Source organism: Papaver somniferum, chromosome 7 (assembly GCF_003573695.1).
Source record: "Papaver somniferum cultivar HN1 chromosome 7, ASM357369v1, whole genome shotgun sequence".
NCBI classification, from domain to species: domain Eukaryota; kingdom Viridiplantae; phylum Streptophyta; class Magnoliopsida; order Ranunculales; family Papaveraceae; genus Papaver; species Papaver somniferum.
In genome coordinates, this window is record NC_039364.1 from 173,935,833 (window position 1) to 174,080,011 (window position 144,179).

General features: G+C 36.6%; 2 protein-coding genes across 3 annotated transcripts in view; both read left to right on the forward strand.

Annotated features, from left to right (window-relative positions):
* Positions 1-2,242, forward strand: part of LOC113299079 (mechanosensitive ion channel protein 1, mitochondrial-like) — a 6,203-nt gene extending 3,961 nt beyond the window's left edge. The window contains exons 6-8 of one of the 2 annotated variants that reach the window (XM_026548011.1): positions 201-422; positions 669-801; positions 1,772-2,242. In XM_026548011.1, the coding sequence (XP_026403796.1) occupies positions 201-422; positions 669-782 (336 nt within the window). In that variant the 3' untranslated portion in view covers positions 783-801; positions 1,772-2,242. The remainder of the gene's footprint in view (positions 1-200; positions 423-668; positions 802-1,771) is intronic. The other variant, XM_026548009.1, reaches the window with a different exon arrangement.
* A 40,488-nt stretch (positions 2,243-42,730) lies between these two features.
* Positions 42,731-106,917, forward strand: LOC113295554. Its single transcript, XM_026543885.1, has 6 exons — positions 42,731-43,205; positions 43,291-43,392; positions 43,633-43,817; positions 43,995-44,055; positions 44,143-44,364; positions 106,466-106,917. Exons 1-6 carry the CDS (start codon positions 42,731-42,733, stop codon positions 106,915-106,917), a joined length of 1,497 nt encoding a protein of 498 aa, XP_026399670.1.
* Positions 106,918-144,179: the final 37,262 nt, after the last annotated feature.

A 144,179-nucleotide genomic window follows, 5' to 3' on the forward strand; every position in this document is an offset into this window, starting at 1 on the left:
TTTTTTATCATCTTTATAACTTTATTTACTTTCCTGTGTTTTGTATTTTTTTATGACTCACAGAATTGCTCTTTCCTTTTCTCCCTGATGTTGTGACCTGTGTTAGAAGCTTCTTAAATTACTGCTTTTGGTATGTTTGTTACGAGATTTTGGAGCAACGTAGGTAACAAAACTGGTTTGTACAATGGAAATTCTTCTAGGTTATTGTGAATAAATCACGTGCTCAATGGCGTGGAATGTTGACCAAAATTCCTCTGCAAATCGATAGCTTCGAAAAGATTCCCCAGATCGCGGATGACATTAAGTCCATGATAAGATCGAATGCGAAGATATTCTTAGGAAAGGAGGCTCCTTACTGTTTTCTTTCTCGGATAGAGAACTCATATGCTGAGCTGACCATTGGATGCAATCTCGTACATATGGTAAAAATTTGTCATTACATCACTTAGTTGTTTTCCTTAACTGGTCTTTGTCTATGTTAACTCCTATGTGCTCATACCTGCTACCATTTTTGTATTTTTCATTTCAAACTTTGATCGGCTTCAAAAAGTTCTAATCACAAGAGCTTTTGTTTTCTTGGTGCCTTAGATTCTCTATCTCTTGGCCTAGGATAGAGTAGGTAAGAAGTACCAAAGCTTAAATCTTATATTTTGCTATTGTGTTTGTAGAGCAAAGACGAACTGTACTCTACACAACAAGACATTCTACTCCAAGCAGCCCAGATAATTAAGAAACATGGTGCCTCATTGGGTAATATACCCCAAGATTTCGCCTATCAGTGATTTGATTAAATGACGAAAGGTTTGTCTGTTCCTTCTCATATCTGTTTAGTTGTAGTTGCTAAATATTTTACATTACGAGGATTATGCTTCTCATATCCATTGTCACACTAGTAAAGTGTACTATACTACGTATTAGGCATCTCGTATCCATTCAACTAGTTAAATGCATTATGCTTAGGTTGACGTTCCTTATTCGAATGATTACTTCCTGATACTGTTACTACAGACACACAATGACATGCTACTTTAGATAATGGTTATATTTAAGTTACTAGCACAAAATGTATTAGTGACTTATACATAGATTGTGATAACAAATGGTAACTAAGAGGTCAATATGTAAGGCAGTGGCTCCCTTCAAACACAGTCACTATTGATTTCAGGATCCTATTAATCTAGAAAACGTAACGTAGGTTCCACAACGTATTTGTGGAAAATTTGCATGATGCAGTGAGAGAGAGAAAAACCTTAATTAGTAATTACGGTAAACTATATTAATCTTTGATTAAAATATAGACATCATTTGAGAAACAAAGGGTTGTGAATTTTGCAGTTTTAAAATTACTGAAAATTTTCATCCTTCATTCTTTTATACTTAAAATGCTCAATGCAAACTTTACTTAAACAACTTAAATCTAATGGAAACTTTACTTAAAAGGACTGGCTGTAAATGAAGGCAGTCTTTTTTCTCTCTTTTGTATTACTATGCAAAATTTAATGGAAATTAGTGGAGCCTTTAGTCAAACATTTGGCTCACTCCATCTGATTTTTAGGTATCAGTTGAAAGAGATTAGGCCCTGATGGTCATCTAGTGATCATGGAAATCTACGATGTAAGACACTAATTGTATGAATTATATGAAGGCCTCCTCTTTTGGCTACCTTTGAAATGGTCTCCTTTTTACTATTTGAGTTGTTGGGTTTTATCTTTTATTTATCTTGTACATATGTGGCTTAGAAGAACTAAAGCTTTATTTTTCTATGAAACAGTTTATGCCTTGTTGAATCATAAGAAATGGAAAGGGAATTGAAGTTTGATCTAATGCTAAGTTATTACACAATTTGCAGATCAAGCAGCTTCTGGCAAGTTTGTTGGCCATGTTGGTTGCCACTTCTACCAAAACGTGTACAGTGAAAAAGGAGTTTTAGAGAAAGTACACTTGTTGCAGAACTTCACTCAAATTCCCTTTTGAGACATTGGACCAGTATTCTGATGATCCATTGCAGGCTTCAGTTTTCCACAAACTTTTTATATTGTGAATATTATGGGTTCTATTCACACATGTAACACTGGCCAGTTCAATGCAATGGGTTTTGAAAATCAAAGGAACACTCTTTAGTTGATATATCAAAAAAAATTGACCAATTTTCCAGGACTGATTTATGTGTACCATTGGAGATGAGTAAGATCAGATCATGATCCGGTAGAAAGTTGTTCTGTGGCTGTTCATCCCTCGTCAATTATCAGTGATATTAGGTTTATATTTGATGACTTTTATTTACTTTTAGCAAAATCGACCAACTTGACAAATTTGACCCATCGCTAAAAAATGGATAGAAAAATGCTCAAATTGTCCATCGCCATAATGCTTTTATCGTGCTTGGCCATGACACTACTGCTAGGTGTCAATGCTTTAGCCGAGATAGTTTCTGCTCGTTTAACGGCTATATTAATCCACCTGCTGTAGTTATCCACTTCTACACTCAATTCACAAATTGTACCTATTTTCGTTTGTATTTTCACAACTTCATCATGAAATATCTTAAGCTTGATCATTCCGATCAAGGCATTGACTCTTAAATATAGTGGAGATGAAGACATTTCTATCTATTTGTATAAATTGTGTATTATTATAAACGCTGCAGCCTGTTCATGGAAATTATTGAGTAATATTGTTGACGGTGGTTTTCTGTTCAGGGTTAAAATTGTGAAATCCTGTATTTAATGGCTGTCATCCTGCAAAGGAACAAAAGCCATCTGAAAGTGATGAGTGCATAAATCTCTTCGCTCACAGATGTATTCAGCAATTCGATGTATTTGTATGTATATATATAAATTCACTCAGAATGGTGCAATCCCAAATATTCTATGAATTTTATTTTCCACCTGCATTATTCACTAATGCATCGCCCGCCTAGTATTTTTCTATGTTATGTTCCCCAGCTGAACTCTCAATATTGGCATGACATGACGATTAATATTCACTCACAACGGAGTAGCATGAATCTCCTGAAATGTCAGTATCGAGATCCGCGTGAAAGTACCCACACAGGCTGCACCACACTCTGATAAAGAGGTCTTCGTATCAACACACTTTTTTAATTAAAAGTTAGCACGGTCGACACGCTTAAATTCCTTAAGAAAACCTAGACCGTCCATGTCAGTCTTAAAGAGTGATCACGACCACACGATTTGGCCACGCAATTCAACGAGCTTAGCCTCTTCCCAGAGGAACCAGGCAACCTCCATGATGTACACCGGTGGGCCCACTAGCATCCCAGCCGGTCGAAATCCCTTTAGTTCACCCGCAACACCCCTGATCGTTAGCAAGAACCAAGGTGATCGCGCTGTTGAAAGAAAGCTCAAACAAGCTAAGACCGACCATAACAGTCTCATCAACTTAGCTAGCATAGTTGGACGGTCTAGATCTTCCTTCGAATGATCAAATAGATGATGACGTGTTCACCGGTGACCCAGCTCCATCCCTGGTTGACCGACCTTCCCACGACAAGCCAAGAGTGCATCAAATCGTTTGCTCAAACTAGGGTGAACGCGCTGTCTCGGAAACCCTAAAAGATGCGTTGTAGCAGCGTGCTACTGTCGCAAATCGATCATAACCGTCCATCTTCGCCAGCCAAATTGAATGACTTAAATCCAATTTTAGGCGGCCCAATAGATGTCAGCATGCTCATCGGAAACTCGCCTTTGCGTCTGGCCAAACGACCTGCTCAAACTAGCGCCCAGTGCTTTCAATCGATTAGCTAAAATAGGGTTGGACACACGGTTTCTAGACCCTAATTTGAATCAATGGCAGTAAACAACTGTTGCAAATCATCTCATCCATCCACTTCGCTAGCCTAGTCGGATGATCTAGATTTATTTTTAGGAGGCCGACAGGGTAATGCCGCGATCATCGGCCATCCCTCCTTCACATGGAACGATCGTCCAAGTCATGGCTCGTTCATAAGGTTCCCAAACGATGACTCAAAAGTGGCCATTCACGCTACTTGTATGATTCAACAACAGTCATTAACTGCCGCAAATTGTCTCAGCCACTCAACTTGGCTAGCCGATTTAAGCGGTCCAGATCTAACCTGGATCGACCGATAAGATTTTAGAATGGCTACCAGTCGCCACTCTCCTATAGGGACTGATCATCCACTCCCTCGGATGCATGCGTAGCTCCTACCAACTCCCTGAAAGAGGGCGGTCACGCTCCTTTTAAGACACTAAGCTCCGCGACTAACTCAGACGAGCTCTGAAATAACGATGCTTCATGAACATCAATCATTTTCAGCTGCTTGTTTAACAACGATGCTTTATATGCATCGACTACAAAACGATGTTTTATAAATATTGATTCCACAAATAGTTTTGTTATTTTACCTAAAAGCACTATGTGCTACTTTAAGCGGCAAGTCACACGACTTGGCCCACTTACTCAAGACATCAAACATGTCACAAATTGGGGAATGCTTACTGGGGTATTGGTCTAGTGGTTTATGGCGTGAGGCGTGCAACGCGCCCATTACGAGAAAGTGTCAGGAAAGGACAGACGGTTAACAACAATGAGGGAGTAGTGGATGAAAGGGTGACCGGTCTTCCCATATAATGGAAACGTGATGGTCACCACCTTTTGCACAACCCCACTTCTCCACTATTTAACTGCCTCCACTTCCTACGAGATCAGGGGTGCGCTCAATGACTTGTATAAATAGGTTTTTCAACCTATTTTCGACAACAGGAGTGATCAACACAAGAATCCAGAAAAAAACGAGAACTGGTAGCTTACATTTTGCAAGAAAGTTTCACATTTTGATACAAGTCATAAAACAACCATACCTTCATAATTCAACATTCTGATCTTAAACACCTTCTTCGCTTCCCTCCCTAAGATCAACCCCTTCTCCTTCACTTTGTGACCGAATTGAATCTGGAACGACCATTTCTTGGTTTAGGACAGAGTCTTACAGATTGATCTCTCGAATCTAAAAGTACTCCTGTGAAGTACATTTGTTTAGGGTTTGAATTCGTTTCTCATCAACACACCCAAATTTACCAAAAAACAACATAATCAGTTTTTACCCCAAAACAACTGGCGACCACAGTGGGAGATTAATCTCTCGGTTGCAAAAAATCGATTTCAATTTTCATTTTCAATCTTCATTAAATTCAGAACGGGTATATCTTAGGTCTAAGCTCATTCATCAACCCGATTTCATTTCAATGCCCAATCCTAACCTCCGCTCCGTGATGTATCCCCGCCATCCAAATTCTCCGAAAGTCATAAATGATCGAAACCCGATCACCATGGAAGGCATGGCTAGGATATTATAAGATGTCCTAGAAACTCAAGATGATATCGCCAAATGACAAAACGAGACGCTTTGTCTCTTAAGGAGTATATCAAACCGGTTGTGGAAGGGGTCGGCAAGCATTTACCTGGGAACACCATCAATGTTAAAGACGATGCAAACAATGTTGAATTTTTATCTGAAGTCTGTGCTTTTTCCAACAACGATGCAGACAGAATACGTAGCCACATCGGAAATGATCCGAAAGGAAACGACCAACAAAATCCAGCCAACGACAAGGAGCCGAGACAGTTTTACAGGGGAACGGACTCACCAGGAGTGTCACAATACCCGCAACATAAGGGTAAGGAACCGTCTTATGAAGCTTTGCTAGAAGATCCGTATCTCAAGACCCTCGCAGAAGTCCAGAGAGTTGTTCAACAATCCACAGCCACGACCACTCTGACTTTACTAAACAGAGAAGCGCCTGAAGAAGGAGAAATTTACCAAGGCCTCCATGAAGACAAGAACCGCGCTGATGAACGGTACTCAGTTCAATCACCTCATAGCGCTATTGTCACGGATGCAGGGACCTCGAGAGAAGTTACACTTCAGCAAAACCACCAAACTAAATGATCTGCGTCTATGTCAATGCACACTTACGCCTCAACTCCACTCTCGAAACGAGCTTCGTATCAAGGACCACAAGAGTTCTCACGACAACAACCACTAATGAGAGAAAAACCAGACTCAGGGTACCCGCGCTTCCCGTTTCCAATGAGAAAAGTTCTGGAGTTGCTTGAGGATTGGGTACGAGACGCAGTAGTTGAACTACCTCCTGTGTGGTGCTCACCAACTGAACGATAAACGATAGGTTCGAGGTATTGCCACTACCACAGGTTCATCCATCATCCTACCAATGAATGCAACGACCTGAAGCGCATTGTCCAGGAAAATATTAACTCTGGAGAGTTACGTCTATGAACTGGAGATCCTTCATTTCTCTACAAGTCAACAAAAACAAATTGACTGGAGACTTCCCATTGTTGAGAGGCGCGTCATAACCTGGATTCGAAGCAACTCTCCAAGAAATCCAGTTTTTGGGTCTCGTGAACAAGTAAGTCTCGTAAAACAACAATACACAGCCAATTATTTTGAAATTCACTGGGGACTCGAAACATGCGTCAGCTTATAAGAATATAGCCAATAATACGATTATTCTAAAAGTATCATATTACTCTAGTATTTCCCTTTTTCATGTAACATTCACAATTTCTCCAAAAGGGTTGCGCTATTTGTATTCCAACTTGTTAGTTCATCCAAATATTATCACTTCCAAAAAATTACTCACAAAATCATTTAAAGAGTAAATCAATTCAAAAATCCTCACAGAGCAATCACCTACTAGTTCATAACCAGAAAATCAAAACCATAAAAGAGGCGTCTTTTTCCTTTTCAAGAAAAAAAAACTAAGAAGAGAAAGTTCATGAAGTAAAAGCATTCAAGGGAAATCGTCCAACAATGGCTCATTATTCTTGGCGAAAGCGTCCTTTATGTTTTGGGGAGCAGCCTGCTTCAACTTCAACTCCTGGGATAACTTCTCAACCTCCGCCTCATGTTGGTTAATAAAATCCACGGAAGGGACTTCAGCCATTTCAGTATGCAGCTTTTGGATTTTGGAAAATCCTTCACAGAACCAGGAGGAGTTAAACTCAAAGTTCACAAACATATCCAGGTGGAACTTCCAGTTTTGAACTATTTCCTCAGAAACGACGCACCCAGTTGTGTTGCACATGTCATGAATGGAGGATAGAGCTTCTTCGACACGTTTAACCAGTGAAAAACGACTCTTAATCTTCTTTAAAGTGGAAATGTGACCACGCTTCTTCCATATCCTGGTGTACAACTCCGCATACTTAGCTGGCACGCTAAATCCTCCAACCAGCACATGGTCTATGAAGGAGACGTCAAAAGGGGGATCAAAAGTGGCTCCAGCAACGGAATGCACAACTAATGCTGTACCATTTCCAGGAGGTTCTTTGGAGGCAGTTACATCTGCATCCATGGACGCGGCATCTCCATTCTCATCAGAAGGGGCGGAAATGTTCCCTGCATCATCATCGATCTCCACCTCAAGATTGTTTTCCATTACAATTTCGTCCTGCAATATCATTGGTTAATGTTTATTTCACGTCAAAGAACAAATCATTTTTCCTAAAAATGTGTAGAAGACTTACCAATTCATCTTCCGGCTCGCTAGAACAGTTAGATTCTCTACTACGCTTAGAAGTACTTCCTTCATCACTGCCGGATTCTGAACCTTCTCCGTCTTCAGCCTCATCTTCATCTTTGAGAGACTCAGTATCGCCGGATTTCTCTTATAGGGACGCCATGTTGTGACTACGTGCGAGTATAGCAAAAGCGTTCATATTCCAGAAACCCTGATTTTAAATATTCTTAGTGAGGCTGCTTCGAAATAACTAAAATCGGCTGGTTAAGAGAAACTACGTATGGACTTGCATATTGGAAGAATTAAAAATCACCGGAGCTATTGAAGTCGTTCGAATGCCTCCTGCACGCGTCTTCGACCTCGCCTATTTTTCCTGGGGACTGCGAGAAATACTATCCCTAGTCCATTTTCCCGAAGGAAGCGGCTTCAACAGATTATGTTGTTTCAAAGATTCAGAAGAAGGCCTGTCGCGCGGAACTGTCACAACTTCTTCCACGAATTTTTGAAAAGATAAGAGCTATTCTTTCCAGAATTCCTTATACTTATCAGTCGCCACCGGTTTTCTTCCTGGGAGCAAGAATGGTAGGCTCTTCTTTGTTGCGAAGGCACTAGTATCGAAAACAGATGCCAAAAGATCCACTGAAGGCGTTGGCGGGAGACAAAACGGGATTCCCTGATTAAATCCCATCTGACGAGCGGCCTTGTCAATGTTATATGGGACCACAATAAAAGATTTATTAAAGAAAGATGGAATATGTCCTGGCGTGCAGCTTAACATAAATATAGTCTATTCAAGACTCATATCCTTTCCATCAGTGTGCAACACTGTATCAGGAACGACGGCAAAGGTTTTTGGCTGAACTACAGAAAAATGAACCGGCACCCATGGGCGAAAATCTATGGCATGCACGCTGTCGAAAAAGTCAATAAGATTCAACCCAGGCTTTGGACGCCTCTTTTGCCAACGGAGTATTCTGGAACCCCCATATATACTGGAGAACGAAGTTGCAGGATTAGGAGCAAAACCTTTAAAGTGCTCCCATAAGCATGCTTGGAGAAAAGCGATGTGAACGTGCGAATCCACCTTCATATATCCGTTGGAAGCATGCATATCCACTGCCAAGGAATCCAGGTGAGAATACAAAGACCCAAGGAACAAGCTTCCTATAGGGAGGACTACGCCTTGCGCCAGCTTAATAACAAACATAACGAGCTTCCGACTTATAGTCTTCTTACCTGATCCATCATCAAAAATATCTCTAGACAGCCACAAGGATAAAAACGCGGCAACGCTGAGTACATCATCCAACACTTGGCCCGTTTTCGGTTTCATAGGAAACCATTCAGATACCCACCAAGTATAAAAGCATTTTTCATCATTTTCCTTCTGATTGTATCCTTCCGCCTTATTCACTAGAGTGGCGAACATCACCTCTTCTTTAGCGGACAACTTAAAATCAAGATTCCCTGCAACTGGAAGACTCAACAAAACCGCTACACTTTCTAAAGTGATGGTCATTTATCCCCATCTACATATGGCCGTGTGTGTGGAAGGACACCATCGAGAAATAAAAGTGATCAAACCTGCAACATCTTTCCTAATTTGAAGTGTTGCATACGCCATGACAGTTTCAACAACTTGTGCTTTGGTCAGGTTATTTTGATGCGCTCATTGCCCAACATATGCCTCATCCATCCTTCATAAGAGCGCAACGGATTATGAAAAATTTTGAAATCAATAGGAGAAGCTGGATACTCTTTCTTTTGAAGACAGAACCTCATCACACGCACTGGAGAAACTGACGGAGCAGCCTCTTCATTCTCTGAACCCGTGAGGAGGGTTATCTTATGACCGGGATGAGTTCTAACATTCGGATAAGGCACGACGAAAATCTCATCATTTATGTTTGGTATATCTGTGGAGTTGTTAACACGTCTCAGCTTAGCGGCATAAATATTTCCAGGTGATATCTTAACGAGAATTCCTTACGTTCACTTTCAAATAACTACAAAGAACCAAAACGGAAAAGAGTCAACACTTCATGCTAAAAGAAGAATCATGCACATAACTTCTTATCGAATTCGATATAATCACTAATAGTCGAAGCTCAAAGATGGAAATTATGTGGATAACAAACTAGCAAGGACGATGGAAGAGGCCGCGCGCAAATTTCGCTTCAGCCGCGGGATATACGCCCACGGCTGGGTTGCGCCCACAGCTGGTCGAGTGGGGACTCACGCCCCTCGAACACAAAATATTTCGTGGGTATTACAACCACGGTCGAAACCTAAAGCTAGGCTTTTGCACACAATAAAAAAAAGGGGAACGGAGCAAACAACGACATTCATCTATGATTCTTTGCTCGTCTTGCCGGTGATTCCAGTGATGTTGATTACTCTGTTATTGATGTTAATTTTGAAGCTCATTACAATATTGCTAACAGAGAGATATCATTCATATGGTGATAAGTTTCCAAGTTCATGAAAGTTACACCTAAGGCTAGGGTTCACATCCACGTATATGTAAAAAAAAACGGGGAAGAGGAGGAAGAAGCACCTACCTTGCTGCTGCGGACACTTGACGACGGAACGACTATCGACGGCGACAAGGGAACGTTAGCTGCCAGGGCGGAAGTTGGAGCAAACAAACGAACTCAAAAAAATAAAAAGGGGGGAGGTCGACACCCTTTTATACAAATTTGTTTGGTGGAATTCTAATAGAAGAAGGTTTCCTCCTTTGGTTAGAACACGAAGGAAGACAGCTGGGCCCACTGTACCGATGCCCCATGGCCACGCCGATACCGAGCCGCACACTGCCGATGGTCGACTTTCCACGGTAAGCCTATCCCTTTTTGTATGTATACCATCTCATATGTCACCATCCATTGCTTACCCCGCAACAATGTCATTGTTACGTGCTAAGCAGGAGACTTAATGTTGATGGTGGTTTTCAGTTCAGGGCTAAAATTGTGACACCCTGTATTTAATGCGCTGTCATCCTGCAAGGGAACAAAAGACATCTGAAAGTGATGAGTGCATAAACCTCTTTGCTCACAGATGTATTGAGCAATTCAATATATTTGTATGTATATATATATAAAATTCACTCAGAAATGCAATCCCAAATTTTCTATGAATTTTATTTTCCACCAGAATTATTCACTGTGCATCGCCCGCCTAGTATTTTCCTATGCTATGTTCCCCAGATGAACTTTCAATGTTGGCATGACATGACGATTAATGTTCACTCACAGCGGAGTAGCACGAATCTCCCGAAATGTCAGTATTGAGATCCGCGTGAAAGTACTCACACAGAATGCACCACTCTCTGATAAAGAGGTCTATGTGTTGGGACACTTTTTTAATTAAAAGTTAGCACGATCGACGCGCTTAAATTCCTTAATAAAACCTAGACCGTCCATGTCAGTATTAAAGAGTGATCACGACCACATGAATTGGCCACGCAATTCAACGAGCTTAGCCTCTTCCCAGAGGAACCATGCAACCTCCATGATGTCCACTGGTGTGCCCACTAGCATCCTAGCCGGTCAAAATCCCTTTAGTTCACTCGCAACACTCCTGATCGTTAGAAAGAACCAAGGTGATCGCGTTGTTGAAAGAAATCTCAAACAAGCTAATACCGACCATAACGGTCTCAAATTCATCACATCCGCAGAACTTAGCTAGCCTAGTTGGACGGTCTAGATCTTCCTTCGAATGATCAAAGAGGTGCTGACGTGTTCACCGGTGACATCTCCATAACTGGTTGATCGACCTGCCTACGTCAAGCCAAGAGTGCATCAAATCGTTTGCTCAAACTAGGGTGAACGCGCTGTCTCGGAAACCCTAAAAGATGCGTTGCGGCAGCGTGCTACTGTCGCAAATCGATCACAACCGTCCATCTTTGCCAGCCAAATTGAATGGCTTAGATCCAATTTTAGGCGGCCCAATAGATGTCAGCATGCTCACTGGCAGATCGCCTTTGTGTCTGGCCAATCGGCATGCTCAAACTAGCGCCCAGTGCTTTCAATCGATTAACCAAAATAGGGTTGGTCACACGGTTTATAAACCCTAATTTGAATCAATGGTAGTAAACAACTGCCTCAATGGTCTAGATTTATTTTCAGGAGGCCGACAGGTAATGCCGCGATCACCGACCATCCCTCCTTCACGGGGAACGATCGGCCAAGTCATGGCTCGTTCATAGGGTTCCCAAACGATCAATGAAAAGTGGCCATGCATGCTACTTATATGATTCAACAACAGACATTAACTGCCACAAATCGTTTCAGCCACTCAACTTGGCTAGCCGATTTAAGCGGTCCAGATCTAACCTGGATCCACCGATAGGATTTTAGAATGGCTACCAGACGCCACTCTCCTATAGGGTCTGATCGGCCACTCCCTGGGATGCGTGCATAGCTCCTACCAACTCCCTGAAAGAGGGCGGTGATGCTCCTTTTAAGATACTAAGCTCTTTGACTAACTCAGACGAGCTCTGAAACAACGATGCTTCATGAACATCGATCATTTTCAGCTGCTTGCTTAAAAGCGATGCTTTATATGCATCGACTACAAAACGATATTTTATAAATATTAATTCCACAAATAGTTTTGTTATTTGACCTAAAAGCACTATGTGCTGCTTTAAGCGGAAAGTCACACGACTTGGCCCACTTACTCGAGACATCAAAGATGTCACAAACTGGGGGATGCTTATTGGGGTATTGGTCTGGTGGTTTACGACGTGCGGCGTGCAACGCACCCATTACGAGAAAGTGTCAGGAAAGGACGGACGGTTAACAACAATAAGGGAGCAGTGGATGAAAGAGTGACCTGTCTTCCCACATAATGGAAACGTGATGGTCACCACCTTTTGCACAACCCCACTACTTAACTGCCTCCACTTCATACGATATCATGGGTGCGCTCAATGACTTGTATAAATAGGTTTTTAAACCTATTTTCGACAACAGAAGTGATCAACACAAGTATCCAGAAAACACCGAGAACTAATAGCTTACATTCTGCAAGCCAGTTTCATATTCTGATACAAGTCATAAAACATCCATACCTTCATAATTCAACATTCTGATCTCAAACACCTTCTTCGCTTCCCTACCTAAGATCAACCCCTTCTCCTTCACTTTGTGACCGAATTGAATCTGGAACGGTCATTTCTTGGTTTAGGCCAGAGTCTTACAGAATAATCTCTCGAATCAAAAAGTACTCATGTGCAGTAGATTTGTTTCTCATCAACACACCCAAATTTACCAAAAAATAACAGAATCAGTTTTTACCCCAAAACAAATATATTGAGTAATATTCATGAAAAATTATGCGCAGACACGGGAAACCTTAGTAACTGTGATACTCATGGTTTGCCGTTATACCCAAATCAGCAATGAAGTAACCTATGGCTTTGTCTTGATTTGTGGAGGTTAGTTACGTATAAAGAATGGTGAAACGAAGGCAACTAAAAAAATTGAACTCAAATGTTGAATCTATTTTGTTCCATAAAATTATTTTGTTTTGCAAATTATAGCAATAAAGAACTAGAGTGAATATCAAAATAGAAAACGCGTTGAATAATTTAACCCTGATTTGTTGGATGCTCCATCTTCACCACATACATCACTCTAAACTGAAATACTTAGTAGTTTAGTTAAATATAATTGATTCAGCATGTGACACCAAAAATTTAGTAGATTTCGTCAATAAAAATATAAAAGAGAAAGAAATAGAAAATAGAAATGGTAAGTGTTAGAGCACTGCTCAGTCAAACTCGCAAGAGTTGCTATCTCAAGCTTGTTCGTCAAGTTTAGTTGATCAAAACTATATACTTGATTTCTAGTCTACTTATAGCTATGTCTCGGATTAGGATAGAAGTGTGTAGTTGAGCTTTAGACTTCACGGCGTTCAAAAATTAAAGAAGAATTTCTACTGAAAAGCTTGTAGGAACTTCATCAACAAAAGGTATCTGGAGACTAAAACTTATCTATCACTCAGAAGTCTATTCTATTCAATATTTTACAAGAGACTAAGTCGTATAGCTATATAGACTTTTACACTACACACAATTGAAATTTCGAGCCGAGTTTATCTCGTTTATATATTTATCGAAATATGTGTTGGAAGCTTTTAGCTTTAGCTTAAACTTTATCATCTACTTGACGAGTTTTGTTGGAGACAATTTATTTGCTGGAAACTAATATTAAGTCAAGATGATCATGTGAAAATTACCTTGAACATCTTACATGATTCGTGTGAGACAATCATTTGATGTTATCTTGGGAAGTTTCGTATTGATCGATTAATCACTTGAAAATTACTTAAAGCTACTGGTATGTGTAAGATTACCATTATTGTCTTCTAAGGATGTTTCAATGATTGAATGAGAGTTTGGAACTACTACCAATATCTGGATATAACACAGGTTTTATACTTTTTATGCTAACTGTGAAGCTCTAGTTCAGGTCCAGAACTCTTGTTGCGAACTGTGTTTGCGTACGGATTTACCTGTGAAAGGTCTGAAACTGTGGTTCGCGTACTCTGTTTGCGACGGCTAGACAAGGCTAAGTCCGGAACTATGGTTCGCGTAATCTATTTGCGAACGGAAAGACTAGGCCAAAGTCCGGAACTGCGGTTCGCATACTCTGTTTGCGAACATGATAAGTGCATAATTCATATGATTTTAGTGTCCATTCCATACTTGTTTTAGCAATTATTCTTGCATATTTTCGTAATATTGCTCTTGTTTTCTCTTATTTGCCTCTATTAGGTGAATCATACAAAAAGGAGCTACAAAGTGCTAAAAATAGCTAGGAAGAGAAGTATTCCAAGTATCCAAGTGCTCAAGTCCAAGAGAAATGGAAGAAGTGCGACGAAAAGGAGCAAAACGCTCAAAATCAAGAGAAGGGCCAAAGACCGATCTTAACTCATTCAAATTAAGGATTTATCATCACCATATTGAATATAATTGAAAGATAAAAATAATGCAAAAAGAATGAGGTCATTCCGAGTTCGGACGAAGAAGTTGTGGCCAAAACGAGCTTTTATCGAATACCGAAGACAGTAAAGTATGCAAACGGGTATGCATACTGTAATTATGAAAATTTCTGCTGGATTTTGTTGTATGCATACGGTAACGCATACTTATCCCCTTGGTTTTGTGGTTTACGTACTTGTGAAGGCCAAAACTCACGGTTTGGGATCGTTATTTCGGGTCGGGTTCTTGAACCGAACAAAATACGTGAAGACCAAGCAATGTAAACCTATAAAAAGGTATTAGGTTATGTAAAAGGATATCACATAAAAGGATCACGAAATTTTAAGGCTTGGAGAGAAGAAACATCACACGGAGCGATTCTCAATCGTAACGTTATCTCTTTACTTTTCTCATATGTATATCATGGATGTTTCTACATCCATGAGTAGCTAAACACCTATTGATTGTGGATGAATTCTACGTTGTAAACTTGATTTAATTTAATATATGAATCTATTTTGATTTATTCATATGATTATCGTTTGTTTCTACTATGAATAGATATTATGATTGATTGATTGATTGTTCTAGGTGGCCAACCAAATCAGTTTATTGATTAATCTAAAGCTAGTAAAGGGTTAGAATATCCGTGTAATTGTTGAATAACCCCTACACAAGTAGAAAACGTGAAACCTTGCAGAGGGATTCTGTGGAGAAATCACGTGTAGAAACAACACTAGAAAGTGGACCTTGCGCTAAGAGTCTAACTACTAGGATCAACCTAAGTCACAAAACATAAATCATTCGACCAAGATACACCTTGAGTGCGCTACTACTTGGTGGTTTGGATGAATAGAATCTGGTATTCGAGCGCTTCGGTACCCAGTGTCCAAAGGACTTTAGAGAATAACACTGCTCTAGCTGCTTTTCTACGGTTGGTGATAATCTATGATTAATGACGAATAGATGAATATATTAACTCATTGACAATTTATATACGAAGAAGGATTTCTCGATCATCTCTCTCCCTATTGCTTACAATTTAATATTTTTAATTATTTTTATTTACTTTATTCAAATCCAAAACAAACCCCCCCCTTTGTGACATTTTGACAACTAAAACTCACTGCTCTTTGTGGGAACGATCCTTACTTCAATTATATTACCAACTAATTGTGTGGAAATAAGATTATTAATTTGTTGAGCCTACGACACCCATCAAATTTTGGCGTCGCTTCCGGGGAGCAGTCGGTAGCTTTAGTTGTTAATTATATTAGTTTTATTCTTGTTTTCAGATTTTCTTTTTAGTTTTTAATTTTTGTTCTCTAGATTTGTGGTTTCAGGTACTTAATCTCTGGCACCGAAAGATTGGGATTATCATAGGTGTGGTATTCAAACTCGTAGAGGAACAATACTACAAGCACGTCAGCAAACGCAACAAGAATCTTCAAAGGAAATGGTAGACGGTGTAACCCCACCTCCTCCACCTGTTGAGAGGAAGCTGCGAGAGTTGACATCTGCATGCTTAGATTCGCAACCACTGTGTATTACAATCACTAACCTAGTGGATCTGAAGTTGAATCTACTTTATCATCTACCAAAGTTCAAGGAACTTCCAAGTGAAAATCCGAATCGTCATCTTCGAAAATTTCAACAGAAGATGACAAGTCTTAGGCAAAGTAACGAAGACAGTGATACGGCAATGCTGCAAGCTTTCCCATTCACTTTAATAGATTCAGTGGAAGAATGGTTGTATTACCTTCCTCCAGGGAGTATTACAACATGAACTGAAATGAAAAACTATTTTTAGAGAAGTATTTTCCTGCTTCTAAGGAAGCATCTGTTCGTAAAGAGATTAGTGGTATTCTCTAAAAAACAGGGGAGTATCTTTATGAATATTGGGATAGGTAAAAAATATTAGTGGCGAGTTTCCCTCACCACAACATATCTCCAACACTCATCATTCAATATTTCTATGAAGGATTACTTCCAGAGTAACGGAATTTGATTGACGCATCTGCTGGTGGTTCACTTACTGAAAAGGCAATCTCGCAAGCAACTAGTTTGATAGAGAGTATGGCTTCGAATGCTCAACAATTTTACACCATAAATAACTCAAATGTCAGAAGAGTTAGCAATATGGAAGAAACTTCACAATCAGAGCAACAAATAAACAACATAGAGAAGGTTGTACAAATGATGGCAGTAGTGATCATTCCATCATACGAAGACGAAGCCGAGGTGAATGTTATATTTCCTAATCAAAGGCAAATGTATGATCCGTACTCAAATATTTATAATCCTGGTTGGAAAGATCACCTAAATTTCAGTTACGTGAACAAGCAAGCTGCAACTCCTAATTTATATGCGAGACAAGGTGGTTTTCAATAATCACAACCCCAACCTCAAACTCAGCAACAGACTCAGAGTTCCAGTTTAAAGGAGATGATGAAGGTTATGATGCAAGAACAAAAGGGAATATCTCAGAAATAAGACGCTATTTTGCAACAAAACCTACAATATCAACAAAAGTATGACGCTGCTGTTAGAGACTTACAAATGCAGACGAGGCAAATGGCGACTGATATGAATTTGCTAAAAACACAAACATCAACAAAGTTGCCATCACAACCTTTTGTGAATCCGAGAGAGCATGTTAATGAAGTAACTCTAAGAAGTGGGAGACAAACTGAAGAACCACAACAACAACATGTGGTTCATGACGATATCGAAAAGGAAGTAGAAGAGGAAACCGTACCAAAGGAAAAGCCAACCTCAACCGTCCAACCTAAGGACACGATTCCCACTTTTACCACACCACCTCCTTTCCCAAGTCGTTTTTCCAAGTCGGAGAAGCAAGCTCAAGACAAGGAGATCATGGACATTTTCAGCAAGATACACATCAACATTCCATTTATTGAGGCCATCAGAACCGTACCCAGGTATGCTAAGGTTTTGAAGGATTTGTGTACAAGGAAGGATAAGTTGATTGCTAATGAGATCACTCAAGTGGGCAAAAGTGCTACAACTATGTTACTTAAGAAGATTCCTACAAAGTGTGAAGATCCTGGTGGCTTCACAGTTCCCGTTACCATTTGTAACCGACAATTTGAGCATGCTTTGCTTGATTTGGGAGCTTCCATAAGTGTTATGTCAGCCGATGTTTATAATTCTTTGAATCTCGGACCTTTAAAAGAGGCAAAGATCACTATTCAATTAGCTAACAAGTCCAATATATATCCTAAGGGAGTCGTGGATGACGTGTTAGTTCAAGTGAATCAGTTAATCTTTCCAGTTGATTTCTATATTGTGGATATGCACAATGGATATAATTGTTCATCTACTTCGTTACTTCTTGGGAGACCGTTTATGAAAACTGCAAAGACGAAGATTGATGTTGATAGTGGTGCACTCAGTATGGAATTTGATAAAGAGATCATTCTCTTCAACATATTTGAGGCCATGCGTTATCCTAGTGATATGACCTACGCTTTTTCTATAGATATTATTGGTTCATTAACACAACAAATGTTTGATTTGAGCAACGAAGATGAACTTGGAGTTGTGTTACGCAACAACATTTCTTTGGACGTTCACGGACAGACGAACCTGGACGTTGTATTAGACAAAAAAATTGTGGATATTTATGGTGCTTTAACGGCATTATAAGAAGCAAAAACGGGTAATATTTCTTATATTTCTTTACACGTAACTAATGAGGTTCCATTACCTTCTGTTGTGTGGGCACCAAAACTAGAATTGAAGCCGCTTCCATACCACCTAAAGTACGCGTACTTGGGTGATAAACAAGAACTTCGGGTGATTATTGCAAAGAACCTCACCCCAATACAAGAAGAACGTCTACTTAGGGTTCTGAAAGAGCACAAAATGGCTATTGGTTGGAAAATTGCTGATATCAAAGGCATTAGTCCATCCATGTGCATGCATAGAATCCTAATGGAAGATGATTTTAAGCCTGTACGTGATGCTCAGCGTAGGCTTAACCCCCCAATGATGGAGGTCCTACAGAAAGAGATCCTGAAATTGCTAAGTGTGGGGGTGATTTACCCAATTCTGACAGCAAATGGGTTAACCCGATTCAAGTGGTGCCTAAGAAATCAGGTGTTACTTTTGTTAGAAATCAAGATGATGAACTTGTTCCTATAAGAGTTCAAACAAGATGGAGGGTGTGCATAGACTACAGAAAGCTTAATACAACAACCCGAAAGGATCACTTTCCTTTGCCTTTCATTGATCATATGTTAGAGAGGTTAGCGGGACATTCACATTATTTCTTTTTGGACGATTATTCGGGCTACAATCTGATTGTTATTGCACCAGAGGATCAAGAGAAGACCAGTTTTACTTGTCCTTTTGGTACGTTTGCCTATAGACGGATGTCGTTTGGTCTTTGCAATGCGCCCGCCACTTTTCAGTGGTGTATGGTTAGTATATTTTCTGACTATGTGGAACGCGTAATTGAGGTATTTATGGATGATTTTAGTGTTTATGACAATTCATTTGATATTTGTTTACAAAATCTTGAACTTGTGCTTAAAAGATGCATAGACACTAATCTTGTTTTAAATTGGGAGAAATGCCACTTTATGGTAAGCCATGGAATAGTGCTCGGTCATATTGTGTCCTCTCGAGGGCTCGAAGTTGACAAAGCAAAGATAGACTTAATAAGAAACTTACAATACCCCACTAGACCAACCGGAATAAATACAATAAATTCGACCACTGGTACCCTTGTATATGCCAGCTGAGTTGACCTAGAGTTAGGATTATCAACCACTGGTTCCCTTGTATATTCCAGTGTATTGATATTAGTCCAGACCGGTATCTCAGTCCATTAGGACAGGTTCACCTTAGTCAACATCATCCACGTTTTTCTCTACATCCATCTTCTTAATCTATCCATGTGATTGGTTGACTCCGGTTTATGATGTCCAGAAACTATCTGAGTAGAGCTCTATCGCTTTATATGAATCTTAGTATGCTTGAGTGCAAACTCGTGTACATCAATTGGAATTTCACATCAGGGTACTTCCTCCTGTAGTCAATAAGTATGCCAACCAAGGAGATTCTTTAGTGCCTTCCAAGGTTCTGCGTAGATAGCTAGGGTCTGGAGTAAAGGTTTTGTGGGTACACCTCTGGTAAACCCTTCCGAGACTATCACTCGGTCACTAGGGCCACCTAGTGAGTTTGAATTTTCCTTTCTAGAATAAATTTGCTCGAGGACTAGCAAATAATAAGTTTGGGGGTATTGATAGACACATTTTTGTGTCCGAATTGTCCTCGGTGTCTCTATTGTTAGTGCTTGATTTTGTACTTATTATGGTGTTTTTATGTTTGTGTAAGTGTTTTGGAGAAATACACTTGTGTAGAAAAGTTGCTCAAAAAGTGCTATTTGGACCCCGGAAGAATTACTAAGGGGCACTTCAATTACTAAGGGGCATCCCATTTCCATGGAAGTACTAATGGCACCCCATCAGAGGATAAGGGGAGGTCATCTTCAAGAATTCAAATACTGTGCTTTGGCGGGAAAACTGGTTCTCTTCTGGCAGAATTAGGGTTTGCTTTTTGGATCGGTTTTAATGAGACTTAAACCCTGAAATTGATTTGGGTTGTTCGAATGGGCTCAACAGGGATGCTAATGGAGTTCGTTTCAAACAGAATTGGCTGGAATCACTATTTTGAGTGATACATGGCAAGTATTGGGTGTTATTATCGGAATTGCTGGAAGTGATTTGGAAAGGCTTTGGTCGGAGTTTTTCATTGGATTGGGGTGTGATTATCCTGTTACGACTTAACAGGGATGGTACGTGTGTTGGAATCGATTGTGTTTGGTTAGAACGTTGAGTTTGAAGAAACAGAGAGTCTCGAGTTTTCCTTCTTCTTTCCCGAGTTCAACTGAGGATGGCACGAGTTGTTAGGTGTTCCACTTGAATTGGAAACGTGTTTAGAGCGTGTAAGATTTAAATATGGAGAGTTCTATGGCCAGCAGACGCGTAAAGAACCTAAACAGGGAAATTATTCTCATGTTACTGTCGTGAAGAATAATGAATTAATTGAAGATATTCTCGAAGATTTCATGGGCCTATCGAGTTTAAAGAGAGCAGCTGACATCAGAGAGGGGATGGAGAGTTTGGGATAGTTTAGAACACTACAGAGACGCAAACAATCGAGTTGCAGGACACTTCCATTGCTGCTGCTGAAGAAGGAACGAAGAACATAAGACCCACACAAAACTGTCGTATTTGCTACAGTGGAAACGACACAAAGAGAGCAGTCTTATAAGCTACAGTAACAGTGATAGTTATCATTTATCGTACTCTGTAACAGTTCGGTTTGTAACAAATATAATTGTCACAAACCCGGTTTTATTATTTTTCTCCCATTTCATTATTGTGAACACCTTTTTGAGCGATGAAAAATTCCTTTGAGCATGTTTTCATCATGCGGAGATAGAACCCATCACTGGGACAACGGAGGAAGAAACTTTTCATGATTGTGTTAAATGAATTAATTATTTTATTGAATTTTTGCATAGATTTAATTGCTTTATGATTTCTATTAATTACTTGTTATTTTGTCTGATGTCGCATGCTTGGTTTAATTTACTTTTGATGCGTCATGCTTAAGACTTACAAATAATGTTTTATGAGCAAAGAATTAGAGTCACAACTTCTTTTGTTTGAGCTACATTGTCTAGAGTTAATGATTGAACCACAAGAATATGAAAAGTAGTGAAATCCTGCGTCTCAGTGCCTCTTCATCTTGTCACCATATTTGTATATATTTTCCTTATTTTCGTTTATTAAAACTTAAAATCAATCCAACAAAGTCCGAGTGAACGACAACCTTTACCACTATCGAAAATTCGATCAAGTGTCAGTGTTGAGATACGCATGAAAATACCCATGCAGGCTGCATCACACTCTGACGAAGAGAATCTCGTATCGGCGCACTTTTAAGTTAGCTCGATCACGCTTGAATTTCCTTAAGGGAAATCTAGGCTGTCCATGTCAGTCTCAAAAACGATCAAGACCACACAATTTGGCCGCGCAATTTAACAAGCCTAGTCGAACCCTGGAGGAAATAGGCAACCATCATGACGACTATCGACGGGCCCACTAATGCCCCAACCGATCGGACCATGCCTAAGTACATCCCAACGTTTTCGAACGCTAACCCTAAGTAGGGTGGTCGCGTTGTTTGGAAGAAGCTCGAACGAGCATAAACTATTCAAAACGGTCTCAGAAGCATCACGAACATCCAACTTTGCTAGCCTGGTTGGACGGCTTGGATCCTCCTACGAACAGTTAAGGAAGTGCCAGCATGATCGTTGGCGGGCCCACTAGTGCCCTATTTGATCGACTTGCATGCGGAAAGCCTATACAGTGTTCTTACCCAAACTCGAGAAGGCACGCTGCATTCAAAACCCTAAATTTGGGTTGTGGAAGCTTACAACTATCGCAAATCGATCGTGTTCGTCCAACTTAGCCGACCTAGTTGGATGGCTTAGATCGCATCTCGAGCGATCAAAGAAGTGCGAACGTATTCACCTTCAGCCCAACCTCTCCCTTGGTCGATCGACCTGTCCACGACAAAGCTAGGACATATCAAATCGTTTTCTCAAAGTAGCATGAACGCGCTTCTTTAACAAACCCTAAAATCACTTTGCGACATTGAACAACTGCCGCAAATCGATCACGGCCATCCAACTTCGCTAGCCGAATTAATTGGATTAGATTTAATTTTAGGTGACCCAGGGGATATCAGCATGCTCGCTGGCGACCCACCTTTGTATATAGTCGATCGATCTACTTAAACCCAAACGCAGCGCCTCGAATCGCTCGCTCAAAAGGGAGTTGGTCGATCGGCCCCCAAACCCTAAGTTGCGTCAACAACAGTTTGAAACTGCCGCAAATCGATCACGACCATCCAACTCGCCAGCCTAGTTGGACGGTGTAGATTTATTTTTAGAAATCCAACAAGATAATGTTGTGATCACTGACGCCCCCTCTTCCATGAAGAGCGATCGGCCAGGCCAAGGCTTGCTTATGTGGCCCCGAACGATCACTCGAAAATTGGCCATTCACGCTACTTGTACGATTCAGCAGCAGTCATTAACTGCCGCAAATTGTTTCAACCACTTAAGTTGGCTAGCCAATTTTAGCGGTCCAAATCTAATCTCGATCAACCGATAGGATTTTAGAATGGCTACCAGTCGCCACTCTCCTAGAAGGCCCGACCGACCACTCCTTGGGATGCGTGCGTAACTCCTACCAACTCCCTGAAAGAAGACGGTCACGCTCCTTTTAAGACGCTCAATTCGTGAGTGATTCAATCGAGCTCAAAAACAGCGATGCTTCTAACAAATCGATTACTTTCGGCTGCTTATTCGAAAGCGATGCTTTACATGCATCGATTATAAGAAATGCTTCACAAATATCGGTTTTATAAATAATTTGTTGTCTAACCTAAAAGCACTACGTGCTGATTTTAGCGGCAAGTCACATGACTTGACCCATTCACTCGAGACATCAAACATGTCATAAACTGGGGGATGCTCACTGGGGTATTGATCTGGCGGTTTACAGCGTGCAGCGCGCAACGCGCCCATTACGAGAATGTGTCAGGAAAGACGGACGGTTAACAGTAATGAGAGTAGTGGGTGAACGTGTGATCAGTCCTCCCTCATAAAGGAAACATGATCACCACCTTCCGCACAAGCCCACTTCTCCACTACTTATCTTCCTCCACTTCCTAAGAGATCAGGGTGCGCTCAATCACTTGTATAAATAGGTTTTCAACCTATACAAACGAACAACACAAGTGTTGTTAACACAGTATCCAGAAAACACCAAGAACTGATAGCTTACCTTCTGCAAGCCAGTTCCACATTCCGATACAAGTCATAAAACAGAGACACCTTCATAATTCAACATTTTTATCTCAAACACCTTCTTCTCTTCCCTCCCTAAGATCAACCCCTTCTCCTTCGCTTTGTGACCGAATTGAATCTGGAACGGCCATTTCTTGGTTTAGGCCAGAGTCTTACAAATTGATCCCTCGAATGTAAAAGTACTCCCGTGTAGTGCATTGTTTAGGGTTTGAATTCGATTCTCATCAACACACCCAAGTTTACCAAAAACAGCAGAATCAGTTTTTACCCTCAAACAATTGGCGACCACAGTGGGAGATTCATCTCTCGGTTGCAAAATCAGTTTCTCAAGATTCATTCCAGTTTTCTCAATTTCAAAAGGGTAGATCTTAGATTCAATTCAATCATTAAATTCAATTTAGGTTCAACAACCAATTTCAATTCCGGTGTTCCGTTCGCTAAGAATCTTCACAAAAACGCTTTTTCAAGCAATGCTACTGGAAATACCTTGGATAGCTTAGCACCAGTAAATATTACAGATGAAAGTACCAGAAATTCGCGTGGAGACACAAGACGCGACTACTACTTAGAAGAACGCAACGGCTTCTCTCGAGATCCAGATGGAGCAATCAATTTTTCTGCAACACCACAAGTGTTGTATGGAGCGAGCCAGAAATGCCTCAAAGGGTCCACATCCAGAAAGACGAAGTGATGATTCACATAGACGTTGTTTCAGTGTGGAGATAGTCGACAACAAATTCAACACCAGTGGAGTCCTGGGAAGACACTTGCAGAGGTCACAAAAGAAAAGGTTTATCTCTATTCCACCACTGCTACCAATTTAAGATCAGGAGTATCCGCTATCACTTCATCAACAAAAAGTGTAGATCCAGAATATGGTGTAATTCCGAGAATTCGTAAATCTACAATAAAAAGGAGGCTTGACACATCTTCAAATCATCATAAAGGGTTCGCCTATTAACCCGGATAGGAGCGAGGAGCGAGCCCGGGACATCTTCAGGTCTACTGGAGCCGACACCTCACGAGAGCAGCCTCAAGAAGATAACGATGCCCGCGTCATCATGTCGAGAAAGAATCCACAGTTTGAGCGAATCACTTTGTTAGGAAGAATGTTTCAGCGAAACAACGAACATCCAAATAGTCAAGAGATGACGGACCCGAGGTATTTCCACTGCCGCAGATTCATTCATCGCTTTACCAGTGAATGCAATGGCCTGGAGCATATTTTCCAAAGGAATATTAACTCAGGAGAGTGACCCCCTTTCTCCGAAGATTAACGTGCACAGTTTCATCGAAGTGATCGAACCAACTTCGGGTTTCTCGAGGCGCGCTATAACAACTTGGATTCGAATGGATCACCCTTGGAGAATTCAACTCTCGTTTAACCGAGATCTTGTGAACAAGTAAGTTTCGTTAAACAATTTTAGATTTTAAAAGCCTGTTGGGGACTTGACGCATGCGTCCCACATCGAGGAAGGAAGTTAATAATGCAATTGTTCTTAGACACCACATTATCTTCCTTTTACATGTTTCCCTTTTTATGCAACATTTGCAATTTTTACGAGATACTTAGAATGATCGAATTCAAAACCAGAATGTCGGCTTTCAGCTGATTCAAACATAATTCCTTTTAGAAAGTCATTCATAAAATCATCTCAAAAATAAACCAATTCAAATATTCAATCACCTACTAGTTCAAAAACCAGAAAATCAAACTGTGAAAGGAATTCCTTACATCACTCAAAAAACCTAAAAAGGAAATATAAAAGAAAATGTGCAAATATTCAAGGGAAGTCTTTCAGCAACAACTCATTCTTTTTGGAAAGAGCGCCTTTCATTTTGCGGAGAACAACCTGCTTCAGCTTCAATTCCAAGGATAGCCTCTCGATCTCCTCCTTTTGCCGAGCAATGAAGTCCACAGAGGAAACTTCGTTTGTTTCATCTTGCAGCTTCTAGATTTTAGAAAACCCTTCATAGAACCAGGAAGCATTGAATTCAAACTTCATAAACACATCTCAGTGGAACTCCCAGTTTGAAACCACCTCCTCAGAAACGGTGCACCCAGTCACGCTGCTCATGACATGAATGGAGGATAAAGCCTCTTCGACACGTCGGACCAACATGCAATACAACCTTCAACCTTCTGTAGGCGGTTTCACTGAAGCAGCAAGAGAAAAACCACTGAGATACAACATCCTGCGTGTCCAAAATCTCCCACTCCAATTCCAGTCACACATGCACGACTGTCACAATTACAAAACAATGATCAAGACATACAATATCTGGCTTGTCGGCAACAATATCAGTGAGAGACGCTTTCAGAATTTCGTCTCCCGTAGAAGGAGTAGTTGCATTACCAAAGGAGGTCGCACCTAAGACTTAAGAGGTACATACAAACTCTCCATGTCAAGATATCCATCATATTTGCACAACATGTTAGTTAAGTCATTCGCATGAGGGAACTTCCCTACTCCTCAAAGACACGATCTAAAGATGACAAAGGAAAAGGAGTGTTGCTGGAGACTGCTTAGCACTACCTATCTCAAAGATGCTGAATTTGGAGAGATGCAAACCCATACACAAAGACAGTCTCATGATCAGCAACTCATACGATCCTCGTCAACATTGGGTTCAACTCCAACTCTCATCCAAATTATTTCTTCAGAAACCCAGCGGGACAACATCTATCAAGACAAGATGAAAGCTTAGTAGATACTCGTGAGCAGGGGACTGTCTTCCGCTTCTCCATTCCATGAGGAAACATCAAGGAAGATATCGGTTCCATCATCAGCTTCTCCCTTCAATAACGAGACGATCTCTACCATTATGTGAAGACTACCAAATTCGTGCAAGTAGCTACCGCGCTTCTCCCTGCCGGTCTCTTCTGATCACAGTTCTTGCCAAGAATCGTTGTTTCTCGTTGATTGATACCAGCCACAACTTCACCATAGAAACAACCACTACCGTCAGTCATGACTTCTTCAACACAAGAGAGACGGTCAATCAAGAAGCATGTAATTTGCAAAGGAAAATCAAACTGAAGGAGAAGCCGCTTCAACGCTCTCTCCAGAAGAAGCCGCTTCAACGCTCTCTCCAGAAGAAGCTACTTCGACGCCGCTTTAACGTGCTTCAATGCACACTCCAGAAGCCGCTTGAATGCTCTCTCTCCCAAAGCCGCATCAACACTCTTTCCCGAAGCCACTTCAGCACTCTCTTCAGAGGCCTAAGCCGCTTCAACACCTTTCCAGCAAATGCAATGGAAGTACGTCTTCCAAGAGAAAATAAGCTCGGGATGATTACACCTGGGGACTGCCAGTACAGGATGCCTTCATGTCCCTCAATCGGTTTATTTCTAATATCAACAATCATCACTGTTGGAGCTTTACGAGCCGTAGAAGATTCTCTACATGAAGACGTACGTGTGCATCAAAGACTCCAAAGTACAAATCAGATATGTTTTCACGTGTCCAGCCACGCCATCGATTCTGAAGTGTAACTGGGGACTGCTGATCGCGTCCCATTCCATACAACCATCCAAGATTCAGAAGACGTTCAAAGGATGTTGCTTGAAACGAAGTCCTTGAAGACTTGATAGCGGCGCGTCGACAACGGAACGCCTCTCGGCGTGTTTACTTCATTTAACGGCTCCGGAGGATTGTTCCCATACAAGCATCTCCAACATATCATCATCGCAATCATAAAGAGCAAGATGACTAAAAGAAATCATCAAGCAGCCAGTACATGCTTCTTAGGGCAAGCGTCATTCGTACCTTGAAGTGCAGCTGCTTCAATGATGAAACAACCTCTCAATAACCATCTCATCGTGCCTAAATCCCAGAAAGAAGTTTCGCCATCTGTAATTTTCATATTTTGGAAAATCCCTTCACGAAATCAGGAAGCAGCGAGCTAGTGCACGCGGTACTCCCAGATTGCAATTACTTCTTCAGATGTGTCCAATCACATCACATGCGTTATTTATTGGAGATAGAGCCTCCGCACCTAACAAATACAACTTCTGGATCTCTTGTTCACGTAAGCACAACACACGGAAGTTACAACATGAATGAGGGATTATTATTCGATCAAGCCCCGGCTCCAGCGCATGAAACAAAGACTACTAAATATCAAAGAAGTGTTGTCAACTCCAGGGCCAATGGTGCCTTCACTAGAGTCCTCCCCAGGAGCTGATTTAACATCCTCTCTGTAAGACGCTTCGACGCCCTTCTTGGAAGCTGCATCAACGTTCTCTTTGGGAGCTGCTTCAATTGCTTCAGCAGCCTTTTAAGGATATTCCTCATGACAGGGCTTGTCCATATCAGAGTCGAGGATTATGACATCGTCATGAATAAGGTATTCACGTTTATCCAGAAGTTCATGTTATGCTCCACCCCCTTCACTTTAGCCGGGCATCAAACCTTCCAGCCCTAACACTTGATAGCTGAGATGCTTCATCGCGCCTCCACTTTTCCTCCATGCTAACCGAAGCCACGAAAGCTTGGACACGCTCTCGAACGATACTCAGATGTAGAAGGGACTTGGAATGCAGTTTGAGATCCCAACCAACAGTATGCATAATCTACCTGAGGCCAACCGACATCATGCTAGGGGAACGCTTACCTGAACGCCTCTTGAACGTGACATGTTCCAAGGACGGGACGACCCATCTCTCCTGGTAACATCTAACTTTGTCTCATAAGTTTTACCTTTATTTGTCACCATCTAGTTCTTACCCCGCAATAGTGTAACTATTACGTGCTAAGCAGGGGACTTAATGTTGATGGTGGTTTTTAGTTCAAGGCTAAAATTATAAAACCTGCATTTAATGCGCTGTCACCCTGCAAGGGGTAAAACCATTTAAGAAGTGATTTGTGCAAAAAAATAAAAATCTTCGCTCATTTGAAATAATCCAATATGAATATATACATGAAATGCACTCATAATGGTGCGTGCAACAACAATCCCAAAATATTCTGTGAATTTTATTTTATACCAGCATTATTAATTAATTATTAATTAATGCATAATTTGCCTAGTATTTTCCACGCTATGTTCTCCGCCGAACTCTCATCATTGACATGACATGACGATGAAGTGTTCACTCTCAGCAGAGTAGTATGAATCTCCCGAAGTGCCAGTGTTGAGATATGCATGAAAATACCCACGCAGGCTGCATCACACTCTGACGAAGAGAATCTCGTATCGGCGCACTTTTAAGTTAGCTCGATCACGCTTGAATTTCCTTAAGGGAAATCTAAGCTGTCCATGTCAGTCTCAGAAACGATCACGACCACACAATATGGCCGCGCAATTTAACAAGCGGCCAAACCCTGGCGGAAATAGGCAACCATCATGACGACTGTCGGCGGGCCCACTAATGCCCCAACCGATCGGACCATGCCTAAGTACATCCCAACGTTGTCGAACTCTAACCCTAAGTAGGGTGGTCACGTTGTTTGGAAGAAGCTCAAACGAGCATAGACTATTCAAAACGGTCTCAGAAGCATCACGAACGTCCAACTTTGCCATCCTAGTTGGACGGCTTGGATCCTCCTACGAACAGTTAAGGAAGTGACAGCATGATCATTGGCGGGGCCACTAGTGCCCTATTTGATCGACTTGCATGCGGCAAGCTTATACAGTGTTCAATCGCTTACCCAAACTCGAGAAGGCACGCTGCATTCAAAACCCTAAATTTGGGTTGTGGCAGCATACAACTGTCGCAAATCGATCGTGTTCGTCCAACTTATCCTACCTAGTTGGATGGCTCAGATCGCATCTTGAGCGATCAAAGAAGTGCCAACGTGTTCACCGTTGTCCCAACCTCTCCCTTGGTCGATCGACCTGTCCACATCAAATCCAGGACATATCAAATCGTTTGCTCAAAGTAGCGTGAACGCGCTGCTTTAAGAAACCCTAAAATCACTTTGCGGCATTGAACAACTGCCGCAAATCGATCACGGCCATCCAACTTCGCCAGCCGAATTGAGTGGCTTAGATTTAATTTTAGGTGATCCAGGGGATATCAGCATGCTCGCTGGCAACCCACCTTTGTATATAGTCGATCGATCTACTCAAACCCAAACACAGCGCCTCGAATCACTCGCTCAAAAGGGAGTTGGTCGATCGGCCCCCAAACCCTAAGTTGCGTCAGCAGCAGTTTGAAACTGCCGCAAATCGATCACGACCATCCAACTTCGCCAGCCTAGTTGGATGGTGTAGATTTATTTTCAGAAATAAATCTACACCATGAAGAGCGATCGACCAGGCCAAGGCTTACTCATGTGGCCCCGAACGATCACTCGAAAAGTTGCCATTCACGCTACTTGTACGATTCAGCAACAGTCATTAACTGCCGCAAATTGTTTCAACCACTTAACTTGGCTAGCAAATTTTAACGGTCCAGATCTAATCTCGATCGACCGATAGGATTTTAAAATGGCTACCTGTCGCCACTCTCCTAGAAGGCACAACCGGCCACTCCTTGGGATTGCGTGCGTAGCTCCTACCAACTCCCTGAAAGAGGACGATCACGCTCCTTTTAAGACGCTCAATTCGTGACTGATTCAATCGAGCTCAAAAACAGCGATGCTTCTAACACATCGATTACTTTCAGCTGCCTATTCGAAAGCGATGTTTTACATGCATCGATTATAAGCAATGCTTCACAAATATTGGTTTTATAAATAATTTGTTATTTAACCTAAAAGCACTACGTGCTGATTTTTGCGGCAAGTCACATGACTTGACTCATTCACTCGAGCCATCAAACATGTCATAAACTGGGGGATGCTCACTGGGGTATTGGTATGGCGGTTTACAGCGTGCGGCGCGCAACGCGCCCATTACGAGAAAGTGTCAGGAAAGGCGGACGGTTAACAGTAATGAGAGTAGTGGGTGAACGTGTGATCAGTCCTCCCTCATAACGGAAACATGATCACCACCTTCCGCACAAACCCACTTCTCCACTACTTAACTTCCTCCACTTCCTAAGAGATCAGGGTGCGCTCAATGACTTGTATAAATAGGTTTTCAACCTATTCAAACGAACAACACAAGTGTTGTTAACGCGGTATCCAGAAAACACCAAGAACTGATAGCTTACATTCTGCAAGCCAGTTCCACATTCTGATACAAGTCATAAAACAACCACACCTTCATAATTCAACATTTTGATCTCAAACACCTTCTTCGCTTCCCTCCCTAAGATCAACCCCTTCTCCTTCACTTTGTGACCGAATTGAATCTGGAACGACCATTTCTTGGTTTACGCCAGAGTCTTACAGATTGATCCCTCGAATCTAAAAGTACTCTCGTGCAGTTCATTGTTTAGGGTTTGAATTCGTTTCTCATCAACACACTCAAGTTTACCAAAAACAGCAGAATCAGTTTTTGCCCTCAAACAGGAGCGATTCTCAATCGTAACGTTATCTCTTTACTTTTGTCATATGTATATCATGGATGTTTCTACATCCATGAATAGCTAAACACCTATTGATTGAGGATGAATTCTAAGTTGTAAACTTGATTTGATTTAATATATGAATCTATTTTGATTTCTTCATATGATTATAGTTTGTTTGTACTATGAATAAATATTATGATTGATTGATGGGATTTTAAATAAAATGCCCATACGGGGAAATGCATTTAAGAAAATGCCCATGTTTTTTTCATATTTAATTTAATGCCCATGAATTGACCTTTTCTATCCCGTTTTATTGAAAAACAGTTAGCCCCCGTTATGGTACACGTGCTACAAAATTGGTATCGCTTGAGTCGGCTCGAGTTGTAACATTCAGAACTTAACTCGTCACTCGGAACAGTCACCATGAATGGGAACAGTTAGCAATTGAAGAAAATTATCAGGAACTTGATTAACTTACCAATCCCAATTTCAAATTCAATTATTAAACCTAAGCATAATGATTAACATTCCAACCATCCAAAATCACATTACAATCCAAATGATTATAACATTCCCATTAATTAAGAAACAAAATTTCACCTGAGTACATCAAACACAAATAATCAATTGAAGAAAAAATCACATGAATTAAAAAAAGGGGGCTTACCATTGATTAAACCCATTAATTCGACTCCTAACTAAATCATGAATTAAGCCCAATTTCAGTCTAAGTCTCCAAAATTAGTTCACCCCTAATTTGTTCCCTGATTTCTATCCACCAACACCATTAATCCAATCCTCTCGAGCCCACTGATTCCATAACATTTCAGTTGAGATGCTTACCAAAACCACCACAAATAGTAGCCCAAATTTCAATCTTCTATCAACTTCCAATAGACCTCTTCGTATTAGCTTGCCGGTCGTCTTAATCACGAAATTCCCCTGTACATAGCTCCCAAAAGTCATCACCAACACCACTCAAGCCCTAATTCTAGCTAGATTTCTTAAATACGGACCTTACATGGAGCTAAAAACGAAATCATGACGCACCCTACTCTTAAAACCACCTCAATAGCGATAAATTCCTACAAATTTAACACGGGGATGATGATTTTTGTTAGGAGGAATTAGAGCGAGAAAGGGAGAAAGGGGAAAGAGCTGGAGCCGCTTTATGAGACCCGAGAACAATGATGAAGGGGTGTGGTGGGGGGAGAAGAAAAGTGATAAAGGGGAAGGTAAGGTTTCTCAAGAATCGAATGGTCATTTTTCATGAGACCCATCTTCAGCCGTCCAATAGTTATGGACAGTTATGTAATTTCCACACGAAATTATCTTCTCCTCTGGTGAGATATTGACTTAGTAAACGAGATTTTACCGAAATGGTGGGGCCCGACGGAAATCGTAACGGCATAGCCATTAAATTAGATATGAAAAAAATGTGGACATTTTCTTAAATGCATTTTCCCACATGGACATTTTATTAAAAATCCCTTGATTGATTGATTGTTCTAGGTGGCCAACTAAATCAGTTTATTGATTAATCTAAAACTAGTAAGGGTACATTATTTATATATCCCTACTTTTGACACCCAATAAATATATCCTTATACAACAATAAATATGTCCCTACTTTTTAACAATCTTATCTATTTAAAATTAGATTACATTAATACCCTCACTCATATAATATTTTTCTTTATTTCAAAAATGGAACAAATTCTTCCTCTACGACTTCACCACCACTACCACCACCACCAACATTCAACTACCATTCCACCACCACCGTTCAACAACCACCACCTACCAACCGCCACCACCACTAATATTCCACCACCACTCCTTCACCACCACCAACAGTCCTCCACCACCACTAGTCCTTCGCCGCCACCACCACTAGTCCGCCGCCGCCGCCACCACTACCGCCACCGTCGTCGCCGCCGCCACTGGTTCATATATTTTTATATCAACAACAGTAGTTGATCCAAATAAAAATAGAACCACAGTAGAAGTTGATCCAATTTAGGGGATCAATAACGGTAGTTGATCCGAAAAAAAAAGGATCAACAGTAGAAGTTGATCCAAGTTAGGGGATCAACAATGGTAGTTGATCCACTAAGAACAATGAAAGTTGATCCATGTAAATGGAGTGAACTTGGCGTGAGTCAAACACGCACCATCTGACATGTAATCAGTCATGCTACCATTGCACCACAAATTCAAGAGCTCGGATCAATAACCGTAGTTCATGACAAATCACCAAAACAATATGACAAATCACACAACGGAATTCCAACAATATATATCCCACTAATCACATTATGAAGCAATAGGAGAAACACAATATGATCCTATATAGTCACTAAATTTGTACACAGTAAAGTACACAAATTTACACAAACCGAAATATTAATATTAATTTTTCGAACACCAATGTAAGAAGAACCATAAAATTAAAGCAACAATCGATTAGATTAGGACAATAATCAAGGATTCATCAATACATATAAAACAAGGGATTAAGTGAAGTTGGGTTCGTATCTGAAGCTAAGTTGGGTTCGCATTCGATTTGGGTTACAATAGCAGCAACAGATGGACAAAATGGAAAGTGAAGTTGGGTCCGGGTGTTGGCTGGTTTGATTTTGCTGCGGAGAAGGTACTTCGTTGATGTTGAGAAGAGAAATGACTCGAGTATATTTGATTAATGATGTTGGTGGAGAAAACACCGTCTGCAATGGAGTTGGGAGATGGATTCTCTATGATGGGTTCAAGAAAAATCCCATCTAATTTTAGAAAATCTTAATCCAATTTCACAGTAACGAATTCAAAATTTCCATGGCGATTTCAATTAAACCCTAATTTACAGAAATATGGTGATGATGACGATTAAGACGATTGTGGTACTGGTGTTGGTTGCGTTCGTTATTATGGCGACGGAGATGAAGATGGTGGTGAGCTCGTTTTTCTCCGGACGAGAAATAAAGAAGATAAGAAGAAGTAGAAGTCAATAAGGTATAAAGGTTAAAAAATGGGGTATATTTGGAAGTCCCTAAATTGTTGATGGGCTCCTGATGGACATATAGATAAAGAGGGACATAATTATTATGTGATATGGATATTTGTAGAGACCATCAAAAGTAGGGACAATAATTCAATTACCACATCTAGTAAAGGGTTAGAATATCCGTGTAATTGTTGAATAACCACTACACAAGCAGAAAACGTGAAACCTTGCAGAGGGATTCTGTGGAGAAATCACGTGTAGAAACAATACTATAAAGTGGACCTTGCGTTAAGAGTCTAACTACTAGGATCAACCTAAGTCACAAAACATAAAGCATTCGACCAAACTACACCTTGAGTGCGCTACTACTTGGTGGTTTGGATCAATAGAATATGGTATTCGAGCGCTTCGGTACCCAGTGACCAAAGGACTTTAGAGAATAACACTGCTCTAGCTGTTTTTCTACGGTTGGTGATAATCTATGATTAATGACGAATAGATGAATATATTAACTCATTGATAGTTTATATACGAAGAAGGATTCCTCAATCATCTCTCTCCCTATTGATTACAATTTAATATTTTTAATTGCTTTTATTTACTTTATTCAAATCTAAAACAAATCCCCTTTTGTGACACTTTGACAACTAAAACTCACTGCTCTTCGTGGGAACGATCCCTGCTTCCATTATATTACCAGTTAATTGTGTGGAAATAAGATTATTAATTTGTTGAGCCTACGACACCCATCAGAACACAGTGGTTAGGTTCTAAAATCGGTAAGCATGAAATTCATACTCATGAACTCAGGTTCGTTTGCGAACTAAAGTCCCTGGATCTCTAATGAAATATGGTGTGCGAACTTGTTTTGCAAACCGTGGCATTATTTTCATGAATTAGTTCTTGTATAAGTACTTTGTACAATTACAAATCAAACCGAATATGTTTCAATTCGTGTATATATCTGTAACACCCCGATATTCTGAAGTGGTTGGCCGAATGGAATATAAGTAATGATACGTCATTTCCTATCACCGAGGCCTTTTCAGCACAATCGGCTCCAAAGTTGGCAGAAAACTCTGCAGTTAAGCGTGCTCGGGTGGGAGCAATCCAGGGATAGGTGACCTCCTGGGAAGATGCTGCTGGATGGCCGCAGCGATGCCCGTTGAAAACCCCACACTGCGGGATAACCACAGTGGCTAAGTGGGGACAATATCGCTGGTAGGACGGGTAATTACAAATGGTATCAGAGCCGACGATGGTTTACCTGCCGAGGGTGAGAAGGTACGCTGGACGGGGTTTGCTCCAGGTGCTTCTCATGAGGGGCATGGAACGTCGGAGATCTGAGCTTGTATATATTCCATAGTCGAGGACGGCTCCAATTTAGGTGGTGGTATTGTAATACCCCAATATTCGGCAGTGATTGGCCGAATGGAATATAAGTAATGGTTTGTCCTTTCCTAACACCGAGGCCTTTTCAGCACAATTGGCTCCAGAGTTGGCAGAAAACTCTGCAGTTAAGCGTGCTCGGGTGGGAGTAATCCCCGGATGGTGAATTTTCTGCTGGATTACCGTAGCGATTCCCGTTGAAAACCCCACACTGACGGATAACCGCAGTGGCTAAGTGGGGACAGTATCGGTGGAGGGACGGGTCATTACAAATGGTATCAGAGCCGACGACGGGTCACCTGTCGAGGGTGGGAAGGTACGGTGGACGGGGTTGGTCCAGGTGCTTCTCATGAGGGGCATGGAACGTCGGAGATCTGGGGTTGCGAATATATTCTAGAGCCGAGGACAGCTCCAATTTAAGGTGGTGGTATTGTAATACACCGAGGCCTTTTTAGCACAATTGGCTCCAGAGTTGGTAGAAAACTCTGAAGTTAAGCGTGCTCGTGCGGGAGAAATCCTGGGATGGGTGACCTCCCGGGAAGTTGTTGCTGGATTGCCGCAGCGATGCCCGTTAAAAACCCCACACTGCCGGATAACCGCAGTGGCTAAGTGTGGACAGTATTGGTGGAAGGACGGGTCATTACAATTTCTATGAGCTAGTGAACATTTGAACAACTCTCTTGAAACACATTTAGATTCATTTGGTTATCTATCATGATTGATTGATCATCATATTTGATCTAGAAGTGTTATATAAATGTAGCTAAACCATAAATGTTGATGTGGCTAACTTCGGTTAACTGTTATTGAGCCAACAGGTTATACACGTTTAGGTACGGTTCATCCATATCTAAATATAGGTATATTTCATTTGTGTGTATCAAGCTAATACCATCTAACGATGAGATTGATTGCTTAGTTTCTAAGCAGACTTAGCTTGAATCTTAAATCAGTAGTTCATCTAACGTGAATATCAATTGCTTCGTTACTAAGTGAAAAGGCGAGGGTACCCAAATATACCTCAATCTAAAACTTTTCCTACCTATAAGTCCTTTCTCTGAAAGTGATTTTCTATGTACTGAGTCGAGACAATGCAACTAATCGGTTCACACTTTGTGTGAACATCTATGGATACGAGATTGAGACAATACAACAACGAACTATGTTACTTGATAAAAAGTTTCAGACTTAACCAAACACAATAGGTTTCACTTATCAAGTAAATAGGAATTAACGTTTGTGTAATTTACTTTATTTATAATAAAACAATTATAATGTGGAAATATAAAGTAAATAACACAGCAAGATTTTTTTAACGAGGAAACCACAAATGTAGAAAAACTCCGGGACCTTGTCCAGAATTGAATACTCTCAGGATTAAGCCGCTACACAAAATTACACCTAACTTCGTATAGTTGAGACCAAGCAACTAAACCTATAGTTCATCTAGTTCCGTCTGTATTCCCACGCCTACGACCTATGAATAAGTCACGTACTTGGAACAATTCCTTTGGTTCGATTCCAAACAGTAAAGGAACACCAAATCTGTTTGGTATCAAATCGATTCAACCAAGTGATATGAGTCGGACAAAGGCTAGCTCTTCTGTTTATCTTAACATAAACTCCTTCTTCAGGTCCTTAGATCTATCTTATGTTCAATTACCGAAGTAATCGTTTAAGATTAAGCCAACAACACCATTAATCCAAAGAATTGTGTTAATGCCGATCTACTCAATTAATTAATCCAATCTATCACAAGGATAAACCGATTATTAATTGGATCATCTTTTTCCGAAACAAGTATTGTGCACACCAAAGATTATGAACCCACAAATCAGAAATCTTCAATATCTTCTTCGTCTTCAAATCTTCTTAGATCTTCAATAATAACCTGCACACAATCACTTGAATCTCTTGTGATCAATCACGCACAGAACGGAGTCTGTTAACAATGAATTATCACTAGATCGTCTTTAGAACTAACAACAGTATAAATATCCCTGTCGAAACTCTGAACTAGTTTGAGTGAATCTTATATCAGAAGAGAAGATTCTCAAGCATAAAAAAACTAGGTGCAATCAAAGTTCAACCACCGTTAGTCAATCAAATCAATGTAAACAAAAGATAAACCGAACTATCTAGTTTCCCACCAACGGTACACGCTAGAGCTTCTCAATCCCAAAGAAGACTTTAAACTGAGCGGTCGTAGGAGATTTCGCCTAATTAGGTTACTCTCCTCTCCGAATAGGCGGCTACACCAGTAACAACACAACAAAGAGGAAGCTTGTTGTTACGAAGGATTAGTTTGCTAGAAAAGCAAACTTCAAGTATTTATAGACAAGGAAGTTTGGACACCAAGAGATTTCCAAAACCGAAAATATTCTCAAGATATTCATTAAAGCACAAATTCGGTTTTCGTAATTCCTGGAAATGCTCTGTCCAAAAATAATGATTGAAATCTCTCGAAAAATCTCTAATTAGTAAATGCACATTACTAATTCTTATTTCCCTACAAAATGAAGTTAAATACCTTAATTAAAAGATTCTTAACTTATTTATGTTTCGATCCTGGGATTCTCTTCCCTTAGCTATTAAGGAATAACTTTGAACAATTAAAGAAATAAACATTCAAAGCACGTGTTCAAAGTATGTCGACATACTTACTTTGTAAGTTCTCTTTCACACTTACAACCTTGAAACCGATTTGCCACACTTCCAAACAAGTTTAGAATTGGTTCACCTGACTTTCAAGAACTATGTGATTGATCAAATAACATTCAATCACAATCATGGGTTTATCGGTTCTACCAAAACAAGTTTCAGTTCTACCTTCCATGTGAGTACTGCGCATAGTCACACTAGATTTCCAAAATTCGGTTGACTAGGTACTAGGATCGGTTCCCTACATATATATGGTATCTAACTTATATGTGTTGCACATGTCCATAGGACCGGTTCCCCTTTTTGCTATAAACCTTGTTGCACCTCATACAAGGATCGGTTCCCCTTTGTGATGTACTGCACCTCTTACTAGTATCGGTTCCCCTTTCCCATATTTGGTCAGACATAAAATCACAAACCCAATCATACCATCTCCGGTGATTACTTAAGATCGGTTTCACTAATAAAAGTCATACCAATACATAAGTCAGACCTTTGTGAATAGTTCTACCAAGAACACAAACAAATCGTGAACGATTATACTCAATCACAAATATTGGTTGTTCATAAGATATGCAATAAATAACAAAACCAATAACATATGAAAATTTCCTTTTCGGTTCACAAACAAGTTTATGAACTTACTTCCTTAGAACACATGTAAAACATTGTTACCTAGGATGAAATCCTCACCTCATACCCATACATAATCACAATAGCATTCAAATGATTATGGCGATGTCTTATCTACAAAGTTTAATGGTTAAGCAATAGACCTCGTATTGTATTCCTTAATACTATGTCTATCTAGAGTTCAAATATGCTTCGCAGTTTTGTTTTCAATATGCACGACTTGAAAGATAAGTTAGGGAATGAAACAGTTCAAGTCAAATATCACTAACCTCAAGTGGAAGGATGATTGTTGTCGTTGTTGCTCCTTGCTTATTCACATCTTCAAGACTTTGCAATACTTGTAATGTCTCATATCCTAATACTTGCAAGCTAACCTATACGAAGTTGAATCTAGTATACTTGTAATTGTTAGAGCATTGCTCGGTCGAACTCGCATGCGTTGATATCTCAAGCATGTTTGTCAATGTTAGTGATCAAAACTATATGTCTTTATTTCTAGTATACTTATGACTAAGTCTCGGTCTAGGATAGTTAGGAATAGTTGATCTCCAGACTCCATGGCGATTATCTTACAAAGACGAAGAACTACTCAAGGAACCAGTGAAACTTCATCCGATCAAAAGGTTTGTGGAGACTTGAACTCATCTTGTCACTCAAAAGTCTATCTACTCTATCTCCTACTCTTAAGACAAAAGTCGTATAAGTATGATAGTTTTCATACATACATATTTGCTATTTCGAGCCGAGTTTACTCGCCTATATTTTTCTCGAAATACGTGTTGGTGAGCTTTTGCTTTAACCATCTTCATCTTTACCCATGGCGAAAGTCATGATGACGTTTCAATCTTGAAAATAGCTTTGATGACGATAGTCGATTCTTTATGTCTAACGACTGTTATAACATTATAGAAGAATGTTTCAATGATTGAAATGTAGAGTTGATAATATGTAACCACCTATGGATGTAAGCTTATAGTATGTTCGCACATTAGTGTATAAATCCATGTTTCGAAAACCAAGTGCGTGCATGCAGTATTGGTGAAGGAGACAGGTTGGGTACGCGTACTAGCGGAAATTCACGTCCGTGAAATTCTGTTGAGTTTGAAGTTTACGAACTCAAAAACCAGTCACCTTAGGTACACGTACTGGCGGAATTTTTTTACCCGAAAAAGTCTGCTGAGTTTGGAAACTAAAACCAACTCAAAATCCGGTAGCTAAGGTACACATACCCGTACGCATACCCAAGCTAGTTATTTCTCAAATCGGTAGTTCATGGACTTAAAAAAATAAATTATAAGGAATGCAATATTTGCAAACCGTGGGTATATTTTTCATGAATTGATTCGAATGAATCAAGCCGATTTTGTTTCAAATGTGTCTATGTATAAAGACCCAAGCAATTGAACAACTCTTGGACTAGTACTTATGAGTCATTTGAACTAGTTATGAGAAAGATGAATACGGTTAATATGAAAGCACTCATATGGCTAACCACTGGTCAACCATTCGTGAACCAACCAATGTACACGTTTAGGTACAGTTACTCAAACCTAAATGAATACATTTCATTTGTGTGTGACAAGCTAAGTTTCGATCTAACGGTTGAAATATATTAGCTTGGATAAATCAGGTTTTTCATCTAACGGTGATTATTGAATGCTTTGTTACCAAGGTAACTTAGATTTCAAACCCTGATTTGAAAACTATATAAGGAGACGTCTAACAACTGTGCAAAACTAATCCCCACACCTCCTGTGTGATACTAGTTTGTTTGCTATAGTCGATTCTCCTTTAATCGTAGGTTTCTTCTCGAGACCCTGTCGATTAACGACTGAAAGACTTCATTGGGATTGTGAAGCCAGACAAAACTACTTCTCTTGTAGTTGAGCGATCTGATCCTACCATTTTCTATTGTACGAGTTCAATTGAATAATTGACTAGAGATTATATCCCCGATAGGGCAAGATAAAAAGAAATCACAAACATCTTCGTCTCATCATTTGTGATTCCGCAATATCTAGTTTCGTTACCATACGGTTTAGACTATTGTGAGGTGATTGATAATACTAGGCTGTTCTTCGAGAATATAAGTCCGGTTTATCAATTGGTTCTTGTTCACCTTGATTTTTATCAAAAGACAGAACAAAACTTTTAGGTTTATCTGTGGGAGACAGATTTATCTATCCTTGTAGACTTTTCTGTTTGATACATATTGGGTCGTAGCAACTCTTGGTTGTGAGTGAGATCAGCTAAGGGAATCAGTGCGTAGTATCCTGCTGGGATTAGAGATATAAGGAGAAAAACTGTACCTTGAATCAGTGTGAGATTGATTAGATTTCAACTACAATCCATACCGAAGTTAGTTTGTAGTAGGCTAGTGTCTGTAGCGGCTTAATATAGTGTGGTGTTCAATCTGGACTAGGTCCCGGGGTTTTTCTGCATTTGCGGTTTCCTCGTTAACAAAATTTCTGGTGTCTGTGTTATTTCTATTCCGCATTATATGTTGTTATATAATTGAAATATCACAGGTTGTGCGTTGTATCGATCAATAGTGAAATCCAACCTTTGGTTGTTGATTGGATATTGATTGATCCTTGGATATTAGTCTTTGGTACCATCCAAGTTTATCTCTCTTGTATTTAATCGAGACTCGCAGATTGCTTGAGTAAGATTTAAATCAAGAGATAGAGATATTAACTCCTTCATATACTTTTTATTAAGATTGAGTCTGACTGTCTAGTTGATTCTCTTAAAAGTATATTAGAGTTAGTCCATACAGATTGCTAATCGAAATATTGGGGGAGGTTGTTAGACCCCCGCATTTTCAGTTTAGATAATTGTGAACTTATTCAAGCTCCTTCAACTGGATTACAATTCTCATGGTCAAATTGCCAACAAGGAAGGAACATAATACTATGTACTCTAGATAGAGCAGTCTATAATCAACAATGGTTACAAAATATGGAGATTGGGGATATAAAGTTGGTTTAAGAATAGTTTCATATCATTCACCTTTATTGGGAGTTGTGCTAATATTCCAAAACCACACAACATTCCAAGGAAATTTCAAAAAATGTGGATTTATCATCCACAATTCTTATCAGTTGTCAATGAGTGTTGGTCTCAACATGTTTATGGTGTTCCAGCTTATATCTTTATGCAGAAGTTAAAATCCCTAAAAAAGGTTTTACATGACTGGAACTGGAATGTATTTGGTAATGTTCAAGTGTATATTAAAGAGGCAGAAGACAAAGTTAATGTTGTAATGCAATATTCTGATAACCACCCATTTGATGAGGATGCTTTAAATAATTTAGTGACAACTCACAATGAACATTCCACTAGAGAAGTGCAAGCTAATATAATACTTAAACAAAAATTAAGAGAGAAATGGATTCAAGAAGGAGCTGCAAATACAAATTTCTTCACACCAAGATGAAGATAAGACAAGCAACAAATTTAATTAGTGAACTTGAAGATAGCAATGGTAATATCATTTCTGATCCAACTCTTATTTATGGTTCTTTAGTTCATCACTTTCAACAAAAATTTCAATTTAAAGAAGTCAATATTTCAGAGAAATTATTGGATGTCATTCCTTCTTTAATAAGTGATTCAGATCAAGCAATGTTGGATGCATTACCAAGCCATGAAGAGATAAAAAGCATCATTTTTCAAATGGATCCAGAAAGCTCTCTTGGACCTGATAGTTTCTCTGGTATTTTCTACAGAACTTGTTGGGAAATTATTTGTGTTGATTTAATGGAAGCAATTCAATTTTGTTGGAAGAGAAGATACATTCCTAAAGGGCTAAATTCTAATTTCATATTTCTTCTTCCAAAATGTCAAGGAGCAAAAAAGGCAAACCAGTTTAGACCTATTGGTTTAAGCAATGTGTTATTCAAAAACTTTACTAAAATAATTACAACAAGAATGAACTGTCTGATGGTGAAATTGATATCTCCTCAACAAGCAACTTACATCAAGGGTAGGAGTATTCATGAACAGATTTTGCTTGCTTCAGAAATGGTAAATTAAATGAAAAAGAAAAGAAGAGGAGGAAATGTGTCCTTCAAGCTTGATATCTCTCAAGTTTATGATTCTGTAAGTTGGAAGTTCCTCTTTCAAGTTTTGCTAAAATATGGCTTTTCTTCATCATGGTGTAATTGGCTGTTAACATTATTTGAATTAGCAAAAATGTCAGTTCTTGTAAATGGTGTCCCTTGTGGATTTTTCAGTGGGAAGAGGTTTAAAGCAAGGTGATCCATTATCACCTATACTTTTTGTTCTAATGGAAGATGTTCTAAGCAGGAATATTTCTCATTTAGTGAATCAAGGAAAAATACTTCCAATGGTGGTTAAGAATGGTATCTATCCAACTCACCTCTTCTTTGCAGATGATGTGTTTATCTTTTTCAATGGTGCTAAAAAATCTTTAAACAATCTATTTACCTTACTTGATGAATACCAAGCTAGTTCAGGTCAGTTAATCAACAAAGATAAAAGTAAGTGTTTCATTGATGGTGTTACTTCAGCCAGGAAGCAACAAATATGTGAGATGGTAAATATGGACTTATCAAAATTTCCTGATAAATACTTAGGAGTACTTTTAGCTCCTGGAAGAGTTACTTCAGCAATGGTTTGGCCTGTAGTAGAAATGATTCAACACAGATTAGCTAAATGGAGAGGTAAACTGCTATCTTTTGTTGAAATATTGGTACTTGTTAAATTAGTGTTATGCAGTATTCCATTATACAATATGTCTGTTTATAGATGGCCTGCTTCAGTCATCAAAATTTGTGAAACGCTTATCAGAAACTTCTTATGGTCTGGCAACAGTGAAGTTAGAAAACACAAAACATTATCTTGAAAAAGGTTTGTACACCTTAAAATGAAGGGGGCTTGGTATCAGAAGATTGGAAGCTATAAACAAGGCTTTTCTCATGAAAATAATGTGGAAGATGGTAAATTCTCAAGACGAATGGGGTCTATTCTTTGCTGCTAAATTCCAAAATAAACAAGGTTAGTGGTTTGAGAACTGGAAACAATCCTCTGTTTATTTTGGTCCTAAATGGGCTTGGTCTACTTTAAAAGAAGATATAAAATGGAATGTAGGTGATGGTGCTAATATCTCAGTTTGTTTTGATACATGGTATGAAACAGTTCCCAAGATAAATGAAATTGGATACTCTGAAGTTGTCAAAAATAATCTGCAGATGAAAGTAAAAGAGCTGATAAAAAGTAATCAATGGGAAATTCCCTCTGAGTTGCAATCTGTTTTTGTTCTTAGTAACATGCTTGTAAGTGATGGTGGAGCTGATAGTATGACATGAAATGGAAGTACAAATGGTGTCTTCACAACAGAAATGGCAGTGGAAAAACTAAGATTCAAACACCAACAATTGGTATGGCCTTCTTTTATTTGGAAACCTTTTTTACATCCCTCTATTGCTTGCAATATATGGAAACTATTACAGGGTGTTTATATTGATGATGAAACAATGAGAAATGAAGGTTATGAAATGCCTTCCAGATGTTGTGTGTGTATTGCAGAACAAGATAACATGGATCATACCTTGTGGACTTGTGCTTTTAGTATTCAGATCTGGAATTTGTTATGTTCAGTCTTTGCATTCCCAAGACCATTATCATTTGCAGATATATGTAAGGCAGCAGATAAGCAAAGTCCATTGATTAAAGAAATTTGGTTCACAGTTGTTTGTGCTACAATGAAAGAATTATGGTTCCAAAAGAACTCAATTCTGTTTGACAATGGAAAGGTTCACATACATCTCTTCAAAAGCAGAATTCTTCAAGTGGTCCATGAAGGGGGTATCAGAATGAAAGGTAAAAGGTGGGCTCATAACTATGACTCCCAAATAATACACTTCTTTAATTTGAACTCCAGAATAGCTTATCTCAGGCCATAGCTTTGTCATTTCTACTTAGCTTTTAATTCTGTAGTATGTAGTTTTGCCTTTCTTGCTTTTTCTTTTCTACTTTTGTTGTAAACTTGGTGTATTCCTTTTGTTATTCAATTCAATAAAAAATGTGATTCAGTAGAAAAAAAAAAGTTATACACTTCTTCGTATATGGACCTCTCACTAGGATCGGTTCCTCCCATTGCACCTATCACTAGGATCGGTACCCCAAGTGTTACTTGTGACGGATCACAACACTAATATGTTTTTGACATAACTTTTGCATACGATGTCCGAATTCAGTGATTTTTGGCTCGTTTTAATCGTAAAACACATGATCTACACATATATGATCAGTAGATATCAACATCATAAACTCACAATTACCGTTTATATCAAAACCTCAAGTATAGATAGAGAAAGTATGAGTATAGAAGAAAAGAAATCTCCTAAAGATGTTAGTTAGTCATATAATAACCGAGAGATCATGTGCTCAGTTTCATGTGCTTCCTCACCTTTCAAAAAACATTGAGCACCAAGGTGAGTATTCACATTCTAACACAACTAGGTTGTGTTGAGTTGATCCTTGTCTTGTTCGTCACGAGTGACTAAGACAGAATCATCATTCTTGACCTCTTGCTTGGTTTGTTTTCTCTTGTTTCATCTCTTGTTTTTATTCTTTGACTTGTGATGAAGAGTGTCATTATCACAACCTTTACTAGTACAAGATATTTCAGACATAATGTCTTTCTTTAGTCTTTCAAGAAGACTCTTATAATTATTGTCACGAACAATTAACAACTGAGAGTCATTCTTGTGACTAACTTTTGGTCCCTTCTTGGCTATAGAGGACTTAGGAACCCATTTAGAGTTGGGTGTCGCAGGAGAAACCTTCTCCTTCAGACCATTAGGATCATTATCCTTTTGAATATTTTGCGAGACACCCTTTCTCCAATTTGGAACATCAGATCTTGTCTTTGCATTTGAAACGTCACCTCTGTTTCTATAATTGGGTATTTTATGAGATGACCTTGTCGAGTGATATGCAAAATTTGAACTATCATTATAATAATTCTTTTGTCTAAACTTAGGAAAATAACGATCTGAGTTCTTATGAGGAGAAAACTTAGCCAATTCGTTTGATACAAAAGAAAGTGCATCTTGCATCTTACGAACTTTGCATCCCCATTGGAAGTGTCCTTTATTACCACAATAATAACAATGCTTAGTATAAATATACGAAGTATGAGTTTTGATGTTACCTTTTTGTGGATCCTCTTGCATTGGAGCTCGGCGAGTCTTCTTCTTCTTCTTTTTCTTCTTCTTGTCTTTGTTCAACGTTGTTGCTTTCTTGACACTAGTAGAAATGCCTTCTTTGATTACTGCTGGTTGAACACTATTCTTAGGCTTGATAGACTTTTCTTCTTTACAAGAAATATGAGCATCTTTGTTATCAGTGGAAGCCTCTGGTTTAGAAGAATTTGTAGCTTTAACAAATTTCACCTCTTTGCTAATATTTGAAGCATCTATTCCCTTATAGCCCAATCCTCGTGTATCACGATGATTTCTACTTGCTTCTAACATTGAGGTTAAATTGTTTGTGCTATCATTAAACTTTTTCAAGTCCAAATTTTCTTCTTCCAACGTCTTGATTTTATCAAGAGCACCAGCTAGATCAGCCTCAAGGTGTTTTTCTCGTGAGAGATATACACCTTCTTTCTCTTCAAGACTCTTTTGTTGAGAGTTAATCCTTGCATCAGATTCAACAAGTGATTTTTTTAAGAGCAACATCATGCTCTTTCTCTAATAATTTTGTTTGAGAGAGACTAGCACTGGCTTTTTCTTCATGACCCTGTATTTGTCGAGAATTAAACATTGCTTCCGATTCAGCACGTTTCTTTTCCGACAAAAACAGTTCTTTCGAAGATTTTCACATTCTAATTTTTTAGAATTTAGATCGTTTGTACGATCTTTAAGAAGACAATCACTGGTGCGTTAACCAATATAATATCCTTGAAAAACCTTCCTCAGTTTCTTGTTTTCACGACAAAGAGGGGTCATAAAACCAATAAAATTCGAAGTTCTCAGTTTTTCATTTTTTAAAGGATCTAGCAGTTTAGAGTATTCTGAGATATCCTCTTCTACTTCTTGTTCAAAATCTGAGTCATCATCATCGGAAATTTCATCTAACCCTTATTGTAGACGTATTTTCCAGTCGTCATCGGTTTCTACATTATTAACAAGATTAACTTGTCTAGTCGAATCTCTAGTGATGATATCTTCAGATATTGATTAGTAGATGTCATCATCAAGTGTTAATTCAAAACTCTTGATGTCTTGCTTTACGTTAACTGAATCATTCATTAGATTCAATTCTTATAGGTTGGATCACACCAAACACAAATTGTTAGATCTTTTCATGTTTGCCTGCTCCGATACCAATTGAAAAGGCGAGGGTACCAAAATATACCTCAAGCTAAAACTTTTCCTACATATAAGTCCTTTCTCCGAAAATGATTGTATATGGACTGAGTCGAGACAATGCAACTAATCGGTTCACACTTCGTGTGATCGTCTATGAATACGAGATCGAGACAATACAACAACGAAGTATGTTACTTGATAAAAAGGTTCGGACTTAACCAAACACAATAGGATTCACTTATCAAGTAAATAGGAATTAACGTTTGTGTAATTTACTTTAATTATAATAAAATAATTATAATGCGGAAAGTAAATGACACAGCAAGATTTTGTTAACGAGGAAGCTGCACATGCAGAAAAACCCCGGGACCTTGTCCAGAATTGAATACTCTCAGGATTAAGCCGCTACACAAAATTACACGTAACTTCGTATAGTTGATACCAAGCAACTAAACCTATAGTTCACCTAGTTCCGTCTGTATTCCCACGCCTTCGATCTATGAATAAGTCACGCACTTCGAACAATTACTTTGGTTCGTATTCCAAACAGTAAAGGAACAACAAATCTGTTTGGTATCAACTCTATTCAGCCAATTGATATGAGTCGAACAAAGGATCTTCTGTTTATCTTAACATAAACTCTTTCATCAGGTCCTTAGATCTATCTTATATTCAATTACCGAAGTAATGGTTTAAGATTAAGCAAATTGTTAGAGCATTGCTCGGTCGAACTCACATGCCTTGCTATGTCAAGCATGTTTGTCAATGTTAGTGATCAAGACTATAAGTCTTGATTTCTAGTCTACTATAGCTAAGGTCTCGGACTAGGATAGAAAGTGTAGTTGAGCTAAAAACTCCATGGAAATCATCATACAAGACGAAGGACTACTCAAGGAACCGATGGATCTTCATCGACTAAAAGGTATGTGGAGACTTGAACTTATCTATCACTCAAAAGTCTATTTATCTCCTATCTTGAGACAAAAGTCATTTTGCTATAAAGACTTAGATTATACACATTTGCTATTTCGAGACGAGTTTATCTCGCCTATCTATTTCTCGAAATATGTATTGGTAAGCTTTCGCTTTAGCCAAGTTCATCTTTACCTAGTGACGAAAGTCATGACAAGTTTCAATCACTTTGAAAATTGCTTACTTTGACGAAAAATAGTTTGTGAATAACAACTATAGAATATCAACGTCCTCTAAAAATGTTTCAATGATTGAAATGAGAGTTTAGATTATATAACTATTAAAGGATATAATCGTTGTTTTGGAAACACATATATGTATAAGTCCTTATTCCTTGAACCGAAGTTTGTGAACTTTATTGATCAAGAGAACCGGCATGGTGGCGTGAGCCAAGTTCGCGAACTCAGCCCGTGAACTGGCGGAAGTTCTCATCCCGAGAAATTCTGCTGGAGTTTGTGAACTCCGTCCGGGAACTTAAGTCTGCGAACCCAGTCTGCGAACTTGAGTAGGTTATATCTAAAAATGATGTTTGTGAACTTATTCTTATATAAACTAAGGAATGTAAATTGCAAACCGTGTCTATATAGTTCATGAACCGATTCGAGTGAATCAAATCGTTTTTGCTTCAATTGTTTCTTGCTTAGTTACATAAGATTTCCTTGCAATTGAACAACTCTCTAACTAGTTCATTTGAGTCACTTGAACTAGTTATGGCGAAGAAGAATATGGTTGATATGAAAGTGATCATATGGATAACCATTTGGTTGACTATTGTTGAACCAACAAATGTACAAGTTTGGGTACGGTTACACAAACCTAGAAACGTGCATTTCATTTGTGTGTAACAAGCTAGTTTTCGATCTAACGGTTGAAAGATATTAGCTTGAATCTAATCAGGTTTTCATCTAACGGTGAATATTGAATGCTTTGTTACCAAGCTAACATTCATTGCAAACCCTGATTTGAGAGACTATATAAGGGAGAACCCTAGCAACTGGGAAACCTAATCCCCACACCTTCTATGTGATACTAGTTGTGATAAGCTAGAGTCGATTCTCCTTTCACCTTTGGCTTCTTCTTCTAAACCAGGTTAACGACTTAAAGACTTCATCGGGATTGTGAAGCCAGACTGATACTACTTTCTTGTAGTTGTGTGATATGATCTTGTTGTTTCTATCGTACGAGTACAATTATAATAATTTTCTTGAGATTGATATCCCCGACAGGCAAGATATAAAATAAATCACAAACACTTCGTCTCATCGTTTATGATTCCGCAATATCTTTTTTCGTTGCGTCGATTAAGATTATTGTGAGGTGATTGATAATACTAGGTTGTTCTTCGGGAATATAAGTCTGGTTTATCAATTGGTTCCAGTGCACCTTGATTTATCAAAAGACGAAACAAAACTCATAGGTATATTCGTGGGAGACGGATTTATCTATTACCGTAGACTTTTACTTGTCATACAGATTTGTTAAAGTCTTCAACTTTGGGTCGTAGCAACTCTTAGTTGTGGGTGAGATCAGCTAAGAAAATCAAGTACGCAGCATCATGCTGGGATCAGAGACGTATGAGCATAAATGTACCTTGGATCAATGTGAGATTGATTGGGGTTCAACTACAGTCCAGACCGAAGTTAATTTGGAGTACGCTGGTGTCTATAGCGGCTTAATACAAAGTGTGTTCAATCTGGACTAGGTCCCGGGGTTTTTCTGCATTTTCGGTTTCCTCGTTAATAAAATTCTGGTGTCTGTGTTATTTCTTTTCCGCATTATATTTTATTATATAATTGAAATATCACAGGTTGTGCGTTGTTCAATCAATTAGAATATCCGACTTTTTGGTTGTTGATTTAAATTGATTGACACTTGGATATTAGTCTTTGATACCATCCAAGTTATCTCTCTAGTATTTGATAAAGACTCGCAGATTTCTATTTGCTTGAGTATATATCAAATCGAGAGATCGAGATATAAATGCTTTGATATACTTTTTCTCTAGATTGAGTCTGACTGTCTAGTTGATTCTCTAGAAAGTATATTGGAGTTTGTCCATACAGATTGCTAAGAGAAATATTGGGTGTGTTTGTTGTACCCCCACTTTTTCAATTGGTATCAGAGCAGGCAAACACGTTAAAGACCTTATAAGTCTCTGTTTGTAGCGATCTGACTCTATGGACAGAGGTGCTATCTCAGTTAACGTACCACCAGTGTTCGATGGTTCAAACTACCCATGGTGGAAAGTTGCTATGCGCGCTTTTCTTCAAGCTCACGATTTTTTAATGTGGGTACATGTTATTAATGGCTATGATACTCCGGTTAATACAAAAGGCGATGTATCTATACCTAAGGATGTTGGTAGTTATAGTTCATAAGAAATTCTTGCTGCAAAGCAAAATTCTGAAGGCTTTAATGCTATCAGACAAACCATTACCCCAGAACTTCAGCACTATGTGTCTACTTGCACTAAGTCTAAAGATGCTTGGGATATCTTATAAACTACCTTTGAAGTCAACAGATACGTTTCTAAGAAGTATACCATCTATGGAGGAAATAACCTCAACACTCTTTCCAAAAATATGTCTTTTGGAAGAGTAAGAATTCTGATCAAAATTCTGTTCATACTGTTGCATTTAATGTTGTTTCCAACACAAGTAAATCCTCTACCTTGTCTTGGACTGATGAATGCTGTTCAGATGGTATTTGGTTTGAAAAACCATTGATAACAGAAAATATCAAAGAATTTGTAAAAAGAAGCATTAGACGTGACAAACAACTTTTGTCAGCCTTCACTGCTAATGATTCCGTGAAAGAAAGATCTCTTAGTGTCAACCGTTTGAATACGATTGATGGATGTGATGAACCCCCAGCTCTTACAGCAGAAACATCCACATACTCAAGTTCTGATTCAGAGTTTGAGTCTGACACAAAGATTTTTGAATTCTTGAATAAAGAGGTTCTTCAAGAAAATCTTCAATTAAAAGCTTTATTGAAGAAATTAGAATCATTAATCCAGGTGAAAAATCTTGATATAGACTGTCTTAATGATAATTTCACCAGAACCATTGCTCTAAAGGAGAAAGAGATTAATACTCCTAAAGATGATCTACAAAGATTGTCTAGAATCTCTGACAAAATCTCAACAATGTTATTTGGTCAGAAGTCCTCTGGAAACACTAATGGTTTAGGATTTAAAAGCAAGTGTGCAAGCATTGTTAACCCTGATGCTTCTATTGATCAGGGAAAAATAAAAGTTGACTGTTGTATCAAACAGAAGGCATCTCAACAAGACAAAGAATCCTTGATCTGTTCGTTTTGTGGACACGCAAATCATGTTCAAAGTATGTGCTGGAGATTCAGAAGGAGCAACAAGAATCTCTTTAAACTGCAGAAGAACATGCAAAAGATGAGTCTGGATAATCATCGTGGCTCCCATAAAACTAGTGTTTCCAGAATCAAAAGAGGTAGGAATTCTGTTTACACGACAAACCTTGGAAAATTACTATGTGGTAAACAAAGAGAGCGTTTGGCTCACAACGTCTCTATCTAATGCTAGAGACGTTAGCATCCTCATCTTTAACTTGAGAAAATGGGGTTCTGCGTCTTTGTGGCTCAAGTAGTGTATTTATTGTTGTTAAGAAAATATTCTCCTAACAGTATAGATATTGATTCTCTAAAACTACGGAAGACTTCTTCCTCTAGGGTTTAGACGCTCACTAGTCTATTTATTTCATTTGTAGACTTTTTCCTTTCTTCCCTAAAAAGATACAGTTTCATGGCTCCTGTAACTAGAGGCATCACAAGCAGAGATGCAGTCGAAGCAATCAATGTGTATCTTTGTAAGGGAATCTCTTCCGCAAGGGTGAAGAAAGTGAAGACTACAAATTGTAGAGAAGGTTCTTCCTCTAACTACCTCTTGTGTTTCTATCAGCTTGATGATAACTTCAGGGGTTTGGTGAAAGATTTCATCAACAGAAGAAACAATTTAAAATCTCAAATTGTTTCGTCTTTAGAAGAGATAGCTCACTATGAACAAATGTTGTCTCTTTCAAAGAACACCTTGTGTGAGATAAAGAAGGAACTTAGTGAGTTGACTGATATTTCTGAAGATTTGGAGGAATTGAACGATCCCATAATCAATGAGTTTTTCAATAATGAGAAGGAATTCTCTGTAGAGGCTCTGAGAAAGTTCTACATTGACTAGTAAGTCTTTGAATAAGAATTATGTTTTCTTGTTTTTGTTAGAAGAATTACTAGAGTTTGGAATAGCCATTATTGTGATTATACGTATCTATGTCCAACGTTTTCATCTTCATGTTTTTAGATTTATTGGTTTAAATTCTAAATTTGTTTGGAAGATGATTTTTGCAGTATTAATCTTTATGGTTTTATATATTGCAATATTGTTATGGGATATGTGTGTTTTCTTCCGTGAACTATGATTGTCCCATACCTTGTGAAAAGTAAAGTCTTTCGTATGTCGATATGCATGTATTGAAAAGAATGAATATACTTTTGACAGATACAAAATGTAAGCCTATTATGTCAATTATTGATGGTAGATAGGTTAAAATCTTTTGTTTGCAAGGATTATGTCTATTGAATATCGTTATGCGAATAGTGATGAAAAATAGAATGAATCCTTGTGTATTCCGCAGTATTGATCTTCCCTAATCCATATTTTATGTATTATTGTGAGGCTCCGTAAAGTGTCTTATGTTGAGCACTAAACGACCAAGTTGATTATTTTTATGATTAGCTTAGTTGTTGTTCCGCGAGATACTTTATGTCGAGCATATTCAACTCAATTATTCATCTTGTTTGGTTATTTAGTTGTTGCTCCGTAAGTTTTCTTATGATGAGCATGACCAATTAAATTGATTACTATTGTGATTAGTTTGGTTGTGTATTTCGATTAGATTAATTATGGGTTCTCTTGTGATTAATCTAATTGTATATTTTTTTAGTCTCCATAAGTTCACTTATATTGAGCATTTTTGATTGAATTAATCATGGGTTCTCTTGTGGTTAATTTAATTGAGTATTTTGGATTCAAATTCATACTTGTATGTGATATGTTATGTCCAAATAAATCCTTATTTTCTTTCGAAATGAAGGTCGTTCTTGTTGTTCCTTTGGGAATGACATTTTATGGGGAAGAGTTCTTAATTGAACTTGTGCTTAATTGCTAAATCTTTGTGGGGAGTGCGGCTGTGGAATATTATAGGGGTTATCTTGTATCTTTATAAACTCTTTGATGAATGCATTTAGCCTCGGCTATATGATTGCATCTAAATAAGATGATATGTGTTTCTTTCTTTTGGTCATGAAATGTCTCTTTCGGAAATTTCATTAGGATCCCGTTCTTGTACCTTTGCCAATTTTATTGACAAAAAGGGGGAGAATTAATATGTAGTTCATACTACAAATACATATGGTTTTCGGATCATTATGTAAGGGGGAGTGGTTTCCATGTGAGATGGAGTATTGACTAAGGGGGAGTGATACATATCACCATAGTATTTTTGTTGAAGTTGTGATACAATTGAACTTTGACGCTGTGTAATGATATTTTGACACTGTATAACAATGATTGAGAACTCCTTTTTTCTCGTTATTATAGCTATGGATTTTCAACAACGATGATGTTGAACTTACAACCTTTGGGATCATTGGAGTACTTGGAAGTGACAAAGATTTCGAGTAATGTTGAAGATTAGACATGTGTAATAGGCGCTATAAAGGTTAATTTATTTATTTTTTCTGTTCCATATGTATTGATAGTTTTGTCACTAAAATTTACAAAGGGGGAGATTTTTAGAGCATTGCTCGGTCGAACTCTCATGCGTTGCTATCTCAAGCATGTTTGTCAATGTTAGTGATCAAAACTATATGTCTTGATTTCTAGTCTACTATACGGATTGAAAGTGTAGTTGAGCTCAAGAACTCCATGGAAATCATCATACAAGACGAAGGACTACTCAAGGAACCAGTGGATCTTCATCGACTAAAAGGTATTTGGAGACTTGAACTTATCTATCACTCAAAAGTCTATTTATCTCCTATCTTGAGACAAAAGTCGTTTTGCTATATAAACTTAGATTATACACATTTGTTATTTCGAGCCGAGTTTATCTCGCCTATGTATTTCTCGAAATATGTGTTGGTAAGCTTTCGCTTTAGCCAAGTTCATCTTTACTTAGTGACGAAAGTCATGACAAGTTTCAATCACTTTGAAAATTGCTTACTTTGACGAAAAATAATTTGTGAATAACAACTATAGAATATCAACGTCCTCTAAGAATGTTTCAATGATTGAAATGAGAGTTTAGATTATATAACCATTGGAGGATATAATCATTGTTGTGGAAACACATATATGTATAAGTCCTTATTCCTTGAACCGAAGTTTGCGAACTTTGTTGATCCAGAGAACCGGCATGGTGGCGGGAGCCAAGTCCGCGAACTCAGTCCGCGAACTTGCGGAAGTTCTCGTCCCGAGAAATTCTGTTGAAGTTTGTGAACTCCGTCCGGGAACTTAAGTCTGCGAACCCAGTCCGCGAACTTGAGTAGGTTATATCTAAAAATGATGTTTGTGAACTTATTCTTATATAAACTAAGGAATGCAAATTGCAAACCGTGGATGTATAGTTCATGAACCGATTCGAGTGAATCAAATCGTTTTTTCTTCAATTGTGTCTTGTGTAGTTACATAAGATTTCCTTGCAATTGAACAACTGTCTAACTAGTTCATTTGAGTCACTTGAACTAGTTATGGCGAAGAAGAATATGGTTGATATGAAAGTGATCATATGGCTAACCATATGGTTGACTATTGTTGAACCAACAAATGTACATGTTTGGGTACGGTTATACAAACTTAGAAACGTGCATTTCATTTGTGTGTAACAAGCTAGTTTTCGATCTAACGTTTGAAAGATATTATCTTGAATCTAATCAGGTTTTCATCTAACGGTGAATATTGAATGCTTTGTTACCAAGCTAACATTGATTGCAAACCCTGATTTGAAAGACTATATAAGGGAGAACTCTAGCAACTGGGAAACCTAATTGTAGATGGGGCAAAACGATTTGCTGGTTTTTACGGAATTGAGGAGACGACCGTACGGAGGAGACTCCTTGAACCGAGCGAAATGTTCAACCTCACACAGATGCACTGCAAGAAGGGATTGCTTTGAATTCGAGAGATCAATCTGTAGTACTCCGGCCTAAACCAAGACAAGTGTCGTTCCAGAGTAAATTCGGTCACAAGAGATGATGGGTTGATCTGTAAGAGGGAAGCTGAGAAATGTGTGGAATCGATGGTAATCAAAGATTGTAGGTGTATTGTGTATTCTGAATAAGATAAGTTCTGAATGATTGAATCTCTGTTGAGAGTGATTACTCAAATGTTGAGTTGTTAATCTCGTGTTGTCTGTTTGACGTGAGATTCTTGTATATTCAATCATGATTCAGAGACTTATTTATATTGCTGGAATAGTAGACACCATGATCCCATGAAGTGTGACAGTTGATGGAATCAAAAACTGGGAAATGGAAATCGTGTTTGAAACCAGTTGTTCATCGTGCGGAGACTTGGTCGATTTTCCATCCACTACTTTGTTAACTTCTTCGACTGATTGCACGACTTTCTCACATTCCATCGTGTGTATGAACACACGTGCCATAGACCGCCAGACCAAAACCCTAGTTAATATCCCCCCATGTGACACGATTGACGTCTCGTGGTGTAATTAGTCAGTTGTTGACTTCGTGACTTCATGGGACGATGAGTCCATGTATTTGCTGAGTTGAACATGATTTTGCAAAATGTTCTGAGACTCATGAATTGAACGTGTATGTTGAGATAGAGTTATAATTCTCACGTTGATAGTTGAGGCGAGCAAGTATTGCTCATTCGATAAATTGTTGAATATTGAGGGTTGAACCAATATTCCTTGGTTTGAGCAAATATTGCTCACTGAGCAAGTGTTGCTCGTCTGATGAATTATTAGTAGAGTGACCAAAATAAAACATTAATTAGAATATTGATAGTTGAACCGAGTATAATAAAATTATGATCATGAGATCGTCGTAAAGTTATTGGTGTTTGAATCTGGAATTATGATCCTTGGACTCAGAAACCCTAATTCGATCAATTGATGACCAATTGATGGTTTATTTGAAAATTGACCATGGAATGAAGGAGGGACCGGCTACATGGGATCATGTATCAGCCATGTAGCACCCATATGCTCGAGTGAGCAAATACCAAGGTCTCTTGAAGAGTTGGTGATTTGTTGATGAAAGAATGGTTAAATGCTGGTTTAATTATTTATTGGAAAAATGCTCGTTTGAGCCTTAGGTGATAAAACCTAATCAATTATGAAGAGATGAGGGACCGACCAAGGGGTCATGAAACCGGCCCTGGATGGTCACGGGATCGAATGACGATCGCTCTATGAAAATTCCAAAATTATGTGGAAGAATTTTGGACCTAATATTTGCAATTGCGCAAATTAGGTCAATTCATGAAAATATGTGGGACCGGCTCCGTGAGAGCCAAAGAGCCAACCTTGGTCGGTCAAGGTAACATGCTCACGTCGTCAAAACGTCCGTATCTCAGTCCTGAGAATTTTGGTATTTTCTGGCGTGCGTTTGAGCAACCATTTGAGAAAAATATGACAAAAATCAGGGTTTTGCTGAAACTGAGAAAACTTCATGAGATGAAGGAAAATAATTATAAAATGAAGGAACGATGAAGTGTGGGGCCGCTGAGGCCAAGGCATGGCCGTCCGGTCACTGACCACGGTCCCATGGTGTCTTTCCTAATTTTATATTATTTTTCATGGTTTTATGAAAATATCATGAAATCAAGGAGTTTGTTGAAATTAAGGAGTTTCCTTGAAGTGATGGGATCAAGGAAACAAATAATATTGAAATAATAAAATAAGGGCGTGTGGGACCGGCTTTGAGCATGGTCGGCCGGCTGGGGCCCGGTCTTGTGCGTTTCCCTAATTTTATGTAATTTTTGTGTATTATTTCCATGATTTGAAGGAATTTTCATAATTTGAGAGAAATACCATGAAATCAAGGAATTTCATGGGATCAAGGAAACTTAAAATAATAATAATAAAATAAAGGGACGTGTGGGACCGGCAAGGGCATGGCTGGCCGGCTAGGGCCCTGTCCCACGAGTTTCCCTAATTTTATATTATATTTTTCATGGTTTTATGAAAATACCATGAGACTAAGGAGTTTTCATGAGATTAGGGAAATATTAATAAAATAATAAGGAACCATGAGGTGTGGGGCCGGTCGGGATCAAGGCATGGTCGGTTGGACAATAAACACGGCCCCACGACATTTTTTCCAATTTTATATTATTTCCTCGGTGCGAAGGAAACACCATGAACTGAGGAGTTTCCTCAAAACGAAGGATATTTGTTCAAATGAAAGGATTTTCATAAGATCAAGGAAAATAAAAAAAATATGATAAAATATGAAACTGGCGTGGGACTGGCCACGGCTCGGTCGGACGGCTAGTGGGCCCAGTCCCCCAGCACCTTGGTCAATATTTTATTATTTATTATTTTCTTTCCTATTTTGCATAGGTTCATCGTTTTGTCGTATTTTGAAATACTCGTTCGTGCATTCAGGTGATTGTTAGTGCACCATCGTCGAATACACTTGCACCTTTTGAGTCGGGGCTTACTCGAAGGTAACTCAGACGCCCGTACGTTGAATATTTATTACTAACCCATGGAATTCTGCTGGGAAGAACCATAGATTGAAGTAACGAAATATTACGAAAATATTTGAATATTTTCAGAAATTCAGTAGATGAATCCAAGAATTTAGGAATAATTAATTGATGGCTCTATACTAGTACGATCGTCTAGGAGAATTAATAATTATGAGCGACATGAGCTATTTGAAGCGTCATATCCTTTATATGGTCAGGGAAAACTGTTGTTTGTATCCTGAAGATGTTATTGCTCTATACTAGCAGGCAAGCTGTCTAGGAGCCGTCCAATCTCGTGATTCTATATAGAAGTAATTACTGAAGTGTTCATTATTCATGAGATATGTCGTTGGCTAGACGAGAGACTACATATCTGCATGTACAGAGACAATATTCTCAGTCATAGATTCGATGTGAGACCCGTGTCTCGATACTCGCGTCTGATTGCTGGATCAGAAGTTCGTATAATTATGGGTTTACGATTTTAGCCTTTGTCGAAAATCCACCATATACACTAATCCCCACACCTTCTGTGTGATACTAGTTTTGCTAATCTAGAGTCGATTCCCCTTTAACCTTTGGTTTCTTCTTCTAAATCAGGTTAACGACTTAAAGACTTCATTGGGATTGTGAAGCCAGACCGATACTAATTTCTTGTAGTTGTGTGATCTAATCTTGTTGTTTCTATCGTACGAGTACAGTTGTAATAATTGGCTTGAGATTGATATATCCGATAGGCAAGATATAAAAGAAATCACAAACACTTCGTCTCATCGTTAGTGATTCCACAATATCTTTTTTCGTTGCGTCGATTAAGATTATTGTAAGGTGATTGATAATACTAGGTTGTTCTTCGGGAATATAAGTCCGGTTTATCAATTGGTTCATGTTCACCTTGATTTATCAAAAGACAGAACAAAACTCATAGGTATATTCGTGGGAGACAGATTTATCTATTACCGTAGACTTTTCCGTGTGATACATATTTGTTTATTAAAGTCTTCGACTTTGGGTCGTAGCAACTCTTAGTTGTGGGTGAGATCAGCTAAGGGAATCAAGTACGTAGCATCCTGCTGGGATCAGAGACGTAAGAGCATAACTATACCTTGGATCAGTGTGAGATTGATTGGGGTTCAACTACAGTCCAGACCGAAGTTAATTTGGAGTAGGCTAGTGTCTGTAGCGGCTTAATACAATGTGTGTTCAATCTGGACTAGGTCCCGGGGTTTTTCTGCATTTGCGGTTTCCTCGTTAACAAAATTCTGGTGTTTGTGTTATTTCTTTTCCGCATTATATTTTATTAAATTGAAATATCACAGGTTAGGCGTTGTTCAATCAATTAGAATATCCGACCTTTTGGTTGTTGATTTAAATTGATTGACACTTGGATACTGGTCTTTGGTACAATCCAAGTTATATCTCTAGTATTTGATAAAGACTCGCAGATTTCTATTTGCTTGAGTATATATCAAATCGAGAGATCGAGATATAAATGCTTTGATATACTTTTTCTCTAGATTGAGTCTGACTGTCTAGTTGATTCTCTAGAAAGTATATTGGAGTTTGTCCATACAGATTGCTAATAGAAATATTGGGTGTGGTTGTTGTACCCCACTTTTTCAATTGGTATCAGAGCAGGCAAATACGTTAAAGACCTTATAAGTCTGTGTTTGTAGTGATCTGACTCTATGGACAGAGGTGCTATCTCAAGTAACTTACCACCAGTCTTCGATGGTTCAAACTACCCATGGTGGAAAGTTGCTATGCGCGCTTTTCTTCAAGATCACGATTTTTGAGTGTGGGTACATGTTATTAATGGCTATAATCCTCCGGTTAATACAGAAGGCGATGTATCTATACCTATGGATGTTGGTATCTATAGTCCAGAAGAAATTCTTGCTGCAAAGCAAAATTCTGAAAGCTTAAATGCTATCAGACATGCCATTACCCCAGAACTTCAGCACTATGTGTCTACTTGCACTAAGTCTAAAGATGCCTGGGATATCTTAGAAACTACCTTTGAAGTCAACAGATACGTTTCTAAGAAGTATACCATCGATGGAGGAAATAACCTCAACACTCTTTCCAAAAATATGTCTTTTGGAAGAGTAAGAATTCCTGATCAAAATTCTGTTCAAACTGTTGCATTCAATGTTGTTTCCAACACAAGTAAATCCTCTACCTTGTCTTGGGATGATGAATGTTGTTCAGATGGTATTTGTTTTGAAAAACCATTGATAACAGAAAAGATCAAAGAATTTGTAAAGAGAAGCATTAGACATGACAAACATCTTTTGTCAGCCTTCACTGCTAATGATTCCGTGAAAGAAAGATCTCTTAGTGTCAACCGTTTGAATACGATTGATGGATGTGATGAACCCTCAGCTCTTACAGCAGAAACATCCACATACTCAAGTTCTGATTCAGAGTTTGAGTCTGACACATAGATTTTCGAATTCTTGAATAAAGAGGTTCTTCAAGAAAATCTTCAATTAAAAGCTTTATCGAAGAAATTAGAATCATTAATCCAAGTGAAAAATCTTGAGATAGACTGTCTTAAAGATAATTACACCAGAACCATTGCTCTAAAGGAGAAAGAGATTAATACTCTTAAAGATTATCTACAAAGATTATCTAGAAGCTCTGACAAAATCTCAACAATATTATTTGGTCAGAAGTCCTTTGGAAACACTAATGGTTTAGGATTTAAAAGCAAGTGTGCAGGCATTGTTAACCCTGTTGCTTCTATTGATCCGGGAAAAATAAAGGTTGACTGTTGTATCAAACAGAAGGCACCTCAACAAGACAAAGGAACATTGATCTGTTCGTTTTGTGGACACGCAAATCATGTTCAAAGTATGTGCTGGAAATTCAGAAGGAGCAATAAGAATCTCTCTAAACTGCAGAAGAACATGCAAAAGATGAGTCTGGATAATCATCGTGGCTCCCATAAAACCAGTGTTTCCAGAATCAAAAGAGGTAGGAATACTGTTTACACGACAAACCTTGGAAAATCACTATGTGGTAAACAAGGAGAGCGTTTGGCTCACAACGTCTCTATCTAATGCTAGAGACATTCGCATCCTCATCTTTAACTTGAGAAAATGGGGTTCTGCGTCTTTGTGGCTCAAGTAGTGTATTTATTGTTGTTAAGAAAATATTCTCCTAACAGTATAGATATTGATTCTCTAAAACTACGGAAGACTTGTTCCTCTAAGTTTTAGACGCTCACTAGTCTATTTATTTCATTTGTAGACTTTTTACTTTCTTCCCTAAAAAGATACAGTTTCATGGCTCCTGTAACTAGAGGCATCACAAGCAGAGATGCAGTCGAAGCAATTAATGTGTGTCTTTGTAAGGGAATCTCTTCCTCAAGGGTGAAGAAAGTGAAGACTACAAATTGTGGAGAAGGTTCTTCCTCTAACTACCTCTTGTCTTTCTATCATCTTGATGATAACTTCAGGGGTTTGGTGAAAGATTTCATTAACAGAAGAAACAATTTAAAATCTCAAATTGTTTCGTCTTTAGAAGAGATAGCTCACTATGAACAAATGTTGTCTCTTTCAAAGAACACCTTGTGTGAGCTAAAGAAATAACTTAGTGAGTTGACTGATATTTCTGAAGATTTGGAGGAATTGAACGATCCCATAATCAATGAGTTTTTCAATAATGAGAAGGAATTCTCTGTAGAGGCTCTGAGAAATTTCTACAACGACTAGTGAAAAAGCGGGGGTCTAACAACACCACCCAATATTTCGCTTAGCAATCTGTATGGACAAACTCGAATATACTTTCAAGAGAATCAACAAGACTCAATCAATTAAAAGTATATCAACGAGTTTATATTTCTCTGTTGATTTGATTTCCTCAAACAGAAACTGCGAGTACTAATCAAATACAAGGAATAACTTGGATGGTACCAAAGACCAATATCCAAGTGTCAATCAATATCAATCAACAACAGTTAGGTCGGACTCTCCAATTAATTGATCTAACGCACAAACTGTATTATTTCAATTATAAAGATAAAACAATATAATGCGGAAATTGAAATAACACAGACACTAGAAATTTTGTTAACGAGGAAACCGCAAATGCAGAAAAACCTCGGTACCTAGTCCAGATTGAACACACACTATATTAAGCCGCTACAGACACTAGCCTACTCCAAGCTAACTTCGGACAGGACTATAGTTGAACCCCAATCAGTCTCCCAATGATCCAAGGTACAGTTGTACAACCTACGCCTGTGATCCCAGCACGATACTGCGCACTTGATTCCCTTAGCTGATCTCACCCACAACTAAGAGTTGCTACGACCCAAAATCGCAGGCTTTGACAATAAACAAATCTGTCTCACACAGACAAGTATATCAAAGGATTAATCTGTCTCCCATAGAAAAACCCTAAAGTTTTTGTTCCGTCTTTTGATAATAATCAAGGTGAACAGGAACCAATAGATAATCCGATCTTATATTCCCGAAGAACATCCTAGATTAATCAATCACCTCACAACAATCTTGATCGTATGGTAGAGAAACAAGATGTTGTGGAATCACAAACAATGAGACGAAGATGTTTGTGATTACTTTTTATATCTTGCCTATCGGAGATATCAAATCTCAATCCAATCAATCTGATTGTACTCGTACGATAGAAGATGCAAGATCAGATCACACAACTACGATAAAAGTAGTATGAGTCTGGCTTCACAATCCCAATGAAGTCTTTAATTCGTTAACCTGGTTTTAGAAGAAGAAAACCAAAGGTTAAAGTAGAATCGACTCTAGTACGCAAACTAGTATCACGCATAAGGTGTGGGGATTAGTTTTGCACAATACTAGATGTCTCCTTTGTATAGTATTTCAAATCAGGGTTTTGCCTTGGTAACAAAGCAATCAATATTCACCGTTAGATGAAAACTTGATTTAGATTCAAGCTAATATTTCTCAACCTTTAGATCGAAAACTTAGCTTGTTATACACAAATGAACTGCACGTTTCTAGGTTTGTTAACTGTTCCCAAACGTGTACGTTGTTGGTTCAACAATAGTTCACCAAAAGGTTAGCCATATGAGCATTTCATATAAACCATGTTCTTCTTCACCATAACTAGTTCAAATGACTCAAATGAACTATTTAGAGAAGTTGTTCAATTTCAAGGAAATCTTATGTAACTACACAAGACACAATTGAAGCAAAGATGATTTGATTCACTTAAATCGGTTCATGAACTTTTATAGCCACGGTTTGCAAACTGCATTCCTTAGTCTTTTTAAAGTTTAAGTTCAGAAATCATCTTCAGATATATAACCTTCTTAAGTTCGCACACTAGGTTCGCGGACTTAAGCAACCGGCAGAGTTTACAAACTCCAGCAGAAAATCTCGGCAAGAGACCTTCCGCCGTTCGCGGACTGGTACTCACGCAACTAGTTTGTCAACTCCAGCAGAATTTCTCGGGATGAGAAGTTCGGCAGTTCGCGGACTTGGCAACAAGCCATTCTTCAGGTTTCTATTGATCAACAAATTTCGTAAACTTTGGTTCAAGGAATAGGACTTATACATAAATGTGTTTCCACAACAATGATTATGTCCATCATTGTTATGTAATTTAAATTCTCATTTAAATCATTGAAATATTCTTAGAGGACGTTATATAGTTGCTACACCATTTCTCGTCAAATCAATTTTCAAGATGATTGAAACATATCATGACTTTCGTCACTAGGTAAAGATAAATTTGGTCGAAGTGAAAAGCTTACCAACACATATTTCGAGATATAGATAGCCGAGGTATACTCGGATCGAAATACCAAATGTGTATAATCTAAGTCTATATATATAGCATACAACTTTTTGTCTCAAGAAGTAGGAGATAGAGTAGATAGACTTTTGAGTGACAGATAAGTTCAAGTCTTCACATACCTTTTTGTCGGGAAGTTCCACCGGTTCCTTGAGTAGTTCTTCTACTTGTATGATGAATCGCCATGAAGTCCTTGAGCTCAACTACACTTTCTATCCTAGTCCGAGACTTAGCTATAATAGACTAGAAATCAAGACTTATAGTTTTGATCACTAACATTGACAAACATGCTTGAGATAGAAACGCATGCGAGTTCGACCGAGCAATGCTCTAACAATCTCCCCCTTCGTCAATTTTAGTGACAAAACTATCAATACATATGGAGTACAAAAAAGATAAAGAAACTTAAGTAGCTCCTATTCCACATGTCTAATCTTCAACATTCCTTGAAATCTTCGTCACTTCCAAGTTCTGCAATGATCCCAAAGGTTGTAAGTTTAGCATCACCGCTGTTGAAGATCCGTAGATATAACAATGAGAAAGCATCGGTCTCGATCATTGTTATACAGTGTCATAGTATTATTACACAACGTCCAAGTTCAATTGTATCACAACTTCAATAATAATACTACGGTGATATGTATCACTTCCCCTTAGTCAATACTCCATCTCACATGGAAACCACTCCCCCTTACATAATGACCCGTAGACCATATGTATTTGTAGTGTGAACTACATATTAATTCTCCCCCTTTTTGTCAATAAAATTGGCAAAAGGTGCAAGAACGGGATCATAATGAAATTTCCGTAAGAGACATTTCATGACTAAAAAGAAAGAACACACATCATCTTATTTAGATGCAATCATATAGCCGAAGCTAATAGCATTCATCAAGGAGTTTAAAGATACAAGGTAACCCCTCTAAAAATTCCACAGCTGCACACCCCTCAAGATATGACCATTAAGCACAAGTTCAAAAGAACTCTCCCCCATTTGATGTCATTCCCGAAAGAACAACAAGAGCGACCTTAATTTCGAAAGAAAATAAGGATTTTATTGGACACCAAAAACCATAAGAATGATTTTTTATATCCAAAAACTCAATTAAATTAATCACAAGTAAAACCCGTGATTAATTTAATCGGTATACGCAATCAAATTAAACACAAAAAGTGATCAATTCAATTGTTTGTGCTCAACATAAGAAAACTCATGGAGACGCAAAAATACTCAACTAGATTAATTACAAGAGAACGTACAATTAATCTAATTGGAATACACAACCAAACTAATTACGAAAGTAATCAATTTAATTGTCAATTGTTTTGCTCGATATGAGAAAACTTATGGAGCAATAACTAAATAACCAAACAAGATGATTAATTTAGTTCAAAATGCTCAACATAAAGTACCTTACGGAACAACCAACAAAGCTAATCAAAAATAATAAACTTGGTTGTATCGTGCTCAACATAAGACACATTACAGAGCCTCACAGTAATACATACAAATATGGATCAGGGATGATCAATACTGTAGAATACACAAGGATTCATTCTATCTTCAATCATTATTTGCATAACAACAATAATAGACATAATCATTGAAAACAAAAGATTTTGACCTATCTTCCATCAACATAATTGACAATATAGGCTTAACTTTTGTATTTGTCAAAAGTCCATTCATCCTTTTACCAGTACGTGGATACCGAACACGAACGACTTTACTTTTGACAAAGTATGGGACTTTCAAGTTCACGGACGCAAACATACATATCCCATAAAAAATTGCAATATCACAAATCATAAAGATTAATACTGCAAAAACATCATCTTTCAAATATTTTTAGAATTTAAAACCAATAAACCTAAAAAATAATACAAGAAGATGAAAAATAATAGCTATGTGTAGTTACAATCATTGCTATTCAAGCACTAGTTATTCTTCCAACTAAACCAAAAAGAAGACATACTAGGCAACAATAAACAACACTCAGTTTTTAATAACCAAAGAAACTAAGCCTTTTCAGAAACTAGAGATCGAATATGAGCGAGTTCATCAGTTGCCTTCTTTAGTTCATCTTTCAGAAAAACAAGATTTCTTGTTGCAATCCCAAGATGTTCTCGTACTACTTCAAAGTCTTGAAAATAATTTCCCACCAGTTGTGAAGACATCTGAACTGGTAGGTTGTTTTCATGATCAACTGCATGAAAGCATGATATGGATATGTTAGAGCATAGCTCGGTCAACCTCGCATGCGTTGTTATCTCAAGCATGTTTGTCAATGTTAGTGATCAAAACTATAAGTCTTTATTTCTAGACTACATAGCTAAGTCTCGGACTAGGATAGAAAAGTTTAGTTGAGCTCAAGGACTTCATGGCGATTCATCATACAACGGCGAATACCTATACAAGGAACCATGGAACTTCATCAACAAAAAGGTATGTCGAAACTTGAACTTATCTATCACTCAAAAGTCTATCTCTTTTATCTCATACTTCTTATGAGACAAAAGTCATATGCTATATAGACTAGATCATACACATTTGACATTTTGAGTTGAGCATTCATTGCTTATCTTTTATCTCGAAATCGTGTGTTGGTAAAGCGTTTCACTTTGATCAAGTTTATATTCACCTAGTGACGAAAGTCATGAAAATTTTCAATCACTTTGAGAATTGCTCTGACGTGAATCGGTCTGTGAATAACAGCTACATAGCATCCTCTGAGAATGTCTCAATGATTGAAATGAGAGTTTAGATTACATAACCATGTATTCCTTGAACCAAAGTTTTCGAACTTTGTTGATCAAGATAAATCGGGAGGATTGTGGAATTGGATTGCCAAATCCGCGAACTGGCGGAAGTTCTCGACCAAGAATTTCTGCTGGATTTTCCAAAACTCGTTTGTGTGCTAAGTCCTCGAACCCAGTCCGCGAACTGGAGGAAGTTCTCATCCCGAGAATTTCTGCTGAGTTTGGAAAACTCAAACGATTAACTTAAGTCCGCGAGCTTGTTTGTGAACTTAAGAGGTTATGATCTAAAGATGTGCTCTAAACATGAAACATTAAATTACTAAGGAATGATTTATGCAAACCGTGGCTATAATGTTCATGAGCCGATTCAATCGAATCGAATCATCTTTGTTTCAATTGTGTCTTGTGTCGTTACATAAGATCTCATAGCAATTGAAAAACTCTGTAACTAGTTCATTTGAGTCAATTGAACTAGTTATGGTGAAGAAGAACAAGGTTAATATGAAATGATCATATGGTTAACCTTTTGGGTTACTATGTTGAACCAACATACACGTACATGTTTGGGCATGGTTTTCAAGAACCCAGTAAACCTCTACCCAAGTGTGTGTGACAAGCTAAGTTTTCGATCTAACGGTTGAGAAATATTAGCTTGAATCTAAATCAGGTTTTCATCTAACGGTGAATAAGGATTTCTTTGTAACTAAGGCAAAACCCTGATTTGAAGGCTATATAAAGGAGACATCTAGCATTGTGCAAAGCTAATCCCCACACGTCTGTGTACTACTAATGCGCCCGCTAGAGTCGATATCCATTAACCTTTGATTTTCTTCTCTAAAATCAGGTTAACGACTTAAAGACTTCATTGGGATTGTGAAGCCAGACCGATACTACTTTATCGTAGTTGTGTGATCTGATCTTGACTCTTCTATCGTCCGAGTACAATCGATTGATTGGCTTGATATCGTGAGAGTTCTCCGATATGCAAGATAAAGAAGTCACAAACATCTTCGTCTCACTGTTTGTGATTCCTCGACAATCTGCGTGTGTAGTCAGGAAGGATTTTAGAGAGGTGATTGATTAATCTAGGCTGTTCTTCGGGAATATAAGACCGGATTATCAATTGGTTCATGTTACCTTGATTTTATATCTAAATACAGAACAAAACCTAGGGTTTATCTGTCGGAGACATATTTATCCTTTTATAGACTTTTCTGTGTGAGACAGATCTGTTTATTATCAAGTCTGTGATTTTGGGTTACAGCAACTCTTGGTTGTGGGTGAGATCATCTAAGGGAATCAAATGCGCAGTATCCTGCTGGGATCAGAGGCGTAGTAGTACAACTGTACCTTGTATCAGCGGGAGATTGATAGGGGTTCAACTATAGTCTAGTCCGAAGTTAGTTTGCAGTAGGCTAGTGTTTGTAGCGGCTTAATACAGTTTGTATTCAATATGTACTAGGTCCCGGGGTTTTTCTGCAATTGTGGTTTCCTCGTTAACAAAATTTCTGGTGTCTGTGTTACTTCTTTTCCGCATTATATTTTATATAATTGAAATAATACAGGTTGTGCGTTCGTGATCATCAACTTCTCTAATCCAACCTTTGGTTGTTGATTGTAATTGATTGATCCTTGGACATTGGTCTTTGGCACCGTCTAAGTTATTTCTCTTTGATAAAGACTCGCAGATTTCTATTTGCTTGAGTAAAGATCAAATCGAGAGATTGTGATATTAACTCCTTGAGATACTTTTATCTATATTGAGTCTGACTGTGTAGTTGATTCTCTAACAAAGTATTTCGGAGTTAGTCCATACAGATTGCTAATCGAAATATTGGGTGGTGTTGTTAGACCCCCGCTTTTTCAATTAGTATCATAGCAGGCAAACACGTTTAAGACCTCATCAGTCTGTGTTTGTAGCGATCTGACTCTATGGACAAGAGTACTATCTCTGATAAAGCAGCATCATTTCAGGGTTATTCAGATAAGCTTCAAAGATCTGAAACCTTTGAGAAAAACTCCTCCTCGTCTCCTTCTGTTGAATCTGCGTTCAACTGGAAAAAATCTCTTGATAAACAGTTGGATGATTTTCAGATGACAGTGATTCATAAGAAGAACAGAGCGTTGATGAGAAAGTTTCTCAATATATCATGTTGTTTAATCGTGAATTAAAAAACCAAGATAATTGCTTCCTTGAGAAAATTCATGGGTCCTCTCTGTCAAGAAAATAGAAAATTGAGAAAACTCTTCAAGGGTTATGACTGTGGATACAAACTATTTCAATCAACCGTTAAAGATCATGAAGAAGAGGTACGCTAAAAAGAACTGAATGCGATAATCTTCTTCGTAACCTCGGTGTGTTAAAAGAAAGGCTTGACGAAACTGAAGCAAGATATGAATCTCAGCGTAAATGGTTCAAGGACAAAGAACATCAGTTTCTTACCAAAGAAAAATCCTTGAAAACTGAACTTGCGGCTGCGCTTGAGAAGGTAAAATCTCTGGAGGAAAATCTGAAGAGATTCAACATTAGCTCTACAAAGCTATCATTTATGCTTGGAGCATGTAAAGAACATCGTGATACACGTGGTCTGGGCTATAAAGGTATAGACATTCCAAGTACAGGTAAGATCAACTTTGTTAGAGTCGTTAATAATGCTTCATGTGAAAGACCTGTGTCAGCTTTCAAGAACAAGGATTCTACTCCAACAAAGTATGCTAGTAAGAGAACCACTTAATATAAATCCTTTCACTGATATTTCTGCGGGAACAAAGGACACTCTGAGCAAAGGTGTCGTCTTCGGAAAAGGAATGAAAAATTTTGTAACATTCTTGCGTGGATGTCTAAAGAAGTTGTTAAACCTGTATCACAGATTGGAAGAATCAAGGACTTTCGCTATCAAGGGATGAAGTGTGATAAAGTTGATCTTTGCCATGTTCCTTCGAAGGATTTCTACAAAGGAAGAAAAAAAAATGGAAAAATTCTAACGGATATGTTAAATCAGTCTGAAAAGAGAAAAAGGAACAGGAGGAAGAAAAGGTCAGGTTCCTCAAATTCTCTCAAAAAGGACTGTGAATCCAAGACTTCCAATTCAGACTTCTTACATGTCAACAATCGAGTCTCTGATCTGAAGTTTCACATAAACAGACCAAGACGGAATATCAAGAATACATGGAATGTTGTTAACCCAGGTACTTCTAAATCTTCTCTTGATAATACTTCTTCAACTAAACCAGGTAGTTTGTTAGATACCGATAAAAAGGAAAAAGAAGAAGTAAACAATGATGAGCAAGATGCTCATCTTATTACACCCTGACATGTTCATGTTGCATCTCTTTTTAATTTCTGTCCTGTTAAAAAGGAAGGCTCTTGATTCTCAGGATTTTTTGTCTTGAGAAAGCTGTCAGGATTGTACTGCATTCGTTGTTACTTTATTCCGTTTGCTCCTCAACATTTATATTTTTTGGGCTTCCTTGTCTATCATAGGCCCGTTTCTCTAGTACACGCACCAACCCTCACGATGTCATGGTTCCTAGGGTTTGAAGGAATTAATTAATTATATATATATATATATATATTATGTTCCAAAGGTGCAAAAAGATTTTCTAAAAGTCTTTTTGGTGCACAATGAAGGGAAGCAACAAGGTTGATGATGTTGAGCTATGTCCTATTGATATCTCATGCTTTCATGCTCTTGATCATGAAAACGAAGACAAACTGCCAGTTCAGGTTTCTTCACAATTGGTAGGAAATCTTCTTTGGGACATTAAGGTCGTCCGCGAACAACTTGGTATCGCAACACGGAATCTAGACTACCTAAAAGACGAATTAAGGAAGGCAACTGAGGAACTCGTTCTTGTTCAATCCCTGGTTGCAGACAGGATTTAGCGTTTAATCTGATCTTGGTTCTAGTTGTTTACCTAGTATGACTTCCTTTTTGGATTAGTTGTAAGAATAACTAGTGCTTTGAATAGTGATGATTGTGACTACACATAGCTATTCTTGTTTTCATCTTCTTATGTTATTTTTTAGGTTTATTGGTTTTAAATTCTAAAAATATTTGGAGGATGATGTTTATTGCAGTATTTTAATGGTTTGTGATATTGCAATATTTTTATGGGATATGTATTGTTTGCGTCCGTGAACTTGAAGGTCCCATATTTTGTCAAAAGTAAAGTCGTTCATGAATCGATATTCTTATTGATGAAAGGACGAATAGAATTTTGACATACACAAAAGTTAAGCCTGTGTAATCATGTATTTGATGGAAAATAGGATAAAATCTTTTGTTCAACAAGGATAAAGTCTATTATGTTGTTATGATGGAAAATAGAATAGATCCTTGTATGTTATCCACGGTATTGATCTTCATTGATCCATTTTATTATGTTTTACCGTGAAGGCTCCATTGTGTGTCTTATGTTGAGCACCTTACAACTAAGTCGATTTACCTTGGCTTTGTTGGTTGTTCCATAAGATGTTATATGTCGAGCATTAGGAACTAAATTAATCAACTAGTTTGGTTATTTAGTTAGTACTCCATAAGTCTTCTTTCTTATGTTGAGTACATGTACGGTTAAGGTTGTCATATTCTATGATGAACTTAGTCGGGGTTCCATAAGTTCTCTTATGTTCATCCCAAAATAATTAAATTGATTACTTCGGTGATTAGTTTGGTTGTTTGTATTCCAATTAGATTAATTATAGGTTCTCTTGTAATTAATCTAGTTGAGTTTTCATATATTCTACAAGTTCTTGTGTTGAATATATGTGTAGGATCCGAATATCGCACAACAGTAAGAATTTGTGAAATTATAGATAGAGCCTGCGAAATTATAGAGAGAGTTTGCGAGAAGGTAGCGAAGCTTGCGAGAATGTAGTTTGGGCGCGAGATAATATGAGCTGCACTCCACTACATGTGAGCTGTCATCCACTAGGTAGCATCCTATATAAAGAGAAAGGTAGGAAAGAGAAAAGTAACTTGTATTATTATTATTATCTTCTTATTCTTCCCCAAAAACCAGATAGAGAGAGATCCAAATACTCATCAATGGAATCTCAATGTAATTCATATGTAATTCAATGATCATAGTGAAACCTAACCCCGTGGATGTAGATCAAATTGATCAAACCACGTAAATCTTATGTCTTATTTTCTATTTTCATTATCTTTATCTTTATTTTCGTATCAAATAAGTTTAGATCTAGAAATCATAGTCATGATAATACAAGGGGTGTGTTGTAGGATTTCCTGCAACTACATTTTTGGCGCTAGAAACAGGGACGAGTAAAGGATTTATCCTTCCTGTAACTTGTTGATTCAAGAAATTTTCATGAAGATTAGCTACTGATCATATTTTTCTAGATCTACAAAATTTAGGTTCAAAAATGGAAATTTTATGGAAGAAATCACACTTTCAGGGAGTAAACATCATCAACAATTCAAAGACATGAAAAGAGTGAGAGAAAAAGTTGGTTGTTGTGGTGAAATTTAAGGAGAAAATGGAAGTTTCAGTGGAAGATTTTCATGTTCAGGAGAAGAAGGCTAATGTGAAAGAAGTTAAGGAAGGACGAAGAACAGATAAGAGGCAGATGCTGCAATTTCTATCACAAACAGAAATTCGCACAGATGGTTTGAGCTGGAGCGAGTAAGCGATAGGTCACGGGTTCGAATTTCGCAGAGACACATATTTTTCTTTTTCTTCTCATTTGCATGGGAGAATAAAAGAATAAGAGAAAAACATTGTGCGTTTATTTCGCAAAGAGATTCTTTAACAGTTGGTCAAGAGAACAATATGTACGTTCGTGGTCGCAAGTTCGAACTTCCCTGCGAGCATAGTTTTCTTCTTTTTACAGATAGCGAAGAAATGAATAATTTCGCAATATTGTTTCATTAGTTCGCAAACAAGAGGTAGCACAGTTGGTCAAGCTTCGCTAGAGTGAGTTGTAAGACTTGAGTTCGAATCCCTCATCAAGCTTAATTTTTCGCACATTTTTGAAATCCTAAAGGCGAAGAAATGGAATAAAGTACAACATTGTATGTTTCTTTCGCAAGCAACAAGTAGCGCAGATGGTCAGAGAAGGAGTATGAAAACTAGAGGACATGGGTTCGATTCTCCATGCGACCAAATAATTTTTGCTTCGAAAATATTCATTTCGCAGAGTTGATATTTGATTACTTCGCACAGTCTTTGATTATTTTGCAAGAGAGGGTTAGCACAGGTTGTTGGGAGGCATGAATGCAAGCAGCAGGTCGCGGGATCAATTCTTGCTTCTCGCATGTTTATTTTTATTATGCAAAATTTATATAGAATTGCCTCTTACACAGTTGGAATTTGATTACTTCGCAAGAACTTTGATTATTTCGCAAAAGAGGCTTAGCACAGTTGGTATGGTGCGAGAAAATCCAAGAAGCAGATCAAGGGTTCAAGTCTCACTTCTCACACTTCTTTTTGCTGCGAGAAATTCATACATTTCAAGGCATTTATTCACTTCTTTGACAACAACAGCGATTCACATGAAAGATAAGTACCACTTCCTTGAACATTTTACTTTATACTAAGAGCGAATAAAAACATTTTTGATTTGATTTACAAAAAAGAGATTCAATCGTACGATTACAAAGATTTCAAGATTTCAAATATTATAAAGATTACTAAGATTTCAAGATTACAAAGACTTCAAAATTACAAAGATTGCGAGATTTCAAAATTACAGAAAACTGGAAAAAATTTAATTTATATGTTTCTCTAGAATATTTCTTTTACAGAGAATAAAAAGATTTTTGATTTGATTTACAAAATGCGAAACAATCGCAGAATTACAAAGATTTCACAATTACAAATATTTCAGAATAATAATGTATTATAACTTCTCTTGAATATTTACTTTGCTTCAAATGATATGATATTATGAGAATGAAAGAATGAATGAGAGAATAAAAGAACAAAGAAACGCGAAAATTTCGCAAGAGACAATCTAAGATCCATAAAAATCTAAGATTAGAATGGGGCGAACCTTTATGGCGTACACCCTAGTTCGCGAATAAATTTCGCAAGAGGCAAACGTAAGACCAAAGTACGTCATAGAAGGGGTACCTGTAGCATGACTCAGGGAAAAGGTTACACCGCCCCTGGAACCTGAGTCATGGAGATTTGGGGTCAATAAAGCCCATCCGGGAGAGGCACCTTGGATTCTCAGCCTAAGCATATGACTTAGGTTGGGCGACTAAGGTAATAAGGACTCTCCCAAGGAGTGCAGAATCTGATCAAGGCGCCGAGGTACACGGTTGAGTCAAGAGTGCAAGGGGCGTTTGAAGCGTCCTTCCCATTCTTGACAAGTCTTGGCTTATACTGCACTCGGCTCGAAGAAAACCCCACTTAGGGTGCAGTCTCGTAACCATAAGCCCTATAGGTAAAAGGGATAAGAGGCTACGAAAACAACTGGTTGTTGTTAAGACCGGATGGGAGGAGCTAACCTTGTATGGTAGAAGTACGCCTCCTTGAAGGGGCAACCAAGGGGGAGATAAGTGCGGCACCCTCCATTAGGGAGATGATAAGTGTCTTAAGACGCAAATGTCATGAGGCTTTTTACTTGCAAGGGTATTAAGGCTTGTCATATTTGTGCAACAATCCTGAAGAGGAAATAATACTAGAGAAAAAGATAAGATGAGATCAATGAGTCATTACATGAAAGTGTGAAGACGTCCTGCGATTTCGTCGCAAGTCGGAAATGTCATGGGGCTTTATTTTCGCAAGAATATTTAGGTCTGTCATATTGTCGCAACAATCCTGAAGAGGCAATAATACAAAAGAAAAAGTTAAGGCAAGATCAATGGGTTTTTGCATGAAAGTGCAAAGACGTCCTGCGATTTTGTCCCAATGACAAGAGGTGGCAAAATAAGACCTTTAACTAGGAAGGCAAAATAAGACCACATAAGAAAATGAGTAAGCAAGTAAGCTTGCGAGAATGATTATATGTAAGCAAACAAGCTTGCGAATATGTACATGGAAATGAAACTGAGGCAGTGAAAATGCCGCAGAGTTGATATTATGATCATACTGTTATGAGATACTAATAGTGCAGGAAAAAGGAAAGATGAAACACAAGTAAGAACTTGTGAGGAACAATAACTACACGAAGAGGAATGCATACACTAAAGAAAAAGCCAGAGAAATGGAGAATGGAGGCAATTTAAAGCTACATCAATTTTAGCGTGCAAAATGAGCTAAGTAACGCAAACATTAGCTATACATTGCAATAGACAAGCATTCTCATCATACAAACATCATACTCGCATCATAAAAGCATTGCATAAGCATTTCATAGCATAAACATCGCATACACATTTCATAACATAATCATCACATAAGCATTATATTCGCACAAGTACTTTACAAAACTGTACGGAATAATATTGCAGAACTTCGCAATAATATCGCAGAATTTCGCAGAATTATTCAGAATTTCGCAGAATTATTCAGAATTTCGCAGAATTATTCAGAATTTCGCAGGATTATTCAGAATTTCGCAGGATTATTCAGAATTTCGCAGAATTTTTCAGAATTTCGCAGGATTATTCAGAATTTCGCAGGATATTCAGAATTCCGCAGAATGTGTTAGAATTTCGCAGGATTATTCAGAATTTCGCAGAATGTGTCAGAATTTCGTAGGATTATTCAGAGTTTCGTAGGATTATTCAGAATGTGTCAGAATTTTGCAGAATGTGATTATTCCGAACGATATGATCATTTCGCTCAATTTCGCACAATTATAAGCAACTTGAAGAGATTATACTATCGCATGAGCACAAAACATGAGACAGAGGAAAGATGAGAATGAAGAAACAATTCGCACATTCAACATTTTCTCAAAGATTCTACCCTCATAGATAAAGAACAGAGGCAACTATGGATTACCAAGAAAACATTTTATGTTCTTTATCTTCTCGGTAAGAATCACCATAAATGGAGTAATAATTTCGCATGAATAGAGGAAATACTTATTATTCTCATTCAAGGACGGATACTTCTTACATTTATAGAATTGAATATTTCTTATACTTCATCAAGGATACTTCATGCTTCTTATACTTCTTCAAGGATACTTCATACTTCGCATACTTCAAAAGATGATACTTCTTATTTACTTCGCAACATTCCGAAACTTCACAAAAGAATAGAGGAAAGTACGTACTTTTCAAGTCCAATATTATTTCGCGCGTTCCTCCAACGACTACAACAAGGTGGATTCTTCCTTAAAGATCGCTCTTCAAGCAATATTCAAGGAAAAAGAGGCAAGATGTAGGATCCGAATATTGCACAACAATAAGAATTTGTGAAATTATAGATAGAGCCTGCGAAATTATAGAGAGAGTTTGCGAGAAGGTAGCGAAGCTTGCGAGAATGTAGTTTGGGCGCGAGATAATATGAGCTATACTCCACTATATGTGAGCTGTCATCCACTAGGTAGCATCATATATAAATAGAAAGGTAAGATAGAGAAAAGTAACTTGTATTATTATTATCTTCTTATTCTTCCCCAAAAACCAGAGAGAGAGAGATCCAAATACTCATTAATGGAATCTCAATGTAATTCATATGTAATTCAATGATCATAGTGAAACCTAACCCCGTGGATGTAGATCAAATTGATCGAACCACGTAAATCTTGTGTCTTATTTTATATTTTCATTATCTTTATCTTTATTTTCATATCATATACGTTTAGATCCAGAAATCATAGTCATGATAATACAAGGGGTGTGTTGTAGGATTTCCTGCAACTACAATATGAAAGGCTACACTATCATGTCCTTTGGTTAATGTAGTCATATATTCTGTAAGGTTTTCCTTATGTTGAGTATTTGAACGGTTAAGTTAGTCATATCCATATGATTGACTTAGTCGCAGCTCCGTGAGTTTACTTATGTTGAGCACTTTCAATTAAATTGATAACTTTTGGTTTGATTTAGTTGCGTATTCCAATTGAATTAATCATGGGTTTACTTGTGGTTAATTTGGTTGAGCTTTGGATATAGAAAGTCATTCCTATGGTTTTTGGTGTCCAATAAAAAATCCTTCTTTTCTTTCGAAATTAAGGTCGCTCTTGTTGTTCTCTCGGGAATGACATCAAATGGGGGAGAGTTCTTTTGAACTTGTGCTTAATGGTAATATCTTGCGGGGAGTGCGGTTGTGGAATTTTATAGGGGTTATCTTGTATCTTAAAACTCCTTGATGAATGCCGTTAGCTTCGGCTATTAGATTGCATTTAAATTAAGTTGGTATGTATTTTTCTTTTGGTCATGAAATGTCTCTTGTGGGAATTTCATTATGATCTCATTCTTGTACCTTTGCCAATTTTATTGACAAAAAGGGGGAGAAATATTGTAGTTCACACTACAAATACATATGGTTTTCGGATCATTGTGTAAGGGGGAGTGGTTTCCATGATCGAGATGGAGTATTGACTAAGGGAGAGTGATACATATCACCGTAGTATTATTGTTAAAGTCGTGATACAATTGGACTTTGATGTTATATTATAATACTATGACACTGTATAATAATGATCGAGAATCTCGATTTCTCTCATTGTTATAGCTACGGATCTTCAACAACGATGGTGCTAAACTTACAACCTTTGGGATCATTGAAGTACTTGGAAGGACGAAGATTTCAAGGAACGTTGAAGATTAGACTATGGAATATGAGCCACTAAAGTTTATTTTTTTTTGTATTCCATATGTACTAATAGTTATGTCACTAAAATTGACAAAGGGGTAGATTGTTAGAGCATAGCTCGGTCAACCTCGCATGTGTTGCTATCTCAAGCATGTTTGTCAATGTTAGTGATCAAAACTATAAGTCTTGATTTCTAGCCTACATAGCTAAGTCTCGGACTAGGATAGAAAAGTGTAGTTGAACTCAAGGACTTCATGGCGATTCATCATACAACGATGAAGATCTATACAAGGAACCGTGAACTTCATCAACAAAAAGGTATGTGGATACTTGAACTTATCTATCACTCAAAAGTCTATCTCTTCTATCTCCTACTTCTTATGAGACAAAAGTCGTATGCTATATAGACTAGATCATACACATTTGACATTTCGAGCTGAGCATTCATTGCTTATCTTTTATCTCGAAATCGTGTGTTGGTAAAGCGTTTCGCTTTGATCAAGTTTATCTTCACCTAGTGACGAAAGTCATGAAAAGTTTCAATCACTTTGAGAATTGCTCTGACGTGAATCGGTCTGTGAATAACGACTACATAGCGTCCTCTGAGAATGTCTCAATGATTGAAATGAGAGTTTAGATTACATAACCATGTATTCCTTGAACCGAAGTTTTCGAACTTTGTTGATCAAGAGAAATAGGGAGGATTGTGGAATTGGATTGCCAAGTCCGCGAACCTAGTTCGCAGACTCAGTCCGCGAACTGTCGGAAGTTCTCGACCGAGAATTTCTGTTGGATTTTCCAAAACTCGTTTGTGTGATAAGTCCGCGAACTAGCGGAAGTTCTCTTTCCGAGAATTTCTGCTGAGTTTGGAAAACTCAACCGATTAGCTTAGGTCCGCGAACTTGTTTGTGAACTTAAGAGGTTATGATCTAAAGATGTGCTCTGAACGTGAAACATTAAATTACTAAGGAATGCTTTATGCATACCGTGGCTATAATGTTCATGAGCCGATTCAATCGAATCGAATCATCTTTGTTTTAATTGTGTCTTGTGTAGTTACATAAGATCTCATAGCAATTGAACAACTCTTTAACTAGTTCATTTGAGTCAATTGAACTAGTTATGGTGAAGAAGAACAAGGTTAATATGAAATGCTCATATGGTTAACCTTTTGGGTTACTATGTTGAACCAACATACACGTACACGTTTGGGAATGGTTTTCATGAACCCAGTAAACGTCTACCCAAGTGTGTGTGACAATCTAAGTTTTCGATCTAACGGTTGAGAAATATTAGCTTGAATCTAAATCAGGTTTTCATCTAACGGTGAATAAGGATTGCTTTGTAACTAAGGCAAAACCCTGATTTGAAGGCTATATAAAGGAGACATCTAGCATTGTGCAAAACTAATCCCCACACGTCTGTGTGCTACTAGTGCGCCCGCTAGAGTCGATCTCCATTAACCTTTGATTTTCTTCTCTAAAATCAGGTTAACGACTTAAAGACTTCATTGGGATTGTGAAACCAGACCGATACTACTTTATCGTAGTTGTGTGATCTGATCTTGCATCTTCTATCGTACGAGTACAATCGATTTATTGGCTTGAGATCGTGAGAGTTCTCCAATAGGCAAGATAAAGAAGTCACAAACATCTTCGTCTCACTGTTTGTGATTCCTCGACAATCCGCTTGTGTAGTCAGGAAGGATTGTAGGAGGTGATTGATTAATCTAGGCTGTTCTTCGGGAATATAAGACCGGATTATCAATTGGTTCATGTTACCTTGATTTTATATCTAAAGACGGAACAAAACCTAGGGTTTATCTGTCGGAGACATATTTATCCTTTTATAGACTTTTCTGTGTGAGACAGATCTGTTTATTATCAAGTCTGTGATTTTGGGTTACAGCAACTCTTGGTTGTGGGTGAGATCAGCTAAGGGAATCAAGTGCGTAGTATCCTGCTGGGATCAGAGACGTAGGAGTACCACTGTACCTTGTATCAGTGGGAGATTGATAGGGGTTCAAATATAGTCCAGTCCGAAGTTAGTTTGCAGTAGGCTAGTGTCTGTAGCGGCTTAATACAGTGTGTATTCAATATGGACTAGGTCCCGGGGTTTTTCTGCAATTGCGGTTTCCTCATTAACAAAATTTCTGGTGTCTGTGTTATTTTTTTTCTGCATTATATTTTATATAATTGAAATAATACAGGTTGTGTGTTCGTGATCATCAACTTCTCTAATCTAACATTTGGTTGTTGATTGTAGTTGATTGATCCTTGGACATTGGTCTTTGGTACCGTCCAAGTTATCTCTCTTTGATAAAGACTCGCAGATTTCTATTTGCTTGAGTAAAGATCAAATCGAGAGATTGAGATATTAACTCCTTGAGATATTTTTATCTAGATTGAGTCTGACTGTCTAGTTGATTCTCTAGCAAAGTATTTCGGAGTTAGTCCATACAGATTGCTGAGCGAAATATTGGGTGGTGTTGTTAGACCCCCGCTTTTTCAATTGGTATCAGAGCAGGCAAACACGTTTAAGACCTCATCAGTCTGTGTTTGTAGCGATCTGACTCTATGGACGAGAGTACTATCTCTAATAAACGTGTCACCAGTAATAAAGATTCTCTCTCGTCTAATTCTATTAAAGAGAAAAGTTGTTCTATCTCGAATATAGAAAAACCTTGTGGTTCGACGAGACGGACAAACAATGGCAGGTGTGTTCTTGATCTCCCTTCGAAAGAGACCTTCTCTTCTAATGAGTGGGATACATCTTAAGAGAGTAATTTGATTCTAAATCTTGTTAGAATTCAAGTTGTTATATTGGATCAGCTAAAACACCATGTCAATGTTCTTCTTGGTGTTGTAAGAGATTGCAAAGTCCATGGCAATGCTGAAGATCATCCTTCGTGCTTAACTCTTGAGGCCAACCTCGAAAAGGATTCCTTGGATATTGAACGTCGTTTGAATAAACACTCCGTTCAAGGTTGTTCAAATAAATCTAATATACCAAGAACTTCTGATGCTTTACATTCATAAGTAAAAACAGGTGTTCCTAATATTTCCACCAAACTTAGGACACTCTGTAAAAAGCACAAATCTTCTGATGATGATATTAAGACGACTTCCTCCAATCATTCTTATGATCAAAAGGTATGTCTCGTCTATGAGACCAAGTGTTCTGTTAGACAAAAGAGAAACCCTAAGTTGAATAAATACTCCTTAGTTCAACTTCAACACACCCTAGATTTGATTCTCAAAGGTGTGAATGACATATGTATAATTGAGCAAATTGGTTTTCATACCTATCCTGTGAATGCTACCAGGAATGTCAGTACAGTGAGTTCCTCCAATGTTCAAAGGCAGAATAGACGTCTTAATAAACATCATCCTAAGGAAGTTAACCGCTGTACTTATGAAAGCAACGTTGATCCTGTTGAGAGAGTCATCCTAGAAGAAAGGAAAATCAATGAGATGAGAAAAGATATTAAAAAGATAGTTGGAAGATATAAAGAGCTTTTCGACAGATTATCCTCTTCCTCATGTCAAGGCATTTCTGGTAAGAACTCTAACTATGTTTCTTATTTTGATGGCAGTAAATTTTATGATAATTTCTCATGTCAAACAGGATCCCTTTCTAAGACTAAGAGGAAATACAAACTTAACCAAAGACATAAACCTCGTAATGATCCTGGGGCTCGTACTTGTGCTAATTAATCACAAGGTTCGAGAACTTACTCATATAAAATCATGTTGAGTAAGTTGTGTTAAAAACAGGTATACTTGTTGCTTGCATCTGTTAAGTTAAGCTATTTTCTTATCGTTCATAGCTAAACTTGTGTTGACAGATCCGGTAAGATCAAGTATTGGTTAAGTCAAAAGAAGTTGTTGCATACTGTTTTAAAACGTGTTTTTTTTAGGTCTTGTTTTCAATTTGTTGAAGGACTTTATTTCTTGGGTACTTGTTGTACTCGAACGGATTCCGTTCTGGCCCGAGTCAACAGTTTATGTTTGAAACCCTAAATTGATGTCCCCAAAGAATATATATCCAACCTCTTAGGGTTGCAAGTCACGTACGTGTACTCCTGGTGGTTTTTGAATTTTCAAGAATGTCTTCCTCCTCTTCTCGCTATGGTGGTTTTGCAAAAGGATTTCTTGACAAAAGTGTTGAGGTTGATTCCAAGAAGAAGAGAAAAATTGTAGATGAAGAACATCCCAATGCTTCATGCTTCTTTTCTTATTCTCATGAAGAGGTTGAGAAGGATGATATAATCTCTGCTGAAGTTGTTCATGACTTTCTTAAGTACTTTGGGGAAGCAAAACAACAACTTGTTGATACTCTAAAAGGTCTTGATAAAGTGAAATCTGAGTTGGAAAAGGTTGTGTCTGACCTTGGTGTCATAAAATCTCAAATCAATGATCTTCGTAAAGAGAATCATCTCTCTGATAATGCAGGGAAGGTTGTCGTTCACAAGTCGGAAGATTGTCTTGTGAGGATCCTGTCGTGCCCTTATCCCTATTCGCTGTCAGGGAAACAATGGAGTCTGATTCTCTCTATCTTGTCTTTTTATTTGCCTAGTATGTCTTCTTTTTGAATTAGTTGGAAGAATAACTAGTGCTTTGAATAGCGATGATTGTGACTACACATAGCTATTCTTGTTTTCATCTTCTTATGTTATTTTTTAGGTTTATTGGTATTAAATTCTAAAAATAATTGGAGGATGATGTTTATTGCAGTATTTTAATGGTTTGTGATGTTGCAATATTTTTATGGGATATGTATTATTTACGTCTGCAAACTTGAAGGTCCCATATTGCAGTCAAAAGTAAAGTCGTTCATGAATCGGTATCGTATTGATGAAAGGACGAATGGACTTTTGACATATACAAAAGTTATGCCTATGCAGTCATGTATTTGATGGAAAATAGGATAAAATCTTTTGTTCAACAAGGATAAAGTCTATTATGTCGTTATGATGGAAAATAAAATAGATCCTTGTATGTTTTCTACGGTATTGATCTTCATTGATCCATTTTATTATGTTTTACCGTGAAGGCTCCATTGTGTGTCTTATGTTGAGCACCTTACAACTAAGTCGATTTACCTTGGCTTTGTTGGTTGTACCATAAGATGTTATATGTCGAGCATTATGAACTAAATTAATCAACTAGTTTGGTTATTTAGTTAGTACTCCATAAGTCTTCTTTCTTATGTTGAGTACATGTACGGTTAAGGTTGTCATATTCTATGATGAACTTAGTCGGGGTTCCATAAGTTCTCTTATGTTGAGCCCAAAATAATTAAATTGATTACTTTAGTGATTAGTTTGGTTGTTTGTATTCCAATTAGATTAATTATAGGTTTTCTTGTAATTAATCTAGTTGAGTTTTCATATATTCCACAAGTTCTTGTGTTGAGTATATGAAAGGCTACACTATCATGTTCTTTGGTTAATGTAGTCATATATTCCGTAAGGTTTTCCTTATGTTGAGTATTTGAACGGTTAACTTAGTCATCTCCGTGTGATTGACTTAGCCGTAGCTTCGTGAGTTTACTTATGTTGAGCACTTTCAATTAAATTGATCACTTTTGTGGTTTTATTTAGTTGCGTATTCCAATTGAATTAATCATGGGTTTACTTGTGGTTAATTTGGTTGAGCTTTGGATATAGAAAATCATTCCTATGGTTTTTGGTGTCGAATAAAAAATCCTTCTTTTCTTTCGAAATTAAGGTCGCTCTTGTTGTTCTCTCGGGAATGACATCAAATGGGGGAGAGTTCTTTTGAACTTGTGCTTAATGGTAATATCTTGCGGGGAGTGCGGCTGTGGAATTTTATAGGGGTTATCTTGTATCTTAAAACTCCTTGATGAATGTTGTTAGCTTCGGATATTAGATTGCATCTAAATTAAGTTGGTATGCATTTTTATTTTGGTCATGAAATGTCTCTTGTGGAAATTTCATTATGATCCCATTCTTGTACCTTTGCCAATTTTATTGACAAAAAGGGGGAGAAATATTGTAGTTCACACTACAAATACATATGGTTTTCGGATCATTGTGTAAGGGGGAGTGGTTTCCATGATCGAGATGGAGTATTGACTAAGGGGGAGTGATACATATCACCGTAGTATTATTGTTAATGTCGTGATACAATTGGACTTTGATGTTATATAATAATACTATTACATTGTATAATAATGATCGAGAATCTCGATTTCTCTCATTGTTATAGCTACGGATCTTCAACAACGATGATGCTAAACTTACAACCTTTGGGATCATGGGAGTACTTGGAAGGACTAAGATTTCAACGAACATTGAAGATTAGACTATGGAATAGGAGCCACTAAATTTTATCTTTTTTGTATTCCATATGTATTAATAGTTTTGTCACTAAAATTAACAAAGGGGGAGATTGTTAGAGCATAGCTCGGTCAACCTCGCATGCGTTTCTATCTCAAGCATGTTTTTCAATGTTAGTGATCAAAACTATAAGTCTTGATTTCTAGCCTACATAGCTAAGTCTCGGACTAGGATAGAAAAGTGTAGTTGAACTCAAGGACTTCATGGAGATTCATCATACAACGATGAAGATCTATACAAGGAACCGTGGAACTTCATCAACAAAAAGGTATGTGGAGACTTGAACTTATCTATCACTCGAAAGTCTATCTCTTCTATCTCCTATTTCTTATGAGACAAAAGGCGTATGTTATATAGACTAGATCATACACATTTGGCATTTCGAGCTGAGCATTCATTGCTTATCTTTTATCTCAAAATCGTGTGTTGGTAAAGCGTTTCGCTTTGATCAAGTTTATCTTCACTTAATGACGAAAGTAAGGAAAAGTTTCAATCACTTTGAGAATTTCTCTGACGTGAATCGGTCTGTGAATAATGGCTACATACCGTCCCCTGAGAATGTCTCAATGATTGAAATAAGAGTTCAGATTACATAACCATGTATTCCTTGAACCTAAGTTTTCGAACTTTGTTGATCAAGAGAAATCGGGAGGATTGTGGAATTGGCATCCCAAGTCCGCGAACTGTCGGAAGTTCTCGACCGAGAATTTCTGCTGGATTTTCCAAAACTCGTTTGTGTGCTAAGTCCGCGAACTGGCGGAATTTCTCTTTTCAAGAATTTCTGCTGAGTTTGGAAAACTCAACCGATTAACTTAAGTCCGTGAACTTGTTTGTGAACTTAAGAGGTTATGATCTAAAAATGTGCTCTGAACATGAAACATTAAATTACTAAGGAATGCTTTATGCAAACCGTGGCTATAATGTTCATGAGCCGATTCAATCGAATCGAATCATCTTTGTTTCAATTCTGTCTTGTGTAGTTACATAAGATCTCATAGCAATTGAACAACTCTTTAACTAGTTCATTTGAGTCAATTGAACTAGTTATGGTGAAGAAGAACAAGGTTAATATGAAATGCTCATATGGTTAACCTTTTGGGTTACTATGTTGAACCAACATAAACGTACACGTTTGGGAATGGTTTTCACGAACCCAGTAAACGTCTACCCTAGTGTGTGTGACAAGCTAAGTTTGCGATCTAACGGTTCAGAAATATTAGCTTGAATCTAAATCAGGTTTTCATCTAACGGTGAATAAGGATTGATTTGTAACTAAGGAAAAACCCTAATTTGAAGGCTATATAAAGGAGACATCTAGCATTGTGCAAAACTAATCCCCACACGTATGTGTGCTACTAGTGTTCCCGCTAGAGTCAATCTCCATTAACCTTTGATTTTCTTCTCTAAAATCAGGTTAACGACTTAAAGACTTCATTGGGATTGTGAAGCCAGACCGATACTACTTTATCGTAGTTGTGTGATCTGATCTTGCATCTTCTATCGTACGAGTACAATCGATTGATTGGCTTGAGATCGTGAGAGTTCTCCGATATGCAAGATAAAGAAGTCACAAACATCTTCGTCTCACTATTTGTGATTTCTCCACAATCCTCTTGTGTAGTCAGGAAGGATTGTATGGAGGTGATTGATTAATCTAGGTTGTTCTTCGGGAATATAAGACCGGATTATCAATTGGTTTCTGTTCACCTTTATTTTATATCAAAATACGGAACAAAACCTAGGGTTTATCTGTGGGAGACAGATTTATCCTTTTATAGACTTTTCTGTGTGAGACAGATCTGTTTATTATCAAGTCTGTGATTTTGTGTTGTAGCAACTCTTGTTTGTGGGTGAGATTAGCTAAGGGAATCAAGTGCGCAGTATCCTGCTGGGATCAGAGGCGTAGGAGTACAACTGTACCTTGGATCGATGGGAGAATGATTGGGATTCAACTATAGTCCAATCCGAAGTTAGTTTGCAGTAGGCTAGTGTCTGTAGCGGATTAATACAGTGTGTATTCAATCTGGACTAGGTCCCATGGTTTTTCTGCATTTGCGGTTTCCTCGTTAACAAAATTTCTGGTGTCTGTGTTATTTCTTTTCCGCATTATATTTTATATAAATGAAATAATACAGGTTGTGTGTTCGTGATCATCAATTGGAAATCCAACCTTTGGTTGTTGATTGATATTGATTGATCCTTGGACATTGGTCTTTGGTACCGTCCAAGTATTCCTTGTATTTGATAAAGACTCGCTATTGTTTTTAGCTTGAGTAAAAATCAAATCAAGAGCGAGATATTAACTCCTTGAGATACTTTTATCTAGATTGAGTCTGACTGTCTAGTTGATTCTTTAAAAAAGTATTTCGGAGTTAGTCCATACAGATTGCTGAGCGAAATATTGGGTGGTGTTGTTAGACCCCCGCTTTTTCAGGAGACATCAATCAACTCACTGGTCTTGCCCGGCTCGACTTCAACAATCTTGTCCCTCCCTTCCATTGTGCACAAAAATTCAATAAAATCTTCTGACCTTATGGAACTTAATATTTATAAGGTATTCCAAAAACCTTAGGAACCATGGAGTTCATGTGGGTCCGGAACGTGTGCTTGCGGTCAAAACACATGTGACGCCAGGGAAGAGAAAGAAGCAAAGAGATACAAGAGAGTGTTGTCAAGTGGCAAGCAATAGGTGAAGGGATGAAGAAAAAAACTTTAAGAAACAACTTAATACACTCCTGCTAGTTTTCTCAAGATGAGCATCTTGAGAACAAAGAGCATCCCTCTTTGTTAAAAGAAGGATGCAACCTTATGCAGTCATGGTGTACTAAGATGAGCATCTTGCTCATCAATATTCACTCCTCCTCTTCCTTTATCAAGGGTATTTAAAAAGACATTACTAGTCATAGCTGAAGGAGTTTTATCAAGAAAAAGGTTAGAAGTACCCGAGTCAACTGTTTTCCATGTTTTCTTGATGCTCCGTTTGAGTCTTTTACACTGATTTTTAGATCTGAGACTCGATTGTTGATATGTAAGAAGTATGGAGCGGAAGTTTTGGATTTGCAGCTTTCTTCAGGGCGAGATGAGGAACTCAACTTTTCTTTCTTTCTCCTATGCCTTTTTGTTCTTGCAGGGTCAGTCACTCTTTCGCCACTCTTCCTTCTTCCATTGTAGGCATTTTTTGTTTTGAACATACAATTAAGAAAGGACTTATCACAGTGCTTTCCTTGAGTGTTTAAAATTCCTTTTCCAACTATGTGTGAAACCGTTTTCATGACTTCTTTAGACATCCAAGTAAGAATGTTGTGAAGCTTTTCATTCCTCAACCGATAACGACATCTTTGCTCAGAATGTCCTTTATTTTCGCAGTAATAGCAGTTAAAGGAATTATTTTTAACCGTTCTCTTTTGATAAGATTTAGAAGGAGTAGAATTCTTGTTTTTGGGACCATTGCAAGCTGCCAAAGTTTTTTCACCTGGAGAATCATCACTATCTTTAACAAAGTTGATTTTACTAGTTTTTGGAGCGTCTATTCCTTTATAGCCCAGACCACGTGTATCACGGTGTTCTTTACATGCTCCAAGCATAGAAGACAATTTTGTAGAGCTAGAATTGAATCTACTCAGATTCTCTTCCAGTGATTTTACTTTGTTAAGAGCAGCTACAAGCTCAGTCTCCAAGGATTTTTCTTTGGTGAGAAGACTGCGCTCTTTGTCGCAATGATTTTGTTGAGAGTCATATCTTGCTTCAGTTTCTTCAAGTATTTCTTTCAACATGAAGAGATTTCAAAAAACATTATCACATTCAGATTTTTTTGTGCGTACATCTTCTTCACGATCTTTAACGATAGATTGTAAGAGTTTATATCCACCATCCTATCCTTTAAAGAGTTTACTCAGCATTTTGTTTTCTTGACAAAGAGGACCCATGTATTTACTCAAGAAGTTTGTTTACTTCTTTTCTTTCAAGGCATGATCAAACAACTTGATATATTGAGAGACTTCCTCATCAACGCTTTGTCCTTCTTCTGAATCACTATCATCAGAAAGATCATCCGACTGTTCCTCAAGAGATTTTTTCCAGTCGAAAGTAGATTCAGTCAGTGGACAAGTCTTCGAGTTTTTCTCAGAAGTTTCAACTCTTTAAGACTCACGTGAGTAGCTCTGAACTGGTGTTGCGTTATCAGAGATGTACTTATCGTCCATAGAGTCAGATCGCTACAAACACAGACTTGTAAGGTCTTAAACGTGTTTGCCTGTTCTGATACCAATTGAAAAAGCGGGGGTCTAACAACACCACCCAATATTTCGCTTAGCAATGTGTATGGAAAAACTCGAATATACTTTTAAGAGAATCAACAAGACTCAATCAATTAGAAGTATATCAACGAGTTTATATCTCTCTCTTGATTTGATTTCCTCAAACAGAAACTGCGAGTACTAACAAGGAATAACTTGGATGGTACCAAAGACCAATATCCAAGTGTCAATCAATATCAATCAACAACCGTTAGGTCGGATTCTCCAATTAATTAATCTAACGCACAACCTGTATTATTTCAATTATAAAGATAAAACAATATAATGCGGAAATTGAAATAGCACAAACACCAGAAATTTTGTTAACGAGGAAACCGCAAATGAAGAAAAACCCCGGGACCTAGTCCAGATTGAACACACACTGTATTAATCCGCTACAAACACTTGCCTACTCCAAGGTAACTTCGGACTGGACTGTAGTTGAACCCCAATCAGTCTCCCACTGATCCAAGGTACAGTTGTACTCCCTACTTCTCTGATCTCAGCAGGATACTGCGTACTTGATTTCCTTAGCTGATCTCACCCACAACTAAGAGTTTCTACGACCCAAAATCGCAGGCTTTGACAATAAACAAATCTTTCTCACACATACAAGTCTATCAAAGGATCAATCTGTCTCCCACAGAAAACCCTAAAGTTTTTGTTCCGTCTTTTGATAATAATCAAGGTGAACAAGAACCAATTGATAATCCGGTCTTATATTCCCGAAGAACAGCCTAGATTAATCAATCACCTCACAACAATCTTAATCATACGGTAGCGAAACAAGATGTTGTGGAATCACAAACAATGAAACGAAGATATTTGTAATTACTTTTTATATCTTGCCTATCGGAGATATCAAATCTCAGTCCAATCAATCTGATTGTACTCGTACGATAGAAGATGCAAGATCATATCACACAACTACGATAAAAGTAGTATAGGTCTGGCTTCACAATCCCAATGAAGTCTTTAAGTCGTTAACCTGGTTTTAGAAGAAGAAAGCCAAAGGTTAAAGGAGAATCGACTCTAGTACGCAAACTAGCATCATACGTAAGGTGTGGGGATTAGTTTTGCATAATACTAGATGTCTCCTTTATATAGTCTTTCAAATCAGGGTTTTGCCTTGGTAACAAAGCAATCAATATTCACCGTTAGATGAAAACCTGATTTAGATTCAACCTAATATTTCTCAACCGTTAGATCGAAAACTTAGCTTGTTATACACAAATGAACTGCACGCTTCTAGGTTTGTTAACCGTTCCCAAACGTGTACGTTGTTGGTTCAACAATAGTAAACCAAAAGGTTAGCCATATGATCATTTCATATCAACCATGTCCTTTTTCACCATAACTAGTTCAAATGACTCAAATGAACTAATTAGAGAGTTGTTCAATTGCAAGTAAATCTTATGTAACTACACAAGACACAATTGAAGCAAAGATGATTTGATTCACTTGAATCGGTTCATGAACTTTTATAGCCACGGTTTGCAAACTGCATTCCTTAGTCTTTTTAAAGTTTAAGTTCAGAAATCATCTTCAGATATATAACCTTCTTAAGTTCGCACACTAGGTTCGCGGATTTAAGCAACCGACAGAGTTTACAAACTCCAGCAGAAAATCTCGGTAAGAGACCTTCCGCCGGTTTGCGGACTGGGTTCGCGGACTGGTACTCACATAAATAGTTTGTCAACTCCAGCAGAATTTCTCGGGATGAGAAGTTCGGCAGTTCGCAGACTGAGTTCGCGGACTTGGCAACAAGCCATTCTTCCGGTTTCTCTTGATCAACAAAGTTCGTAAACTTTGTTTCAAGGAATAGGAATTATACATAAATGTGTTTCCACAATAATGCTTATGTCCGTCATTGGTTATGTAATCTAAACTCTCATTTCAATCATTGAAACATTCTTAAAGGACGTTATATAGTTGTTACACCATTTCTTGTCAAAGCAATTTTCAAGATGATTGAAACATATCATGACTTTCGTCACTAGGTAAAGATAAACTTGGTCGAAGCGAAAAGCTTACCAACACATATTTAGATATATAGATAGGCGAGGTATACTCGGCTCGAAATACCAAATGTGTATAATCTAAGTCTATATATATAGCATACGACTTTTTGTCTCAAGAAGTAGGAGATAGAGTAGATAGAATTTTGAGTGACAGGTAAGTTCAAGTCTTCACATACCTTTTTGTCGAGAAGTTCCACCGGTTCCTTGAGTAGTTCTTCTACTTGTATGATGAATCGCCATGAAGTCCTTGAGCTCAACAACACTTTTTATCCTAGTCCGAGACTTGGCTATAATAGACTAGAAATCAAGACTTATAGTTTTGATCACTAACATTGACAAACATGCTTGAGATAGCAACGCATGCGAGTTCGACCGAGCAATGCTCTAACAACTAGTAAGTCTTCGAATAAGAATTATGTTTTCTTGTTTTTGTTAGAAGAATAACTAGAGTTTGGAATAGCCATTATTGTGATTACACATAGCTATGTCCAACGTTTTCATCTTCATGTTTTAAATTCTAAATTTGTTTGGAAGATGATTTTTGCAGTATTAATCTTTATGGTTTTATATATTGCAATATTGTTATGGGATATGTGTGTTTGCGTCCGTGAACTATGATTGTCCCATACCTTGTCAAAAGTAAAGTCTTTCGTATGTTGATATGCATGTATTGATAAAAGAATGAATAGACTTTTGACAAATACAAAAGTTAAGCCTATTATGTCAATTATTGATGGAAGATAGGTTAAAATCTTTTGTTTGCAAGGATTATGTCTATTGAATATCGTTATGCAAATAGTGATGAAAAATAGAATGAATCCTTGTGTATTCCGCAGTATTGATCTTCCCTGATCCATATTTTATGTATTACTGTGAGGCTCCGTAAAGTGTCTTATGTTGAGCACTAAACGACCAAGTTGATTATTTTTATGATTAGCTTAGTTGTTGTTCCGCGATATACTTTATGTCGAGCATATTCAACTAAATTAATCATCTTGTTTGGTTATTTAGTTGTTGCTCCGTAAGTTTTCTTATGATGAGCATGATCAATTCAATTGATTACTTTTGTGATTAGTTTCGTTGTGTATTCCGATTAGATTAATTATGGGTTCTCTTGTGATTAATCTAATTGTATATTTTTTGAGTCTCCATAAATTCACTTATGTTGAGCATTTTCGATCGAATTAATCATGGGTTCTCTTGTGGTTAATTTAACTGAGTCTTTTGGATTCAAATTCATACTTGTATGGGATATGTTATGTCCAAAGAAATCCCTATTTTCTATCGAAATTAAGGTCGCTCTTGTTGTTCCTTTGGGAATGACATTTTATGGGGGAGAGTTCTTAATTGAACTTGTGCTTAATTGCCAAATCTTTGTGGGGAGTGCGGCTGTGGAATATTATAGGGGTTATCTTGTATCTTTATAAACTCCTTGATGAATGCATTTAGCCTCGGCTATATGATTGCATCTAAATAAGATGATATGTGTTTTTTTCTTTTGGTCATGAAATGTCTCTTTCGGAAATTTCATTAGGATCCCGTTCTTGTACCTTTGCCAATTTTATTGACAAAAAGGGGGAGAATTAATATGTAGTTCACACTACAAATGCATATGGTTTTCAGATCATTATGTAAGGGGGAGTGGTTTCCATGTGAGATGGAGTATTGACTAAGGGGGAGTGATACATATCACCATAGTATTGTTGTTGAAGTTGTGATATAATAAAACTTTGACGATGTGTAATGATACTGTGACACTGTATAACAATGATTGAGAACTCTTGTTTTCTCATTGTTATAGCTACGAATTTTCAACAACGATGATGCTGAACTTACAACCTTTGGGATCATTGGAGTACTTGGAAGTGACGAAGATTTCGAGTAATGTTGAAGATTAGACACGTGGAATAGGAGCTACAAAATTTAATTCATCTATTTTTTCTATTCCATATGTATTGATAGTTTTGTCACTAAAATTGACAAAGGGGGAGATTGTTAGAGCATTGATCGGTCGAACTCGCATGCGTTGCTATCTCAAGCATGTTTTTCAATGTTAGTGATCAAAACTATAAGTCTTGATTTCTAGTCTACTATAGCTAAGGTCTCGGACTAGGATAGAAAGTGTAGTTGAGCTCAAGAACTCCATGGAAATCATCATACAAGACGAAGGACTACTCAAGGAACCAGTGGATCTTCATCGACTAAAAGGTATGTGGAGACTTGAACTTATCTATCACTCAAAAGTCTATTTATCTCATATCTTAAGACAAAAGTCGTTTTGCTATATAGACTTAGATTATACACATTTACTATTTCGAGCCGAGTTTATCTCGCCTATCTATTTCTCGAAATATGTATTGGTAAGCTTTCGCTTTAGCCAAGTTCATCTTTACCTAGTGACGAAAGTCATGACAAGTTTCAATCACTTTGAAAATTGCTTACTTTGACGAAAAATAGTTTGTGAATAACAACTATAGAATATCAACGTCCTCTAAGAATGTTTCAATGATTGAAATGAGAGTTTAGATTATATAACCATTGGAGGATATAAGAATTGTTGTGGAAACACATATATGTATAAGTCCTTATTCCTTGAACCGAAGTTTGCGAACTTTGTTGATCAAGAGAACCGACATGGTGGCGTGAGACAAGTCCGCGAACTGGCGGAAATTCTCGTCCCGAGATATTCTGTTGGAGTTTGTGAACTCCGTCCGGGAACTTAAGTCCGCGAACCCAGTCCACGAACTTGAGTAGGTTATATCTAAAATCGATGTTTGTGAACTTATTCTTATATAAACTAAGGAATGAAAATTACAAACCGTGGCTATATAGTTCATGAACCGATTCGAGTGAATCAAATCGTTTTTGCTTCAATTGTGTCTTATGTAGTTACATAATATTTCCTTTCAATTTAATAACTCTCTAACTAGTTCATTTGAGTCACTTGAACTAGTTATGGTGAAGAAGAATATGGTTGATATGAAAGTGATCATATGGCCAACCATTTGGTTGACTATTGTTGAACCAACAAATGTACAAGTTTGGGTACGGTTACAAAAACCTAGAAACGTGCATTTCATTTGTGTGTAACAAGCTAGTTTTCGATCTAACGGTTGAAATATATTATATTGAATCTAATCAGGTTTTCATCTAACGGTGAATATTGAATGCTTTGTTACCAAGCTAACATTGATTGCAAACCCTGATTTGAAATACTATATAAGGGAGAACTCTAGCAACTGGGAAACCTAATCCCCACACCTTATGTGTGATACTAGTTATGCTAAGCTAGAGTCGATTCTACTTTAACCTTTGGTTTCTTCTTCTAAACCAGGTTAACGACTTAAAGACTTCATTGGGATTATGAAGCCAGACTGATACTACTTTCTTGTAGTTTTGTGATCTGATCTTGTTGTTTCTAACGTACGAGTACAATTGTAATAATTGGCTTGAGATTGATATCTTCGATAGGCAAGATATAAAAGAAATCACAAACACTTCGCCTCATCGTTTGTGATTCCGAAATATCTTTTTTCGTTGTATCGATTAAGATTATTGTGAGGTGATTGATAATACTAGGTTGTTCTTAGGTAATATAAGTCCGGTTTATCAATTGGTTCCTGTTCACCTTGATTTATCAAAAGACGAAACAAAACTCATAGGTATATTCGTGGGAGACGAATTTATCTATTACCGTAGACTTTTCTGTGTAATACAGATTTGTTTATTAAAGTATTCGAATTTGGGTCGTATCAACTCTTAGATGTGGGTGAGATCAGCTAAGGGAATCAAGTACGTAGCATCCTACTGGGATCAGAGGCATATGAGAATAACTGTACCTTGGATCAGTGTGAGATTGATTAGGGTTCAACTACAGTCCAGACCGAAGTTAATTTGGAGTAGGCTAGTGTCTGTAGTGGATTAATACAGTGTGTATTCAATCTGGACTAGGTCCCGGGGTTTTTCTGCATTTGCGGTTTCCTCGTTAACAAAATTCTGGTGTCTGTGTTTGTAGATGGTGGATTTTTGACAAGGGAAAAATCGTAAAACCATAATTATGCATACTCCGTATCCGGCAATTGGATGAGTATTGAGACTCATGTCTCTCAATAAAGCGTCAAAGCTCATGCCATAAAATCTCTGACTGAGAAGGCTGTCTCTCAGAGTATCTGTAAATGTGTAGTCTCCCAGCTGAGGCCACGACACATCTGATGAATACTGAGCAATTTCAGTAATTATTTTTATATATAATCGAAAGATTGGAAGGCTCCTAGACAGCATGCTGGTAGTATAACGCGACAACGTCTTCATGGTGCAACCAGGTTTTCCCTGACTATATAGGAGAAATATGATACTCCAGCAAGTTCATATTGCTCAACTCTCAGATAATTAATGCTCCTAGATAGGAAGCCCTGCTAGTATAGAGCTATCGGTTAATTATCTCTAATCGCCTGAATATCCAGCAATATTTTCGTTATATTTCGTCATTTCAAATCGTGGTTCTTCCCAGCAGAATTCCACGGGTAAGTGATAAATATTCAAAGAAACCGGCATCTGAGCATCGAATAAGCCCTGACTAAAATGGTGCAAGTGTACTTAGCAATAATGCACAGACCAGCATTTGAATGCGCAAACGAGCATTTCAAAAATACGAATGAACGATGAACCTGTGCAAAATATGAAAGGAAAAATAATAATAATAATAAAATATTAGCAAAGGCGCCAGGGACTGGGCTCACCAGCCGGCCGGTCATGCCGTGACCAGTCTCACGCCCAATTTTATATTTTATCATATTTTATTATTTTTCCCTGATCTCATGAAAATTCTCTCGTTCGAGCAAATCTCCTTCGATTCAAGGAATTTATTTAATCTCATGATATTTCTTTATGTCAAGAAAATAGTAAAATTAAGGAAAGGTGTCACGGGACCGAGCACCAGCCGGCCGGCCATGCCCTAGCCGTGGCCGGTCCCACACCTCACGTCCCCATTATTTTATTATTTCTCTCAATCCATGAAAATTCCCTGATTTCATGAATTTTCCCTGCATCTTATGTATTTTTCCTAGTTTCAGCAAAACCCTGGATTCTGCATATTTTCTCAAAATGTTGCTCAAACGCGCATCGGAAAATATTGAAACTCTCAGGACTGAGACGCGGGCACTATGGTGACACGGGCAAATCCCCTTGACCGACCAAGGATGACCCTAAGGATTGCAAACATCCGGTCCCACACCTTTTAATGATTTTAACCTTATTTGCTCAATGGCTCATATTAGGTTCAAACACTTTCCAAACAATTGGGGGTTTGCTCAAACGACCATCAATTGGTCCCACGGCCACCAAGAGCCGGTCCCATGACCTCTTGGTCGGTCCCTCATCTTTTCATGGCTAGGTTTTATTATTTGTCTCTCACACGAGCATTATTTTAATAAATGATTAAATCAACATTTAATCATTCTTTCACCAACTGGTCCTCAAGAGACTTTGGTATTTTGCTCATTCGAGCATCTGGGCGTTACATGGTGGAGTCATCATCCCATGTAGCTGGTCCCTACTTCACTCAGCGATTGATTTTGAATAAATCATCATTTCATTAAAATTAGAGTTTTTGAATCCAGGGCTCTGCAAAAAGATGATTCTGAGCAGATTAAAAACTGATAATGTTATGTTGATTCCATGATCAACATTTTTATTTATTATACTCGACCCATCAGGAGTATCTTAAATTAATATTTTATTTAGTCCTGCTACCAACAATTCATCAAATGAGCAGTATTCGCTGAAACCGGCAATATTTGCTCGAATTAGCAATATTTGCTCGAACCAGCAATATTTGCTCAGATTCAAGAATATTGGTTCAACTATCAATGTTCAACAATTTAGCAACACAGTTTGTTCGTCTTTGGTAATCAACATAATAATACCTCGTCTCAGCAGACATATTTAATTCATGAATTTTAGAACATTTGCAAATCATGTTCAACTCAGCGATACATGGACTCATCGTTCCATAAAGTCATCAACTGACTCCACAATCACGAGATATCAATCGTGTCACATGGGGGGACATTAACTAGGGTTTTGGTTTGGAGGTCTACGACACGTGTGTTCACCCACGATGAGAATGTGAGCAAGTCGTGCAATCAGTTGGAAGAGTCAGCAAAGTAGTGGGTGGAAAATTAACCAAGTCTCCGCACGATGAGCAACTGGTTTTAACACGATTTCCCACTTCCCCACTCTCTGATTCCAGAAACTGTCACACTTTATGGGATCATGGTGTTTTTAATTTAGTAATATAAAAAGACCTCTGAATCATGATTGAAAGGACAAGATTCGAACACTCGAACATTCGTCTAAACAAGCAATTTCTCGGGAAGTTCATACAGACAATCTTTCGTCTACACGAACTCATCGCCTGAGCAATCACTCTCATTTGAGTAAAATTAAATCATTCAGCGCGTTCTTACGCTGAATTCAAAACACACCTACAATCTCAGATCACCATTGATCCCACACACTTCTCAGCTTCCCTCCTACAGATCAACCCATCCTCTCTTATGACCGAATTGACTCTGGAACGACCATTGTTCTTGGTTTAGGACGGAGTCCTACAGATTGATCTCTCGAACTTAAATCACTCCCTTCTTGCAGTGCATCTGTGTAAGGTTCAACATTTCGCTCGGTTCAAGGAGTCTCCACAAGGACGTCTCTTCAATTTTGTAAAAACCAGCAAATTGTTTTTCCCCATCTACAGATTGGCGACCACAGTGGGAGATTAATCTCTCGGTTGCAATCTCACAATTTCACAAGATGGCTGGTCTTTGGTCTGGGTTAGTTACAGGTTCCAACACAAACGACGCTAGCACTAGAAACAACAACAATGAGGATATCCCGGAAACAATTCCGGCCTCTAACACTGACGGTGATGATGTTACTCCTCCTCACGCTAACACGGAAGGTCGTCCTCTGTTCGGCCGACACCCTGAGGAAGTCAGAGGAAACCCACCACCTACCATTGCATGATCCCGGTCTACAGAGATTTACTGTAAAATCTTCGTTTTCAGACTTTCTAAGAGCTTCACGAAGATGCGAAGAGATCGGCGAATACTGCACCTGCTCTGTTGGAAAGAGCAAAATCTACAAAGACTGAAGAATCACGAGACACTCGAGGAAGCAGACGTGTGATCAACAAGAAGTACAACCTGCAGCCTTCCACAAATGATGTTGCAGAAGGGAGCAAACGCAAGGCCGAACCTCCAAGTAAGCATACCTCAGCTCCTCCAAAGACACAAAATAAGGACAAACCAGAGGCACAGGCCCCTGGCCAACTTACAGAGACTCCTGATCAAGAGGCACCTGACTTTCCTCTCCCCATTGGAGAAGTGCTCGAACTACTGGATGCCTGGATCCAAGATGGTGCAATCAAATTGCCATATGTCAGAAGAACCAACTCAGGAGGACATGGAAAATCCTCGTTACTGTCGCTTCCACAGGTTTGTCAATCACCCAACAAGTAGCTGCAAATTTTTTAAACGCATATTCAGGGAAAAGGTTGAGTCAGGAGAACTTAATCTGGGGGCTGAAGGAGTACACAAAGATCCCCTCCCAGTCAGAACTTTCTCCATCTCTGAAGAACCAGTCAAGGAAGCAGTCCAGTCATTGATAGAGCATGTCTGCGATTACTCTATCTGTCAAAGGCGCAAAGGGGAGACATGTTCACGGCTTTGAACTACATAGTATCTGGAAAACGCCTGCTGATTTCAGAAGTACCTCCTGAACCTTCAGCCACTGACAAAGAAATGTATGACCGGGGACTGCTCACCACTGTGCATATTAAAGGAAACAAATTCAAGAGAGCATTTGTTGATGACGGCACTGCCGTCAACATCATTCCTTTAAAAACTCTCAGAGCCGCTGGCATTACTCGACAAGAGGCTACTCATGATCCCATGGCAATCAGAGATCACGAAGGGGTTTCCAGAGACGTGTATGGCTATATCATCCTCAAAGTCAAAAAAAATTTGGTCTGTATTGAGACCAAGTTTTACATAATCCGAGAAGACCCAGGATATGACATGATCCTTGGACGAGCTTGGATTCACGCTTGAAAGAGGGATCCAACGCCTTCAACACGTCCTGTTGTTGAAGCGGGATCTGACTCAGAAAAAATGGAGGATACTTCCCCGTTTGAGCATCTGGAGGAAGTTAAAGCCTTGACAAAACTCACACAGAAACCTGGAGAGAGTGCCCATTCTTTCGTCAAGAGGTTCCGTACTCAGGCAAGTCTTATTCCTCTTCATGCGCCAATAATACCAATGTTGAAATATATTACTCTGGTCCGGGGACTTCTCCCTACTAACAACTTAGCGGTTACCAAAAGCTACGAATGGATAGTTTCACCTCAGCAATATTACACCAAATGGTTACGCCCAGAGCCTCTCCAAATTGATCATTCTACCAAGAGGATTATTGCTGAAGATATGGCTAAGCATGACCGAAAGTATGCTGAATACTCCCCTCTGCGTGAGTGTCCATATCTACCACAGCCATGGAAAGCAGAAAATATTCAAGGCGCGAACTACTAAACCGAAAAAATTCGAGGAAGGAGATTTGGTTCTCAAGGCGACTAAACGTGATCTCTATTCTGCAAGGAGCTCCAATTGGGAGGGACCATTTATGGTTTCTAAATCCATAACCGGGGGATATTACAAATTGATCAACACAGATGTCAGAACCCTGCCAGTAATTCACGAGAATTGGCATAAAGCATTTGGCTGAAATTATTGGGCATTCGAGGTACTGGACGTTTGAGCACTCATGACGTCCGGATTTGGCATTTAGGATTTTCTTTCATTGTATTTCAATTCCTCCAAAAAGTTTGCAATACTTGCAATCAGTATTTGAATTCAGCAATTTATTAAAATTCAATTCATATTTCTTAAAAGAAAATCTCTATCAAATCCAAAAGAAAATCCTCAATCATCTACCAATCCAAAACCAGCTAATACCAAAACCCAAATAAAAACCTCAAATCTCTCACAAGTTCAGAAATTCAAGAGATTATGAAAAGGAAATCAAAGAAAATCAACAAAAAAGGATTTTTGCTCCTCTGCATCCTTCAAGACCTGCAAAGCCGCCTTCTCCTTGTTCAGCTCTTCAGTCAGCCTGGCAATCTTGTCTTCTTTCTCCATCACAGCATCATTGGGAAAGGGTATGTTGTTCTCACATGAGTCCTTCATAGCGTTCATTTTCTTACGAAGCCACTTTACATTGAAGCCAAGTCTTTATGACTTCTCCAAGTTAAACTCCCAGTCATAGAGTACATCTGGAGTCACAGTATTTCTGGCCCTAGTGCATATATCTTTTACAACACGTAAGATAAAACTTACTTGCATTTTTAAAGCATAAGCACGTCCAGGATTCCTGTCAACAATTATGTGGCCAAATTTCTTCCATATTTTCTCGTACAAGCCTGCATATCCAATGGGAACGCTGAACCCACCAACTAGTTAATGATACGGGAGTGATGCATTAAATGGAGGATCAAAATCAACTCCTGCACTTGGATATTCATGCACCACTATACGTTTCTCAGTTACTAGGGCAGCTTCTACAATCAGGACAACAGTTTCTTCAGTATTCTCTACTGGTGTCTCGGTTTCTTCTATCACTGAACCAGCAATAATCGGGTATCCATAACTTCAGTGACAACCTTCTCATGTCCCTGAAGTTCAGGGATGGTTGTATCTTCATCAATCACTCCAGGGCAGCTCGAGTTATCCTTATTGGTTTCAGTTTCCTCAACTTCGGTATTTGACACCTAATACGAAGATTACATGAGGTTAGAGCAATCTAAACATGAAACCAAATGATATCATAAAATAAAATATACAAGAAGTATAACATCATCAAGGTTCATCATTATACACTCAAGGCACGAGCAAATAGCATTAAAGTCATGAAAATACGTTTTGCGGCAAGCTCGTCTGAAGAGACTGTACTTTTCCATGTACTAAATGACTAACTGGGAGCAATCTACAAGGAATCTGAGAATGAGTTATATAAAATTCTCTTCGTATGGATGTCCACTACCACATATAAAAATTTCACGACAATCCGATGAACGAGCAAGGAGATGTACTCAAAACATTGAGCAACATACCGTCTGAAAAAATTCTGAAAGTCTCCTGGAAGTTTACTGTTTCGCCCTTTTCAGGCCCTAAACGTGCCCAAAACTTAAAAAGCTTCTTGGATAAAGCTTGGAAATTTTCCGGGCTTAAAGATGCATATCTAGATCATGAAAATACGACTCCAGATGAAGGTCTTACGGTGTTTTTGCTAAAAACCTGGGTTCTGAATTTTCTGACGACGAATTTCGACAAAGTTTTTCGTATATGCACATGGATTCTCATTCATTCATTCACAAATAAACAATTTAATACTTCTATGAAGAGTTTACAAGATATGTGCTTACTTGGGGAGTCTTCGAAGAGTTCAAAGAGTTGGGGTTGTCCGTGTCAACATCAAGAGGCTCATTGCTTTCATTCGGTTCCGAGCCTTTGGAATTTCCTCCATCTCTATTCTCAGAGGATGACCGAGTATCAGCACTCTCCACCTCCATGGCGACATCCTCCTGGACACATTCTCAAACAATTATCATTTTACATATGAAGCATTATATTTGGCCATGAGGAAGAGTACTTACATCATTTTCTTCTTCAACGCTCGAATCATAAATTGTCTGACCAGCAGTAGAGAATTGAAGACCATCAATACTAGACGGAGCAAAATTCTGTAACCAAATAACAAATATTGGTTTTACGATCCTAGTAATACGGATAGAAGATGTCACGGCGGAAAAGGTGTCGACAACTCACCAAAGAAACAACCGGGAACTTTATGGTGTTAGGCAGCAACTTACAATTCTTGTTCCTACCTTCTCCACCATGAATGACTGTTTCAGCTTCTGAGAAATTCACTTCAAGACGAGGTCTCACAGCACGACCGTCCTGCAAAATAAATTGAGGTGATAATCAAAGGAAATTATTTCAATTTTACGAAGAACGTGCAAAAGATATATACTGGTGAACATCCTGGAGATGTCTTTCGCTTATCGCCGCCGGAGATGTGTTTCAATCTGGGTCGAGAAGCAATCATATCAGCGGAAGGAGTCTCTTTCACCAGAGGTTGACTAAACCTTACGAAATTATGTAAGCGTCCAAATTGCTGGTTCCAGAAATCTATATAACCTGGAGTTACATACGTAACTCGGTCAGCACAAGGGAACCAATAAGAGCTTCCTTCGACATGTGTACGGTCTAAACAAGTCGTAATCTGTTCCACCGACGGTTTTCTCCTACGAAAAGTTGGAACGCACTGATCCATACCCATCTGACGGGCTGCTCTGTCAATGTTGTATTCTTCCACCGAAAAGTCTCCATATGTTGCTGTTATTAAATAACCTGGAATGCAGCTCAACATGAAGGATCTTTCACCATCGCTCAAGTCCGCACCAGATTTCAAAGCCATGCTTTCTCCATAATTGAAAGTTGTCAATTGGGAAACATGAGGAGGAATCAGCACCCAGGGACGGAAGTTAAACTCAGACTCATAGTCTACAACATCAATGAAACGCGTCCTGGATTGAGGCTGTTTTGTTGACCGGCGCATAATACTAGCGTTATCCTTCTCTGGGAAATTACGTCGAGAATCAGCAGCATTCAACCCTTGCAAGATACTACGGGGAAGAAGATCAACTTTGAATGTTCTCTAAAAAGCCTTGAAAACTCTAAAAACCCAAAAATATCTAAAGAGCTCTGAAAAACTCTAAATAGCTTTGAAAAATCTTTTAAGTTAATTATATTTCGTAGCACTAGTATCTACTAGCCAGGGGGATTCGTTAAAGCCAACTGAAAGTAACTTAATTCTTTATAAAGAATGATACTAACAAAATTCCCTACAATAATGAAGATTATCTTTGAATGTTTCCTAAAAACCCTAAAGAGCCCTGAAAGAGCTCTGAGAAACTCTAAAAAGCTCAGGAAGACTCCAAAAATCTTTGAAAAGCTTAAATTTAACTATACTCCATTGCACCGTGATCTACAAGCTAGGAGATTCGTTATAGAATGATAATCACAAATCTCTACAATAGTGAAGATCATCTTTGAATGTTCTCTAAAAAGCCTTGAAAACTCTAAAAACCCTGAAAACTCTAAAAACCCCAAAAATATCTAAAGAGCTCTGAAAAACTCTAAAAAGCTTTGAAAAAGCTTTAAGTTAATTATATTACGTAGCACTAGTATCTACTAGCCAGGGGATTCGTTAAAGCCAACTGAAAGTAACTTAATTCTTTATAAAGAATGATGCTAACAAAATTCCCTACAATAATGTAGATTATCATTGAATGTTTCCTAAAAACCCTAAAGATCCCTGAAAGAGCTCTGAGAAACTCTAAAAAGCTCAGGAAGACTCCAAAAAGCATTGAAACGGTTAAATTTAATTATACTCTGTAGCACCGTGATCTACAAGCTAGGAGATTCGTTATAGAATGATAATAACTTTGAATGTTCTCTAAAAAGCCTTGAAAACTCTAAAAAACCCTGAAAACTCTAAAAAGCCCAAAAATATCTAAAGAGCTCTGAGAAACTCTTAAAAGCTTTGAAAAAGCTTTAATTAATTATATTTCATAGCACTAGTATCTACTAGCCATGGGATTCGTTAAAGCCAACTGAAAGTAACTTAATTCTGTATAAAGAATGATACTAACAAAATTCCCTCACAATAATGAAGATTATCTTTGAATGTTTCCTAAAAACCCTAAAGAGCCCTGAAAGAGCTCTGAGAAACTCTAAAAAGCTCAGGAAGACTCCAAAAAGCTTTGGAAACCTTAAATTTAAATATACTCCATTGCACCGTGATCTACAAGCTAGGAGATTCGTTATACAATGATAATCACAAATCTCTACAATAGTGAAGATCAACTTTGAATGTTCTCTAAAAAGCCTTGAAAACTCTAAAAAACCCTGAAAACTCTAAAAAGCCCAAAAATATCTAAAGAGCTCTGAAAAACTCTAAAAAGCTTTGAAAAAGCTTTAAGTTAATTATATTTCGTAGCACTAGTATCTACTAGCCAGGGGATTCGTTAAAGCCAACTGAAAGTAACTTAATTCTTTATAAAGAATGATACTAACAAAATTCCCTACAATAATGAAGATTATCTTTGAATATTTCCTAAAAACCGTAAAGAGCCCTGAAAGAGCTCTTAGAAACTCTAAAAAGCTCAGGAAGACTCCAACAAGCTTTAAAAATCTTAAATTTAATTATACTCCGTAGCACCGTGATCTACAAGCTAGGAGAATCGTAATAGAATGATAAAAACAAATCTATACAATAGTGAAGATCAACTTTGAATGTTCTCTAAAAGCCTTGAAAACTCTAAAAAACCCTGAAAACTCTAAAAAGCCCAAAAATATCTAAAGAACTCTGAAAAGCTCTAAAAAGCTTTGAAAAAGCTTAAAGTTAATTATATTTCGTAGCACTAGTATCTACTAGCCATGGAATTCGTTAAAGACAACTGAAAGTAACTGATTTCTTTATAAAGAATGATGCTAAAAAAATTCCCTACAATAATGAAGATTATCTTTGAATGTTTCCTAAAAACCCTAAAGAGCCATGAAAGAGCTCTGAGAAACTCTAAAAAGCTCAGGAAGACTCCAAAAAGCTTTGAAAAGCTTAAATTTAATTATACTCCGTAGCACCATGATCTACAAGCTAGGAGATTCGTTATAGAATGATAGTAACAAATCTCTACAATAGTGAAGATCAACTTTTAATGTTCTCTAAAAAGCCTTGAAAACTCTAAAAACCCAAAAATATCTAAAGAGCTCTGAAAAACTCTAAAAAGCTTTGAAAAAGCTTTAAGTTAATTATATTTCGTAGCACTAGTATCTACTAGCCAGGGGATTCGTTAAAGCCAACTGAAAGTAACTTAATTCCTTATAAAGAATGATACTAACAAAATTCCCTACAATAATGAAGATTATCTTTGAATGTTTCCTAAAAACCCTAAAGAGCCCTGAAAGAGCTCTGAGAAACTCTAAAAAGCTCAGGAAGACTCCAAAAAGCTTTGAAAAGCTTAAATTTAATTATACTCCATTGCACCGTGATCTACAAGCTAGGAGATTCGTTATAGAATGATAATCACAAATCTCTACAATAGTGAAGATTATCTTTGAATGTTCTCTAAAAAGCCTTGAAAACTCTAAAAACCCTGAAAACTCTAAAAAGCCCAAAAATATCTAAAGAGCTCTGAAAAACTCTAAAAAGCTTTGAAAAAGCTTTAAGTTAATTATATATCGTAGCACTAGTATCTACTAGCCAGGGGATTCGTTAAAGCCAACTGAAAGTAACTTAATTCTTTATAAAGAATGATGCTAACAAAATTCCCTACAATAATGTAGATTATCTTTGAATGTTTCCTAAAAACCCTAAAGATCCCTGAAAGAGCTCTGAGAAACTCTAAAAAGCTCAGGAAGACTCCAAAAAGCATTGAAACGCTTAAATTTAATTATACTCTGTAGCACCGTGATCTACAAGCTAGGAGATTCGTTATAGAATGATAATAAAAAATCTCTTCAATAGTGAACATCAACTTTGAATGTTCTCTAAAAAGCCTTGAAAGCTCTAAAAAACCCTGAAAACTCTAAAAAGCCCAAAAATATCTAAAGAGCTCTTAGAAACTCTTAAAAGCTTTGAAAAAGCTTTAATTAATTATATTTCGTAGCACTAGTATCTACTAGCCATGGGATTCATTAAAGCCAACTGAAAGTAACTTAATTCTTTCTAAAGAATGATACTAACAAAATTCCCTACAGTAATGAAGATTATCTTTGAATGTTTCCTAAAAACCCTATAGAGCCCTGAAAGAGCTCTGAGAAACTCTAAAAAGCTCAGGAAGACTCCAAAAAACTTTGAAAAGCTTAAATTTAATTATACTCCATTGCACCGTGATCTACAAGCTAGGAGATTCGTTATACAATGATAATCACAAATCTCTACAATAGTGAAGATCAACTTTGAATGTTCTCTAAAAAGCCTTGAAAACTCTAAAAAACCCTGAAAACTCAAAAAAGCCCAAAAATATCTAAAGAGCTCTGAAAAACTCTAAAAAGCTTTGAAAAATCTTTAAGTTAATTATATTTCGTAGCACTAGTATCTACTAGCCAGGGGATTCGTTAAAGCCAACTGAAAGTAACTTAATTCTTTATAAAGAATGATACTAACAAAATTCCCTACAATAATGAAGATTATCTTTGAATGTTTCCTAAAAACCCTAAAGAGCCCTGAAAGAGCTCTGAGAAACTCTAAAAAGCTCAGGAAGACTCCAAAAATCTTTGAAAAGCTTAAATTTAACTATACTCCATTGCACCGTGATCTACAAGCTAGAGATTCGTTATAGAATGATAATCACAAATCTCTACAATAGTGAAGATCATCTTTGAATGTTCTCTAAAAAGCCTTGAAAACTCTAAAAACCCTGAAAACTCTAAAAACCCCAAAAATATCTAAAGAGCTCTGAAAAACTCTAAAAAGCTTTGAAAAAGCTTTAAGTTAATTATATTACGTAGCACTAGTATCTACTAGCCAGGGGATTCGTTAAAGCCAACTGAAAGTAACTTAATTCTTTATAAAGAATGATGCTAACAAAATTCCCTACAATAATGAAGATTATCTTTGAATATTTCCTAAAAACCGTAAAGAGCCCTGAAAGAGCTCTTACAAACTCTAAAAAGCTCAGGAAGACTCCAACAAGCTTTAAAAAGCTTAAATTTAATTATACTCCGTAGCACCGTGATCTACAAGCTAGGAGAATCGTAATAGAATGATAAAAACAAATCTATACAATAGTGAAGATCAACTTTGAATGTTCTCTAAAAGCCTTGAAAACTCTAAAAAAACCCTGAAAACTCTAAAAAGCCCAAAAATATCTAAAGAACTCTGAAAAACTCTAAAAAGCTTTGAAAAAGCTTAAAGTTAATTATATTTCGTAGCACTAGTATCTACTAGCCAGGGAATTCGTTAAAGCCAACTGAAAGTAACTTATTTCTTTATAAAGAATGATAATAACAAAATTCCCTACAATAATGAAGATTATCTTTGAATTTTTCCTAAAAACCCTAAAGAGCCATGAAAGAGCTCTGAGAAACTCTAAAAAGCTCAGGAAGACTCCAAAAAGCTTTGAAAAGCTTAAATTTAATTATACTCCGTGAAAGTTAGCGATCTGTTAGTTGATGGGAGTTGGACGGTTAATGGCATTCATAGACAAAGGCTCGAAGCTGCTGGCATTGATATTAATAACTTACCAAAGCCGATAGAAGGAAGAGGCATCAGAATTTGGAAGCCGGGGTAAAAAGGAAATTTCTCAGTGAAATCTGCAAGGAATATCATCAGACCAAGAATTGGATCTTTCGAAGGTGCAAATATTCTTTGTAGGAAGTGTATCCATCCTACGCTAGCTGCACAGAATTGGAAGATTTTGAGGGGGATTGTGTGACACAGGATAAGGTACGCTCTCGTTTTAAAATCGAAATGCCTACTATATGTGTGATGTGTTGTGCTGCTGAAGAGTCGCTGGATCACATACTTTGGAGCTGCAATTTTTCCGTGAAATCTTGGACGTGGTTAGATGAAGTTTTTGGGTTGATGCCGCATCCTAATCTGGTCACGGCTTACAAGGAAGCAAAGAACAGAAGTAGAATGGTTCAAGACGTTTGGTTGCTTTCTATCTTGGTGAACAAAGCTGAATTGTGGTATACTAGAAACAAGAAAGTTTTTGAAGATAAAAATCCAAATTGGCCGCTGTTTTTCAAGAGAGTGCTGAATCAAATTCAGGAGTATTCGTTGCGTTTGAAGGGAAACATGAAGAACTGTTGTGAAGATGTGCGAGTTCTGGATTATTTTAGATTTCATCATAGAAATTTATGATGTTGTTGAATGTTTTTGGGAACCACCGGATGTGGGAGAACTTCTACTTTGTTGTGACGGCGCAGCTAAAGGTAATCCAGGCAATGCGGGAGCTGGTGTGGTCGCAAGGGATGCTAGTTGTACTGTGCTAGGAGCAATTTCGATTGGGCTTGGCGTTACAACAAACTACTTAGCTGAGATTTATGGAATCATCATTGGGCTGGAGTGGGAGACTAAATGGAGGATACTGAGAGTTAAAATTAGAACAGATTCAAAGGCAGCCCGAATTGGTTTCACAAGTAATGCTTTAACATGGTTTTCTAGAGATCGTTGGAGGGAAATACAAACCAAGTATGATTTTATTCATTTTGATCACACTTTTAGAGAGGAAAATTTTGCTGCAGACAACATGGCGAAAAGGGTTGCAATCAAGCTAATGAAGTTGGCATAAAATATGTGGGTCGTCCTTATTTTCTTACCAATATTGAATTTGCAAATGTATCTTATTTTCGTTTTAAATAGTTTGTAAGTTTTTAGGGTTGCTGTTAATAACAATGCCAGTGTATCCACTATAGATGTGACATGACATCATCCTTGCTGTCATGTTTTCCATCATGTCTTACAGCCCGTAATGACTCCAAAGTTCTTATAACACTCAAAAGAAAACAAAAGATACATAATTCACACGAAAACTCGCAAAGAAAGCATAAACAATAGATAAATATTAAGGCGTTTACAACACCTATCATAGAACTAATCCAAATCCTAACAAATTTCATCTATCTTGTATCAAATAGAAAGACAAAGCCAACACAAAAAGAAAGAGTTCATAAAAATGTTGAATTTTATATACGTTAACTCAAAAAAGTCTACACACTTCGTTATATATCTGAAATTAATTTCTGAAACTAAATTTTAAACTAGATAAACTCATCTTTAACAGGAAAAGTTTGAAAAATGTATTGTAATCACAAATAATATGTTCTAAGGAATTACGTCTAGTAAAAATTGCATTTCTATGTACGTTGATTCAAGAAAATACGAAGGAAGTCAAATTTCACAATAGAAAAAGGATGAAAGACCATCCAGAACTAATCCAAATTCTAACAAATTTCATCTATTTGAATCAAATTTAAAGACAAAGCCAATACAAAAATAAAGAGTTCATAAAAATATTGAATTTTTTATACGTTAACTCAAAAAAGTCTACACACTTCGTTATAAGTCGAAAGTTAATTTTTGAGACTAAATTGTAAACTAGATAAAATCATCTTTAACATAAAAAGTTTGAAAATGTATTGTAATCACAAATAATATGTTCTAAGGCATTACGTCTAGTAAAAATTGCATCTCTATGTACGTTGATTCAAGAAAATATGAAGGAAATAAAATTTCACAATAGAAGAAGGATGAAATACCATGCATAACTAATCCAAATCCTAACAAATTTCATCTATCTTGAATCAAATAGAAAGACAGAGCCAACACAAAAAGAAAGAGTTCATAAAAATGTTGAATTTTATATACGTTAACTCAAAAAAGGCTACACCCTTCGTTATAAGTCTGAAATTGAATTTTGAAACTAAATTCTAAACTAGATAAACTCATCTTTAACAGAAAAAGTTTGAAAAATATATTGTAATCACAAATAATATGTTCTAAAGCATTACGTCTAGTAAAAATTGTATTTCTATGTACATTGATTCAAGAAAATATTAAGGGAGGCAAATTTCACAGTAGAAGAAGGATGAAAGACCACGCATAACTAATCCAAATCCTAACAAATTTCATCAATCTTGAATCAAATAGAAAGACAGATCCAATACAAAAATAAAGAGTTCATAAAAATGTTGAATTTTATATATGTTAACTCAAAAAAGGCTACACACTTCGTTATAAGTCGGAAGTTGATTTTTGAGACTAAATTGTACCTAGATAAACTCATCTTTAACAGAAAAAGTTTGAAAAATGTATTGTAATTACAAATAATATGTTCTAAAGCATTACGTCTAGTAAAAATTGCATTTCTATGTACGTTGATTCAAGAAAATATTAAGGAACGCAAATTTCACAATAGAAAAAGGATGAAAGACCATGTAGAACTAATCCAAATCCTAACAAATTTCATCTATCTTGAATCAAATAAAAAGACAAAGCCAACAAAAAAAGAAAGAGTTCATAAAAATTTTGAATTTCATAAACGTTAACTCAAAAAAGTTTACACACTTTGTTATAAGTCGGAAATTGATTTCTGAGACTAAATCGTAAACTAGATAAACTCATCTTTAACAAAAAAAGTTTGAAAAATGTATTGTAATCACAAATAATATGTTCTAAAGCATTACGTCTAGTAAAAATTGCATTTCTATGTACGTTGATTCAAGAAAATATTAAGGAAAGCGAATTTCACAATAGAAGAAGGATGAAAGACCATGTAGAACTAATCCAAATCCTAACAAATTTCATCTATCTTGAATCAAATAGAAAGACAAAGCCAACAAAAAAAGAAAGAGTTCATAAAAAATTTGAATTTTATAAACGTTAACTCAAAAAAGTTTACACACTTCGTTATAAGTCGAAAATTTATTTCTGAGACTAAATCGTAAACTAGATAAACTCATCTTTAACAGAAAAAGTTTGAAAAATGTATTGTAATCACAAATAATATGTTCTAAAGCATTACGTCTAGTAAAAATTGCATTTCTATGTACGTTGATTCAAGAAAATATTAAGGAAGGCAAATTTCACAGTAGAAGAAGGATGAAATACCATGTAGAACTAATCCAAATCCAAACAAACTTCATCTATCTTGTATCAAATAGAAAGACAAAGCCAACACAAAAAGAAAGAGTTCATAAAAATGTTGAATTTTATATACGTTAACTCAAAAAAGTCTACACACTTCGTTATATGTCTGAAATTGATTTCTGAAACTAAATTTTAAACTAGATAAACTCATCTTTAACAGAAAAAGTTTGAAAAATGTATTGTAATCACAAATAATATGTTCTAAGGAATTACGTCTAGTAAAAATTGCATTTCTATGTACGTTGATTCAAGAAAATATGAAGGAAGTCAAATTTCACAATAGAAGAAGGATGAAAGACCATCCAGAACTAATCCAAATTCTGACGAATTTCATCTATTTGAATCAAATTGAAAGACAAAGCCAATACAAAAATAAAGAGTTCATAAAAATATTGAATTTTTTATACGTTAACTCAAAAAAGTCTACACACTTCGTTATAAGTCGAAAGTTAATTTTTGAGACTAAATTGTAAACTAGATAAACTCATCTTTAACATAAAAAGTTTGAAAATGTATTGTAATCACAAATAATATGTTCTAAGGCATTATGTCTAGTAAAAATTGCATCTCTATGTACGTTGATTCAAGAAAATATGAAGGAAGTCAAATTTCACAATAGAAGAAGAATGAAAGACCATGCATAACTAATCCAAATCCTAACAAATTTCATCTATCTTGAATCAAATAGAAAGACAGAGCCAACACAAAAAGAAAGAGTTCATAAAAATGTTGAATTTTATATACGTCAACTCAAAAAAGGTTACACCCTTCGTTATAAGTCTGAAATTGAATTTTGAAACTAAATTGTAAACTAGATAAACTCATCTTTAACATAAAAAGTTTGAAAAATATATTGTAATCACAAATAATATGTTCTAAAGCATTACGTCTAGTAAAAATTGCATTTCTATGTACGTTGATTCAAGAAAATATTAAGGAAGGCAAATTTCACAGTAGAAGAAGGATGAAATACCATGCATAACTAATCCAAATCCTAACGAATTTCATATATCTTGAATCAAATAGAAACACAGAGCCAACACAAAAAGAAAGAGTTCATAAAAATGTTGAATTTTATATACGTTAACTCAAAAAAGACTACACACTTCGTTATAAGTCGAAAGTTGATTTTTGAGACTAAATTGTAACCTATATAAACTCATCTTTAACAGAAAAAGTTTGAAAAATGTATTGTAATTACAAATAATATGTTCTAAAGCATTACGTCTAGTAAAAATTGCATTTCTATGTACGTTGATTCAAGAAAATATTAAGGAACGCAAATTTCACAATAGAAAAAGGATGAAAGACCATGTAGAACTAATCCAAATCCTAAAAAATTTCATCTATCTTGAATCAAATAAAAAGACAAAGCCAACAAAAAAAGAAAAAGTTCATAAAATTTTTGAATTTTATAAACGTTAACTCAGAAAAGTTTACACACTTCGTTATAAGTCGGAAATTGATTTCTGAGACTAAATCGTAAACTAGATAAACTCATCTTTAACACAAAAAGTTTGAAAAATGTATTGTAATCACAAATAATATGTTCTAAAGCATTACGTCTAGTAAAAATTGCATTTCTATGTAAATTGATTCAAGAAAATATGAATGAAGTCAAATTTCACAATAGAAGAAGGATGAAAGACCATCCAGAACTAACCCAAATTCTAACAAATTTCATCTATTTGAATCAAACTGAAAGACAAAGCCAATACAAAAATAAAGAGTTCATAAAAATGTTGAATTTTATATACGTTAACTCAAAAAAGGCTACACCCTTCGTTATAAGTCTGAAATTGAATTTTGAAACTAAATTGTAAACTAGATAAACTCATCTTTAACTGAAAAATTTTGAAAAATGTATTGTAATCACAAATAATATGTTCTAAAGCATTACGTCTAGTAAAAATTGCATTTCTATGTACGTCAATTCAAGAAAATATTAAGGAACGCAAATTTCACAATAGAAAAAGGATGAAAGACCATGTAAAACTAATCCAAATCCTAACAAATTTCATCTATCTTGAATCAAATAAAAAGACAAAGCCAACAAAAAAAGAAAGAGTTCATAAAAATTTTGAATTTTATAAACGTTAACTCAAAAAAGTTTACACACTTCGTTATAAGTCGGAAATTGATTTCTGAGACTAAATCGTAAACTAGATAAACTCATCTTTAACACCAAAAGTTTGAAAAATGTATTGTAATCACAAATAATATGTTCTAAAGCATTACGTCTAGTAAAATTTGCATTTCTATGTACGTTGATTCAAGAAAATATTAAGGAACGCAAATTTCACAATAGAAAAAGGATGAAAAACCATGTAGAACTAATCCAAATCCTAACAAATTTCATCTATCTTGAATCAAATAAAAAGACAAACCCAACAAAAAAAGAAAGAGTTCATAAAAATTTTGAATTTTATAAACGTTAACTCAAAAAAGTTTACACACTTCGTTATAAGTCGAAAATTGATTTCTGAGACTAAATCGTAAACTAGATAAACTCATCTTTAACACAAAAAGTTTGAAAAATGTATTGTAATCACAAATAATATGTTCTAAAGCATTACGTCTAGTAAAAATTGCATTTATATGTACGTTGACTCAAGAAAATATGAAGGAAGTAAAATTTCACAATAGAAGAAGGATGAAAGACCATGCATAACTTATCCAAATCCTAACAAATTTCATCTATCTTGAATCAAATAGAAAGACATAGCAAACACAAGAAGAAAGAGTTCATAAAAATGTTGAATTTTATATACGTTAACTCAAAAAAGGCTACACCATTCGTTATAAGTCTGAAATTGAATTTTGAAACTACATTTTAAACTAGATAAACTCATCTTTAACAGAAAAAGTTTGAAAAATGTATTGTAATCACAAATAATATGTTCTAAAGCATTACGTCTAGTAAAAATTGCATTTCTATGTACGTCAATTCAAGAAAATATTAAGGAACGCAAATTTCACAATAGAAAAAGGATGAAAGATCATGTAAAACTAATCCAAATACTAACAAATTTCATCTATCTTGAATCAAATAAAAAGACAAAGCCAACAAAAAAAGAAAGAGTTCATAAAAATGTTGAATTTTATATACGTTAACTCAAAAAAGTCTACACACTTCGTTATAAGTCCGAAATTGTTTTCTGAGACTAAATTGTAAACTAGATAAACTCATCTTTAACAGAAAAAGTTTGAAAAATGTATTGTAATCAGAAATAATATGTTCTAAGGCATTACGTCTAGTAAAAATTGCATTTTTATGTACGTTGATTCAAGAAAATATGAAGGAAGTCAAATTTCACAATAGAAGAAGAATGAAAGACCAGCCATAATAATCCAAATTCTAACAAATTTCATTTATTTGAATCAAATTGAAAGACAAAGGCAATACAAAAATAAAGACTTCATAAAAATGTTGATTTTTTATACTTTAACTCAAAAAAGTCTACACACTTCGTTATAAGTCGGAAGTTGATTTCTGAGACTAAATTCTAAACTAGATAAACTCATGTTTAACAGAAAAAGTTTGAAAAATGTATTGTAATCACAATTAATATGTTCTAAAGCAATACGTCTAGTAAAAATTGCATTTCTATGTACGTTGATTCAAGAATATATGAAGGAAGTCAAATTTCACAATTTAAGAAGGACGAAAGAGCAACCAAAATTAATCCAAATCCTAACAAATTTCATCTATCTTGAATCAAATAGAAAGGCAAAGCCAACATAAAAAGAAAGAGTTCATAAAAATGTTGAACTTTATATACATTAACTCAAAAAAATCTACACACTTCGTTATAAGTCGGAAATTGATTTCATAGACTAAATGGTAAACTAGATAAACTCATCTTTAACAGAAAAAGTTTGAAAAATGTTTTGTGATTACAATTAATATGTTCTAAGGCAATACGTCTACTAAAAATTGCATTTCTATGTACGTTGATTCAAGAAAATATGAAGGAAGGCAAATTTCACAATAGAAGAAGGATGAAAGACCATGCAGAATTAATCCAAATCCTAAAAAATCTCATCTATCTTGAATCAAATAGAAAGACAAAACCATCACAGAAAAACAAAGAGTTCATAAAAATGTTGAATTTTATATACGTTAACTCAAAAAAGTCTACACACTTCGTTATAAGTCCGAAATTGATTTCTGAGACTAAATTGTAAACTAGATAAACTCATCTTTAACAGAAAATTTTTGAAAAATGTATTGTAATCACAAATAATATGTTCTAAGGCATTACTTCTAGTAAAAATTGCATTTCTATGTACGTTGATTCAAGAAAATATGAAGGAAGTCAAATTTCACAATAGAAGAAGAATGAAAGACCAGCCATAACCAATCCAAATTCTAACAAATTTCATTTATTTGAATCAAATTGAAAGACAAAGGCAATACAAAAATAAAGACTTCATAAAAATGTTGATTTTTTATATGTTAACTCAAAAAAGTCTACACACTTCGTTATAAGTCGGAAGTTGATTTCTGAGACTAAATTGTAAACTAGATAAACTCATCTTTTACAGAAAAAGTTTGAAAAATGTATTGTAATCACAATTAATATGTTCTAAAGCAGTACGTCTAGTAAAAATTGCATTTCTATGTATGTTGCTTCAAGAATATATGAAGGTACTCAAATTTCACAATAGAAGAAGGACGAAAGAGCAAGAAAAACTAATCCAAATTCCAACAAATTTCATCTATCTTGAATCAAATAGAAATGTAAAGCCAACACAGAAAGAAAGAGTTCATAAAAATGTTGAATTTTATATACGTGAACTATAAAAAGTCTACACACTTTGTTATAAGTCAGAAATTGATTTTTGAGACTAAATGGTAAACTAGATAAACTTATCTTTAATAGAAAAAGTTTGAAAAATGTATTGTAATCACAAATAATATGTTCTAAAGCATTACGTTTAGTAAAAATTGCATTTGTATGTACGTTGATTCAAGAAAATATGAAGGGAGTCAAATTTCACAATAGAAGAAGGATGAAAGACCATCCAGAACTAACCCAAATTCTAAGAAATTTCATCTATTTGAATCAAACTGAAAGACAAAGCCAACACAAAAAGAAAGAGTTCATAAAAATGTTGAATTTTATATACGTTAACTCAAAAAAGTCTACACAACGAATTTTTTATGATCAACACGTACAGGAGTTGTAGTGTTGCGTCGTTGTGGGCTGCTGTGGCGGTTCTTTGACTGTGTGTGCCATGTGAAGCTGCTGTTCTTCTTCGCACTCAATTTATTTTTCTTACCAAAAAAAAAAAATCAAAAAAGTCTACGCACTTCATTATAAGTCGGAAATTGATTTCTGAGACTAAATTGTAACTAGATAAACTCAACTTTAACATAAAAAGTTTGAAAAATGTATTGTAATCACAAATAATATGTTCTAAGGAAATAACTCTAGGAAAAATTGCATTTCTATGTATGTTGATTCAAGAAAATACGAAATCAGGAAAATTTCACAATAGAAGAAGGATGAAAGACCAAGAAGAACTAATCCAAATCCTAACAAATTTCATCTATCTTGAATCAAATAGAAAAACAAAAGCATCACAGAAAAAGAAAGAGTTCATAAAAATGTTGAATTTTATATACGTTAACTCAAAAAAGTCTACACACTTCGTTATAAGTCCGAAATCATTTCTGAGACTAAATTGTAAACTAGATAAACTCATCTTTAACAGAAAAAGTTTGAAAAATGTATTGTAATCACAAATAATATGTTCTAAGGCATTACGTCTAGTAAAAATTGCATTTCTATGTACGTTGATTCAAGAAAATATGAAGGAAGTCAAATTTCACAATAGAAGAAGAATGAAAGACCAGCCATAACTAATCCAAATTCTAACAAATTTCACCTATTTGAGTCAAATTGAACGACAAAGCTAATAAAAAAATAAAGAGTTCATAAAGATGTTGATTTTTTATAAGTTAACTCAAAAAAGTCTACACGCTTCGTTATAAGTCGGAAGTTGATTTCTGAGACTAAATTGTAAACTGGATAAACTCATCTTTAACAGAAAAAGTTTGAAAAATTTATTTTAATCACAATTAATATGTTCTAAGGCACTACGTCTAGTAAAAATTGCATTTCTATGTATGTTGATTCAAGAATATATGAAGGAAGTCAAATTTCACAATAGAAGAAGGACGAAAGAGCAAGCAAAACTAATCCAAATCCTAACAAATTTCATCTATCTTGAATCAAATAGAAAGACAAAGTCAACACAAAAAGAAAGAGTTCATAAAAATGTTGAATTTTATATACGTTAACTCAAAAAAGTCTACACACTTCGTTACAAGTCGGAAATTGATTTCTAAGACTAAATTGTAAACTAGATAAAATCATCTTTAACAGAAAAAGTTTGAAAAATGTATTGTAATCACAATTAGTTTGTTCTAAGGCAGTACGTCTAGTAAAAATTGCATTTTTATGTATGTTGATTCAAGAATATATGAAGGTAGTCAAATTTCACAATAGAAGAACGACGAAAGAGCAAGCAAAACTAATCAAAATTCTAACAAATTTCATCTATCTTGAATTAAATAGAAAGGAAAAGCCAAAACAAAAACAAAGAGTTCATAAAAATGTTGAGTTTTATATACATTAACTCAAAAAAGTCTACACACTTAGTTATAAGTCAGAAATTGATTTCTGAGACTAAATGGTAAACTAGATAAACTCATCTTTAATAGAAAAGTTTTAAAAATGTATTGTGATTACAATTAATATATTCTAAGGCAATAATCCTAGTAAAAATTGCATTTCTATGTCCGTTGATTCAAGAAAATATGAGGGAAGGCAAATTTCACAATAGAAGAAGGATGAAAGACCATGCAGAACTAATCCAAATCCTAAAAAATTTCATCTATCTTGAATCAAATAGAAAGACAAAGCCAACACAAAAAGAAAGAGTTCATAAAAATGTTGAATTTTATATACGTTAACTTAAAAAAGTCTACGCACCGAATTTTTTATCAATTTTTTATGATCAACACGTACAGGAGCTGTAGTGTTGCGTCGTCGTGGGCTGCTGTGGCAGTTCTTTGACTGTGTGTGCCATGTGCAGTTGTTGTTCTTCTTCGCATTCAATTTTTTTTTAGCAAAAAAAAAATCAAAAAAGTCTACACACTTCGTTATAAGTCGAAAATTGATTTCTGAGACTAAATTGTAAGCTAGATAAACTCATCTTTAACATAAAAAGCTTGAAAAATGTATTGCAATCACAAATAATATGTTCTAAGGAAATAACTCTAGTAAAAATTTCATTTCTATGTACGTTGATTCAAGAAAATACGAAATTAGGAAAATTTCACAATAGAATAAGGATGAAAGACCAAGAACAACTAATCCAAATCCTAACAAATTTCATCTATCTTGAATCAAATAGAACGACAAAACCATCACTGAAAAATAAATAGTTCATAAAAATGTTGAATTTTATATACGTTAACTCAAAAAAGTCTACACACTTCGTTATAAGTCCGAAATTGATTTCTGAGACTAAATTGTAAACTAGATAAACTCATCTTTAACAGAAAAAGTTTGAAAAATGTATTGTAATCACCAATAATATGTTCTAAGGCATTACATCTAGTAAAAATTGCATTTCTATGTACGTTGATTCAAGAAAATATGTAGGAAGTCAAATTTCACAATGGAAGAAGAATGAAAGACCAGCCATAACTGATCCAAATTCAAACAAATTTTATCTATTTGAATCAAATTGAAAGACAAAGCCAATACAAAAGAAAGAGTTCATAAAAATGTTAAATTTTGTATACGTTAACTCAAAAAAGTCTACACACTTCGTTATAAGTCCGAACTTGATTTTTGAGACTAAATTGTAAACTAGATAAACTCATTTTTAACAGAAAAATTTTGAAAAACGTATTGTAATCACAAATAATATGTTCTAAGGCATTACGTCTAGTAAAAATTGCATTTCTATGTACGTTGATTCAAGAAAATATGAAGGAAGTCAAATTTCACAATAGAAGAAGAATGAAAGACCAGCCATAACTAATCCAAATTCTAAAAAAATTTATCTATTTGAATCAACTTGAAAGACAAAGCCAATACAAAAATAAAGAGTTCATAAAAATGTTGATTTTTTTATACGTTAACTCAAAAAAGTCTACACGCTTCGTTATAAGTCGGAAGTTGATTTCTGAGACTAAATTGTAAACTAGATAAACTCATCTTTAACATAAAAAGTTTGAAAAATGTATTATAAACAATTAATATGTTCTAAGGAAGTACGTCTAGCTAGTAAAAATTGCATTTCTATGTATGTTGATTCAAGAATATATGAAGGAAGTCAAATTACACAATAGAATAAGGAAGAAAGAGCAAGCAAAACTAATCCAAATCCTTACAAATTTCATCTATCTTGAATCAAATATAAAGAAAAAGCCAACACAAAAAAAAGAGTTCATAAAAATGTTGAATTTTATATACGTTAACTCAAAAAAGTCTACACACTTCGTTATAAGTCTGAAATTGGTTTCTGAGACTAAATTGTAAACTAGATAAACTCATCTTTAACATAAAAAGTTTGAAAAATGTATTGTAATCTTTTTTTTGCTAGGTCAAAATGGTTTATTAAAGCAAAAAAACGTAATTACAAGAATTAAAAAATTGGAGGCACTAGGCCTCCCCACCCCCATAAACCAAAGGGTCAAAAAAACTCTAAAAACTCATAAAATAAGCTCCTAAAAAGTAAAAAATATCATAGAGAAGAAAACTAGAAAAATTATAATTGTTTTCGCCCCTTATTTCCAACTCTAAACTTCTTCTTCTTAGGAATGAGACCAGCAATTATTTCAGTCAAATCATAGCCTCCAGAAAGCTCCTTGTATTCATCTTCATAATCATCATAAGTTTTATCATAGTCATAATCCTCTTCATTTTCATCTGAAGCATAATTACCACCCAGAACAAGCTTAATAGGAGATTGAGCTTTCTTCTTTGTTGACATTATATCCATTTGCTCCTTTTTTTCCTTGAAATAGTCATGTCTAAAGGCCGGATCTCTAACAAAATTAGCACGTACTTCATCAATTTGAATAGTACTTGCCTCCTCTAGTTCCTCCTTAGTCAAAATATTATCCATACCAAAAAATGTATTGTAATCACAATTAATATGTTCTAAGGCAGTACGTCGAGTAAAAATTGCATTTCTATGTATGTTGATTCAAGAAAATATGAAGGATGTCAAATTTCACAATAGAAGAAGGATGAAAGACCATGCAGAACTAATCCAAATCCTAACAAATTCCATCTATCTTGAATCAAATAGAAAGACAAATCCAACACAAAAAGAATGAGTTCATAAAAATGTTGAATTTTATATACATTAACTCAAAAAAGTCTACACACTTCGTTATAAGTCGGAAATTGATTTATGAGACTAAATTGTAAACTAGATAAACTCATCTTTAACATAAAAAGTTTGAAAAATGTATTGTAATCACAAATAATATGTTCTAAGGCATTACGTCTAGTAATAATTGCATTTCTATGTACGTTGTTTTAAGAAAATACGAAATTAGGAAAATTTCACAATAGAAGAAGGATGAAAGACCAAGAAGAACTAATCCAAATCCTAACAAATTTCATCTATCTTGAATCAAATAGAAAGAAAAAACCAAAACAAAAAGAAAGAGTTCATAAAAATATTGAATTTTATATACGTTAACTCAAAAAAGTCTACACACTTCGTTATAAGTCTGAAATTGATTTCTGAAACTAAGTTGTAAACTAGATAAACTCATCTTAACAGAAAATTATAGGATCTTATAGAGGTGGTTCTAGTAGAGGTTATTATAGAGGAGGGAACTCTATTGGTGGTAATTTCCATAATCTAGCAATCTTTATAAGAGATGCTTCTGGTAGAGGATATGTCCAAAGTGATATGGTTGTTTGTCAGATTGTCGTTCCACAGGTCACACTATTGTAACTTATAATCAAAGGTTTAATTTGAAAACACGAGGGTACCCAAATACACCACAATCCTTTTGTTTCAAACTATAAGTCCTTATACCAAGTGTGATCGTCTATGGACAAAGTCAAGACAATACAACAACTTTGGTATTCACACTTTGTGTGATCGTCTATGGATACGAGATCGAGACAATACGACAACAAGATAACTTGTGTGATTGACTATAGATGCAAGATCGAGACGATATGAAAATCAAAGTGTGCTACTTGATAATAGGTTCGGTAATAACCAAACTCCATAGGATCACTATCAATTATAACGGAGTTAACGTATGTGTATTTTACTTTATTATAATAAATGAAAAAGTGGCGGTTTGACAACCGCACCTAATATTTCGCTTAGCAATCTATATTGACTAACTCCAATATATTTTTAAGAGAATCAACTAGACAGTTAGACTCAATCTTAATAAAAAGTATATCAAAGAGTTATATCTCAATTTCTCGGTTCAATCCTTACTCAAACAAATAGGAATTTGCGAGCTTGATTGAATACAAGAGGAAACACTTGAACGGTACTAAAGACCAATGTTCAAGGATCAATCAATTTCAATCAACAACCAAAGGTTGGATTTACCAATTGATCGACTCAAACCACAACCTGTGATATTTCAATTTATATAAAAAATATAATGCGGAAAAGAAATAACACAGACACCAGAAGTTTTGTTAACGAGGAAACCGCAAATGCATAAAAACCTCGGTACCTAGTCCAGATTGAACACACACTGTATTAAGTCTTTACAGACACTAGCCAACTACAAACTAACTTCGGTCTGGACTGTAGTTGAACCCCAATCAATCTCACACTGATCCAAGGTACAATTTCGTTTCTTATGTCTCTGATCCCAGAAGGATACCACACACTTGATTCCCTTAGCTGATCTCGCCCACAACTAAGAGTTGCTACGACCCAAAGTCGAAGACTTTAATAAACAAATATGTATCACATAGGAAAGTCTACAATAATACATAAATCTATCTCCTACAAAAATACCTACGAGTTTTTTTTCTTCTTTTTTTGATAAATCAAGGTAAACAAGAACCAATGGGTATATCGGACTTATATTCCCGAAGAACAGCCTAGAAATATCAATCACTTCACAATAATCTTAATCGACTAGCGAAACAAGATATTGTGGAATCACAAACGATGAGATCTCTGAGAAATTAATCTCAAGTCAATCTTACGATTGTACTCAATCACGATAGAAACAAGACCAGATCACGCAACTACAGAGAAAATAGTTGGGTCTGGCTTCACAATCCCAATGAAGTCTTCAAGTCGTTAACCTACAGGGTCTCGATAGAAACCTAAGGTTAAAGGAGAATCGACTCTAGCTTATACAACTAGTATCACAGGGGAGGAGTGGGGATTAGATTTCACAGTTGCTACAGTTCTCCTTTATATAGTCTTCAAATCAGGGTTTGCAATCAATGCCACCTTGGTAACAAAGCATTCAATATTCACCGTTAGATGAAAACCTGATTAGATTCAAGCTAATATCTTTCAACCGTTAGATCGAACTTAGCTTGTTATACACAAATGAAATGTAACTTCATTTAGGTCTGAGCAACCGTACCTGAACGTGTACACCTAGTTGGTTCAACAATAGTTAACCAATGGTTAGCCATATGAGCACTCTCATATCAACCTTATTCATCTTCACCATAACTAGTTCAAATGACTCAAAAGAACTAGTTATAGAGTTTTTCAATTGCTTAGATCTCATAGATGTATACAAGACATAATCGAGGCAAAAACAGTTTTGATTCACTCGAATCGATTCATGAACATTATAGCCACGGTTTGCAAAGATTGGATTCCTTAATTTATAAATGTCTTAGTTCATGAATAAACCATTTTTAGAAAATAACCCACTTAAGTATGCATACGGGTACGCATATTTCAGTACCCATACTGAGCTTGTTTTCAGTTCACAAACTCCAGTAGAAATTCACGGGATGTGAACTTCCGACAGTATGCGTACAGGTACGCGGACTTAGCTCCGGTCATCCTAAACCAGTAAAGTACGCATACTTTGGTTCAAGGATCTTGGATTTACACAAGTATGAGTTCACATACAATGTTTATATCCAAACAAGGTTATATATTCTAAACTCTCATTTCAATAATTGAAACATTCTTAGAGGATGTTATATAGTTGTTATTCACAAACTATTTTTCATCAAAGCGATTTTCAAGAGATTGAAATAAACATGACTTTCGTCACGAGTAAAGATGAACTTGGCCAAAGCGAAAGCTTACCAACACATATTTCGAGAAATAGATAAGCGAGATAAACTCGGATCGAAATAGAAAATGTGTATAATCAAAGTCTATATAACAATACGACTTTTGTCTCAATATAGGAGATAGAGTAGATAGACTTTTGAGTGATAGATAAGCTCAAGTCTCTACATACCTTTTTGTCGAATGAAGATCCACCAGTTCCTTGAGTAGTTCTTCGTCTTTGCATGATGAACGCCATGGAGTCTAGAGCTCAACTACACTTTCTATCCTAGTCCAAGACTTAGCTATAAGTATACTAAAAATCAAGACTTATAGTTTTCGCAACTAAACTTGACAAACAAGCTTGAGATAGCAACGCTTACGAGTTCGACCGAGCAGTGCTCTAACAATCTCCCCCTTTGTCAATTTTAGTGACAAAACTATCAATACATATGGAATACGAAATAAATAAACTTTGCAGCTTCTCATCCACATGTTTGATCTCCTTGGTTCTTCAACATTACTCGAAATCTTTGTCACTTCCAAGTAGTAATTCAATGATTCAAAAGATATTGAATGCAACATCATCGTTGTTGAAGATCCGTATCCATAACAATGAGAAAACAAAATCTCTCAATCATTGTTACACAGTTTCATAGTATTATTACACAGTATCAAATTTCGATGGTATCATAACTTCGACAACAATACTATGGTGATATGTATCACTCCCCCTAAGACAATACTTCATCTCACATGAAAACTACTCCCTATTACATAATGATCCGAAAACCATATGTAATTGTAATGTGAACTACACATTAATTTTCCCCCTTTTTGTCAATAAAATTGGCAAAGGTACGAAAACTAGTGGGATCCTAATGAAATTTCCATAGAGACACTTCATGACCAAAAGAAAGTATATATCAACTTTTTAGATGCAATCATATAGTCGAAACTAAATGCATTCATCAAGGATTTTATAAAGATACAAGATAACCCTTATAATATTCCACAGCCGCACTCCCCACAAAGATTTGGCAATTAAGCACAAGTTCAATTAAGAACTCTCCCTTATAAATGTCATTCCAGAAAGAACAACAAGAGCGGCCTTACTTTCACAAGAAAAGAAGGATTTCTTTGGACATTAACAAATTACATAAGAACATGGATTTGTATCCAAAAATCTCAATTAAACTAACCACACGATAACCTATGATTAATTTAATCGGAAACGCTCACATAAGAGAACTTACGGAGCCGCACAATATTTACATAAAAATTATGGATCATGGAAGGTCAATACTGCAGAATAAACAAAGATTCATTCTATTCTTCATCATCATTTGCACAATGACATATAATAGACTTAATCTTTGTAAACAAAATCTCATCCTATATTTTATCAATAATGACATAATATGCTTATCTTTTGTTCGTCAAAAGTTCATTCAATCTTTTATCAATACATGCATATCAACATATGAAAGACTTAACTTTTGACCACGTATGGGACAATCATAGTTCACGGATGCAAACAAAAATATCCCGTAACAAGTTGCAATATATGAAATCATAAAGATTAATACTGCAAAATCATCTTCCAAATAAACTTTAGAATTTAAACAAATAAATCTAAAAACATTGAAGATGAAAAACGTTGGACATAGTTATGCGTAATCACAATAAAGGGTATTCCAAACCCTAGTTATCCTTCTTAAAAACACAAGAATAAAATTCTCATAAGAAGTTTCCTATACATAAGAAAATAAACAAGCTAATAAACAAAGAAAGAATCCTACTACCAAAACCAAACAGGAACTAAAATCAAATAGACGTTTCGGAATCCTCACGAGCCTTGAGGCTTTTGAGCTTGTGATTGACAACATCCACTACATCTTTAGAGAAGATATCCTCATTGAGAAGTTCTTTAACATGTGTCTTTATGAGACCAAGGTCAGAGGTAACCTTTTTCAACTTAGTTCTCAACACATCAAGACTCTTCAGAGTATCAACGAGTTGTAGTATTGCATCCTCAAAGTATTGAAGAAATCATGAACCACTTCAGCAGAAATCATATCCTCATTCTCAATATCCTGATGTGTATAGGCATAGTAACATGAGGAATTAGGATGATATTCTTCTACTAGAGTTCTTTTCTTCCTCCCTTTGGACTCGAAACCAATACCTTTTTCAAGAAAACCTCTTGCAAAATCACCAGAGTGTGACGATGAAGAGGAAGACATTCTTGACTAATCACAACAAATCCCAAAGTATGCGTACGTGACTCATGGATTTGGTATTTAAATGGTTTCTTAGGGAAAAAAATCTTTTAGGGTTTCCAAAAGTTGATTCGTGACTGATAAGTGCATAATTCATATGATTTTAGTATCCATTCCATACTTGTTTTAGCTATTATTCTTGCATATTTTCGTATTATTACTCTTGTTTTCTCTTATTTGCCTATATTAGGTGAATCATCCAAAAAGGAGCAACAAAGTGCTGAAAATAGATAGTAAGAGAAGTATTCCAAGTATCCAAAGTGTCCAAGTCCAAGAGAAGTGGAAGAAGTGCGACGAAAAGGAGCAAACCGCTCAAAATCAAGAGAAGGGCCAAAGACCGATCTTAACTCATTCAAATTAATTATTTCTCAGTCACCATCTTGAATAGAATTGAATGATGAAAAGAATGCAAAAATAATTAGGTCATTCCGAGTTCGGACGAAGAAGTTGTGGCCAAAACAAGATTTTTATCCAATACCGAAGACAACTAAGTATGCCAACGGGTACGCATACTTAGTTCCGAAATTTTTTGCTGGAATTTGAAGTATGCGTACGGGTATGCATACTTCAGTGCTATGGAAAGCCAAAACTCATGTTTGGGGTCATTATTTCGTATTTTCAGGTCGGGTTCTTGAACCGAACTAAATACTTGAAGGCCAGACAATGTAAACCTATAAAGGAGGTATTAGATCATGAATGAAACAACATCAAGAGGTGACGAAATTGTAAGTCTTGGAGAGAAGAAAACATCAGACGGAGCCAAAGCTAGGGTTTCAGAGCGGTTCTTCAATCGTAAGGATATCTCTAAACTTTTCTCATATGTATATCATGGATGCTTCTACATCCATGAGTAGGTAAACACCTCTTTATTGAGGATGAATTCTTTGTTGTAAACTTGATTTGATTTAATATATGAATCTATTTTGATTTCTTCATATGATTATCGTTTGTTTCTACTATAAGTAAATATTATGATTGATTGATTGATTATTCTAGGTGGCTAACTAAATCAGTTTATTGATTAATCTAAAGATAGTAAAGGGTTAGGATATCCGTGTAATTGTTGAATAACCCCTATACAAGTAGAAAATGTGAAACCTTGCAGAGGGATTCTGTGGAGCAATCATGTGTAGAAACAACACTAGAAAGTGGACCTTGCGCTAAGAGTCTAACTACTAGGATTAACCTAAGTCACAAAAAATAAAGCATTCGATCAAGCTACACCTTGAGTGCGCTACTACTTGGTGGTTTGGACGAATAGAATCTGGTATTCGAGCGCTTCGGTACCCAGTGACCTAAGGACTTTAGAGAATAGCACTGCTCTGGCTGTTTTTCTACGGTTGGTGATAATCTATGATTAATGACGAATAGGTGAATATATTAACTCATTGACGGTTTATATACGAAGAAGGATTCCTCAATCATACCTCTCTCTATTGATTATAATACAATTTTATTTGCTTTGATTATTTATATGTCTGCTGCTGAAATGTCAGACCTTTATGGTATCCCACCACTGGTGGCAATCCTGGGAAGACTGTTCGGGGAACAATAATGGTTTGTTTGCCGGAATAACTCTGACAACAAAATTAAGAATCATTTGAAGAAAGAAAAAGAAGACTGTTCGGGGAACAACATTGGTTTGTTTACCGGAATAGCTACGACAACTAGATTAAGGATCTAGAATTTAAGTTTGCGAATTTTTGTGCATGGTTTTAATTATTGTATTTGTTGCATTTGTTTTTTTTTTTTGCGATGCACTCTATTATTTTTGGAAACTTCCTACTGGGCCGTGGTTTGCTCACCCCTTTCCCCCCCTTTCCACAGAGTACGAAAGACTAGATGACAAAGAAATTGTTATAAACATGGGATTTGGGTATTGCATTTGGATTTAGTCGAGGTGTTGGTTTGTTTTAGTTAATCTTTTGTTTATGTAATAATAATTATTTTATAATTTGTAATTTCAAAAGTAACATTAATTTTATTTAATAAAATGTTTATTTGAGTTCGATTTTACATTTAATTTGTTAAATTATTTAAAATAAAAAATCTTGTCCTACACGAGTGGCGGTCCAGAAATTTGGACTTGCTACCTGGATCGGACCCGACCCACAAGGCCGAATCCGTGTCCGATGGAAGTCCGAAAATCCGGGTTGTTACAAGGATAGTTTTCTCGGGTTTCCTGGGAAAGATTGAAGAGAGATTTTCATGGAGTTTTTCACGGGATCGTACGGTGATTTGCATGTTTACCAAAACAGGGAAGTTGGGGGATTTATTCATGGAAAGTAAGAAGATTTCTCAAAAAAAGGAGATGATAATATATCGGGTATTTTTCTGTTTCAATATGTGGAAGTTACGTGGAAGGATGGAAAGAAGAGATTCTATGAAGATTTGATTAGGGTATTGAGAGAGTTTTGGAGGCTTGGACAACTCAGTTTACGCGTAGAAGAAAAAGGAAAGGTAGAAAAGTCCGTGACTTGCAGAGAAGAGAATGAGGAAGGTAATTGAAATATTTCTCGAAATATCATCACCTGTAGAGTATATATAAGTTGTTTCGAGTCTCAGAGATGATGGTCGAGAGTTTGGGGTGAAGCAGAGGAGACGTCGGAGTTGCAGGAGAAGTTGCAGAGTATCTTCTCTGTTGGTGAAGAAGAAGACGAGCTGAAGGAATTAGATCGCTCAACTCAGTTGCTGATCCAGAGGACAGTCGCAGAAACCGTGACCTATACTTTCAAACTCAATAACTTTGTAACAATTTTTCCAACAATTATTTTGAGTTCGCAACAGTTCTGTAACAGTGGGTTCTGTAACAATTATAATTGTTACAAACACACTGCTTTATACCTTTCTTTTTCAATAAAACACCTTTCTGAGATATGGATTATTATTTTGAGCGTGTTTTCACCATAAAGAGCTAAAACCCAACACTGGGATGACGGAGGAAGCCATTCTCTACGCGTGTGGTAAATCTATTTAATTCCTTTATGACTTTTGCACTATTTTAAATTGATTCATGATTTTTCTTAATTGATTGTGATTTTGTTTGATGACGTATGTTTGGTCTTAGTATTTTTGATACGTCATACTTGTGATTTACAGTTAATCTTTTATAAAATCTACCTGGCAAAGAATAAAGAGTCAATATTTATTATGTTATGAGCTATAATTGTCTGGAATTAATAGTTGAATCACATGAATATGAGAATTGGTGGAATCCTGAGTCCCCGTAATCTCTCGATATCATGACAATCTTATGAATATAGTCTCTTTACTTTTAGTGTTTTTCTATTAATAAGTCTTAAATCAAACCTTTACGAGTCCGAGAATCGAAACTCTTTTTTTTATCACTATCTATAATCACATCAATTTTTGGCGCCGCCGACGCGGAATTGTTTTTAGGTTAGGTCTTAGATTTTTATTTTTTTGGGTTATTTTATATTATTTTTTAATTTTTTTTAGATTTTACTTGGGTATTTTTGTTTTTGGTGTGCAGGTTTTGCTTGAAGCTAAAAGTGGAAAGTTGGACTTGCCTAATAAAGTACAGAAAATCCGAGAATTTTATCTATTTTTGCTAGTTTTTATTTTCTTTATTTCGGACTTGTATATATTGTTTATTTGTATTTATTTTTTATAAAAGAAAAAAAAACATGTCCACACACCAATTGCATAGTCAGACTACCGATTTTAGGAAAACTCGTGGATTAGTAAGCTGAACCCATGCCTTGGGCCTTATGGGAGTTACCAGCTGAAAGTCCACAAACCTCAGCCTTGTACCTTTGACCAGTCTTTGATTGTAGGTATATTTTGTTGTGGTAACCTGAGCTTACCCATTTTAGTCAACTTTGCATTTGCACGTGCACAATATAATGTCGAGCTGGTATTACAATAGCCAATACAATGAACATCCGTTTAAGTTTCGAAATGGACATTACTACTTTGACCATAGTGTGAATAGTAGTTGGGAACATCAACCTTTTCAAGGTTATGGTTCATTCCAGGGTGAGCCCAATTACTGTTCGCACACTCATCAATCATATGAGAAAAACAATCCTTCTATTTCTCTAGAAGAGGCTCTCAAGAGTCATTCCTTATTTATGAAGGAAACCTTTAATATTCCAGACGAGTCACTAGATCAGTCAAAGATGTCTATAGAAGAGTTTCTCAAGCGATATATTGAGAATACAAATAGGATTGTGGAAAAACTGGCTCAAGATAGTCTCAATTTCAAATATAGTTGAAAAAGCGGGGGGTCTAACAACCACACCCAATATTTCGCTTAGCAATCTGTATGGACAAATTCCAATATACTTTTAAGAGAATCAACTAGACAATCAGACTCAATTTTATAAAAAGTATATCAAAGACTTATATCTCAGTTTCTTGATTCAATACTTACTCAAGCAAATAGAAATCTACGAATCTGATTGAATACTAGAGAAATTAACTTGAACGGTACCAAAGACCAATGTTCAAGTATCAATCAATTTCAAACAACAACCAAAGGTTGGATTTACCAATTGATCGATTTAACGCACAACCTGTGATATTTCAATTATATAACAAAATATAATGCGGAAAAGAAACAACACAGATACCAGAAGTTTGTTAACGAGGAAACCGCAAATGCAGAAAAAACCCGGGACGTAGTCCAGATTGAACACATACTGTATTCAGCCGCTACAAACACTAGCCTACTACAAACTAACTTCGGTCTTGATTTTAGTTGAACCCCAATCAATCCCACACTGATCCAAGGTACAGTTGCGCTCCTTGGGTCTCTGATCCCAGCAGGATACTACACACTTTATTCCCTTAGTTGATCTCACCCACAACTAAGAATTGCTACGACCCAAAGTCGAAGACTTTAAATAAACAAATATGTATCACACAAAAAAGTCTACAGTAATAGATAAATCTGTCTCCCACAGAAATTCCTACGAGTTTTGTTCCGTCTTTTGATAAATCAAGGTGAACATGAACTAATCGATAACCCGTACTTATATTCCCGAAGAACAACCTAGAATGATCAATCACCTCACAATAATCTAAATCGTATGAAGGAGAAACTAGATATTTTGGAATCACAAACGATGAGACGAAGATGTTTGTGACTACTTTTCTATCTTGCCTATCGGAGAAATTAATCTCGATTGCAATTGTACTCAACACGATAGAAACAACAAGATCAGATCACGCAACTACAGAGAAATAGTTGGGTATGGCTTCACAATCCCAATGAAGTCTTCAAGTTGTTAACCTACAGGGTCTCGAGAACAAACCTAAGGTTAAAGGAGAATCGACTCTAGCTTATACAACTAGTATCACACAGGAGGTGTGGGGATTAGGTTAGTCGCTAGATTTATCCTTTATTTAGTCTTCAAATCAGGGTTTGCAATCAATGCTACCTTGGTAACAAAGAATTTAGTATTCACCGTTAGATGAAAACCTGATTAGATTCAAGCTAATATCTATCAACCGTCAGATCGAACTTAGCTTGTTATACACAAATGAAATGCACGTTACGTACCTAAACGTGTACACCTAGTTGGTTCAACGATAGTTAACCAAATGGTTAGCCATATGAGCACTTTCATATCAACCATATCCATGTTCACCATAACTAGTTTAAATGACTCAAAAGAACTAGTTAGAGAGTTGTTCAATTGCTTAGATCTTATAGAAGTATACAAGACACAGTCGAAGCAAAATTGGTTTTCATTCACTCGAATCGATTCATGAACATTATAGCCACTGTTTGCAAATTGCATTCCTTTTATATAAATGTTTTAGTTCATGAACAAACCAATTTTACAAAAAAGTAACACACTTAAGTATGCGTACGGGTATGCGTACTTAAGTAACCGGATTTGAGTTTTTTTGGTTTTGAAACTCAGGAGAAATTCACGGACATGAACTTTCCGCTAGTATGCGTACGGGTACGCATACTTTGGTAACCGGATTGAGTTGGTTTTGATTTCCAAACTCAACAGAAATTCACAGTCGTGAACTTCCGCCAGTATGCGTGCGTGTACGCATACTTACCCAGTCTCCATAAACCATTTAGTACACATACAAGTATGCATACATTTGGTTCTCGGTTTTGGACTTATACACTAATGTGTGAACACACTATATTTTTGTATCCAAAGATGTTTACATATTCTAAACTCTCATTTCAATCATTGTAATATTCTTAGAGAACGTTATATAGTTGTTGTTCACAAACTATTTTTCGTCAAAGATATTTTCAAGTTATTGAAACTAATATGACTTTCGTCACTAGTAAAGATGAACTTGGCCAAAGCGAAAGCTTACCAACACATATTTCGAGAAATAGATAAGCGAGATAAACTCGGATCGTAATAGCAAATGTGTATAATCGAAGAGTAGAGTAGATAGAATTTTGAGTGATAGATAAGTTCAAGTCTCCACACACATTTAGTCGATGAAGTTCCACCAGTTCTTTGAGTAGTTCTTCATCTTTGTATGATGAACGTCGTGGAATCCAGAGCTCATTTACACTTTCTATCCTAGTCTGATACTTAGCTATAAGTATACTAGAAATCAAGACTTATAGTTTTGGCAACTAAACTTGACAAACAAGCTTGAGATAGCAATGCTTGCGAGTTCGACTGAGCAGTGTTGTAGCAATCTCCCTCTTTGTCAATTTTAGTAACAAAATTATCAATACATATGGAATACAAAATAAATAAACTTTGCAGCTTCTCCTCCACATGCATGATCTCCTTGATTCTTCAACATTACTCGAAATCTCGTCATCTCCAAATACTCCAATGATTCCAAAGGTTGTAAGTTCAGCATCATCGTTGTTGAAAATCCGTAGCCATAACAATGAGAAAACAAAACCCTCAATCATTATTACACGGTGTCATAGTATTATTACACAATATCAAAGCTCAATTGTATCACAACTTCGACAACAATACTATGGTGATATGTATCACTCCCCCTTAGTCAATACTCCATCTCACATGGAAACCACTCCCCCTTACATAATGATCCAAAAACCATATGTATTTATAGTGTGAACTACACATTAATTCTCCCCCTTTTTGTCAATAAGATTGGCAAAGGTACGAAACTAGTGGGATCCTAATGAAATTTCCATAGAGACATTTCATGGCCAAAATAAAGCACATATCAACTTTTTAGATACAATCATATATCCGAAACTAAATGTATTCATCAAGGAGTTTATAAAGATATAATATAACCCCTATAATATTCCATAGCCGCACTCCCCACAAAAATTTGGAAATTAAGCACAAGTTCAATTAAGAACTCTCCCTCATAAAATGTGATTCCCGAAAGAACAACAAGAGCGACCTTACTTTCAAGAAGAAAAGAAGGATTTCTTTGGACAACATAAATCACATAAGAATATGAATTTGTATCCAAAAGCTCAATTAGATTAGCCACAAGAGAATCCATGATTAATTTAATCGGAAATGCTCAACATAAGAAAACTTACGTAGCCACACAGTATATAAAAAAATGGATTAGGGAAGATCAATACTGCGGAATAGACAAGGATTTATTCCATTTTCCATCATTATTTGCACAATGACATACAATAGACATAATCCTTGTAAACAAAAGAATTTGCACCATTCGAAGGAACACGTTTCCTGTGGGGATTTCGAGATGAGTGACCATTGAAATCTATTTTATGAGAATCCTGTTTTTCTGCAGGGAAGAAATCCATTATAGTGGTCATTATAGAGTTTACTCTGTTGACAGTGAAAATAAGTAGATTTTGAAGATCAGAAATCTGTCTCTTTCTAGCAATACAATGATGAACATAGTGTTTCTTTTTCCCACAGAAGGAACAGGTTCGTGGAGGAGAAACATTGACAGGAGCTTGTTTTTAAATTCATAGACCTATTAGAAGATTGCAACTCATGTAAACACTTCTTAGCAGAAACTTCATCTGGAGAACATCTCTTCATGTATTGTAATTCTGTTTGAGAATTGATCATCGGTACAGAAGAATTTCTCATTAAAGCAGAGTTTTCCTTTTTCAAGGATTTGCACTGATGTTGGGATAGAATAAGGGATGTACCTAGTTTCTTTTTTTCAACACGAAGTCTGTTAAGATCAGATGAATGTGTCTCAATCAAACGTTTTTCTCTAATTGAGTCTTCTTTAACAATATTATCAAGAACACTAATCTTTTCACGCTAAAGGGTAGTTTCTTGAATGATTTTTTCGATATTGTTGGAGAAGGATTCAATGATACTATAGAGTTACCGTTCTCGACCGAGAGACTTTTCAAATTCATCAATGAGCTGAGCATGATTATTAAAATCAATAGCCACAGTAGATTTTTTTGAGATTCTGGTGATATCCCTTTCAGCTTTCGACAAAATGTCAAGTGTCTCAATTGAGGGAATGTTATCAATATTTGATAAAACAATCTTTCTACCTCGGGATTCGGAAGAATCAACTAAGGAGTTATCATTAGAGGACATTTTGGTGTGCTCAACAGCAAGAGATAATCTTTCGTCCACAGACACAGATTGCTACAAACACAGACTTATGAGGTCTTTAAACGTGTTTGCCTGCTCTGATACCAATTGAAAAGGCGAGGGTCTAACAACAACACCCAATATTTCGCGTAGCAATATGTATGGACAAACTACAATATACTTTTAAGAGAATCAACTAGACAGTCAAACTCAATCTTATAAAAAGTATATCAAAGAGTTATATCTCAATTTCTCGATTCAATACTTGATCAAGCAAATAGAAATCTGCGAGTCTAACTGAATACAAGAGAAATTAACTTGAACGGTACCAAAGACCAATGTTAAAGTATCAATCAATTTCAATCAACAACCAAAGGTTGGATTTACCAATTGATCGATTTAACGCACAACCTGTGATATTTCAATTATATAACAAAATATAATGCGGAAAAGAAATAACACAGACACCAGAAGTTTTGTTAACGAGGAAACCACAAATGCAGAAAAAACCCTAGGACCTAGTCCAGATTGAACACACACTGTATTAAGCCGCTACATACACTAGCCTACTACAAACTAACTTCGGTCTGAACTGTAGTTGAACCCAAATCAATCTCACACTGATCCAAGGTACAGTTGCGCTCCTTACGTCTCTGATCCTAGCAGGATACTACTCACTTGATTCCCTTCGCTGATCTCACCCACAACTAAGAGTTGCTACGACCCAAAGTCGATGACTTTAAATAAACAAATATGTATCACACAGAAAAGTCTACAGTAATAGATAAATCTGTCTCCCACAGAAATACCTATGAGTTTTGTTCCTCTTTTTGATAAATCAAGGTGAACAGGAACCAATCAATAACCCAGACTTATATTCCCGAAGACCAGCCTTGAATTATCAATCACCTCACAATAATCTAAATCGTATGATGGCGAAACTAGATATTGTGGAATCACAAACGATAAGACGAAGATGTTTGTGACTACTTTTATATCTTGCCTATTGGAGAAATTAATCTCGAGCCAATATTACAATTGTACTCAATACGATAGAAACAACAAGATCAGATCACGCAACTACAAAGAAATAGTTGGGCCTGGCTTCACAATCCCAATGAAGTCTTCAAGTCGTTAACCTACATGGTCTCGAGAAGAAACCTAAGGCTAAAGGATAATCGACTCTAGCTTATACAACTAGTATCACACAGGAGGTGTGGGGATTAGGTTTCCCAGTTGCTAGAGTTCTCCTTTATATAGTCTTCAAATCGGGGTTTGCAATCAATGCTACCTTGGTAACAAAGCATTCAATATTTCCCGTTAAATGAAAACCTGATTAGATTCAAGCTGATATCTTTCAACCGTTAGATCGAACTTAGCTTGTTATACACAAATTAAATGCACGTTCATTTTCTTTTGTGTAACCGTAACTAAACGTGTACACCTAGTTGGTTCAACAGTAGTTAACCAAATGGTTAGCCATATGATCACTTTCATATCAACCATATTCATGTTCACCATAACTAGTTCAAATGACTCAAAAGAACTAGTTAGAGAGTTGTTCAATTGCTTAGATCTTATAGAAGTATACAAGACACAATCGAAGCAAAATTGGTTTTGATTCACTCGAATCGATTAATGAACATTATAACCACGGTTTGCAAATTGCATTCCTTAATATATAAATGTTTTAGTTCATGAACAAACCCATTTTAGAAAGTAACACACTTAAGAATGCGTACGGGTATGCGTACTTAAGTAACCGTATTTGAGTTTGTTTTTGTTTTCAAACTCAGCAGAAATTCACAGACATGAACTTTCCACTAGTATGCATACGAGTACGCATACTTTGGTAACCGGATTGAGTTGGTTTTGATTTCCAAACTCAGCAGAAATTCACGGTCGTTAACTTCCGCCAGTGCGTACAGGTACGCATACTTACCCAGTCTCTATCAACCATTTAGTACACACACATGTATACATTTGGTTCCCGGTTTTGGACTTATACACTAATGTGCGAACACACTATATGCTTATATCCAGAGATGGTTACATATTCTCAACTCTCACTTCAATCATTGGAACATTCTTAGAGAACGTTCTATAGTTGTTGTTCACAAACTATTTTTCGTCAAAGCGATTTTCAAGTGATTGAAACTAATATGACTTTCGTCACCAGTAAAGATGAACTTGGAAAAACTGAAATCTTATCAACACATATTTCGAGAAATAGATAAGCGAGATAAACTCTGCTCGAAATATCAAATGTGTATAATCGAAGTCTATATAGCAATACAACTTTTGTCTCAAGATATGAGATAGAGTAGATAGACTTTTGAGTCAAAGATAATTTCAAATCTCCACATACCTAGTAGTCGATGAAGTTCCACCAGTTCCTTGAGTAGTTCTTCGTCTTTGTATGATGAACGATGTGGAGTCTAGAGCTCCACTACACTTTCTATCCTAGTCCGAGACTTAGCTATAAGTAGACTAGAAATCAAAACTTATAGTTTCGGCAACTAAACTTGACAAACAAGTTTGAGATTGCAACACTTGCGAGGTTGACCGAGCAGTGCTCTAACAATAGTGTTTCCAATAATACCCTTGAAAATGAGGATAGTTATTTCCATAATCAAGATGATGAGGTTAGAATTGGTAACACTATTTTTTTAAACGAGATTCGACCATTTTCATATTATTACAATGATGATTATGATGAGGAAGAATCTGAAATATGTAGGCATAGTGATCAGGAATTTGTTACTCCAATTGAGTTTTATAATGATAATATTATGTCTAGTTCAAATCCAAATAATTTTAATGATTATTGACCTAATCAAAAGGACGAGGATTTGACTAGAAGTATCCCCATTTTAGACGATGTAGTATTTCATTTTTATGAAGCCAATGATGGTATAGAGGAACGGGTTTATTTTGAGTCTAGCGATTTAGAAACAGTAGTCTTAGACAAAGAGAATGAACTCGTAGAGATGAGTGAGGATGAACCTGACTTAGAAGAATCAATTGACCATTTTCAGGAATCTGATGACTTAGAAATTAGGAAGATTGTGACTAGTCTATCTAGAGACACCGAAAACTCTAAGTTTGGGGGCGATTATCATTCTCCCTGTGCCTTACCGTTAACTCTTAAAAAGGTCCCTCACTTGGGACTTGACATGTGCGCCTCAGCGATTTTAAAAGATTATCTTCATACACGTTTTCCCGAACCTAATGATGTCCGGGAAGAAGTCCAATTGTTAAAAACCCATCCTCTGGTTGATGTGGTTTGCCCAGGCTATGATACCCAGATTGATTTTGTGTTCCCACCAAATAGTTTTCAACCAATTGTGGGAACGTATGAGTTTCAAATGTGTCAGTTATTAAGTTTTGAGACTAAGCCTAAGTACTTTAGGAGATTAGAATCAACACATTTGCTTAAGATTGACCACCACTTTCATTATGGTCAACTGTGTGAGTCAAATATGATTGACTATGAGGATCCTCAATTATTCAGGTTATTATTATGTGCTTCTAAATTTTTCCGAATCTTAGAACCTGATCATTTGGATCTTACTTATGAGGAGGTGCAACACATGAACATATTTTATTTAGACCCCTTTAAGGAACCTGAACGTGAACCTCTCCAACTTGTCATCTCTACACGTGCTGCTCTCTCACTGGTGTTTGCTTTGACTTTCTGATTGGTCACTTTAGTGTGCTGTATTAAATAGTTATCTTCTCTTTCTTTATTTTCAAGAACAGATAACAGGTTTTGTGTCTGTGTTGGTTTCTGTAAAAACATTTCTTGTTATCAATGGAGTTCATTTCATATAATCAAACCATGGTATCAGACTGAGAGATTGTTTACATCTCTCAGGTTCTTCGATCTTTGCTTCCGCTTACTTTTTGATTCATTACAAATCTTTCTGATTCAAATTCATTACCAATTTCTTTTATGATTCAAGAATTTCCTGGTTCTACATCCATGGAAAATCCTACAGCAAACTCAATCTCCAATATTCCTATTCATCAACTCACTAGATTTGTTAATCTCAAACTTACAGAACAAAATTTCATCACCTGGAAGAATCTTATGTTACCAGTGATTAGAAAATTTAAAATCCAAAAATATCTTGATGATTCTTATCCCTGTCCTCCTTTTTTTTTGCTAGGTCAAAATGGTTTATTAAAGTAAAAAAACGTAATTACAAGAATTACAAAATTGGAGGCTCTAGGCCTCCCAACCCCCATAAACCAAAGGGGCAAAAAAACTCTAAAAACTCATAAAATAAGCTCCTAAACACGAAAAAACATGCATAAAGAAGAAAACTAGAAAATTAAAAACGTTTTCGTCCCTTATTTCCAACTCTAAATTTCTTCTTCTTGGGAGTGAGACCAGCAATAATTTGAGTCAAATCATAGTCTCCATAAGACTCCTTGTAAACATCTTCATAATCATCATAGGTTTCATCATAGTCATAATCCTCTCCATTTTCATCTGAAGCATAATTACCACCCGGAACGAGCTTAATAGGAGATTGTGCTTTCTTCTTAGTTGACATTCTATCCATTTGCTCCTTTTTTTCCTTGAAATACTCTTTTCTAAAGGCTGAATCTCTAATAAAATTAGCACGCACTTCATCAATCTGAATGGTGCTTGCCTCCTCTAGTTCCTCATTTGTCAAAATATTATTCATATCAAAAACTCATTCTTCCAACCCGATTAGGCTAGGATTTTCCTCATTGGACCTAGAATTCGTAGCCATGATTTTCGCAGCTTGCTTGGCCACTTTTCTAGCTTGTTTCCTTGCTAGAATATCTGCATCAACTTCACCCCAATATTTTGAACCCATACTATTATCCGAGTCACTAGAATCATCTTGTTCCTCCTCCACTAAAGCCTCACTAGAATCATTAGCGAGGCCTAACTCAGATGCCAGGGCACCATAGTTGTTATTCACCACTAATTCTGTTTGAAAAAGCCCATCCACAAAAGGAGTTTCAAAAGATTTAAATTTAAACGGAGTACCTTTGTTTGGGGAGCTCTTACCCTTTACTTTTGTCCAATCCTCTTTAGATGACCCTGATTTAGTAATCAAGCCTTGAGAATTATTCACGACCTGATTATCAGCTTGCTTGGCCTGAATATTCTTATTCACGGACTCTTGTTTTGAAGAAGATTCTAAAACTGAGTTTTGTACGAACCCTGGCTTTGTATTCAGACCATGAGAGATATTCACGGCCTGAGTATGACATTGCACGGACATAGCCTCAGAGTTTTCATTGGACACGGGTTGTTGCTGAATTTCCAAAACCAAGTTGGATACGGAACTTACCTGATTATGCTTGGATACGGTTTCAGTGTTCTTTTTGGGCACGGAAGTTGGCTGAATCTCCAAGCCAGATTTCACGTTATTTCCTGACTCTTGTCTTATCCCGGTTTGAACTTGCGTAACAGCTACATTAACTTCAGGAGCAGATTTAGTTCGTGCAACAATATCTTTTCTCGCAGCAATAGCATTCTTACACTTGATCAGTTTGAGTTGTGTTTCCATATATTCTACAAAAGAGTTATTAAGCTCTTCCTCCAACAATTTATCCTCATTTCACTCTTGAACTGGAGTATCCTTAGAAACAAAGTTACTATTTGTTGCTACTTCTATCACATTCCCCTTCCCGGACTGAACACCTTCCCCTGCTGAAATAACATTTATACTATTTGAATCAGTAGCAATAGGTTTAACTTTATTTGCATGGGGATTCTTAGGCACCTCTTTCCAAACATATTTGATAGTTTTATCCACTTTTCCATTCTTAACATTTTCATCAGAAGATTTCTTTTCAACATTAGCACCTCCTAAAATCTTGTAGTTGCAGGAAATCCTACACTACACCCCTCATATGATTTCATTGATGATCAACTCATTATTAGGTTTACACTCTTAATTTTATTGATTAATTTTTGGATGTTCTTACAAGAAAGATAAAGAAGTCAAGAATGATATCTGCTCTGAACTTTCTCTCTCCTATTTACTTGTTTCTTACTCAAAAAAGATCTCTCCCTCTTTTTACAACTCGAATGACTATTTATAAGGAAATACATAGTGGATGACAGCTAATCTGTCCTTTATTTTCGGATATGGTTTGCGACATTCTCGCAACCTTACAAATGTTAACTTCGCAAGCTCTCTAATTTTCGCAAGACTATCACATCTTTCTCATGATCCTTACTGACGTCTTTTCTGAAATTATTCTGCGACGCTATTGTGCAATACCATTGATAATTTCGCTGAGACATAATTGTTGCGAGATTCTGATCTTACATCTTGCCTCTTCTCATATCTTCTCTGCAAAGTAGAGAATGATGTGAGAAATGCCGCAACTGCTTATCTTTTCATATTCCACATTTATCACATGTAGTCTCTCTTCCATTTATTTCTTGACACATCTTCTGTAACCGCTACCTTTCAACCGCTCACGTCTCTTCGTCTTAATAGTGTTTATTTCTTCGAGAAGTAAATTTTCTTTATATACTCTTCTCCCCCCCTCTTTCCACTTTTGTTTTTACTTTCTCTTCTATTTTTATTCTCTCATCTCTGCAACTCTGTCATTCTTCTGCAAATTCTGCTGCTGTAATTTTTTCTTCCTTCAATTCTTTTACTTTCTACACATTCCCATACTCTGTATTCAAACATGGCTCCAAGTGGTCATAGATATGAGAAGAATCTACAATATGTCCAAAAAGATCTTGCTAATAAAGGTCTTACACTCTCCCCCATTCCTGGTGTGAATGCCAAATCAATTCTTTCTGTCAAGCTTTTCTCCAATCATAATTGTGATAATCAATCAATCATAATTTCGCTAGGTCAACTTCTCGCAGGTCTCCCTATTCCTCTTTAGAACCCGGAATTCCTTTATTTTATGAAATTCTCTCTCATCCGGGATTTTCGCGAGCCATTTTCCAACTAAGTGGGGACTGCATCCGTCTGATGCTAGAGTTCGCTAATCGTGGTGCTGACAGAGGATCTCTTTACTCCAAAGAACTTAGGGATCCAAAATTCGCAGACCTAGAGATAGTTGTTGAGAAATATACAGTGGAGAATTTCTTTGAAAACTACGAACTTATCTCCATGAAGAAAGAGAATACTCGCTGGGGTATTAGATTAAGAAGGAAAGATAACATTGATGAAGCCAAAATTCTTATGCAAGATATTGACTGGCATTCTGGTAAAAATACAACTCCTCGCCAGTCCAAATATGACAAATGGTGTTTCCTTCCTTTAATGCTAAAGGGTCCCTACATTGCTGGATCAAACATTCTTCCTGCGAATCTCGCTGCATATCAATCTTGGGTCTTCTCCTGGCCCGAGAAAGAGAAAGAGGTATGTTTCTCTCCTTTAACTCATTTTATATTTCTTTATTGATTTTTACTATTCTGTTCGCTAACTCTTGCGACATTTCGCAGATCCAAAAACTAAAGGATAGTTATAACAGGACTGGGAAATCTTGTTAGCTCTTCGATCATACACAGATAAGGTAAGAAATTTTCTCTTATGACTTTAAATAGTACTGTTACTTCCATGCTTCCATTTCTTATTTCTATCTGTGTGTGAAGGTTATTGCTGAAGTAGAAGAATTTGTTGATGTTGCGAAGATTGGTGATAAAGGTAAAGGTACTCTTCGCATGGAAAAATCAACTGGTCCTCCTCCAAAGAAAAGAAAAGTTCGTTCTCCTTCTCCTTCAAATGTTCTTCCTAACGAAAGTTCTGAAAATGATAAGGGTGATGAAGATAACGATGATCTTGCTGCAACTGAATATTCTCCACCTGAATCTTCTATGGCTAAGCTTTCTGGCCTCTTTTCTGATTCTCTACAAGGGATGGGAGATAGCCAATTCACAAATACCTGCAAAGCTCTCGCTACTCTTTGTGATGTCCCTTTACTGGAAGGCGATAACTCTCTTCGCGGAGTTTCTAGATCCGTGACTCCCGACTTCTTGCATTCACTCAATAATCTGGTATAATTTTATCTTTTTACTTTTTTTTATTGTTATAACTCAAAATCTCTTTCCATATTAATATTTTTTATTTCTTTTCGCAGGATGGAAAAGCTTCTTTTGTTGTTGCCTCAGATCTGGAGAGAAGACGCGAAAATCTTGAAAAGAAAAATCTTCAATTTCGCAAAAAGAATGAAGAATTGGAAGCTGAAGTTAAAAGTCTTCGCGAGAAGAATAGACAATTAGAAATTGATTCTTCCTCGTACAAGAATACAATTTCTAGTCTTCAACAAGCTAATAATCAGCTTTATGGTATGTTTCTTTTCTCTTTTCTCTTTATTCATTCATCCAGTTGTTTTATCTTATTTAAGTAATCCTTTTTGCAGACATCTATGGTCTTTCTGATGAAGCCACCCTTGTTCGCTCATTTCCTAATGCCTTGGTAATGATACCCTTCTTGAACGTCTTAACAATTCCTTAAATAGCTTTTCAAATGATAGAATTTCATCTCTTTCTCTAAATGAACTTAGATCGAAATTTCGCCTCTTAGAAATTGATCATAGATCCAGTTTAGGCTTAGCCAACAGATTTAAGCGTTTCCTTATTGATTCCAAAGAGAAAACCAATGAATTAAGAACCAAAATTAGTGGTCTCATAGGGCTTTAGCGAAATTCCAAGAGACTCTCCTTGAAGTTCAACTTGAGCGAGATGAAGCTAACCGCAAGAATGTTGAACTTTGCGAAAGGGAAAATCAAATTCGTTCTCGTCTTCTCATAAGTAGTGAGGATGAATTTGTCTGGGCTGCGAAAATTTTAGATGATGCTAGAAAATATTTAGGCGTAAATGTTAGTCTCCAAGTTGAACATACAACCTTGATTAGAGACATGATTTCTGACAGAGAATGTTGCTAATTGCTCTTCTTTATTAATCTTTTGCTTCATATGAATTTTCATCAAGTTAATAATTGGTTGCCTTTTGTTCGCAGATTCTGAAAATAAATATCGTGAAAATATTGAAGAACTTGAAGTTGAAAAGAAGGAACTCGCAAAGAATCTTTCTTCTCGCAACGACAAGTATTCTAGATTGAAGAATCAAATCATAATCACTGTTGAGAATTTTAAGAATGACGCAATGCACTTTCGCAATCAAACCATCCAGATGGTTTGTGATGATCATAATATCCCTCATTATGATTATCCTTGTCTTCAAGAAGAAATCCCACTGATTACTCCCAGTTTGATTATCTCTGATAGCGAAGCTGATGATGAAGAGTCTGATAGTGATGGAAGTTCTGATGGTGATAAAGATTCTGACGCAGATGAAGAAGGAAACAAGTCTGGTGAAGATAATGAGAATTAACCAAGAAATAATCTTTACTTCTTTCTTTGTAATACTTGTACACTTATTTCTTCCTTCTGTATAATTGTGTTTCTTTCATTTTGACCTGCGTAAATGAAAACAATTCTTCTTTGCAATATAATTAATCAATATAATTATTAATTCTTGAATTTTTGAGTAAATATCTCATATGGAGACAAATAACATCCTCTAATTTCACACATTCCCATACTTGCCTCTGTTATTTGAATCCAAATGAGAGATGTCAGAAAACTTTTCTTATTGTATAATTTCGCAACTTTTTGCGAAGTGGATTTTGTTTCTTTTCAAAATCTCATTCCTGTGTGGTCTTATTTTTCCTTCCTAATTAAAGGTCTTATTATGCCACCTCTTGTCATTGCGACAAAATCGCAGGACGTCCTTGCATTTTCATGCAAAAACCCATTGATCTTGGCTTAACTTTTTTTCTTTTGTATTATGGACTCTTCAGGAATGTTGCGACAATATGACAGGCCTAAATATTCTTGCGAAAATAAATCCCCATGACATTGTCGTCTTGCGACGAAATCGCAGGACGTCTTCGCACTTTCATGCGAAAACCCATTGATTTCGACTTATATTTTTATTTTGTATTATTTCCTCTTCAGGAGTGTTGCACAAATATGACAAGCCTTAGTACCCTTGCGAATAAAAAGCCTCATGACATTTGCGTCTTAAGACACTTATCAGCTCCCTAATGGAGGGTGCCGCCCTTATCTCCCCCCTGGTTTCCCCTTCAAGGAGGCGTACTTCTACCATACAAGGTTAGCTCCTCCCATCCAATCTTAACAACAACCAACTGTTTTCGCAGCCTCTTATCCCTTTTACCTATAGGGCTTATGGTTACGAGACTACACCCTAAGTGGGGTTTTCTTCGAAAAAAATGGCGAATTTTTTCTTTAGGGTTTTCAACTTTCATCAACGTTTTTCCTTCATTCTAGATCATCTTTGGTGATTTAGGATGGGGGAAAACCCTGATTCAAACATGAATAATCATGGGAACAATAAGGTATCTTTTACTGATTTGGTTAAGGGTAAAAAACCCTATATGTTAACAGATTCAGATTTCCTATCTCTCCCTGAGGCATCAACATATTTGGAAGAACCATCTTTGGTTTTGCCTAATAGTCTTCTTCAAGAGGGACGTGATATATTTCAGTTCAGTCTCATTGGGAGATTGAACTTTAAGGGCTTAAAACTTGCTGATGTTCAAAAGAGTTTGGAGGAACAATGGGGTTTCGGTGCTGGAAGATGTAAGTTAGTTCCAATTACAAAAGGGTTCTTTATCATAAAGTTAACTTCAGCAGATGACAAGGAACGTGTATGGCATGGTGATACTTGGGTTATACAGAATCAACAGCTTAGGGTTTTTAATTTTTACCCAAATTTTGATCCAGAAAGACAGCAAACTTCAAGAGCTTCAGTTTGGGTAAGTTTCCCTGGTTTGTACATTGAGTTATGGACTAAGAAAATTCTTCTTTCCATTGCTAAAATTATTGGAAAACCGATTGCTATTGATCAAAAGACATTGGATCATGATGTTGGAAACTATGTTGCGGTTCTGATTGATATTGACTTTGCTAAGTTGATTCCTAAAAGAATTCGCTTGAAGGAAAATGGAAAAGAGTTCTAGCGGTATATTGAAATTCAAGACTTAGAGAATGTCAAATTCTGCACTCATTGTAAGTTTATGGGCCACAAATTTGAGAATTTCCTTGCTGCAAAGAAAATTTTGGGAGGTTCTAATGCTGAAAAGAAGTCACCTACTGTGAACATTAAGAATGGCGAAGAAGGAAAATCAATCAAATCTGTTTGGAAAGAAGTTAGTGAAACTTCCCACGCAGGCCATGCAGTTAACGTCGATAATGTGCAGGCTGGTAAGGAGAGTATAGTTATTGTTTCCCATGAAAACCATGCAGATAACATTAACAATATTGCAGCAAGGGAAGGTGTTCAGTACGGGAAGGGAAATGTGACAGAAGTGGCAAAAAATAGTAACTTTGTTTCTAAGGATACTACAGTTCAAGAGTGCGATGAGGATAAACTATTGGAGGAAGAGGTTAATAACTCTTTTGTAGAATATAGGGAAGCACAACTCAAACTGATCAAGTGTAAGAATGCTATTGCTGCGAGAAAAGATATTGCTGCACGAATTAAATCTGCTACTGAAGTTAATGTAGCTATTACGCAAGTTCAAACCGGGATAAGGCAAGAGTCAGGAAATAACGTGGAATCTGGATTGGAGATTCAGCCAACTTTTGTGCCCAAAAAGAACACTGAGTCCTTATCCAAGCATAATCAGGTAAGTTTCGTATCCAACTTGGTTATGGAAACTCAGCAACAACCCGTGTCCAATGAAAACTCTGAGGTTATGTCCGTGCAATGTCATACTCAGGCCGTGAATATCTCTCATGGTCTGAATACAAATCCAGGGTCCTTAGAAGACTCGGTTTTAGAATCTTCTTCAAAACAATAGTCTGTGAAT

Coding starts and splice junctions, on each gene's coding strand:
- LOC113295554 (XM_026543885.1), top strand. CDS start 42,731: ATGGTGTCCCTTGTGGATTTTTCAGTGGGAAGAGGTTTAAAGCAAGGT. Junction 43,818..43,994: donor TTGTTCTTAGTAACATGCTT/GTAAGTGATGGT, acceptor AAACTATTACAG/GGTGTTTATATTGATGATGA. Junction 44,056..44,142: donor TGAAATGCCTTCCAGATGTT/GTGTGTGTATTG, acceptor TGTTATGTTCAG/TCTTTGCATTCCCAAGACCA.